Source organism: Miscanthus floridulus, chromosome 5 (assembly GCF_019320115.1).
Source record: "Miscanthus floridulus cultivar M001 chromosome 5, ASM1932011v1, whole genome shotgun sequence".
In the NCBI taxonomy this organism is placed as follows: Eukaryota; Viridiplantae; Streptophyta; class Magnoliopsida; order Poales; family Poaceae; genus Miscanthus; species Miscanthus floridulus.
In genome coordinates this window covers 140,626,605-140,736,122 of record NC_089584.1, presented here as the reverse complement: position 1 = coordinate 140,736,122, position 109,518 = coordinate 140,626,605, and the positions used below count along the sequence as shown (strand labels likewise).

The window sequence follows — 109,518 nt, the reverse complement described above, 5'->3', positions numbered from 1 at the left end:
TCGTACGGGTGGACTCCGACAGTCTGATGAGTGGAAGGACGGCGACCAGGACAGCGTCTCCGATCCCCAGCACGGGGCTGCAGCCACGGGCTCTCCGGGCGCGCGCTGGCGTGCCAAGCCTCGCCACCCACTCGACGCCTCGACGGAGTCACGGAATGCCGCGCAGCGTCGCCGCCAAACAAAACTGTTTCGCTAAGGCTTCAATCAATTTGTTCACCGCAAGCATGGAAGATGAAATTTGAGATAAACTTTGTACAGATGAACTTGTGCACACAAGCAATGTAACGAAAAAAACTTCTAGAGTACATTTTATCGCAAAAGGTCCTCCGACCAGCGCATGTTCTTCCGTGATTCTGTACTCGTTCGTAGCACTGTGAGCAGTTAAGTGACTTATAAGTTTTTTTTTCATATATATAAAGCGTCACTCGAAAAATCGAACGTTTCTGTAATAACTAGTGCAAGCAAGTAACAACCACATACATTTTCTCAACCAAGCGTCCTTAACTAACTGCTCGCTCCGAAAATAGACGTGGAGACCAGCCTGCGGTTACCCGGAGCTCTTGCATAAATCTGCGTCTCCCCTCACTCTCGATCGGAAGAGCCAAGAAGAACACAGCGGTCTGCCGAGAGTGTTAAAAAATAATAATCGTGCAATTGCCCGGAGCCAAGATCTCCATCTGAGGTGCAGGGAAAGGCCCCATGGAGCCGCTGGCGATCGTGACGGTGGCCGGCGGCGTGCTGACCCCGGTGTTCGTGCTGCTATCGCGCCTCCAGCCCGTCGTCGACTTCTTCCGCCGCCTTTGCGACTGCCTCCGGCACCCTCAGCGCCGCCCCGCTAGGCCGGTCAGGGCGGCATGGAAGAAGCTTGCAGCCACAGAGGAGTAGAGCATATCTCACATATATATGTGCCTGCATCGGATTTGTCTCCAGCCTCCAGGCGTTCAATTTGGACGTATGGAGAGGCATATAGATGCTGTATCCATGTACCTTATTTGGCTGTAGTACGTAGTCCCATGCTGGCTCCTATGGTGTGAGTGTGACATTTGGTTTGAGTTGGATCAAAACAAACTGTTTGAAATGGAATTGAAGCATATGCTGGGTTAGTGACTCATCAGGCTGCACGTTTTCTTCCTTGAGATCTCGATCTGTTGCATGTACGGGAAACCTAAGAGTGCGCTAATCACCAATTCTTGAACCCGTTCATATCACCTTCTTGGTTGGATTTGCTTTTGTGCACAGGTAAGTCTCGGATAAGTTACATAAGATTTCCTATCCATAACTGAAGTTGACAGATATGTTTCTTCTTTGTTCTATCCATAAGCAAAGTTATCTCTTTCAGGAAGTGATCTTTGCACCGACAAGTATTGAGTACTCAGAAGTATTTTGGAGGAAGACCTCTGAAGATCAAATCGTTTCTGGAAGGCCAGATGCTCCAACTCATGATGACGATGATTTATGACGCCCATGAAGAAGGATATTTGCAGCTGTTGCTTGAAAGCTTCTAGAATAATGAAAAGAGTACCATCAATTGGGGTTTGGAGGTTAATCAGGTTCCAGCAGCTCTATGCGAAGTCAGAAGAAAGAGATGCCCAACAATTTCATCAGTGGCATTGTCGGGTCCATAAACCCAGGTCCCTCGGGGACCGGCTTCCACGCCAAGGCTCGGTTCGAGCAGACAGCACGTAACTCATGAGTCGGCCCAAGAGTCTAAAACGACAGGACGGAAGGGCGGCCCAGTCACCGACCGGAAGGTCTGGCCGAAGAGAAACAGCGCCCTCTCGTCGGCTGCTTCGGCCCACCTCTCTGACCGGAGCGTTCGCTTCGACTCCGGCCGCCACCGGACGGTCTCTCCGATCGGAAGGCCTGGCCCAAAACACTACTTCCGACTCCGACCCCGCGTCTCCGACCAGGGATCGTAGGAACCCAGCTCACCTCTCTTCTCCGACCGGCGCACTCAGAGCCGACTGGAGCCATCCGACCGGGGACGCCCGCTCAGTAGAAACCAGAAGACGTGCGGAGAAAAGCAAGGCAAGACTCACAAGTCAAAACCACTGTACTAGGGACCATACCATGCACGTAACAGTACTCTGCAGCCACCCTGAACAAACAGTATTGTATGCGCCGACATCTCCCTCTACAGTATTATAGGGGCCGCTAAAACTCCCATACGGTAAGGCCCCCCACGTGCCTCTGGGCATCAATAGCGGTATGGGCGCCAGGATTTACCGTACCGGGTGAACATAACGAGACTCCTCACATGCCTCTAGGCATCAAACAGTATTTGCAGGTACTGACGTCCACCATCCCTGAAAAAGGCAGCACGACCTCCCGTATACATCTAACATTCTACAGTGACATCAACAGTGTTGTAGGCGCCTATCATTATCTTATACCCGCCGGTGTGGGCAACAAGCTCGGTAGGCGTGGGCAACAAGGCTCGGTAGCATACGTACCCTCACCCTCTCACTTGTAAAGCAATCCCCTTTATCTATAAAAGGGGACGCGCCCCCTACAACAAAGGGGAGAGCCCTTCTTGAAGATAACAAGCACCGATCAAATTCACTAGCTCACAACCACAGAACCACCGGATTCGTACCCCAAGCATACGCTTGAACACTTAGCTCATAGCGTAGCTCCTGTCGCTCTTGGCCCTTTCGATCGGAGCCGACCAGACCTCTGGTACACTCCATCTTTCTCCTTCTCGTTTGTAACCCCACTGCAAACTTCGAGCACCTGGGCTCAGGAATAAAGTCACTGACTGACCCAAACTGGACGTAGGGCGCGTTGCTTGAACCAGTATAAACCATGTGTCGTTGAGTGCTAGCCCACCTCCGATCATAACGTACGGTAAAACTACAAATATTCACTAGTTAGTCACATTCTGCACCGACAGGCATCCAAAAATAAGACACCCAAAAGAAGCCAACTGCACGCTTTTTCTTCCCGAAAGTGCTCTTATGCTTAGGGGCATGCGGAGGAAGTTTTTTGTTTTTCTATATTTGTTTAATTTATTTAATAATTCATAAAATCCAAAAATGAACAGCTCAGATTTTTTTTAATATTACCTTCTAGTACGTAAAGGATATACCATAGTATTGCCCAACATATATACTGAGATCACACAAAAACAACAAAGCCAACTAGCAAGCCAGCCATGCGGTGTAGACACTTGTTCTTTACCCCAAGAGCCATGAACACCTGACCGGAAGACCCGTTACAAAGGAACACAATAGGGTTGCTCTAGGATCGAAATGACCACCTAGAATGCCGATGAATTTCATCAAGAGAGGCGCTGACAGTGGCGGATGTGGGATGCGGGATAAGGGGGGGCTAAAACAACAGAGATGTTGATTTGCACGAAGATTTAACAGTGAAATCAAGTTTTTGCTACAGTAATTAGCATTGAAATCAAGAAATTAGGGGGGGCTGGAGCCCCCCCAGCCCCCCCTTTGGATCCGCCACTGGGCGCTGAATATTAGAGGTTACAAAGGAACACAATAAGGTTGCTCTAGGTCCGATTTTTCAAGCTCGATTGGGTTGTCTGTAGAAACCAGCCTGCGTAGGTTTTCACTAGAAGTTGCTAGCATTGTTTAATATTTTTGCTGCTAAAAGATCTCAAATGCAAAAATGTTTAACTACAGAGTTTTAGATCTAGTCAAGCACTATAAATTTGGTATATAACATTTGCCCATCCTATATCGTCTAAAAATTTCAAAAATTTAGATTTCAGAACATAAAACGAATATTCGAGACTCTAAACAATTTTAAATAAAAAATATTGTCAATTAAAATGTTGTAGATAATGTTGACCACTACATTCTCTGTCCATAAAAAAATATAATTCTCACTCTTCGAGAAGTCAAATAGTTTGAACTTTGACTAAAGTTGTATAAAAAGTACTAACATTCATAATACAAAATAAAAACCATTAAATTAGTTGTAGAATGTGTTTTTCATAATAAATTTGTATAGAGACATAAATGCTAATATTACTTGTTAAACTAATCAATTTAGCAAGTTAACAAAAGAAATAACAACCTTAATTTTTGTTCTTCTTCAACCGTCCCTATAATAACTTTCTAAAAGTTATAGCAGGGCCCATATTTATTTATTTTTGGTTTATTGTGTTGTTCATAAAAAAATAAAAAGAAAATTGCATCAACTCTCAGCACCGCACTGACGCGAGCACTGATCCGATCCCAACGATTGGCTCGGCCAGCTGCGTACGGCCAGCACACGTGAAGATAGCAGGCCATGCACACGTGAAGGCAGCAGGCCATGCCTTCCAACCAAAGATCAATGAACACCGGCAGAGGCAAGCACTGGGCGGGCGGCGTTGACCTGCAGAGTGCCGGCGATGGAGGCAGGTACATACCAGCGGCGGCTGGAAGGGGTACGCGAGATGTGCCGTGAAAACAAGTAAGGAGAAGAGAGGGAGTTCTCTTGACTTTGAAAATCTACGAGCCTAGGAGTATATTTAATAATTTTTTATTTTTAAGGAACTCTTTTACTAAAATATTGGAGAATACTTTTTTTTTCTCTTTTTAATAAAATACTAGAAAATTTGTCCATGCGTTGCGACCGGAATGTAAAATAAAATTTTTCATATTGTAAAGGGGGAGGATTGTGTTAGGCGTGACGAGCCAATGTAAAAATTTAGTCACTTTAATAGAGATTAAACCCAAAAGAATTTCATTGGGGCGTAACCCTCCTAGCGACGCGCCATGTCAAAACCCGGGTATGGTGTTAAATGAGCAAGGGTCGGGTCATCACCCTCGTGACACGCCGTGTCGTGATCTGGACAAGGTGTGAGCAAGGATCAGGTCGTCGCATCCTTAGTAGCGCGCCGCATCGACGCCTGGGCGTGGTGCAAAATGAGCAAGGGTCTTCACACCTACCTCGGCGGGTGCGAAGGGTAAGGAAGCTAGTCAAGCCAACTAGGATCCGTTTAGGTAGCTGGAATGCAGGTCCCTTACAGGTAAGTTAAGAGAGTTAGTGGACACAGCGGTTAGGAGACGTGTAAATATCTTATGCGTCCAAGAGACTAAATGGAAGGGGCAAAAGGCGAAGGAGGTGGACAATACCGGCTTTAAGCTCTGGTACATAGGGACAACTTCAAATAAAAATGGAGTAAGAGTTTTAATTGATAAGAGCTTCCAGGATGATGTGGTGGAGGTGAGAAGGCAAGGGGATAAGATCATCTTAGTTAAACTTATCATTAGTGATATGGTCTTAAAAATAATTAGTGCGTATGCCCCAAGTAGGCCATGATGAGAGTGCTAAGTGGCTTTTCTGAGAATACTTAGATCGCTTGGTTAGAGCTGTCTCTAGTAGCGAGAAGCTCTTTATAGGAGGCGATCTTAATGGTCAAGTAGGTACATCAGGTGCAGGTTTCGAGGCGGTTCATGGGAGTTTCGGATATAGTAGTAGGAACCAGGAGGGAGAGAAAGTCTTAGACTTCACCATAGCTTTTGATGTGATGATAGCTAACACTTTCTTCCATAAGAGACAGTCCCATTTAGTGACCTTTAGTAGCGGTCAGTACTCTAGTCAAATCGACTTTGTCCTTACAAGAAGGAGGGATAAATGAACATGCATGGACTATAAGGTGATACCAGAAGAATGTGTGGTCGCTCAACACAAGCTGGTGGTGGCTGACTTCTGCTTTCTGGTGCAAACTCGTGGGAACAAACAAGCTAAGGTTGCTAGAACGAAGTGGAAATTAGAAGGGAAGGCATCAAAGGTCTTTAAGAAAAAGGTCGCTGAAGAGGGACCTTGGAATGATGAAGGCGATGCAAACAGCATGTGGAAGAAGATGGCAACATACGTTCGGAAGGTTGCTTCAGAGGTGCTTGGAGTGACCAAAGGGAGCGGATGTGACTCGAAAGACACTTGGTGGTGGAATGAAGATATGCAAAAGGCTGTTAAGGAAAAGAAGGAGTGCTATAAGCGTTTGTATCATGACAGGTGTGCAAACAACACAGATAAGTACAAGGTGCCAAAGAAGACTACAAAACGAGCGGTGAGTGAGGCAAAGGGGTGGCCCTATGAGGACCTTTACCGACGTTTGAGTACGAAAAAAGGAGAGAAGGACATTTATAAGATGGCTAAGGCTCACGATAGAAAGATAAGGGACTTCAACCAAGTCAAGTGCATAAAAGATGAGAGGGAGCAGCTCTTGGTGAAGGAGGATGAGATCAGACATAGATGGCAATAGTATTTTGATAAATTATTCAATGGTGAGAACGAGAACACCATCGTTTAGCTGGATGACTCGTTTGATGACACTAACAGACGCTTTATGAGGAGGATTCAAGAATCAGAGGTCAGAGAAGCCCTGAAAAGGATGAAAGAGGGAAAAGCGATGGGCCCTGATGGTATTCCAATCAAGGTGCGGAGATGTCTCGGGGATATAGATATAGTATGGCTAATCAAGATGTTCAACAATATCTTTTGATTGAACAAGATGCCTGAGGAGTGGAGAAGAAGCATATTGGTACCAATCTACAAGAACAAGGGAGATATCCAAAGTTATACTAATTATCGGGGAATTAAGTTGATGAGACACACTATAAAGTTATGGGAGAGAGTCATCGAGCAGCGCATGTGAGGAACGATGCAGATATCAACAAACCAATTTAGTTTCATACTCAGAAGGTCAACCACAAAAGCAATCTTCTTAATAAGACAGGTTATGGAGCGGTTTAGAGAGCAGAAGGACCCCCACTTGGTTTTCATTGACTTGGAGAAGGCTTATGACAAGATACCAAGAAATGTTATGTGATGGTCTTTGGACAAACATAAAGTCCCATCAAAGTACGTGACCCTCATCAAGGACATGTACAATAATGTTGTGACTAATGTTCGAACAAACGATGGTAACATAGATTACTTTCCGATTAAAATTGGACTTCATCAAGGGTTAGCCTTAAATTCGTATCTCTTTGCCTTGTTAATGGATGGGGTTACTAGGAACATACAAGGAGATATTCCTTGGTGTATGTTGTTCGCTGATGATGTAGTGTTAGTGGACGAAAGTCAGGCGGGAGTAAATAGAAAACTAGAGTTATGGCGGCAGACCCTTGAGTCTAAAGGTTTTAGATTGAGCAGAACTAAAACTGAATACATGAGATGTGACTTTGGCGGAGTTGTACAGAAGGAGGGAGATGTGAGTTTGGAAGGTCAAGTAGTGCCTAAAAAGGATACCTTTCGGTATCTAGGATCGATGCTACAGAGGAATGGAGATATTGATGCGGACGTTAGCCATAGAATCAAAGCAGGGTGGATCAAGTGGCGACAAGCTTCTAACATTCTCTGTGACAAGAGGGTACCACAAAAGCTAAAAGGCAAGTTTTATAGAGCGACGATTAGACGGGCTATGTTGTATGGAGCAGAATGTTGGCCTACAAAGATTCGACATGTTCAACAACTGAGTGTTGCAGAAATACATATGTTGCGATGGACTTACGGTCACACAAGAATGGACCGAGTTTGAAACGATGATATACATGATCGCCTAGAGGTAGCACCAATTGAAGAAAAGCTTATTCAACATCGGTTGAGGTGGTTTGGCCATGTCCAAAGAAGACCTCTAGAGGCACCAGTGCATTGTGGAGTCCTAAGCCAAGCTAATAATATGAAAAAAGGTAGAGGAAGACCGAAATTGACATGGGGGTAGACAATAAAAAGAGATTTGAAAGCTTGGGATATACTAGAGATCTATGTTTGAATAGGAGTACTTGGAAAGCAGCTATTGAAGTGCCTGAACCGTGACTTAGGGCTCTTGGTGGGTTTCAACTCTAGCCTACCCCAACTTGCTTGGGACTAAAAGGCTATGTTGTTATTGTTGTTGTTGATATTGTAAATATCAACATATATGTAGTATTGACCTAATTTTCTTAAGAAAAGTATTTGTCCTTTAGCTTCAATGAGGTTTGGTTATGTTCTGCCCAACGAAAATAAGTCACCTTAAATTAATTAATTAATTATCACATGAACGTTGCATGAATGTTGTTGTTACCAAGTTTTTTTAATGAGAAATAGCTCAACTTTTATTGAAAACTAATATCAATTTAATACACCATATTGGGACACCAAATTACAGGAAGTGCAAAGAGACCAGAGAAAACCATCCAGATAAAAGATACTACTTCAGACTAAAACAACCATTACCATCAAATCACTTCTATGTCCGTTGGCGACACTATCTTGGGTTGAAGTCACGCAACAACCTCAGGGCGCGTACTCTAGAAAAAAGCTTTAGTTTGTCTTTCTCTTACTTTCAGTAGAGGCCGCCATTTCTGTAGAATATTAATTAATACCCGTATATACAACATCAGTTGGTTTATTTGGGAACCGATGCTTAGTTGCCATTTTATTTGGCACCCTGAATTTATTACCAATCCAATTACCCCACAGGTTTGCTATAGACATTAAGAAGCCCTGCCAGTGCTGCACATCTCTAAGACACGACCAACCCACTCTAGCAATAGAACAACCAAAGAAGATATGATCAGTATATTCAGCAATGGTGCAAAGAGTGTAACTTAGCCATCTTTTTTATGAAGACTAGAAAGTTGACTGAAGCTAAATACCTGATCCAAACTATACTTTACAATTGTAATCCTGAAAGTCATGTGAAGTCTCTTTCCTGGGCTATTGAAATGTTTAGTGAACTTGAGTTGCAATCATTCCCTTCTCCCATAACTCAGATGAAGTCCAAATAATCGACATATTTTGCTTGCTAATGATGTGGAGTTGCTGGAACATCCACAGCCACAAACACTATCCACTCCTATAAATGCATGTTAGCCTACCAAAGGTGTTGCAAGTTGAGGTATTTTCTGCTGCTAAATGAACCATAGGCGCTCAGCGCCATCCTTATGTCCCACCTGATCTCAGAATTCAACTATTGGACCATGTGATCGATAACAACACACTTGTTTGCTGCATTTGAATCAAACTATGAACTGACCCAGCTAATAAGCTGATTCAAAATTGCTTGTAGAAAAATTGTAGTATTATTTCTTTGTTAGATCGAGTGAACCTGCAACCGTGTTCTTTAGAAATTGAACTGCATTTACCTCCCAATACCTCCATAAGTCCATAGAAGAAAATTTCTGGATCTCGTCGTATGTGCACACCTCCATGCCCACCACATTCCAGTTCCTCGCCTCCTCCATTATGTTCAAGGCTAGATCTTTTTGAGGAAAGAACTTCAGATATCAAACCTTGTACAGAAAATAAGGATTAATCAACATGAGACCTCAGACATATACTTGTCATTTATCATAACAATCATGTTCAACTGAATTTCCCAAAGCAGCTTCAGAATACAAAAAAAATATAGCATTATACCTCATAGACATATCATTGAACACGGCATGTACGTGCTCCATGTTGATGTGGATTGCAACATTGAGGTGAATGGGGACACACTGCCACAACGGTTCATGCAAGAAGCGATGCCACTGCCTGATGCATAGAATTGGTGAGCTCCGACAGTTCCTTCGTGTCCTCCTTGGTTAGGGGATCCCAGTCGTAGATCTCGACGGATTGGAGCCTGACGCTAGGGCCGTCTGTGAAGGAAATCGTCCGCTTCAAGAACTTATTGGCCTTGCTCTCATCGGCATTATCACCATGGTGGGCGAAGGAGGCTATCGGGTGTGGCCGCAGTGGAATCATGGGCTACGATATATAAGAGGAAAAAGGGGGAAAAGATAGAAACCTGAATTCGAACACATCATGGACATCCCTGACCCAAACCGACTCCGTTCCACGTTCAATTCAATCTCAAATCAATTTTTGTCACCAACACAGAGCAACATGAGTCCTGAAGCTGCTCCGAGGGAGAGGATTACCGGAGGCAAAGCCGAATCCGTTCTACCTTCCAATTTCTTCAGCAACACAGAGCGACGGAATCCTAGCACCGCTCGGAGCATGGCTCGTCAAATGGCAGCAGCGGCGGCGCGTAGGGCGCAGGAGCGGGGAAGGAAGCTCAGGGAGGGGCGAGGCGGCTGCGGTGTCCGCTCGCGGAGACTTTGGCATTTTACTCATCATCAAAAAACTGGTTTCACACTTTTACCATCCCGTAAAGTGACTTTGGCATTTCACCCGTCATCAAAATTTGGTTTCGCACTTTTACCATCCCGCAAGGCGGTTTCGCTCGTTTGCCATTATAAAACTGGTGTAACCCGCTAAAATACATTTTAGAATATTTTAATTCGTAGAAAAAAAAAGAAAACACAACCTTCCACCTCTATCCCTGCTTGCTTTCTCCTTATACGATAGTTGTATCCAGGGCCTGACGTATCTGCGCCGGGTTCGGCTTCCTACTCAGATCGTGCCATCGAGCGGCAAGCGGGTCGCCCGCTATGAGTGGGTTCACCTTTGTTGGCCTGAGGGCAGGGACGCGCTCCCACATCCAAAGCTGAAGAATGTGGGGGGGGGCGAGTAGACAGATAAGGAGGAGAGCATATCGGTGTCGCCTGCGGTGGCAGCGGCGCCCGTAGTGCCGAGGAATGCCTTGATTTCGCGGAGGTCCCGGTACATGGAGGCGAGGACGACGGGCGCGAGGGCAACGCATTCCCCGCGCGCGAGGCGGACGACGATGGGGAAGACGACCTGGCGCATGGTGGACTCCGGGTGGCCCGAGAGGACGAAGCGCGTGAGCCAGAGCGCAAGGAAGGCGGCGTGCTCGAAGACGGGGTTGGCGTTGTCATCGGCGAGGAAGTGCTTGACCCAGGCGGAGTGGTGCGCCTTCTTGCAGGCGCTACGGTTGAAGCCAAGGCGCATGCCATTGAGGGCGGCCTCGTCGGGGCGCCACTGGGGCGGGAGCGGGGCCGGGGCGCCGAGGGCGGGGAAGCCGACGACGTTCTGGAGGGTGACAGTGGCCTCCCCCCAAGGGAAGGCGAAGCTGGCGGTGGCGAGGCACCAGAAGGAGGCGAGGTGGAGGACGGCGGAGGCGTCGCGCTTGAAGCGGAGGGTGGAGGCGAGGACGGCGTCGTGGATGCCGAGGTGGCGCCAGAGGCGGGCGTGGAGCGGGTGGAGCTTGGCGACCTAGTCTTCCCAGTGGCGAGGGATGCCGAGCCTGCCGCGGAAGGAGAGGCGGTGTTCGACGGATGCGGCGGCCTACGGCGGGGGCGGCAAGCTGAAGGGGGGAGGCGCGCGGTGGAGCGGGGGGAGGAGGTGCGCCGGGCGGGGCGCTGGCCCCTCCTCCATGTCGAGGGGAACCTGGTGGACGAGGAGGACGTCCTTGTCCCCATCGTCAGATTAAACAATTATACTGATCCTTTTGGTGGGAAAAATATTTGGGACTGAGGAGGTGTTTGGTTCCACGGACTAAATTTTAGTACATGTCACATCGGACGTTCGGATGTTAATTAGGAGGACTAAACATGAATTAATTATAAAACTAATTACACAGACGGAGACTAATTTACGAGACGAATTTATTAAGCCTAATTAACCCATCATTAGCACACATTTACTGTAGCACCGCATTGTCAAATCATGGACTAATTAGGCTTAAAAAATTCGTCTCGTAAATTAGTCGCAATCTGTGTAATTAGTTATTTTTTAGTCTATATTTAATACTTCATGCATGTGTCCAAACATCCAATGGGACAGGAACTAAAATTCGGTCTAAGGAACCAGACAGGCTCTGAGCCTGAATAACATTTGACAGTAACAATTTCACCTAGAGATATCAAGCTTGCATGTGGCTTTTCTTGAAATGCATTATCCTTGTGCATTGGATGCTTGTAAAATCCATTCGTCAGGTTTGCATCGCCCCCTTTTGCCTGCAAAAAATGAAATCAAAGCGCAGGTACTAATCACCCTACTCGGCTCCATGGCAAGCTCTGTTATTGCAACAAGCACATGCTCCTTCACCAGGACATCCTTTAGCTATAGAAGGCATAGGGAAGTTGGGAAAGGGGTTTGGTACCGTGCTGCCACTGACTCCGCCGGTGCGTCAAGGCGATTTTCTTTGCATCCTTGATTTGGTTGAGAGTTTGAGAAGTTGCTTCTGTGCTCATGCCGGCTGCAACGTCTACCTTCAAAATAGATTGAGAAAATATAGATAGAAGATTTGAAATTGAGAACACAAGCAAGACATGGCCAAGGATAAGGTTTCCACCTTGTTATAGGTCTCTGGGGTCGAGGACGTATGGGCCTAGTGTTAGTTTGGTGAACGGCTTGCCTTGGAGGCATTTCGTCAAACAGCTATTGGGCGTCGTGGATGTCGGCGGTTGCTCCAGCTGCTGAAGCGCTGGCCTATTCGCTAAGCGTTGTGGCAGGTCACACAGGGGCGCGGGGAGCTACAAAGCATCGACGCTGGTTGCCTGCTTCCTCACGCGTGCCTTGGTGGCGGCGGTTCCGTGCTTCTCTGTCCGCCGCCCGACACGCATGCCTTGGTCAAAATTGTACCAAAGTGTTTGGTTGAGGAAACTGTAACATGATTTGGTTACGGACGGTAACAGATTCCTTTACTACTTGTTTGTTTCAGCCCTCCCGTGATCAAGTCCCACAGTTATCAGATACCAGCCTATACAAAGCTATTACCACTCTCTCCCCGGCGTGATCGATCAGATCGCGATCGTCTCCCGTCAACCCGCTCTGCGGCTCCGCCTTAGCTGGTGTCCCTGCGACATCTGTGCCCATGGGAAGCCATCGATGTGGTCCAGAATCTTAGACCATCAGATAATTGACAGCGTTGACAACTCCCATCAGGCCATCACAGCGTTCTCTCTAGAGATTGCTTTCAGCTTTCCCATTACTGTTACAGCAAGTGAAACAACAAACAAAGTCTGTTTTAAGATGCTTTGTTAACGTTACCACAGTGTTCTATTTACGTTCGCGTTTGCGTTACCATTCCTGATCCAATCACCATCATATATTAGTCCCTTTGCATACTATACTGACCTTAGCTCAGATTCAGAGCATTAATGCTACTGAATAATAATTCTCAGTATTAAGTATCTAATTTGTAATGGGACAAAACTTGAGATTTGGTAACTTGTGTGGGCCATAGCTCTGGTAAAGGTCGGTGGTACACGTATCTATATGCTGATTTTTGAACTGCCACTGGTTTATATTTTACACGGATGCAGCTATCTTTGCTATATGTATTAAAATCAATCAATGTAATGCTAATAAGTACAATAATCATTCTATGTGTTATCGTCACTATAATGATACGATTTGATTCCACAGAGTTGTAATTGATAAATTTATGCCACGTCATCAGGGGGGATCTGTACAACCATGAGAGCTTGGTGGTGCCAATGGAATCTGCAGATGTTGTGATCTCGGCGGTGGGTTATGCACAGCTGCCAGATCAAACCCGCATTATCTCAGCAATAAAAGATGCTGGAAACATAAAGGTAACTTACTGTACCTCAATGGAAAATGTCATTTGTGTATATCTTTTAGTTTGTTGTGGACATTTTAATGTTACGATTATGTATATTTGTCTCTTTCGTCGTCTTCCAACTCCACGCAGGAAAAATGAAAGCTAATTGATTTTTTTATTTGTTTCTCTGAGATCGTGTTGAGCATTCCTATTTATTTCTTTTGAACACCAGGCAGTCCTTGCCTTTTGGCTTCACAGGCTTCACTGATTTAAATCCAAATATATTGTGTAAATGTTGAAGGTTTGCTTTTGTATATGCTACTGTGTAATGTTGCAGTATTTTCCAGAGATTCTTTCCATCGGAGTTTGGGAATGACGTAGATCATGTGCATGCGGTTGAACCTGCAAAATCGGTGTTTGCTGCCAAAGCTAGTATAAGGCGTGCCGTAGAGGCCGAGGGGATCCCCTACACGTATATATCCTCCAACTTCTTTGCTGGTCGTTTCTTGCCAGCTGTTGGACAGATTGGGGTTACAGGCCTTCCAATAGATAAAGTCTGTTCGCTTGCTCGTATATGATCGTGGATTATAAGTTGGAACAGTATTTTTCTCTCACACCAAACCAGCCAACAGTAAATAATCCACGATCGTTTACGGCCTGCTGAACAGGCTGAAGGTTCATCTTAGGTGATGGAAATGTGAAAGGTAAGACTAATTACAATTTGTTGACTATATGTAGCTTACCTTTTTGTGGGTCGTACAATCAAAGCAATATGTACTTGTAGGGTTGTATACAAATTACAATGAAAGGAACTAAGGAAGATATGAATACACTTTAGTTAATTTATAAATTTTTTTTGCGGAAAATTTTATATATTTTTTGTGTGGACAATAGCAATATTTGGAACAGAAGAGGATGTTGGCACCTACACAATAAAAGCTGTAGATGATCCAAGAACCCTGAATAAGATCCTATATCTGAGGCCACCAAGCAACTTCTTATCTCACAATGAGCTTATCTCACTCTGGGAGAAGAAAGTTGGGAAGACATTTGAAAGGGTGTACATTCCAGAAGACGATGTCTTGAAGAAGATTCAAGGTCTAAAAATAGCAGGCTCAACTTTTGTCCTCATTTATCTGCAGCTTGTTCGCTTGCTCATATACGATCATAGATTATAAGCTGAATAAGTATTTTTTCTCTACACCAAACCAGCCAGCAGTAAATAATCCACGATCGTTTACGGCCTGCCGAACAGGCTGCTGTTTGGAGCCTTACAACAGTAAAACTTTTGTCCTCATTTTTTACTCTCTGATCTGTTTCAGAGTCTCCAATTCCATTGAACATAGCGCTGTCAATCAGACATTCTGGGTGGGTGAAGGGGGACCACACCAATTTTGAGATTGACCCTTCTTTGGAGTTGAAGGCACTGACCTTTACCCTGATGTCAAGTACACTACCGTGGATGAATACCTGAACAAGTTCCTTTGAATTCCTAGATCCTATTTTGACTGCACCATTCAAGTACTGAATTATAGGAAAGTATTTGTGGCAATTAAGACTCCATATGATTTTTAAATATTGCGAGACCCAACCGTATCAAGAAATAAAAAGTTGTTCAGTTTGCGTTTCCCTGAGCTTGAAGCACTGTATTATTGTTGGCTAAATTTGGAGCTGACTTGCATGATTGAAACTGTTAAACTAGATGTCATAATAATACTAGTAATACCTAAAGCAACACAGGTTTGTTCAGTTGTCAGACGCTCTGATTTTGCAGCAATGTTTTAACCATCGCAACTTCGATCTGGATTCTTAATATGTGTTCTTTTTAAATCAAAAAATGAAATCCTTTGATATGACTTGTGAGTAGGCATGACCGTATGAGGTATATAAGAACAAAATTTGGGTTACAAGAACTTTTCAAGTGGTAGAAATTTTGACTATGTTACAGCATGCAGCTAGCTTTACAAGCACTTAACCCCATGATAAGTATAGCTCTCTGCCTGACATCAGCTGGACATCCTAGCCATTTCCGTGAGCTGAACAAGTGACTGCTGCAGTGCTGCACGCTCTCCACTATGTGCAGTACCAATAGCGACCATCAGCTTCAGTATAAATGTTCAGACTTTTCTGATGCAAATCCGTGCTAATCACCACCAGATCAGGAGGATGTCGCCTGGGAAGCAAGAAATGCAGAATATTTTGCTCGCTCTGCCTTGTAACGTTTTAGCTCTTTGATTGCCGCCAGAAGCACATGCAAGGAAACTGGTGCGAAAAATGGCTGCAGAAAGTATGGAGTTTTCAATAGGAATTCCTTTTCAATGTAGTACTGATTAACATGCACATGGGTTTTGATGTATGCTTGTCATCTCGCCACTCTATAGTTTGACAAAATGTGTTGCAGATTGGTAAGCTATATTCTGAGATTTTAAAATAGATGATTGAAGAATCGAATGATAACTAGGTTTTTTTACTTTACTTTCAGGATTAAAGAAAATTATGAGCACCATCACTAAAAGTTTGGAAAGCTGACACAAGTCTGCAATAGTATACTGACCATGTAAATGGCGAAATAGTGCTCAATTGAAGCATAACTGATTGACATAATGGATGGATGGAAAAATGCATCCTCAGCCAATGCCCTGGCTCTTGTTGCATATACTGTACATCAGCACAATTCTCAGCAAATGTTCATAAAAGTGCAAGGACATTATAAGGAACGAATTATCGCCAACTTGCCTGCTGAAGAGTCACTTATTCCTAGAGTTGCATTTCCCTGAGCTAAATTTGCAGCTTCAAGAGAAAGCTCAACCTGGAAAAGAAAATGAAAATGGTTGGAACAAGCTTAAGCTTGCTATTAACTAATCATATGCTATAATCAAAATCGTAAACAATCTGATCAACCCATGCACAAGTGTTTCAAGTACATGGTAAGATACAATACCACAGCTTAAGCTCGCTATTAACTGATCATATGCTATAATCAAAATCGTAAACAATTAGATCAACCCATGCACAAGTGTTTTAAGTACAAGATAAGATACAACAACACATAGGATACATATATGATGCAGGTTCAGTGAAATATTTAAACAAACATATTATCTGAATGTAACTACTTCTGTTGCTTTAACTGCGCATAACCAAAACAAAGATAAAAACTACTTTACAGATCAATGGGCTCCCATCTAGCAAGAGTGGTAGAAGGTAGAACCTGTCTTCCAATTTCATCCATGACAATCATTCTAGGGAGAGAGCGGACCTGGCCACATAATAACATTAGTGACACCCGCGTGCAAGATCAGCCTTTTGTATATCATTAAGCACTGGTTTCAGATGGGCCATACCAGACTGGATAGAGACTCCAACGTGGTGAGGCATGACAGCAGATTGGAACGTGCATGGTGTCGATATAATAAATCTAACTCCCTGCGAGGGAAAAAGAGAGGCGGGAGTAAGAAACACAAAATGATCATTAGAGCTTTATGTTCATTTCTTGAGGGGCAGGGACTTAGAATTTGAAAAGTTCAAAAATCAACCCTATGGGACAATCAGACTTGTTTGTGAATGCATACCATCAAACATATGATTTGCAACTGTCAACAGTTGTGTTCACAATGAACTGCTAGAACATCTAGACATTGACATCATCTACCTTTGGTGAAGGCCCGGTTCACTCTGATCGATCTAACACTATTTCAAAGGGTGAGATGGTCCATTCTATATGTATTGGTACAAGCAATGTGATGCAACTATAGTACTGACAGTTTGAGAATATGCAGAGTGTATAATCAGAACGATAATAATTATCACCAAATGTTGTCCCATGGGGTAATGAATATGGGATAGAAATTACAGATCGTGTGATATTATGCTTCACCATAGAAAGATGATTTTTGTGCTGTGCTAAATATAATAAGCCAGTTGAGAAAATATTTACCATTCTGTGAACCCCTTTTCACTAACTACAAATTTAGTTGGCATGTCCATATCTTGTGAGAGATAAGATGGTTTCAGACCAAACAATTGCCTTAGTTGTCCAATGAAGATTTCGATGGTCTCCATAAGTTCCTGTTTCAAATACAAATAATGCAATAATGCTATTGCAAAAAGGGTATTTGAAGACTTGAAAGGGTAGCCTTTGCATATGAACATGCCAGGATATCAAAGAGGCAATAAAATGATAAAATCCATACCTGAGATGACATTTTCTTCCGGGTACCATGAGTCTTCTTGGAATCAAGTGAGCAGTCCGGTGGGTTCCAGATGAGAACACCTCCCCACATCTATGTAACAAAATAATGCTATCAAGTAAATAGCAAGATGCGTAACAGAAAGAAAGTAGTTTTTTACAGCTAGGTATAGTACCACTTACTGGGGATATAAATGCATTAGTTTTTGAAAGCCTGCCGTCAGGAAGTTGTAAATATAATGGGCATTCCCTTGCAGATGGAATGTATCTGATGATTATTGAATAAACGGTTCAGCAGAGCATCGAGAAACATTTGTACTCTAATAGTAAACTTTTATCTTGGTTTAGTTCTCTCTTGCTTGTAATGGTTTAATTAGCTTTTGGTGTTGGTCTGGCATTTTGGATTGTTTACAAAATACAAGTAATAAGCAAACTTGATAAATGAACCATCAAGGTGATGTTTTTATCTGCGCGCACTTGACACTTTAAAAATCAGAAATATAGGGAAAACATGACATTTTCTGTAACGGGTTGTGTTCTTAGGTTTTCATCAGTCCAAAGAAAAAACAAACATCATGGACACATTATATCTACCAGAAGTTTAACAAAGGAAAATGATGATGTGATGGTAAAAAAAAAGAAAGGAAAATTTGTTGAAGAGAACAAATTATATTACATCATGGTTTTGACACTTGAGTAAAGTTTAATGTACAGTTTCAAAAAAAAAGTTTAATGTACAAAAAAAAAAAAACAGAGGTTAACAATCAAGTTTGATCCAAGGAACATACACCACAAATTGAAGAACTTTTGATCGTCCTGTAGCTGAAATTGATGTATCCAAGTGCCACTCATTTGAGTTTACCTGTCAACGTCATATTTTTTCATGGAGCGATTAAATTTTTGGAACTCGCAGTTAATAACTATAGATGATTGTGGCAAGCTATGGATAGACATGTAGTACAATCAAGAGCAAATGGTTTCAACAAGACAAGTCAGACACATACAAAGAAAGGAATGTCTCCCATACTAAGGACATTGCCACCCAGTTTATCATCAGAATAAGAATAGGATGACTTAGGAGTGTGGTATAAAACCTGAAACGAAGTGATAGGATTATTACTTATTAAAATCGACAATATTAAGCAAAAAGGAATATCATGATTTTCATAAGAAATGGAAGAAGATAAGCTTAGTTTAATGCAAATTAGCACCTGACTTTCTATATTGATTTCTGCAATTGGTCGCAGTGCCTCAACCACAGGATTCAACATCCTCTCACCAATCTTTTCAAAATCCCTGCATGTAGAATGCCTAAGTGCGAAAATTCCAACAGCAGCAGCAGCAAAGGAAAATAGGTTTCATTTTTGCAGGAAGCTAAACATAGCCTACAGGACAGCTAACTGATGTAAATAAGAAATATACCATATCCCCATTGTCTAGATAAATGAATGTTTTGCACAAGTATTTTCTTGATGCAGTCTAATATGTAATATGTTGTACATTACTTGTACTTAAACAACTAACATAGAACACAAAATTTGAATCTTTATAGCAATTTGATACGGAAGGGAATATTAGCACAACAACAAAGGAACAGCAGAACTAAAGAAGTATAGCAGAGTTGCGAATTTTGTTCTTACCAATCATACACCCAATCACTTGGATCAGCATTCAACAAGCTAAAGGATAGAACAACATTTCCATCTGAACCAACTGGCATGAACTCGCCTTTCCCAATGCCTGCCTCACCCTCCTCAATACCCCCATTCATGAAATACTTGGCAAATACCTTGCCAATAACTGAGACAGCCTTAACCTCATCAGCCTTTCCAACCACCCAAGCATGCCGGTGCTTCCCAACGACAATCCTCATACCCTCTGCGTCATCAACCTCCACAACCACAACCGTGTAAACCCTAGACCCATCCCCTCCACCACTGCCTAAAGCTGAGTGCAGCAATTCATCGAACACCTCATCGCCAATCACCAGGTCTGCACTGGTCACAGTGCCACACTGCCAACCTGAGTCAACGTTACTGCTACTGCTGGAACAGCCACCAGCCGACTCAACGGTGACTGATACCGAGACATTACCGGCAGTAGAAGTGGCTGGGAGAAGCTGGAGCTGGGCCGAAATCGATTGCTCAAGGCGACGGGTGAGGGAGGCATCAGAGCGATCGGGAACCGACCGGAGGAAGACCGCGTGGAGGCCGCATGGGAAGGAGGGCGGAGTGGAGTGAAGGCGGTGGGCGAGCGCCGTAATTGCGTCCGAAGGCAGCGGCGAACGATGGATCTCGGTAGATTTCAGTAGGAAGGGCAGTCCTAAAGAGAGACATACAGAGATGTGAGCGAGTTATACAGAGATGTGCACAAAAACACTAGCCATAGCATAGGGGAGGTCGTGGGTAGTACCGACGAGAAAGGAGAGGAGGACGGAGGCGGTGAGAATGAGGCGCTTCACGCCGGGCTTCGTCGTGCGCAACGGCGGGTTGTTGCTGCCGGTAGAGGCAGGAGTAGAAGTATACGGGTCTGTGGAGACTTCGCCGGAGATAGGAGGAGGAGGCGTTGGGGCCTCGTCGCCGGCGATCTCCGCCATCGCTAGCATAGGCGGACCGACCTATAGGGCGAGGTTGGGCAGTCGCCCTACCTCCCCTCCGGCCAGGAACCCAACCCCCCGGCGACGCCCGACCAGCTGAGCTCGAGGAGTCGAGAGGTTGACGACGATACGGCGACAGGCAGGCGTCCGGCATGGAGCTGGGCTTGTGCCTTCTGGCCTTCTGAACCGTTAGCTAGCCTGTTGCCTTACTGGGCCATGGGCCTCGTTTAGGCATTAGGGAGACCAGCCCACAACCTCCACATCTCGGGCTCTCGGCTGCCCCGGTGGGCTGTGCGCTGCCCCGTTGTTGTGTGGCCGGTGGTCCTGTCGAAGCTGTAAATCTTGTGATGGTATTTGAAAAGCTTAGAAATTCAACAAGTCGTATAACTCGGCCCAATCGTGATGTTGCCGAATCAAAAGAACAAGAGGTACTAGGGGAAAAGTCTTTCATAAGCCCTTTTCTAATTGATTTATCTTTTAAATTGACAAGTTTTGTTCTATAATTCTCAATTGAAATATGCATTATTGTGGATTCATACCTTAAAAGGTACCATCTTGAGTCTCGTTTGCAGTTCTACAGCTTTTGTTCATGTTATGCACTTTTCGTTTTTAGTAAAAGAATTTGTAGTCTAAGTCGGTAAGTAAGTCCGTCCTACCTTCATTTTCGGATTGGGTCCGCCACTTATAGCTAGAGTGGCCGGACGTCCGGCCGGCGTTGTTTGGTTCCAGGTGGAGTGGGACGGTCCTGCGAAGGGAGAGCAGCGCTGTCGCCTTGTGGGCCGGGACCGTTGCTGGGCTGTCTGACAGATGCTGGCCAGGTTGAACACGGGCCGCAGATGTCATAGGCTGAGCCCGGAGGTCTGATGGACTCGGAAAGGCCTAAAGGCGATCAGGAATCGGCCCACCCAGCGTAGTAATCATTGTCACCTGCCTTAATTTATATATACCAAAAGAAAATTGCAATTCCAAGTTTCAAACAAGTCAAACTTTTCTAAATTTGATCAAGTTCATAGGAAAAAATATCAGTATTCATGTCTCTATTTAGAGTGGCCGTTGTTTTCTATAATTAATCTAATGATTCTTATTCAATATCATAAATGTTGGTACTTCTTTGTACATATTGTTTGACTCTTTGAGGAGTGAGGATTGCATTTTTTTGGATAGAGCGAATATTATTTTATTAATGGGAAAATTAGTTTTGGCTTCAGATTTTTTTCTACAAGCAAGCACTAGTCCACCATTATTATGAATTGCCAATGCTACTACCGCCAACAAGTTGTACATAAGATTAAAAAAAAACAGGCCTAACTCAGACATCACTGCTGACAGTGACAAGAAACTTATACATTGAATTTACTGAGTATTCGCCGTTCTTGTCAGGCCAATTCAGCACTATCGCTGCCCTCATTTCACCATAGATTCGGAATTCTCACAACTAGGATTACGCCATTCTACAAGTTTGCCACTCACTACTAAAACCCCTCCGAAGAGAGTTATTCAATGGAAAAGAACTAAAAAGCAAAAACATTGGCGAATGTTGTTGTTTAATGCTAACACTGTTATCAAAGAGAGCCTGGAACTGAAATTTCAACTGATGTACCATCGTTCAACTGATATTTCCTCAGGCTAAGAAATTGAATCTTTAGCACCTTTAGCCCATCCAAAAATGAGAACCTCCTCCTTTTCAGCGCGTGCACTTGTGTGCAAATGCAGCCGGAGGTGGTGGGGACGTGGGGTAGATATGCATGGTGGTGGTTGCACGTTCGGCAGGGTCTCATGCATATGTAGATGTAGCGAGCAGCAGACGCTGCAGCACCAACATGTTCTATCTGCATCTGTGGTCACACGCACTAATGCGGCTGAGGCCTTGACGGATCTAGGAAAGGTCTTGCACGTTTGCCGCGAGCACACACGAACCAAATTAATCGATGATCCAGCGGCGGCCACCAGTAGACAAATGGTTGTAGTCTCGATGTGGCGGCCACCAGTAGACAAATGAGTTGTAGTCTCGATTGGGAACTGGCTTTAGTCCTGGTTTCCTAACCGGAACTATGAATCCGGGACTAAAGGGGGTCTTTAGTCCCGGGTCACATAACCGGGACTAAAGGTCTCGGGTCACATAACCGGGACTAAAGGTCCATCCTCATGAGAAAAATAAACGAAATTGTAAGGAGACCTCTCTTACTATGTGTAAGATTCGAACCCAGTACCTCTTTCCTCGCGCATAAACTCCTTATCAATTCAGCTGTACACCACATGTGATAGGGTCCTGGACACTCTCCTTTTGAATTTACCTGTGGGTTAGTCCCAGGTGGGGGACTTTTAATCCGGGTTGGTGACACCAACCGGGACTAAAGGTCGAGACTAAAGATGGCCTGCTGCGAAAGCGTGCCAGGACAGGGGGTCTTTAGTCTCTGTTGGTAGCTCCAACCGAGACTAATTCTTCTTTCACTCCCGGACGTAAAAAATACCGAGACTAAAGTCTAAAATCAAAGCGGATGAAAGGTCATTTCTCTCGTGGTGGGCTGCGCCGCCGCGGACACCGGATAGGCGGATACGACGCGCGCCGGCGCCATCCCATTGGCTCCGTGGGAACCCCTCGCGCATGCGGGCATGCGGCTGCCGACCTGCGGGCATGCGCGCGAAGTGGCATGCATGTACCCGGCCGCCGCCCGTTCGGATAAGCCGCGCGGCGTGGCTACTGAACTGTGGCGAGACGGCGACGATTCCCCGGGCGCGCGAGAATTCCCATTTCCACCTGCTACCCGGGACCGATCCGGGTCACCGGGGTAACATGGCAAGTTGATCAGGGCGTACGTGCGTCACCGTCTGCGCTGATTCTGCTGGAGTGCCGGCACATGCGCCGCGGATCGGCACCGAGCCGGGCCGGCGGTGCGCGGAGAGCGAGTGGGGCGCTACCGGCATTCAATCTGGCCCTCCCTTTCCGGCACGAGTTCAGGGGACTGGGTCTCGGGCACCGGGTGGATCGATAATCACGTGTTAGATTTCGCGTCCCTGTCTCTGGCCCGGGACCTGCCCCCTGGCCCCTGGGCCAGCTTCATCAGAGCCTCAGGGGGCTCAGGGCGCGTAGCCCACGATATCTGGTCGCGCCTGTTTGGCGTTTTGTATGGGTGGTGATCAATCCACAGCCGTTGACATGTTACCGCCGAGTCATAGTCATCTCTGGTCTCACCACTGGCGCCGGTTGCGTGCGCGTGACCACTGTAAAATGGCACCGGAAAAAGGAGCTTGGGACTTGGGAGAGGCACGGTAGAAACAGCAGCCTTTGCCATGCGACTGACGAGTGGAAACTACGACTGAACTATTTGTGCTCGCCGTCGTGAGAGATTCAGAGCGCAGACCGCTGGCTCGACCACTTTATAAAAGTTCAGGTATGCGGTTGACAACTTGCTATAAAAAAGCAAATCTTGTGCTCAAACTTTGCAGTTCAGTGCAAGCTGGCGGTCGGTAACCGTAAACCTCGATGCTTTTCTTGGCATACGTCAATTGCGACTTGAAGGGCAGATGTACAGTAGTGCATGTGCCAAGGGAAACTGCGCTAGGGGTTATCAACCTAATTACGTAGTAATTACGGCCTTAATCCTCTGAACCAAACACTGCATAGTGCAAAAGCCTCATAAACCAAACGCAGCCTGATAGTAACGGGAGCAGGAGTATCAACACTTGAAAGCGACGACTTTTTTCTCCGTGCTATCACCTGTCCTATATCACATAATTTTTGCTTTTGCAATGCTGATCCTCAAAGTGCATACTTTTCTCCATGCAAAAAAAAAGCCTTTGGCGCAGACATGTCCTTTTCTCCCCCGATAATAGTACCAACCATTTCTTTGATTCTGCGAGGATTTTGTAAGTAGTGGTTAATGGTGGGCAGGGGCAGCTTGTTTAAAGCAGGTTTCTGTCCAGCCTTTGCAGTTCAGCGCAAGCTGGCAGTTTTCTACTACATGTTTGGTAGCCGTAAACCTGCTGCCGCTTGGTTTGTCAATTGCAACATGAAACAGCATGTGTATGCAAAGTACAACGGAACTGAAAACCGAGCAACCGCAACAGATTGCTCTTGCATTTCTGGATCCAGTACATGCCAAAGCTGATAAGAGAAAATGGGGCTATGTGGTACTGGATTCTGGGCAAAAGACAAGAATTTTCAGAGCATCCATGAATTTCCGAACTGTATTGCTGTTCTCAAGAAAAGAGTATATACAGAGTTAAGAAACAAAGAATTACTGGCTCACACTGGCACTGGGATTACATTACCGGTTCACAGTAATTTACACCATGTATTTATCATCTTATATATGTCCTTCCTATGTTTGCAAATGTCTTGATTCGATTGATCGAATTCAAGCCCTGAAACTCAGCAGGCTCTGAAGTCTGAACACTGCAGTTAGAGTGTTAGACTGAACTGAAACCTTCGCTCTGTCGCTCACGCAGGCAAACTGGAAAAGAAGACGGAAAAAAAAAAGAAAAACCTGGCAAGAAATTCCTGGGGATTTCTCTCTCTACACTTGGATGAAGGAGTGGCAGGGCACGCCCATGAGCTGCGCCAAGGTGGTTGACCTGAGCTTCCTCTCCTTGACGGCCGGGTCCTCCAGGAGCAGCACCTTGTCCTTGTCCTGGACGCCCACCATGTGCAGGTGCTCGCAGTCGTCCCTCTCCTTGCCCCTGTACAGCAGCCTCTGCTCCCTGGGCCACAGCCCGGTCACCAGCGACAGCATCACCTTCAGGTCGCCTGCATTGGAATTGTTGGAGAAAACGCAGCTTAGCAAACAGCGCCATGCTTCCCGTTTAGTAGTTTGATCGCACGGGGCAGGGAGTAAGAACAATGGAGAGCAGACAGCACGGCAATGCGGTGCCGCGGAGGAGTAGAAGACGACGTACCGAAGGTCGCGGTGGCGTCGATGGAGACGTCGTGCCACTGCCATCCCAGTGGAGACTCTCACCAGGATGTACTCCATCGGCCGCCGCGTCCTCCTCGGGCGACCGCCGCTTCTGCACCAGCATCCCGCCGGGCCGCACCTCCCACTCGATCTTCTCGTGCTCGGCGACCATGGCGCAGATGTCCGCGCTGCCGACGCTGGTGGTGGTGCTCCTGGACCGGCTCCTGAACAGCCTCCTGGGGCTAGGAATCTTCACCATCTCCGGCTCCCCGATGCTCTCTACTACTAGGCTAGTAGCTGCTCTGCTCTCTGCTCCTGTCTCTGTCTCGGTCGATCACTGGCTCTGGATAGTTGCTGCCGCTGCCGGGTGCCGAGACTGGCAGCAGGGCCTGGGATTTTAAAGAGGGGGAGAAGCGGGCGATGTGAGGACAAAACGGGAGGAGGTTAAGTCGAGACAGAGGCGAGACGTCCACCGTGCGGAAATGATTGGCGATTAACCTGTGTTTGTTTAACACCCCCAGACCAAGACCCTCCTCCTTAATTAAAACGGATTAGGCGAGGTGGCTCTGATGGAGACGACACCTGTTGCTGAGGCGGCGGGCGAGAGCGCTGAAAAAGGCCCAAAGGCCGGTGGTTTCCTGAGACTTTTTGGCGCGGGCACACGCACGGTAGCGCGGCGGTTGGAAGCGGCAGCACATGGGGAGGTGGCAAACACGGTTTTGCCTGCATGAATGGCGGGGGCCGGCGGAATCAATCGCTCGCCCCCGGCAGTTGGCTGCTTACGGCTCACTGTTCGGTTGAACACTGCTGTAGCCATTCATCTAGCAGTAGTATCTCTTTCTAGCAGCAGTTGGAGTACTGTTCAGTCCAAATTGCCATGTTAATTTACTGTTTGGTAGGCCTGAAATAATGGCATGCGCTTTTTATTTAGTTTATTAATATAAAATGGGGATAAAACTGCCCACGCAGCTCTCAGAAACTAGAGACAGGAAAAAATGAGTGCTTATGCAATTGAAAATTATATAGGGACCCCCGGTAGTAGAAAAATATAGAAGAGTTCGGATCATCGGATGCACATAAGAAGTCTTAAATCCTAAGACACGGATCGAGCAGAGAAAGCACTAGGAAGACATGAGGTCACACCAAATGCTTATTTCCTAGTACAAAATTTCTTGAACATGGCTCGTTCCTTGATAAAATTTCATTGTAGAATTCAATCCCTCCATCCCAAATGACCTCGTAGAAAAATTTCTTACACAAATAGAATGTACAAAAAGCATTTACGTTCCATCCGTTCCAAACTGGAGCTTGTCATATGGATTATGATCAATCTCTACGGCGGAGCTGAGTCAGTGATCTCGACGACCGAAATACGCCTAGGATCATGCGTTCGTAGGTACGTACAACAGCGGCATGTGGGCATGCTGTAACGAAGGGGAGACCGTTCACGTCCGCGTGTCAGGTGCCCTTGTGTGTTGTAGAACGAAATGGAATGCATCTGGCTAATAGTACGACGACTAGATACAATTTGGATTTGGGCCACGTTCACAAGTCGTCGGCGCCCGGCGACGACCATGATTGCAGCGTCGGTCGGACAGCACATGCGCTGGGCCTCCGGTGCCGTATTTTTAAGCGAGCCGCTCGGCGCTCCTGGCACAGGCGAACAGTAGTAGCGTAATGCTGAGTCATTAGCAGATTCCGGCCGCTGAGGAGCCGCCACGTTGATCGACGGCGACGAACCGGAGCTGATTTTTTTAAGCCCCGGCTAGCGATGGATCAGATCAGATTCTCACGGTTCGGTCGGCTGCAGACTGCCGGTGCAACGAGATCGATTGGCCTGGCCCTGCCTTGCCCGTGCGTGCGTGCGTGCGCTCGCTCTCTCGGTGTTTCGACGGCTCGGTGCCGACGAGGCTTCACGGAAGGCGACGCTTGCTTTTGGACTCTTCGGGTAGGTTGGGGTAGTTCGAGGCGTCACAGTTGGCGACGAGTACTTTGCAGCGTCCCTCCGATGCATCGACCTGCCTCGTCTGCGCGTAAGGTCTCGCTGTCCAAGGGCTCACGTTGAGGCGAAGGCCTGTTTGGTTGCGCCTCCTGAGCTTTAGTCGTTATTTTATCAGATGTTTAATATATGTATGAAGTATTAAATATAGACTATTTACGAAACTAAATGCACAGATTGAGACTGTTTTGTAAGACGATTTTTAAGCCAAATTAGTCTATAATTTAACAATATGATGCTACAGTAAATATGTGCTAATGACGAATTAATTAGGCTTAATAAATTCATACTGACAGATTCTGTAATTTATTTTTTTATTAGTACCCGAATATCCTATACGATACCCCTATATAACACCTCCTATGCTTTAGCCCCTCAATCAAATACCCTAAGGACAACCTGAAAAGTGCGTATTCCACTCGGCTTGCTGTTCGTTTCCTGGTCTCTGTAGGCTAATGTACCGCGCGTTCGGCTGGCTGGCCAGCGCACTTACAAAATCACTGTTCACATGAGCAGTGATTTCAGACAGAACAATATTTTTTCTCATAACAATCAGCCGGAACAGTATTTTGGTTTATTTTTCAGTCCTGCTGAACAGCCTAGTAAGCTGTATATGCCTCAGCCGGTGAAGGAACCTCAAGGAAGAACAGTCTTGGAATAAGAATGATCAAATGTTCTCCCGAGTTGATGAATACTGAATGAATAGATTAAGGTGCTAACAGTGCGTTGCATATTCGATACCGTCAACATACACGCGGGTGCTACTACCAGCTTGTCTTCACAAGGACAAAAAAGGACTATACACGCATGCACCAGCTGGGGATGCATATACGTTACACCTAATACAACTGCTAGTGAGCAATTAGAGAGAATCAAAGCACAACTGGGCGTACTGCTCAGTCACAAGTTGCATTGCAACAAAACATTGCATGCCACTGACAAACTGCACAGGCCCAAGTTACAAACACAGTTACGCTTCGCATCGCTGCCATGTGGGCCTAATCTTGTGAAACAGTTATCCATCATTAGGGCCTCAGATGTCAAGCTAAAGCCTGCATACTAGTACATCACCCATGGGCCTAACCCAATCCGGCCCAACTGAAACGAGCACACTAACCGCTCCTGGAGTGTGTGATCGGGGCCCGGTGTGATCTGGCCTTAGGGTGTTTGGCAGCTACTAAAATTTAGATATGCGTTGAGAGAATGTTGCATAGGGTGTTTGGATCCTAGGCCCTGTTTAGTTTCAAGCTAAAAACCAAAAATTTTTAAGATTCCTCGTCACATTAAATCTTGCGGCACATGCATGGAGTACTAAATGTAGACGAAAAAAAACTAATTACACAGTTAGTCGAGAAATTGTGAGACGAATCTTTTAAGCCTAAATAGTCCATAATTGGACAATTTTTGCCAAATAAAAACGAAAGTGCTACAGTAGCCAAAAGCCAAAAATTTCCGGAACTAAACGGGGCCCTAATAAAAAAAATAAATTACATAATCTGTACTTCTTTTTTAAACCTAATTAATCCGTCGTCAGCACATATTTACTGTAGTAAAGCATTGTCAAATCATAGATTAATTAGACTCAAAAAAATTTATCTCGTAAATTAGTTAAAAACTATATAATTAATTTTATAATTAGTTTATATTTACCAAATATGCGATAGGACAGCGAGCGACCAGAGGGGCAACCGAACACACACACACACAACCCCGCCCCCCCCCCCCCCCCCCCCCCCCCTACTCGCAGAGTCGCAGTCGCAGAGCTCTCGTGCTCCTTGCTCCCCCGTCCATGCTTTCGCAGTAGTCAAGGGCTAGTCTAGTCCAGTACCCTCAAGGCCTCAAGTCCTGAACCCGCATCCGGAGCTCACAGAGTCCCCCCCGCCACCGGAGCTCGGCGGAGACGATGCCGGAGACACACCAGCCGCCGCCGAGGCCGGTGATGCTCGCTGACCTTAACTTTGAACCGGTGGAGAGCGATGGCGAGGACCGCCCACCGACCCCCACACCCAACCCAGCCGCCGCCGCCGCCGTGGCCGTTGCCGCGGCTCCGGCGGTCGCCACCGACTCCTTCACGAGGTAAGTTTACCAAGAATACTCCTCGATCTGAACATGAGGGATTAGGGCCAGTTGAGTGCGGGTCCGGCACTGCGGTTGTTAGGAATTAGGGCGTTAGTACCCATGGCTCATGCTCGTGGGAGCCGGAACCCTAGGACTTGATGGAGTTATTCCTTTTTTTCACAGGGGAAAGTTCATGTAGCAACTCAAATTTTGTGAGAATTGTTACGAATTCAACAAATATGCTATCCACATGGTTCTGAAAATTCCATGCATGTATTCCATATAATAATTGCTGTTCCTTGAATATAGTTGTCTTATAAATTGTAATCATCATTTATTTGAACAGGAGGTAACATATAGTGCTCAATTTTTGATAAAAAAGGGCTACCGGAACTGTTATGACCGGCTTAGCCTATAGCCGGAGGAGGCCCATTAGTGGCTGATAGCAGCCGCAGGGGTTAGGGGCCTAGGCCCATAGTATTATTTCAGTTATTTCCATTAGCTATAAATATCAATTGTAAGACACTTGGATAATTAAGCAAGAGCAATCAATCTGCTCGGCTTCCCTTAGGGAGCCGGGAGACTTCATAACAGCCCTAGCCTCCTCCTCCTTCCTCTAGATCGTGAACACGGCGCCCCAGCGCCGTTCCCGTTCCCGTCCTCCGATCAACCATCCCTACAACCTCCGAACCATAGCCGGTAGGATCCGCAGTCCTACCAATTTGGTATCAGAGATCACAGGTGCGATGTCGGGACCCCCACCAGCCTCCACCATGCCGCCGCCGCTGCCCCCATCCACAGGGACAGGGGCACCCCCGCAGCCGCCACTTCCCGCGACGCAGCTCCTTCCCTCCACCACGCAGCTGCTGCCCTCGACGACGTCCGCGATCGTGGTCACCTCGGGGGCGGTCGCCCCATCTGCGACACCGCAGGGGCCCGTCATGACGCCCGCAGAACTGACGGCGGCCGTTCTCGAGATCGGCCAGGCCATTGCGGGCATCCGCTCGTTCCTCGCGGGGCCGTACGCGACCCAGCCGCAGCCTCAGCCCTACTACTACCAACCGTACCAGCAGGTACAGCCGGTATTGCCGGCGCCACAACCAACGTACCAGCAGGCCCTGCCGGCGCCGCCTCCGCCACCGCAGCCGGCGGCCGCTACAGCTGTCGTCTCCTACCAGTACGGCATGCCCTACGACGGGTCGGTTTCCTCGACACACCAGGCCGTGCATCCGCCCCCGTCCACTGGAGTACCGATCACGCAGATCGCGTTTCCCTGGTCGCCGTCGCAGCTGCCGAGTTGGATCACGGGCCTGTCAGAGGCGTCGGTGTCACCCGTCTACACTACAGCGCGTTCCCAGCCCTCCGTGCCACCCCTGCTCTACACGGGCTTGGGCGTCACGCATGGGGGCGTTCCGGCGTCCGGCGTCCTGTACGGGGGCGCCGACGGCACTCTATTCCATGGGGGTACCCTGCAGTCGTCGGTGACGTCGGCCACGGTGCCAGCAGCTCCTGCAGGGGGATCCTCTGATGACGGACCTCCGCCAGCGCCGCCCAAGTTCTATAAGCTGGAATTCCACACGTACGACGGTTCTGTGGATCCCCTGAATTGGCTCAACCAGTGTGAGCAATTCTTCAGGGGCCAGCGTACGCTAGCATCTAACCGTACCTGGCTCGCCTCCTATCACCTGAAGGGCGAGGCGCAGACCTGGTACCACGCCCTGGAGCAAGATGAAGGGATGCCGCCGTGGGAGCGTTTTCGGGACCTCTGTCGCATGCGCTTCGGGCCACCACTACGGGGTAGCCGCTTGGCTGAGCTAGGCCGGCTGCCCTTCACTTCGACGGTGCAGGACTTCGCCGCGCGCTTCTAGGCCTTGGCATGCCACGCCCCGGGAGTCTCTACACTACAGCGTGCCGAGCTCTTCGTGGGCGGCCTTCCGGAGCATATCCGGGCCGACGTGGAGATGCGAGAGCCCCAAGACCTCCAAACGGCCATGCACTATGCGCGGGCGTTCGAGCGACGGGCAGCAGCCATGCAGGCGCTGCCCCCTGCGCGCGGTGCACGGCCGCCCCCGCGACTAGTACCACCTGGCCGCGCCGCCGCAGGTCTTCCAACGCCGGGAGGCCAAGGGGCCGCTGCGGCCAACGCGCCGCCCGAGGGTCGCGTGTTCCGCCGCCTGACACCAGCAGAGCAGGCGGAGCGCCGACGCCGGGGGCTCTGCTTCAACTGTGACGAGACCTACGCCCCCGGTCACGTATGCCACCGCCTCCTCTACATCGCCACCGACGACTGCATCGTGGACGAGGCGGCGTCGGTCGAGGACGGTGCCGCGGTTGCTGCGGTACAGGCGGAGGAGCCGGCCGCCCAGGAGCAGCCAGATGCTAACGCCTTCGTCGTCTCCTTGCATGCCTTGGCAGGTATCACAACGGAGAACACGATGTTACTGCCGGTGGAGGTGAACGGGCAGCGCCTGGTGGCCCTTCTCGACACTGGATCTACCCATAACTTCCTCCGCGGCGATGCTATGCGCCGCTTGGGTCTCTCTCCTATGGGGGGCGACTAGTTGCGGGTTACGGTGGCCAACGGCGACCGCCTACGATGCGAAGGGATCGCCCGCGAGGTCCCCATTCGCATTGCGGGCGAGGACTTCCTCATCACCTGCGTCGGCCTCGACCTTGGCGGTTTCGACCTCATCCTCGGCTACGACTACCTGAAGACGCTCGGTCCTATCTTGTGGGACTTGGCGGCCAAGACGATGTCGTTCTCCCGCCACGACCGCCGTATCCTCTGGACGGGCATGGGCGGGACTGATGGGACTGTCCAGGCAGCGGTTGTCTCCAATGACAATCAACAGCCGCTGTTGGACCGCCTCCTACAGCAGCACAGCGCCCTCTTCGACGAGCCGTGCGGTCTTCCACCGGCCCGGCCGTACGACCACCGCATTCACCTGCTACCCGACACGGCGCCGGTGGCCGTCCGACCGTACCGCTACCCCCAGCTCCAGAAGGACGAGCTGGAACGTCAGTGCGAGGCCATGCTCGCCCAAGGCATCATCTGTCCGAGCACTTCGCCGTTTTCGGCCCCAGTGCTCCTCGTCCGCAAGGCGGACAAGTCCTGGCGCTTCTGCATCGACTACCGCGCCCTCAACGCCAAGACCTCGAAGGACAAGTTCCCCATCTCGGTGGTGGATGAGTTGCTGGACGAGCTACACGGGGCTCGCTTCTTCACCAAGCTCGATCTACGCTCGGGCTACCACCAGGTGCGAATGCACGCCGACGACATCGCCAAGACGGCGTTCCGCACCCACCACGGCCACTACGAGTTCTTGGTGATGCCGTTCGGCCTCTCCAACGCACCGGCCACGTTCCAGGCGCTGATGAACGACGTCCTTCGACCGTATCTGCGACGGTTTGTGCTGGTCTTTTTTGACGACATCCTGATCTACAGTTCGTCCTGGGCAGAACACCTTCAGCACATCGCCATCGTCCTCAGCGAGCTTCGGGCGCATCATCTCCACCTTAAGCGCTCCAAGTGCTCGTTCGGGGCAACGTCTGTGGCTTACTTGGGCCACGTGATTTCCAAGGACGGCGTCGCCATGGACGCCGACAAGGTGGCGGCCGTCGAAGCCTGGCCGGCGCCGCGCTCCGTCAGGGGCCTTCGGGGCTTTCTGGGCCTGGCGGGCTATTACCGAAAATTCATTAGGGAATTTGGCCTCATCGCCGCGCCCCTAACGCGTCTCTTGCGGCGAGACGCGTTCACCTGGGACGCCGAGGCCGACGAGGCCTTCGAGGCCCTCAAGCACGCCCTCACCACGGGGCCCGTCCTCCAGATGCCCGATTTCGACAAATTTTTCATGGTGGACTGCGACGCATCAGGCGTGGGTTTCGGCGCCGTCCTGCACCAGGCCACCGGCCCCCTCGCTTTCTTCAGCCGGCCGTTCGCCGCACGACATCTCAAGCTGGCGGCCTATGAGCGGGAGCTAATCGGTCTTGTGCAGGCGGTGCGCCACTGGCGTCCATATTTATGGGGGCGTCATTTTGTTATTCGCACTGACCATTACAGTTTGAAGTATCTTTTGGATCAGCGTCTCTCCACCGTTCCCCAGCACCAGTGGATCAGCAAGTTGTTCGGCTTCGACTTCACCGTCGAATACAGGCCGGGTCGCCTCAACACCGTCGCCGACGCTCTCTCTCGCCGCGACGCTGATCCAGACAGCGAGGCTGGCGCAGCCTTTTGTGCCTGCTCGGGACCCTCGTTTGCCTTCGTCGACGACATCCGCCGCGCCACCGTCACAGCAGCGGACGCGCAGCAGTTTCGCGCGCGACTGGAGGCCGGCGATCTGCCAGGTCCCTGGCGCATGGAGGAGGGCCTGCTGCTCCATGGCAGCCGGCTGTACGTCCCCGACCACGACGACCTGCGTCACCAGGCGCTCTCCCTGGCTCACTCGACGGGCCACGAGGGTGTCCAGAAGACCCTCCATTGTCTACGCGCCGACTTCTACATTCCAGGAGACCGCGCGCTTGTCCATGACTGGGTGCGCAATTGTACGACGTGCCAGCGCAACAAGACGGAGACATTGCAGCCGGCGGGTCTGCTGCAGCCGCTGGAGGTGCCGTCCCAGGTGTGGGCGGATATCTCCATGGATTTCATCGAGGGCCTCCCAAAGGTGGGCGGCAAGTCGGTCATTCTCACGGTGGTCGACCGCTTCTCCAAGTATGCGCATTTTATAGCGCTCGGCCACCCCTACACCGCCGCCTCCGTCGCACGGGCCTTCTTCGACAACATCGTTCGGTTGCACGGGTTTCCGGCGTCCATCGTCAGTGACCGGGACCCCGTGTTTACTGGAAACGTGTGGCGCGACTTGTTCCGGATGGCGGGCGTCAAGCTGCGCATGAGTATGGCTTTTCACCCGCAGACTGATGGCCAATCCGAGGTGGTGAACAAGGTCATCGCCATGTACCTGCGGTGCGTCACAGGGGATCGGCCTCGGGCGTGGGTCGATTGGCTCGCTTGGGCGGAATACTGTTACAACACTGCGTTCCATACCGCCCTGCGTGCCACCCCGTTCGAGGTCGTCTACTCACCCTGGGCATTCGGTCAGACCGAACCGATCGGTTCGGTTCCTCGGTCATCCGGTCAGTTCGGTCATCAGAAACCTGGGACCGATCGGTCTTTGCAAAAAACGAAGACCGAGGAAGTTCGGTCTCGGTTAGTTCGGTTCGGTCTCGGTCACGACCGAAGTAACCGGACCTGAGTAGCAGCCACAAACAATAGCAGAATCTATAGCAATTTTCAACAGCATGCTTGCTATTTGAAGGCAAAAAAATAACAACACAATATATAAAACAAACCACACATTATTATGACAAGTTCTAGCACACAACTTTCTCAGTTCTCACAAATCACAATCACAAATTACGAACGAAGTCTACAGAACTACGGTCAGTTCGGTCACTTCGGTTAACCGACACATATGACCGAACTTCTATCGGTTACTTCGGTTAGTTGGGAGCCAGGACTGAACTCATGACCGAACTTTTCGGTCTCGGTCTCGGTCTTTTCGGTTCGGTCTTCGGTCTTCGGTTAATTATGCCCAGAGTGATCGTCTACGGCCGTCTTCCGCCGCCAATCCCGCCATACAAGCCCGGGACGGCCCGAACGGTTGCGGCTGACACTCTTCTACGCAGCCGTGATGAGATTCTCGCCGAGGTTCGTCAGCGTCTACTTCAAGCCCAGCAGCTGTCCAAGAAATACTACGACGCCGGCCACCGTGACGTGGAGTTCGCGGTGGGCGACTGGGTGTGGCTGCGTCTGTTGCACAGGACTGCTCAGTCTCTTGATCCACGGGCGAAGCACAAGTTGGGACCGCGCTATGCAGGGCCGTTCCAGGTGCAAGAGCGCATCGGCCGTGTCGCCTATCGTCTACAGCTTCCAGAGGGCGCCCGCATCCACGACGTCTTTCATGTGGGGTTGCTCAAGCGTCACCGCGGCGATATTCCAACGACATCAGCATCCCTCCCTCCAGTCCTCGCTGGGCGTCTGCTCCCAGCGCCGGCGCGTGCCCTCCGGGCTGAACAGCGCCGGGGCAGCTGGCGCGTCCTCATTGAGTGGCGTGGGTTGCCCGCAGACGACGCAACTTGGGAGCCTCTCCAGGAATTCCGTGAGCAGTTTCCAGACTTCCAGCTCGAGGACGAGCTGTTTCAGCAGGCGGGGAGAGATGTTATGACCGGCTTAGCCTATAGCCGGAGGAGGCCCATTAGTGGCTGATAGCAGCCGCAGGGGTTAGGGGCCTAAAGGCCCATAGTATTATTTCAGTTATTTCCATTAGCTATAAATATCAATTGTAAGACACTTGGATAATTAAGCAAGAGCAATCAATCTGCTCGGCTTCCCTTAGGGAGCCGGGAGACTTCATAACAGCCCTAGCCTCCTCCTCCTTCCTCTAGATCGTGAACACAGCGCCCCAGCGCCGTTCCCGTTCCCGTCCTCCGATCAACCATCCCTACAACCTCCGAACCATAGCCGGTAGGATCCGCAGTCCTACCAGGAACAGTATCCAAATCCTTACAAATTACAAACTAATTGTTGAGTCATAGCCAGAGATGGCATCTTGGTCACAAGTTTTCTGTTGAGTCCTTAGAAAACGAAAATTGGTGGATAGTTTGACAAGAAAAAAGTACTTGCAGGAGTGGCAATGAGGAGGGTGGTTTGATGAAAAATGTGATCGCTACAAAGGACACCGATGCTGTTGAATGTGAAGGTAGCATGATAGTCAACGTGCAATACAGTGGTAGGAAAAATTCTGTCGTGAATTGATTACTTACAATTCTTTATGAACAGATGCTGATCAACATTGTCAAGGGGCTTCTGCTCCACGTGAGGAAAAAGTTAGCAACCTGAAAGCTGTGAGTTCTTGGTTTTGATGCCATTTGAAATAATTAATCTTGCATGCAATAGATAAGTGGCACTGTATTATAATATATTTAATGTCGTGTGAACGCTGATGTTGTTTTACCTTTGTTCTAATTTGTGGCACTGGTATGGCTAATAGAAATGGTTGAGGGCCTAACCTTCCTTCTTGCAGGCTTTGGTTCATGTGGCCCGAAAAATGCCTAAGAATGCTCATGCACATTTTATGTTGGGTTTGATGTATCAAAGGCTTGGTCAGGCACAGAAGGTAAATCTTCTCTTGAAAAATTGAAGTTGCTTAGCGTTTGCGTAAAGCTCAAGCAGCTGCAGAAACCTTTCAGGCAATAGCATCATATGAAAAGTCAACAGAAATACTGCTACAAGATGAGGAAGAAGTGCGGAGGCCTGATTTACTCTCATCAGTGAGGATACACCATGCACAGGTTCATCAGCTTGATCAACAAAAAGTTACCTTGTTTCTAGTTTTATTATCTTTCATGCGGTCATCAGCCTCCTCTTTTTGGGTGCCTATTAAATAAAGTGGCTCTACCCCCTACTCAATTTGTTCCTCATGCAGTGCATTTTGCAAGCAAGTATGGGGGATAGTTTTGATGAAGAGCTTGAAACTGGTGAGGTAGATGACATTCTTGCCAAATTGAAGAGTTCAGTTGAGTCAGATCACAGGCAAGCAGCTGTTTGGAATATCCTAGGTTTAGTTCTTCTTCGGGGTGGTCAAATACAGGTATGATATGCTGAATCTGTTACATTTCTCTCTATTGATCATGCAGCCGTGTCTGCAAAGAACTACTTGCTGATTTTTTGCACCCTATCCAGAGTGCTATCTCAGTTCTATCTTCTCTCACGGCTGTTGCTCCAGACTACTTGGACTCCCTTGCGAATCTTGGTGTCGCATACATTCAAAGGTTCGAAATACTATTTTCAGTTGTCATTGTCTTCCTTCAGACTTTAATATTTATCAACTTTCAGTGGGGATCTAGAGCTGTCTGCAAAGTGCTTTCAAGAACTTCTTCTAAAAGATCAAAACCACCCGGCTGCTCTGGTGAACTATGCAGTTCTTCTTCTCTGTAGATATGGATCTTTGTCTGCAGGTACATGAACACTTGTTTGCCATAATCTTCTAGTACTTGCCATTTTCCTGTCATATCATAAAGGGATGTTTATCCCTATGCTGTTTTGCTCTAGCCAAAACAGTGACACTAGACAATTAGATAACACATACCTTATTGTTGGACACGTTATATCAATTGATTTGTTTGTTCTTTAATCTTTATATCCACTAAAAATAAGTCCAGAAAGCGTTTTCCCTCCAAAAATGTGACCAACCTAGGAGAAACTAGGCATTTTTTTTCATTAAGAGGAAAATAGGCACCCAAATTCAAGCTGAGAAGACTTGAACCTGGGTGGTTGGGTGCATGAGCACACCTCCCACCTAACCAGTAGAGCTAGGCTCACTTCCTCCAAAAATTAAATTTAAAAATCACAGGGGTTTTATGAGTAGTAATTGCTTTTGGCTCCTGCCTCGTGCTTTGTTACAAATTCAGGGGCAGGGGGCAATGTCAGCACAGGCCCTTACCTGCATCAGAAAGAAGCCTTAGTTGTTGCAAAAGAGTGCTTACTTGCAGCAGTGAAGGCTGATCCTAGAGCTGCATCAGTTTGGGTTAATCTTGCAAATGCATATTACATGGATGGTGAGCATAGGAACTCAAAGAGGTGCTTGGAGCAGGTAACAACTTTTGTTATTTCAGTTTCCCTTTTATTGACATGTATTACTCAGATTAGCTGTCACAAACATTGGTAATGTTGATTTGCTTTGTCGTCTGCTGGAGAAATATCTCTGATGAGAACACAATAAGTTGTTTTATGCTGACTTGTAATGGGTAGATGTAGATTCGCTATTTGCTGTGTGCTGCTTTTTAATTCTGCAGGGAGAACCTCCCTTTAATTCATAGTTGTAGCATCTTGTACCCTAAGGCTGGCCTTTCGAGATTTGGTATTAACAAAAAAAAAACATTTGTTCAAAAGCTGACCAGTGACCCGTTTGTGGTCAGCTCAGCGCTCCACTAGGGACTGGTGCTTAAAAAAAAACTCGACCTGCAGGGGGTAAGACCTCCCCCCGGGCATTGCTGTGATAGAGAAGACCTTCTCACACAGGCTCGAGAAAAACCCCCGAACCCCTGCCCCACCCTGACACAGGCACCATTGCCTTGTGAGAACTGGGCCAGGCCTTTTTGACCTGTGCATTGGCCGTGGGACAGACGAGGGGATTTTTTTTAACCCTCAGCCTGAAATTCGCTCCCACGGGAGTCGAACCCAGAACCTGAGGGGTGCTACTCGAGCGCTCTAACCGTCTCAGCTTAGATCAAAGCTTTTTAGACACAAGGAACTAACTTTCCAGAACTGTTTGGATGGTTTAAAATAAATATTCCAATGACATAGTCACGAGAGTTCTGTTAGTACCTAACCTGGTAGACCTCTCTTTCGCAAGTCCACAAATTGGGTCTTTTGGAAATTAATCACATTTATGTTAACAGCTAGCTACCACACAAACTCTGTACAGCAAAAGTTATTGTTTAGTATAGTGATTAAATTTACTCAAAACCTTTTTGGCAACTTGGCCATAGGAACTGTGGCCTATCAGGGGAGCTGGTTCTTATTTGCTACCAAAGGAAGGTTTGATGGTCTAGGTTTAAAAGGGCAGGACCCTAGTGCTGGAGGCTCCCACATGAGTGGGGTCTGGGGAAGGGAAAAACCGAGGCAAGCCTCCCCCCCGCAAAATCTGCGGAGAGGCTGCTTCAAACCCGCGACCTGGTGTATTTTCTACATTTGGTACTTGTCCTGCTCGACTGTTTATTTTAAACCAGTCTGGGTGTCTTACACCACAACTATATGCTCTAAATTAAAGCGAAAATTATGGCCAGTCAACTTGAAAATTGCTTGTCTAGCACTCAATTTTATTCCAGACTCACCAGTCACTACTGTCCATTACTAACTATATAGTACCGTTCATTACTTTCCTTCTGCTCTGGTAAATATGCCAGAAAACTCTGTACTCGCTGTGGGAAAAGTAAGCATGTGACAAACTTTTCTTATATTCTTTTGTACGGTATGCTTTGCAGGCAGCAAAATTGGAACCCAATCATATGCCTGCTCGGTATGCTATTGCAGCTCACCGTATCAGAGACGCTGTAAGGTCACAATGTTCTGATGATCAACTTCTTTGGGCTGCAAATGAAATGGCAACAGTTCTAAAAGAAGGAGATCCTTCTGCAGTTGATGCCCCAATTGCATGGGCTGGGTTGGCAATGGCTCATAGGGCACAACATGAAATTGCAGCCACCTACGATACCGAAAACATCAATCTTAATGATGCAGAAGAGCGAGCTCAATATACACTAAAACAGGTGATGCTTTGCAAACTATTAGCAGAACTGAATTCATTCTCATCAATCTGATTGGCAAGTGCAAAACATGGACATGGGAAAGTAACGAAATAAACATTATTATTTTTGAAATTCTATTACAGGCAATCCAAGAGGACCCAGATGATGCTGTTCAATGGCATCAACTTGGCCTGTACAATATTTGCATGACCCGGTTCAGCAGGTCTGTAAATTTTCTTAAAGCAGCTTTAGCTCGTTCCCCAGATTGCAGTTATGCTTGGTCGAATCTTGGTAAGTTTTGGGCTCACTTGAGTCCTTTTTTCTTGATTCAAAATTTAGTAGAACTGAACAACATTAAACTTATCTGAGCCTTTTCTTGCACGAAGATTATTTACTATTAATCGCAAGTTCTAAACTATTCTATAAATATGTTTTGTTTTTGCTAGGAGACTGATGTTTTATGTTTGGCCAATGGGAAATGTTTAAAAATGATTTGTTTAATATATCTATCTTGTTCAAGCCCCAACAATTTCCTAATTTACCTATTCATCTAATTAGTCGTAGAAGTTCCCCATGCCTTTCATCTCAATAATGGAACTTCTATCCTTTATTTGGTGGAATAGTCTGTTTTTGTGCAATTTAACAAATGAAGTAATGAGTATGCACAGTATAATCACTGTCTGAGAATAATTTCCTGTTTCTGCAGGTATCGCGTTGCAACTATCAGATGATCCATCCTCTGAAACTGTATATAAGCGGGCACTGGTAAAATCATCAACTCAGCAGCTGCACGCAATCTTCTCGAATCTTGGAATTCTTTATCGGCAGCATAGGAACTATGAATTTGCAAGGAAGATGTTATTAAGGTCGTTGGATTTGTGTCCTGGATATGCACCAGCCAGCAATAACCTGGGTCTTGTATTTGTCGCTGAGGGCCGTTGGGAGGATGCTAGAAGCTGTTTTGAGAAAGCTCTGCAATCTGATCCCCTACTTGATGCGGCCAAATCGAACTTGTCAAAAGTCCTTGCATTGTCTAAGAAACAGTAGAACAAGACTACAAGAGAAGACCTAACTCCTAAGGAAATTTCCACTGGAGCCTCAGAGTTCAGACACGGAAGCGTGGTCACCAAATCTCTGTTCTGAAGTGTCTCAAGGGGCAATTCAAATTTGATGCTTGGTGCTTCTGTAATGCACTACTGCTCAAAGGTATAGGAAGTTTCAGAAGTGCAGCTTCTAAGACGGCAGTTGGTTTTGGCCGAGGGGCTGCCCCTGATTTTGAAGCTGCACAGGCTCCGAAGTAGCTGTGACGTGTTCTTAAAGAGTCAGCATCGGGGCAGGAAGGGCCCAGATTTTGAAGTTCATGTGTAGTTAAATTTCGATGTGAGCCTGTAACAACCCTGTATGTGACCGGCTTCCCTTAGCTGATGTATATAAATAAATATACTCCAACTTGAAGTATACTCCAAGTTGAGCATGTGCATGTTATAGGTTCAGTGTTCCGTAAAAAAAAACAGTGTTTCAGAGAGCAACTTATGGTTCTGTGCATGAAAAGACGTTAACTCCATCTAAACCTCAAATTTGGCAGCAATTCCACTTTGGAATTAAAAGGGCGTCCTACGAGTGTATAAAAATGGAGACGTTAACTGATTAACAATTTATAATTTATTTTAAGAGATGACTTGGAAGTATAGCAACACCCATTAGAGTTTGAGGTTAGATCAAAATACAGTGAGAATTAAATTTAAAAGTTCTAATAAAAAATATAGCTCAAATATTTAGTAGCCAATAATTGTTCATTTCTCCTATATCTTATATGCTTGATTTTTGTTGTTGTTGTTGTTCAAGTAACATGTAATTTTATTATTGTTTGGCTATAAAAAAGCATGAATGATTTCTTGTGAGTTGTCCACTAGTTACTAGTTGTTCAAGATCATTCCTTCATAACTGTTCATGATTTTCTTTACTTTGTACCACCGCCAAATTGAAAATTCAATCTATCAAATTGGAAGACCAGATTGTCATGAAAGTTTTGAGTCTTCAACATAAAAGTTATAATAAGAATTAGAGTGTGTTAAACGGCAGGTAACGAGTGAACACTTCATGCATAGGACTAGGATAGGAAGCGGGCTATTGGACTCCGCGGGCAGCAATCGACTCATAAACCATCAGCTGGGTCTGGGCGCCACCCGTTGAACGGCCGAGCTGCCGACGACGGCGAGTACCCGCCGGCGATTCCACCTCCTCCCCTCGCGAAGGCGAGGGGCAGACCGACGCCCGTTCCCACCAGATCAGCTCCTCCGCACTGCCCTCCCCTTCCAGATCCTTCTAGGCCTCACCAGATCCTCCGAGCGCGGACGCGCGGGGCGGAGATCTCGCCGGAGAAATGGACAAGTCCAGCGCTCTTGAATACATCAACCAGATGTTCCCCACAGGTACGCACGCTCCCGCTCGAATCGAATCGGTGTTTCCTCGCTCGCACGGGGACTTTGCTCGTGATGCTGTGCTGCGGCAATGCACTCATTTCAGCTGTGCTGTTGTTCGGAGCTCCTAGGGTAACAATTTGCTTCTGGTTTTCCGGTGACCTGCAGAGGCGTCGTTGTCGGGCGTGGAGCCGCTGATGCAAAAGATACAGAGTGAGATTCGCCGAGTGGACGCTAGCATCCTCGCCGCTGTCCGACAGCAGGTTTGGCCTCCTTGTCCCACGTTCTGTGTCATGCAGTGATGCTATTTGTAATGTGTGCACTCTTTGTTCTGGAACAGTTAAACTGAACTGACCAAACTGACGTGTCTCATAATTTGATCAGTGCTATGTCAATGCAATTGCTCCAAATGAAATTATGCTTTTGCTCATTGTTATGCTACACTGGATAATGGGAAGAATGTTTTACTTAACAGAGCAACTCGGGAACCAAGGCCAAGGAAGAACTTGCTGCTGCAACAAATGCTGTTCAGGTCGATTTTTTTTTCACTTGTTATGCACTATTAAGATTTCTCACTATGAAGCTATTGTATCAGTTGATTAAGCATCGTGCCTGCTGCCTGGTCAGATAACTGGATTAGTAAAACAAACTGGTTTCTGCATTTGTTGCAGCAATTAATAGTGCATTACAAGTGAAATAAAAACAAAGTTCTGATCAAATTTGGTACTAACAGGAATTAATGCACAAGATACATGAAATAAAAACAAAGGCTGAACAAAGTGAAACTATGGTTCAAGAAATCTGTCGTGACATCAAAAAGTTGGATTGCGCTAAGAGGCACATAACAACTACAATAACCGCTCTTCACCGTCTTACTATGCTTGGTTAGTTTCCCTCCCTCCCTCTCTTTCTGTGTTGTGGAATAGCAAAGGACATCAACCTCATCTAAATCGTGTTAACTTATGTACAGTTTTGGCTGTTGAGCAACTTCAGGTTATGGCATCAAAACGGCAGTATAAAGAAGCAGCTGCACAGCTGGAGGTAAGAATGATTTAATTAGCTGATAAACCTGTAAAAGCTCTAGAAATGATTTCAATGTCTGAAATATTTTAACACTTGTAGTGATTGTTTTGCATGATTCTGCACATGATTTCCAACCTATTTCTAACTCTGTTCCAGGCAGTGAACCAACTATGCAGTCATTTTGAAGCCTATAGAGATGTGCCCAAGATAACAGAGCTGAGAGAGAAATTCAAGAATATCAAGAAAATCCTCAAATCTCATGTATTTTCAGATTTTTCAAGGTATATAACAATTAGACTTTTTGGTCATTGTGGAAAAGATACCAGTCTAATACCTGTTAGTGGCACTACCAGTTTCTGGCTAATTCCTGAACAGGAAACTAAGAAAATGACAATTTGAGTCCATGTGTCAGCTCAAAACAGGTGATCCAGGAACATGTGTAATTGAAGTTCTAAATCAATAACATCTTTTCGGTCACACACGTAGTAATGACTGTACAACCTTTTCGGCTTGGCAGCAATCATCTAGTAACAGGCAGGGGACCATTTTCTTCTATATGGGCCTCATACACAGCCTGGTAGACCTGTTTTTAAAACAATGTAATATCTTGATAATGTAAAGAGGGATCCGGTCTTTTGCATCCTCTGAACAATGTAATATCTGTTCCCTAAATAGCTTGGTTTACAAAATATTGTTCCCCGCTGGTAACAAACAGTTTGGGAACCCAGCCTCCTAGAGATGTTACGTGCCTGGTCAATTGTAAGACGTTTAACAGGTAGGGGACGGGTTTCTTCTATATGGGCCTCATACACAGCCTGATATACCTGTTTTTAAAAACAATGTAATATCTTGATAACGTAAAGAGGGATCTGGTCTTTTGCTTCCTCTGAACAATGTAATATCTGTTCCCTAAATAGCTTGGTTTACAAAATACTGTTCTTCGCTGGTAAAGAATAGTTTGGGAACCCAGCCTCCCAGAGCATGTTATGCGCCTGGTCAATTGTAAGACAATCAAGCAATTCAGTTTTTTATCTTTTTCTCGAACACACAAAAGATCAATTCAATGTTTTATTCAGTTGTCTGTTGTTATGCCTATTACTTCGTACGGTGAAATAGACCCAGTAATTTATACTTTTCAGCTTAGGAACTGGGAAGGAAACAGAAGATCCCATGCTATTACAGCAGCTATCTGATGCTTGCTTGGTGGTTGATGCATTGGAGCCATCTGTAAGGGAAGAACTAGTGAAGAACTTTTGCAGCAAGGAACTCACCTCATATAGACAGATCTTTGAAGGAGCAGGTTTGACCTTGTATATGCTACATATATCAGTCTTGTTTGTGTAATTTTAGTATCAATTTACTGACTCCCCTTGTTCACTGTTATTTTGATACTTCTTACAAAAATCAGAACTTGCCAAATTAGACAAGACCGAAAGAAGATATGCGTGGATTAAACGTCGACTAAGGTCAAATGAAGATACCTGGAAAATATTTCCACCGTCCTGGCATGTCGACTATCTGCTGTGTATCCAGTTCTGTAAGATTACAAGGTTTGATTTCGCCTTATCTAGTTTTGCAATTAATGGTCTTGCCCCAAACTAAGATCACATAGAACTTAAACAGCATTTTCAGTTTATTTTGCTTCTTGTTTGATGCATTATATCAGTACTTGTTTTGAATGATTTGGTCTTCTTTAACTATCTCTTTACCCCCTTAGCTGTAAATTTATCTTATAACATAATGGTCATTTCTTATCTTCCACCTTACCAGTCAATTTACCGGTGAAAATTCTTCTTTTCAGGGCTCAGCTTGTTGATATCCTTAATAATCTCAAAGAAAAACCAGATGTGGCAACTTTGTTATTGGTAATTCCTCCTTATTCGAGATATTTTATAGCCTACTTTCTGTTTCTAGGTCTTTAGGTAATTTTTTTAGTATTCTTATTTTGCTTCAAGGCCCATTTCTCATCAGATCTTCCATTCCCTGAAAAATAACAAATGATCAAGAAAACAAACAAAATTTATGTACTTCATGATGTTGTTGCATTACAATTATTGAAGCAATAGAGATATCTCTGAAATGTTTAGTTATTTGAGTTGAGCATGTGAGCTCATCCATTTGCCATGTGGAACATCTGTAATGAACATTTTGAGATACTTGCAATGCAGGCGTTCCAGAGAACCCTTGAGTTTGAGGAAGAATTGGCAGAGAAATTCAGTGGTGGAACTACGAATGCTAGAAATAAAGAGACAGCAAGTGATGACGAAGATGAGGGCGGGGAACACAATAAAATTGTTTCAGACATACGGAAGAAATATGAGAAGAAACTGGCAGGACCCAGTGATGAAGCTGAACAAGTATCTGCCGTTTAATTTTAACCCCCATTTTTCATTTTATTTATTATATATTTTACAACTCTTCTAGCATCTCCTTACTGGCAGGACAAAGATAAGCAGAAAGATTTGTCGGTTCCCGGTGCTGGGGTTAGTGTTATATGAGCTATTGTGCTGTGCATACTTACTAGTGTTTCCAAAAGTTTCTGTGATGACCCTTTCTGTATATTCATATCTATACTTTGGCCTGTTGTTCTTGCAGTTCAACTTCCACGGGATCATATCTTCTTGTTTTGAACCGTATATGACTGTGTACATTGAACTTGAGGAAAAATCTTTAGTGGATCAATTAGAAAAACTTGTCCAGGTACACACAACATAAATATAATTGCAACCATTGTACTTGAGCTCATCCTTCTATTCTGCCAGGAAGAAAGATGGGAAACAGAGGAAGGAAGTCAAACAAACATTCTATCAAGCAGCATGCAGGTAGATAATACAATGCTTCACAAAATTCTATAAGTGGGTAGCTCCGGTTGCACCCCCCCCCCCCCCCCCCCCCCCCGTTAGGCTGATCAGTAGATCTTCAAAGTTTGCCTTGCTCAAATTTGTATGATACTCACCATTTTGTGCCCCGCAAATCTACAAAAAGACCATCTTAATTGGTTTACAATTTCACCTATGCAGGTTTTCTTGGTGATCAGAAAAAGCTTAAAGCGGTGCAGCGCATTGACAAAGAACCAAACATTGTTCAACTTATTTCAAGTAGGCAGTTTTCCCATTTATGTACATTTCCTTGTTTGCTGTGTACGGGCTACAATGTTTGCTTTCAGATTTTTCCCCAGATGCTGGTATTGGAAAGAAATAGGAACACCTTGCATCAAATATCAAATGGAATGGATATTAATCAAATATGAATATACTCACAAATATCTCAGATCATGAAAATTCCCGTAAATTGTATAATAATAACATGAACACAAATGGTTCCTTGATGTGTGTTGCTCATGCAATTGACTATTTCTAATCTACTTACTGTTTATATACTTCTTGATAGTTTGTCTCTGTCACTTTAACGAGCTTGACTGATAATCTGATGCCTCTTTGAACAGACCCATTGATAAATCCAATAATTTACTCTTCTAAGACTCTAAAAGTTTATTTTGGGCATAACAATAGGTGGCCTCATGATTGTATTTCCTAAACTGGCATCCAGTGCTACTGGTTTTGTATCCAGTATCACCTTTTCTTGTTTACTATCTTTGCTACTGAGCTTTATGCATCAGTGAGAAGCTACAGGGCAGTAAGCATTCCTACAGAAGGAAAAATGCACCATGCTCAACAGTTCAACCCTTGCACTAGCACAAGCAATATGAAATGAAATTTGCCATTCACATGAATGTGTTAGTCTGGGTTAGTAACTATGTAGACTGACAACTGCCTATCTAATATTAGATGTTATTTGTGCACATATTTATTATGATTGTTAATGTTTAGATTTATACGATTATCAAAGCCAATGAAGTTTGACCTTCAATGTGCTAATCACTAATATATTTTTTACTCTATCAGCGCCAATAAAGTTTAGCCTCTGAATGGGGCTCATAACTGTTTGCCCCTCTATTTTTGCTAGGTATTTCAAAGAATACTCAAGGCCTATGCGACTAAGTTATATGCCAGATTACCAAAAGGTGGAACTGGTATTGTTGCAGCTGCCACTGGTACCGATGGGCAGATCAGGGTACGATGATCACAACTGAACCACTCTTGTTTTTCTCATTTGTTTGACAGCAATTTATGTCCTTTTTACATTACTGCAGACCTCGGACAGGGACGAGAGAATGATATGCTACATTGTCAACACTGCTGAATATTGTCACCAGACAGTAAGGCAACTTGCCCTTAAGTATTATGGTAGCCTGATGTAGAAGGAAACATATTGTTGATTACTTCTCTCATGCTCGACAGAAGCAAAATATCAGAAAATGACGTAATAAAATTATGAGGCCATTTCTGTTCTTCACTGAATACTTGCGGACCTATGCCACTTCATTTGTATTCCATAGTCCGCTTGCAAGTGCTACTATAAGCAAGCCTCTTTGAGATATGCTACTGTTAACACTGATTAGTTCACAAAATGACACTTTGGGCTTCAAGAATAATAGAAATTAGAATAATTTAAATTCACCACCTTGTGCATCTTCATCTTTTCAGACTTCTTGCATCCTGGCCTGCCGTTCTTTATAATCAAGTACCCAGATTTATGTACTACCACATTTTTCCATGGGCACCACTTACTTAGTTCCTTAATGTAAGACCTCCCCCTGAATCTGGGTTGTGAATGGAGGCACTGGAGATGAGAAGCTCAATAGTTTGTGGCATCTAGTGCTTAAGTTTATTGGTTGTCGCATGAGGCTACTTTTCCTTGTGTGTGGCATGCATGCATTTGTGACCAAGTTCCTCTCAAACTGACTTTTAGCTTTCTCTATAAATTTTACAGTCCGGTGAACTAGCTGAGAATGTTGCTAAGATGATTAACCCTCAGTTTGCTGACAAGGTGGACATGTCTGAAGTTCAGGTGACTGATCTTTTATTGTTTTTGTCCCTAACTTATGTGAATATTTTATTTATGTTACAAAAGGGTACCACAGAAGCTAAAAGGCAAGTTTTATAGGACGACGATTAGACTTGCTATGTTGTATGGTGCAGAATGTTGGCCTACGAAAAGACGACATGTTCAACAGATAAGTGTCGCGGAAATGCGTATGTTGCGTTGGATTTGCGGTCATACAAGAAGGGATCGAGTTTGGAACGATGATATACGTGATAGATTAGGGGTAGCATCAATTGAAGAAAAGCTTGTCCAACACAGGTTGAGATGGTTTGGACATGTCCAACGGAGACCTCCAGAGGCACCGGTGCGTAGTGGAATCCTAAGCCAGGATAGTAACGTGAAGAGAGGCGGAGGAAGACCGAAGTTGACTTGGGTAAAGGCAATAAAAGGAGACTTGAAAGGATGGAATATACCCAAAGACTTAGCCTTAGATAGGAGTGCTTGGAATTGATTGCTTCTGCTGGGTTTCAACTCTAGCCTACCCCAACTTGTTTGGGACTTAAAGGCTTTGTTGTTGTTGTTGTTGTACTGTTGGAGAGAAGGCCTCAACATTTCAATACTTGCAGGATGAATTCTCGGCCATGATCACAAAAGCATTAATGACTCTTGTTCACGGACTTGAAACCAAATTTGATGCTGAAATGGTTGCAATGACTCGTGTTCCATGGGCTACCCTTGAAAGCGTTGGTGATCAATCAGAGTAAGATTTTACTGGATCCCCTATGTTATTCTGTTGCATCCTTTGCTGATATTCATTCTGTGTGCTTTGAAGCTCAAAAGGACTACTGGCCATACGCGTTAGTCCACGTCCTTGATGAGAAATGTTATAATATTGGAGTCTGTCACATGTCATATTGTAGCAATGATGTCGTGCATTTTTGTAGCTGTGGTGTTGTTAATGTCTTTCTACTGGAAAGGAGATAGGATATGATTCACTTTGGACTGCTAACTCGGAACTATCTTATAAGAGCCTGCGTATTATACACTAATTCAAATGGTGGATTGCTGGACTGAACAGGTTCAGGTGGAGTTTGGTTGGGGGTGCAGGGTTATAGTACATTGAAATGTCATTTATTAGCATGTGAGCACGCAAAAATGGCATTGCACGTTGAACAGATCTTTGAGTTTCTTTTAGTAAGAATCTTTGAATTTTTTTGGCACCATCGTCATGTTCTTTATTTTTAAAAGTTACATCCAATTTGCTTTATAGGCATTATTTGCCTTGCAAAATTTTCAGATCAGACAAAAATATTCGTCAACATTTTCAATTATATAAATATCTAATAAGATTCACTCTTGCGTGCCAGATATGTGAATGGTATCAGCTCTATTCTGTCAAGCAGTATTCCTGTGCTTGGTACCCTGCTTTCACCTACTTACTTCCAGTATTTCCTGGACAAAGTAAGTTCATTATTCATCTTTGTAATAAGATAAAATATCACATGCCTTTCATCGTTGTGAACTACATATTGGCTGTCAGCATGGTCAATTATACTTTGTTTGTTTGTTCTAATCCAGCTTGCAGCCTCTCTTGGTCCTCGGTTTTATCTCAACATATACAAGTGCAAACATATATCAGAAACTGGTGCCCAGCAGGTACATGTTAAATGCCATGTGAAGCTAATTTTGTTTTATTGACTACTTATTCGGACTTCTCTCATTGCTTTGCATTTTGCCCCCAAGATGCTTTTGGACACCCAAGCTGTCAAGACTGTTCTCCTAGACATCCCAGCTCTTGGAAAACAGGTAACCTTCTAATCTGAACAATTGTCTACATGTTTTAATATCTACAATTGTTTACGCCTTATATTGGCTACCAGTCTATGTGGACTAGTTCTTCTGTTTCATGTATTCTTGAGTCTGGAATGAAATCTAGTGCTGGAAAGTGTGCATGTTCAGCTAAAATGGTCTGATTCTTATGTACATAGGTTGCTAATGCAGCAGATTTGTAGTTTATGCTGGATTGCAGTCCTAACGAGAAGATATATTTTTAAGTTATGGTATCTCAAAATCTTAAATGTGGCTTCCTTGCATTGTGTGTTACAGAGCACAGGTGCAGCTAGCTACTCAAAGTTTGTCAGCCGGGAAATGAGTAAAGCCGAAGCACTACTTAAGGTAAATTTGGGAGAATGCTGTAATGATTGCTGAAAGGCACTTTGCTGAATGATTACCACCAGGTAGTATCAAGCTGATGACATAACTTCATGCAGGTCATTTTGTCACCAGTTGATTCTGTTGCTAACACATACCGTGCGCTCCTCCCCGAAGGCACGCCTCTTGAGTTTCAGCGGATACTTGACCTCAAGGTTTTTACATTAAAAATTGGCCTCTTTTGTATGCCAACTTCAACCTCCCAGGCTAATCTGACACTCAATTGTTTGCTTCTGTTGTTATTGACTGTCACAGGGCTTGAAGAAAGCAGACCAACAAGCTATCCTGGAGGACTTCAACAAACACGCCCCTGCCCCAGCCCCCACTATCAAACACCCTGTCGTTGCTCCCACGGTCACGCCACCTGTTGCCACAGCATCTGTCCAGATAGTACCCTCGGTGTCAACTCCAGCCGTTTCAATAACACCAAGCATGGCCTCCTTGAAGGGAGCACTGGCGAACCAAGAGGATGTTCTCGCCCGAGCTGCGGCGCTTGGGCGCGGAGCAGCAACCACGGGTTTCAAGAGGTTCCTTGCATTGACGGAGGCGGCCAAAGATCGGAAGGACGGGCCGTTCCGCAAGCTCTTCTACGCGTAAAATGTTGCTCGTTTTGTGTTCATAGTTGGCGCCCCTCATGCAGTGCACATAGATATAGGAAATTCTTTCCACACTGTGTACACCTTTACTGTTAACCGTCAGTGTATAACAACCATTTTGACAGACCAGGCTATCCCGATACCGCGGAGAACGGGTAGCTCAGTTGTACCATGGAGATTTTGAGATAGTTTAAGCTATGAGATAAGATTCCCCCCCCCCCCCCCCCCCCCCCCCCCCTGGTTTTGTGCATGAAACGTCAATATTCTATACTCATGTGATTGTATAATCCTGTTTCTTTATTTTTTTTCTTTTTGATGGGATGAAGGACGTCGTCGTTGCCTCGTTGGCCGTCCATTCAGTACGTCCTTCGGACGACACGAGCCTAGCAATTTCTGCAAGGCACCCTGGTAGATGGCACAGTATTAATTACCGTTCCTGCGACTGATATGCTTGGCATCCAAGAACGGCATATGCACCCTACTAAAAGAATATTCGCTACACAATAAATCATTGAATGTGTTTTCGTGCTTCACTCTGCCTAACATTCTGACACGAAACCTTCAGGGTGGATTCAAAATAATACTACTACATGACACATTTCAGACATCTACATATCTGCAGATCAACTTATCCATCCTATTCCCGTTTCCCCCGGCCCATCCATTCCAGCGAAATTGCGTAACATAACATGGCACTATCATCTGTACTGCATGCGTCCAGATCTTCTCCTTGGGATTTCCACCTACCATATGCCACCTGCGACTGGGATGCAATGAGAAACCTTTGCTTCAATCAGTGGAGATGTTCTGCAACACCTGCAGGCAATGGAGCATGGAAGATGATGAAAGTGGTTTGTCTTCAGTCATGGGAAGGAATAGGATCTTGCAGCTGCAGGCCATGACATGGATGCAGGCATGCAGGTGCAGCAGTGCTCAATCCTGTTCTGTGGTAGCTGCCGTTTTTGAGCGTGTGAAAATGGGGTGGTGAGTGAGTGGTGATGGTGACCGGGGAGGGTCGTGTTGTGTTTTGCGGTTCGTTTTGGGCGATGGCAAGACTGCTGCTGCTGCCACTTGCGCGGTGCCAACGCAGGCCTCACATGCGCATGTGTGACCGGGGGCAAATCGTAGCCGAGTTCCTCGGGTTCACCAACCGGGCAGGGCAGGTAGGGCGGGATACGGAGCCAGCTTGGCTCGGCTCGTTCTAGGCTAACGAGTTTGACTCGTTTAACTCGCAAGCTATAAAAAAAATTAGGACACATATGTTTATAATGTTTATGTCATAATAATTTCAGAAGATGACGTCCATCATTATACAACCATACATGATTAATACATATTAGACTCATAAAAAATATTAACCATGCAACATAATTAGTTCATCCATAATTTATACAGTTCCAGCATACTTACTAGTTGCTTGCCACCACAGACTTATAAAAGTCCACAAATTCAATGTCAGCGTCATCGTCTTCTCTCTGAAAAACAATCCATAAATCAACATTTAAGTTCCACAACAATTATAAAATCAAAATTCATATGAAACAACTAAAAATAAGGATTACATATCAATAGAATAGGTGTACACTTCTAGATCAGCATCGTCATTTTCTAGATTCATGGTCGTGGGCTGATAGGCCTCAACTCGTTGGAGCTCGTGAGCAGCTCGCGAGCTGGCTCATTAAAACAGCGCGCTAGACTTCCAGCTCAGCACGTAAAAAAGTTAAAACGAGCCGAGCTAAGCCGAACCGAACTGAACACGAATCGAGCGAATTAACGAGCCACGAGCATCTTGTCCAGCACTAAGAGCAAGCCAGACAGATGGTTTATGCATGGGTCCATGCGGTCTCTCAGTCTAGCCCAAACGCACAACGTGACAGCGATACGGATCTGACCACAGACAGGAGCTACCACGAGATCGAACAGCGCTCGCCGCTCGGTGCTGGTTTAGGTCAGCTTGTTTCGACTTGTATAGCATTATTAAAAGCATCCTGCAGATGTTAGGATCACTGCAGTGATAATTTCTAGAAATTCTAAAAGAAAAAAGATAAATATCCACCAATCCTTATGTCACTAGTCACGTTATCTATTCTTTATTACTTCCTCTGTTCAAAAATATACTCTACAAGATACAAGAAAAAAATAAATATCCACCCAATCACGTTATCTATTCTTTATTACTTTCTCTGTCCTAAAATATAAGACGTAATTTTACTTGGTGCGATCTTTAAGATTACACTGCATTTTTTTTTACCATATAGGGGTATTATTTATGGTAATAAAAGTTTGATCATTAGAGAGTATTTACAAATAAAATGTAACTATTTTGTAGTATAAACTTTTCATATGATTAGACTAATTGTTGGTAAAAAATAACAATGTTTGGTTTTTGAAATACATGCATGCCTTGTATTTTCAGACACAAAGGTAAAAAAGAATGTGTTGTGCCATTACCATTACGAAAATAATCTAAAGTGATTCTTTAAATATATACTCCATCCAATCGCAAATATTTTGTGTTTCAATTGAAATCCGGTCGAACTTCTAAAAGTTCAACCTTCAATAGTTATTTTAGATATTTAGTTAGGAAACATAAAATTTTCATAAGTATTGTCTCAAAGACTACGACATTTGTCCTAAAAACCTGTCATTCTAGTTTTTTTCGAAGTCCAACTATTTTTAAGTTTAATCAAGTTCATAGAGAAGATTATCAACATTTACGACATCAAATTGGTCATTGATGAAGATATGTTCCATGATGAAAAATCTAATGATACTTATTTAGTATTTAAATATCACTATTTTTTTGTACAAACTTGGTGAAACTTGATAGTTTGACTTAAGACAAAAACTAAAATGCTATGTTTTTTGGGCGGAGGTAGTACTTTTCGTACTATCATTCTTTTTAGATACAATGACGATATGTACGGTCCTAGTTAGAACTTGAGATCCATAGATCTTCATCTAAAAGTTATCTACCGCTATTATTAATAAATATAATCTAAAATAACCACCTACATCAGTACCTACCCTGCTATTATAAAAAAAGTATCCCAAGGTACTCTTATGTACTCCCTCCATTCTAAAACATAAGACGTTTTAGCTTTTCTAGATAATTGCTTTTAATATGTGTATCTAGATTCTAGAAAAAGTGTACATGCAAGTGTATAACAAAAGCTATATATTTAGAAATGTCAAAACATATTATAAATTGGAATGTAGAGAGTATATGTTTTTATTAACATAGAAGCATGATATGTATCACCATGCAAACTACATTTTTTTTGGGGGTGGGGGGGCACCCCCTATTGACAGTGTAGCTTCGCCCCTGTTTACATGTTAGACATCATGTTTGGATCATCTAGAGCCAATTATTAGCGGCTAGCAATTATTAGCAATTCTTTCTCGACATCTAGTTCTTTCTCGACATCATGTTTAGATCATCTAAAGCCTATCGTCTGGATTGGACGAACTAGCATGCCGAGAAAGAATTCGGATCAAGCTGCCCATCTGATCACATTTTTTTCTTTGGCTGTGTTTAGTTGTAGGAATTTGGATTTTGGGGCTACTGTAGCATGTTCGTTTTTATTTGGCAAATAGTGTTTAAACATGGACTAATTGGGCTCAAAACGTTCGTCTCGTAATTTCCCACCAAACTGTGCAATTAGTTTTTCTTTTCGTCTACATTTAATGCTCCATGCACGGGCCGCAAACATTTAATGTGATAGATACTGTAGCAACTTTTTAGAAGTTTGGGTGGAACTGGGACATGTTCTTTTCTGGGTTGCAGACTCCCCTACGATACCTTAGCCCTTGTTTAGTTGCTACCCAATTTCCAAAAAGTTGCTACAGTACCTGTCACATCGAATGTTTGCGGCCCATGCATGGAGCATTAAATGTAGACGAAAAGAAAAACTAATTGCACAGTTTGGTGGGAAATTGCGAGACGAACGTTTTAAGCCTAATTAATCAATATTTGGATACTATTTGTCAAATAAAAACGAAGGTGCTACAGTAGACCCAAAATCCAAATTTCGCGAACTAAACAAGGGCTTAAGCTGCTGGCTGCTGCCGCCAATTTTTCAATGGGCACGTCCCACGTGATGTGTGCCCGCCCTGCCCGTCCGTTTCTCCTCTGTTAATCATTTTGGTTAGTCAAATCTGTCTCTGCTGCTTGCCACTCCTATCTGAGATTAGTTTAATGACTTGCTTGGCTTTGCTGCAATCTTTGATACACTGAAAAAGGAGCTGGACTCACTCGTCCTTTCTCCCTAAAAGATCGCAGCTCATGTTTGGCTTTTGGAATTCCAGAAGTTCTTCAGAGAAGAACTCGTTTGCATCAGTTTTTTGAGCTGTCGTTTATTCAGAATTTTGTCAATACTCTATTCTGAAACTTCAGCCTTTCGATTCGTTAGCTAGAAAAACAATAATCAAAAGTTGATGAATCCTGTGCAATATCGACAAATAAAAAACTGCCTGATACACTCTATATGGGCGATGTCCTATGTTCAGCGCTGTAGATATGCTGTTACAGTATTATAGATTAGTTCTTAGTACGACAGCGGACAACCTGCATCTCATAATCATGAAGTCCAGAACAGATGAACAGTGTGCTATCACGAGGAATATCCCGAAATCTCGATGCCCAGATCCCACAGCCAATGCTGCATGTATCGGTTCTCAGAAATCACGTTGCTCGTTTAGGGCATGGTTGGAACGCTAGAATTTTGCACAAATCGTGTAGTAATCTATAATTCAATTTCACAGAAAAAATAGGAACGTAAAATTTTTCTTGCGTTCCAAACATTGCGCTAGCTAATTTATTTCCCCCAAAATTTCTGATGACTTTGGAATAAAAAAAAGCTCTTTTTAAACTAATAATCATGAGATTATGCTAATTTTATTGATAGATTGAGAAGACACTGAATGCAAAATCTTATTATCGATGAACGTTCTAACTTTGGATTAGGAAAAGAAGCACTTCCAGGATTTTGCTGTCATTCCAGGCGAGCGACGTTTCTTTCCGGGAGGATTTAGCTGGGTCCGGCAGGGATCAGCAGTAACAGGCAAATGCAGCGTCAGAACAGGCTGTAGTGACAATGAAACCAAGCTTTAACCAATTTCCCGACGGGTTTTGGCCGTTTTGGGAGGAACGGAAAGGGATGGGATTGGCTGGGCAACGCGAAATGTAGAACAGATGCGCATCCCTACACTACACTGGCATCTCCCTGTCCCAGCCCAGAGTAGATTGTTTTCTTGGCTCAAACAGCTGCTCCTGCTACGCGCACGCAGGACCTCGCATCGTCCTCCATGCAATGCTCATTATAAATCATTTCAACTTTGTGCTAAGGGTTTGTTTGGATTCCTATACTATTTGCTAATAGTTCTCTCTTTTATGTCCAAACAAGTACAGCTAATAAAATAACTAAGTGTTAGCTGGACCTTGAGATAATAACTATCTCACTAGTTGAATCAAATCAGATAATAGCAACTATTAGTTATCTTAATAGCATTTTCATTAGCCGTGCATCCAAACACGCTCTAGCTAATGCCTAATAGGTAGCTAATAGTTAGCTAGCTAATATTATATGTGAGTTATTAGCAAGCTAACTATTAGCAGATAATGAATACAAACATGCCTAAGTTTATTTGCAACATCAAACTTTTTTGTTAGATTACCACATGATATATTTTGATAGTGTATTTGACATTGTAGACGTTAATATATTGTTAGATTACCACTCGGAAGCTTCCTATGTCTTTATACATGATGTTGATTAGTTCAACTTTAAAGTAGTCCATGTCATATGTAAAGAACATAGGGAGTATTGCAAATTAAATATCAACCGGACATAAAAACTCCCTTGAAATATTGGTAATTCTTTAACTAGTAAAGCATAAAAATAAGCAATAATTAATCTTGTGGAAGATACTACAACGGGCTACTCGGTCGTTTACAAGTACAAGTCAGTTAGTTTTATCCTGAGTAAAGCTTTTTTTCTATTTTTACTATCTTATAAAAACATATTATATAATTTTAAATAAATGCACTATCAACACATATGCGGATATGCCATGGAAAAATCAATGGAAATATGATATTATGATGCTGGTGTATTTTTTTTAAATGTTTAATTTGGAAAATTCGATGGAAATTTGATATTATCGATATTTGTGTATTTTTTTTAAAAACAATTAAATTTTAAAAAGTATATTTTTGTCGGGTTCATAAATCCGGGGTCCCTCATGGACCGGTTTTTCAACAAAGGCTCGGTCCAGCAGACGACGTTGCGAACGACGCGCAACTCATGGGCCGGCCTAAATACCTAAACAACATGCCAGAAGGACGATCCAATCTCTGACCGGAAGGCCTGGCCGAGGAGGAACGGCGCCCGCTTCTGACTCCGGCCCGCCTCTCTGACCGGAAGGCCTCGCTAAAGAGAAACAGCGCTCGCTTCTGACCTCGGACCGCCTACGGACGGCCTCTCCGACTAGAAGGCCTGGCCAAACACCACTTCCGACTCCAACCCGCGTCTCCGACCGAGGATGCGCCGAACCCCTGCTTACAGCTCCTCTCCGACTGACGCAATCAGAGCCCACTGGGACCAACCGACCGGGGACGCCCGCTCGGTGAGGACCAGAAAACGAACAAAGAAAGTAAGGCAGGGCACTCAAGTCAACCGCAATACCAAGGATCGTACCCTGTACACCTACATGATAGTACCAACAGGGCATGTTAGAAGGGTACCTACAACCTTCCTGGCATGACAGAACCCAAACAGTATTGTGGACGCCAATATTTACCCTACAGTGTTATGGGCGCCATCAACTCCCGTATCAGACAAACACGGTAAGGCTCCCCACATGCCTCTAGGCATCAACAGTGTTGTGGGCACCGACATTTACCATACCAGACGAACATGGTAGAACCCCCTACATACCTCTAGGCATCAAAAGTATGACAGATACCGACGTCTGACATGCCAGAAGAAGACGACGCAACCTCCCACATGCATATGACATTAACAGTGTTATGAGCGCCTGCAATCATCTTGTACCCGACAACGTGGGCAACAAGACTTAGCATATGTACACTCTCTCTCTCTTCTAAAGCCATCCCCTTTATCTTAAAAGGGGATGTGCTCTCTCCCAACAGATAGATCCCTCAGTTCACTTACATCGATTTATCCTTTGTAGCTTTAGACACTAATGCTACACAGAGCGCACGCTTGAACACTTAGTACATAGCGGAGCTCCCATCACTCTTGGCCCTTCAGACCAGAGTCCGACCGGACCTCTTGTACCCCCCATCTTTTTTCCTTCCGTTTGTAACCCCACAGCAAACTTCGAGCATCTGGGCTCAGGAATAAAGTCACCAACCGACTCAAACTGGACGTAGGGCACGTTGCCTAAACCAGTATAAACCCTGTGTCATTGAGTGCTAGGCCACATCCGATCATAACGTACAGTAAAACTATAAATATTTACGTGTTGGTCACTTTCTACACCGACAGTTGGCGCCGTCCGTGGCGAAGACATGGTATGTTCACACTTTTTGGTCATCGGATGACCCACTTTTCCGCCATCTTCGCCATGGTGGGCTCGAGCGATACGACTCGCTTTGGCTCGCTGTGTTTTCCCACACTCCCACCTGTTGGGATGTGGGCTACACCCATCTTCGAGCCATCCCAGGCCTTCCTCTTTGGAAGCCTGGACTTCGTCGCCGACCGACTCGGCGTACTATACCTTCATGAGGAGGCACTTGTTTCGACACCCGTCGGAGGGGCGCCCTCCATCGGCTCCGAGACACACGACGACTTCAATGACGAGGCGCCTGCGTTTCAATCCGAGCAAACACTCTGCTCAAACCCTGATGTGAGTAACGTACATGCTATTATTTACTCGCTATTTACTATCTCTCGCCGATTATCTAGAGGGACCGCATTGTCCGCACCGCGACCACCGTACCATCGGTTCCCCTACGGCCTTGCATCCCTCGCAGACGTGTGCGCTTGGGGGCTCTAAAGGACGCTGGCGCCACCCCCTCTCATGTTCGAATTTGTGGGAATGGTGAGCTATGCTCCCACCTATTTCCTCGACCTCATGGATGATGATGTCGAGAGTGATAGCTCTAGCATTGATGACGTGGCACCTAGCCATCGTCCATCCCAAGAGTGCGCTATGGCGGATGCTCTAGGATAGCCACCGGTGGTAGCGGGGTCCTTACAGACTCACACCCTTCGGACCATCATGTGGGGGCCCTCGTGCTTGCACAAAAACACGGCGAGGAGCTACGACAACGGCGGTAGAACCAGCCGCCACATGCACTGATGCGCTCGGTGCACCATGCCACGCCCCGTGTGCGTAACCCAGTGAGCGGCGCCCGGGGTCACGCTCGCCAGGTCCAGTGCAACATCATGGACGGGGGGAACGATCCCCCATAGTTCGCTCGGGCCAGCCAGAACATCGCCGCCGCGGCAATGCTTCTACGTGGCCTTCCTGAGCTAAACGATCCTTAGGAATAGGCGATCCACCGAAACCTCTGGGCACTGGTGGAAACCGCTGCCGTTCAACAGGTGGAGAACTCTGCATCACGACACCGACTCGTGGCCTCTCTCCCCACCATGGGAGTGGGGACACACTAGATAAATCGCTCCACTCGCTCACCGCTATAGCCATCGAGCATGGCACAGGAGGCCATATCTACGCCCCAGCCTGACCTGGTGCCCGCTCCGCACCGACCGCCTGTACGAGAGTGGCTCGGGCCAAACCAAGACGTTGGTAGCATCATCAGCAACCAACGTCGGTCCCGGTATGATGATGACATCCATCGAGCGATAGTGATGGCAGGCGACACAGACCTTGGTCGGACCATCGCGAGGAGTGGCAAAACGCACCCCAGGCGCGGTCATCGGCCGAACAACTAGAGTCCTAGCCAAGATGGGCCAGGACCATGGGCCTTTGGCCGACGCATCTAGAGAGTGTTATTCCTAGCCTCCTAGCCGACACTTCAACAGAGGCCAGGACAAAGGCAAGGCCAAGCGCAAGGATCAGGATGAGGGCCCCTCCACGCAGAGGGGCGAAAAGAACAAGAAAGATCATCACCGATTGGCCAACTCCGCGTTGGTCGCCGTGGCTGATCACATGGGCAAGCAGCCCTAGCAGGGCCTTCTAGACCACTTCAACGAGCTTATGGAGAGCCCATGCACCAACCACACCTACCCCGTCAAACACCTCTACAAGGACTGTGAGCTCCTCAAGCGCCTTCTACGAAGGAAAAGGCAAAGAGGCAGCGCCCAAGAAAGGGGGCGTAGCGGGCAAGGATCCAGACAACTGAAGGTCCCTATACGGCGATCGAGGTGATCTGACCGGGCGCCTACCGACTGAAGGACGACAACGACAACGTTCTCACCAACACTTAGAACAGTGAATAGCTACGTCGTTTCTTCCCCTAAAATTCAGTCTTACCATTTTTTACTTAACATTTGCTCCTATAGAGCGCCCCGACCCGAACACTTTCGCCCCGGGTCGCTCGGGGGGCCCACAGGGGTGCAATGCCACCTCTCTTTTTACTATCATATGATAAATACATTTTTCCCTAACAAAAGGGTAGTCTGTTCCTCTAATTACCTTACGTAACTTTGCTTTAAATATTCCGACCGATCGCACCCCGCCTCTACCTACGGTTATGAGTAGTTGAGTCTCGCAGGCCACACTCGGGATCTTAAGATTGTAGCCTATGGTACGAATGTGTAGGTGCAAAAAAGAATAAAAAAACAAAGTTATGCTAAGATAAAAATAAGGAACGGATGGGACAAGCTCCCCCGAACGAAGTAGTTCCATCACAAAAACACTTTACACAGGGGGCTCCTCCACGACATTATCTTCTCCATCTGCTAAAGTATATCTACTCTAAAAATTCTACTGCGGCTCCCCGGCAGCATCAAATATCGGCTCGATCGGCGAGGGTAGGGGCTGCTCGTCCTCTGACTAGGCAACGTTTGGCTTGGTTGGAGGCGGGGCGATGTCCGCTTCAGACCCAGGCTCCACGCCATCCGTAGGCTAGGCGACATCCTCCTAACACGCACCTTCGACCATGTCCGCACGGCGAGCATCGATCACCCACTGCACAGAGACTTGCTTGGCCACCAACTTTGCGTGTGGTAGTAAGCTCTCCCTGAGCGAGTGGATGTCCTCCGTGCTCTAGCCATTGGCATACCCGCTGCAGATGGCGGTGAAGTCCAAGTCTGGGTGGTACGTCACCATCGAAGTCAACACCCCCAATGTCCCATAAAATAGCCTATCGGTGATGAGGGCCCAAACCTCATCTGGAACCTCCGCCAGTCGGATGGCGGGCGCACTAGTACTTGGCGCCAACCCGGAGACCTCCGAGACAATGAGCTGGGACACATTGCATATCTGGTCAAGCTCCCCCTCTAGAGCACGTCACTCTTCAAGGGACTTGGCCAGCACCTCCGCATTCTAGCCAATCGTCACCTTGGTCGTCTCCAGGTCCGGCTCCAACGACTCCACCTTTCCACCCAGCTCTGGAAGAAGGGCGACAAGCTCAAAATCAAGCTAAAGAAAGAAACCAACATGACAAAAAGCAGAAAAAGGTATGTACTGAGGTGGGTGTTCTCGAGGATGGAGAGTCCCTCCTTCTGCCGAGTCACCTACTTGCACAGCTGAGCGTTCGCCTCCTCCGTCCCTATCACCCGGCCCTGAAGCGCGAGCACTTCCTGGTCGACCTCCGACCGGGCCTTCCGCTCTGACTCCAGGGCCTTCCGCTCCATCTCTAGGGTCTCTAGGGAATATTGGAGTGCCACCTCGATGTCCGCTAGGGACTTCTACAGCGCTGCCTTGATCTCCGCTTAGCGGACCTTCGCCGTCTCAAGTCCCCGCTCGGCGGCGGTCGCCCGCTCCACCGCAAGCAACTCCACCACCCGCGCCCCGGTCACCTCTGTCGCCCAGTCTTGGGACACACGGCGGGTGGACTCCAGCTCATGCTTGAGCTTAGCGACCCGAGAGTGCTCCATCTGGAGAAAATAGGACTTCCGGCTCGACATCTCCTCCAGACCCTACAAAAACAAGAAGCAAGTATGCTGAGGTAATCGACGAAAGACCAAGGGGTCAAGGACGAACGTAGGAAACTCACCACTATGACACGGGGTAGGTCGACCTTGACCGCCCGCTAGATGGACTTAACCCGCTCCTGGGCCTCCTCAAGCTTCATGGACAGTTGGGCGAGATCAGACTCCACAGCAAATCCTCTCCCCCAAGCACGTCCTAGAGCTGACACTCCTACACATCCTAAAGGATGAACCGAACCTTCCTTGGGTCCTTGAGGCTGCGCCACACTAGGTCGGTGGTCTCTAGCCCACTAGAAAGCCCAACTGACGGTCCAACCATCGCCAGCTCCCACGACGGAGCCGGCGGCTCCACCTCATCGCCCACTTTGCCATCAGAGGGAATCTCCACCACCCCGATTTCATGGGCCACCGGCAGATGTTTCGGTTCTAGCTCGGCCGCATCTCCCCCCGACACCTCTAGCTCTGATCGGGAGGGTGAGCCGTGCGGCTCTCTACCCGGTGAGGCAGGGAGCCCGGTCTCCCTCTGCTCTTCCGCCACAAATGGTAGAGGAGGTGTCGCAAGGGTTACTCGAACATGGCCTCCACCATCACCACCGGGATCACCGCCAACACTGTCGCCGCCACTGCCGCCGTACTTGCGACCGACCCGAGGGACGCCGCCCCCAGAAGGGAAGGACCCGCCGCCACCGCCCTGCTCTCCCCGTAGCTCGCCATGGCACGTTGCAAGGTGGGCCTCCAATCCTCCCGCATGAGAGTTAAGATGATGCTCAGCCCCATCAACATCCGGCCGTTGTCGAAAAGGTACAGGTCAGTCACACTCCAAAAAACTCAACAGCGAGAAGAAACAAAGAAGGCATACCATGACAGAAGTGGTAGGACTCTGAAGCCCCGATCCACCGTCAATGGGCCCACCGAGCGATGATGGCTCCTAGGCCACGACCCATGCCTCCTCACTTCAGCCGGGGGAGGGAAATCGACCCAACAGGTTCCTGCTCAGCCCGCGAATCACCATGACCTCTGGCTCGAGGCATGCCAACTAGAGCAGCTAGCGAGGCGTCCTCTATTGTGGGTCGCGCACTGTCGCCGGCCCTAATGATGTGCGGGTATGAGCCCGCTCTTCCGACCGCCTAGCCTATATCGCCGCGCCCGGGGCAGGTGGGGACAAGGCCGACGATGCCTCAGAAGGGCACGGTGACTGCGTCCGCTTTGCCTCCCATGCATTGATGATGTCTGGGCTCACAGCATGCTTCCTCAGCATGGGAACATCACCGTGCCTCTCTGCCTCCTTCTCGCTGCCAGCGGACGCGGCCGTAGGATCGCAACGCTCTGTCGAGGTCGCAATGACCTCCCCGCTTTCCTCCTCCTCGGAGAAGATCATGTCATCCTCCACCTCTGTGGGGTCCTCTGACTTGAGCTCTGACTCGATGTCGCTCCTATTTTTCCTGGCCCACACACGCGGGCTATCTCCATCTCCTTCTTTTGCTTCTACTGAGCCTCCTCAGCTTTCTCCCCCTTCCTCTCAACCGCTGCCTCCTTCTAGGCAGCTTGCCCTACCGCACCCTCTGGCCCCTTCGGAAGGTGTGGCCAGGACTTGTAAACTCCTAGTCCCTACGAAATAGGTGACTCAAAATCAAAAATAGGAGAGCAAAAGTGAAAAGTACACGGAGTAAAGAGAGGGGAGCATACCAGTTTGGACACTGTCGCGACATTGAGGGGTCTGGGCTTTCCATCGAGGGTCTCCTTAGGCCTCAACTATAGCACCCGATCAACGTGACTCTAGACCTTGTCGTTCGGCAGCTCCTCCAACGATGCACGGTCGGGGTCCGCCGGGCCGTTGTACTTCCACATCGGCCGTGTCCTCACCGCTAGCGGAGCGACCCGGCGAAAGAGGGTGTGGAACACCCGCACCCCGTTAAGGCCATGCCGCATGAGCTTCTAGAGCTCCACCTCGATAATCTCCACCTTCTTCTTTTGTCGTCTGTCGAGGCCCCATGACCAGCTCTCCTGCCTCTCTAGCCTCCTATCGATGAAAGGCGGGAACAACGCCTCCACCGGGTTCCTGATGTAGAACCATTCCCCTTGCCACCCCCGATTGGAATCACAAGGAATGTACACGGGGTACGAGCCTGACGTGCTCGGTTTCTTCTACAGCGTGAAACCTCCCACCGGCGCGATCATGTGTGGCTTCCCCTAGGACAAAGCTCGCCCGGAGAACAACCACCGGAAGAGGTCCACGTGTGGCTCCATCCTAAGGAAGGCCTCGCACATGGTGACAAAGCCAATGATATGCAGCACCCTAGTTGGATTGAGGTGTTGTAGCCCCAGGCCCCACTCATTAAGGAGCCCACGTAGGAACCAATGCGCGGGGTATTCTAACCCACGCTCATTAAAGACAAGGAAGGAAACAACCTCGCCAGCCCGAGGTTGTGGGAAATCCTCCCCCTAGGAGCCCTCCAGTGCTCCACCTCCTTCGGCGGTAGAAACCCCTTCTCGACGAAGGCAGCCAGCACCAACTCCCTCACAACAGATGACCTCCAACTCAACATTGCGCTTGGGGTTCGCAAATGGATCTATGAGTTTTCTCCTCTGCCTCGCTCTCCCCTTTCTCTCCTAGGAACCGTCGCGACACTCGAACGCTCTGGGTGACAAGGAAGAAGGAGAAGAGGTGGCAGATAAAGAATAGGTGAAGGAATAGGATGAAAGCCCTCTCCCTTCCCCTACTTAAAAGAAAGGGGCACAACAGTTGGGCAAGGTGCAGCGATTGAGGAAAGGCAAAACGACGGGGGTGAAAAACCCTCTCCCTTCTCCCATTCAATGCAGATGGGATACAATGGGATGCGCCCTGATCGATGGGACACACCCTACCCGACGGAACAGCACCTGGTCAGATAGGACATGGCCTAGGTATGGCCCACCACTACCACACGCTGGCCACAAAAAAGAAGGTGCCACTGCGTGCAGGCGGCCCTTCGCCTTCCTAGGCGGGACTTGGAAAGGCCCAAACAACGGGATCTCCACCAGGAGAGACCAATGGGCTTTCTGAGTTGATTGGATGGCTTAGGCGAATGCTGAGAGACAGGTAAGGAGCAGAGGGACTCCCTCTATGGGCCATGCCGACTCCGTCATGAACGATGAGCGCGGATCCCGGTCGAACATATCTAATAGGAGCTCCTCAAACCCCGTCACTCGAGTCATCAAAGTAACAGTACCAAACCCTCACTATTTCTTTATATAATCATTCATTCATCTATACACGCATTCATTCATTCCATACATCCAAAAGCATCGCATATGCAGTTAAATACATCACAACGCTCCGTGTTGCGTCACGAAGTGGTAGTTGCCTCATTCAAACATGAGCAACGATCGACCGAGGTTTGAAGGCCGGCCCACGAAGGGCTTGAGGCCGCCTTAGATCAAATAGAACCAGAGGAGAAAACGCAGATGAGCCTCGAGCAGCCCTCGCCCAGTCTGACCTGAAGCAGACAGGGTCATCTCAACCTTCTCATTTGATCCTAACCTCCCACCAAACCCATAGAATCTTCATCAAGGGGAGGCCAGCGGACCACCCAGGTCGGTCTTCGAAATGACCTAGGCATCTGCTAGGTTGCAGGTTAAGGAGCAGTGAAATGTCACATGAGGGCTATGCCGACCCCATCATGAACGACGGACCTGGATTTCACTCAAACATATCCATTAGCGAGATCACCGAGCGCGTCACTCGAGCCATCGAGGCAAGCGATGTTAGCTTAGCCCCTCTAGTTGCAAGAAACCATGGACGAGGTAATGCACAAAACTTAACCTACCCCTACCAGGCCCAACAGGGTTCAGGGGCTCAAGACACCTAAACTGCCTCGACTGCGCCCGCCTCGGCTGCGCCGATTCTAGGATCCGTGACTCTGTCTCGCCTGATCCCAAAACTACCTCGGCTGTGTCAACGCCAGGATCTGTGACTCCATCTTGCCTAATCCCAAAACTACCTCGGCTACGCCGACATCAGGATCTGCAACTCCATCTCGCCTGATCCCTAAAACTACCTCAGCACGTCCGACGCCAGGATCTGCGAACTCCTTCTCGCCTAATCCCAAAATTTCCTCGGCGTGTCCAATGCCTGGATCCGCAAACTCCATCTCGCCCGATCCCAAAACTGCCTCGGCTGTGCTGACGCTAGGATCCACGACTCTGTCTTGCCTGATCCTTAAAACTATGTCAGCACGTCCAATGCTAGGATCCGCGAACTCCTTCTCATCTGATCCCAAAATTTCCTCGGCATGTCTGATGCCTGGATCCACGAACTCCATCTCGCCCGATCCCAAAACTGCCTTGGCTACGCCGACGCCAGGATCTATGACTCTATCTCACCCGATCCCTAAAACTATGTTAGCACGTCCGACGCCAGGATCCGTGAACTCCAACTCGCCTGATCCCAAAACTGCCTCGGCACGTCTGACGCCAGGATCCACGACTCCATCTCACCCGATCCCTAAAACTACCTCAGCACGTCCGACGCCAGGATCCACGAACTCTGTCTTGCTCGATCCCAAAAACTACCTCGACATGTTGTAGGGTCAAGATGGCGACTAGAGGGAGGGTGAATAGTCATTTCTAAAACTTAATCGCGTCGCCTAACCAAAATAAGTGTGGAATTAAAACTATCGGTCTAGCCAAGACTACACCCCTCTATCTATGTTCTCTAGCACCTTGCAAAAGATCATAATTAAGCAACAAAGGTGCCGGACTAACTAGAGCTCACCTAACCAATTCTAGGAGCAAGGTCACACAAACCTATGCCACTAATATTTCAAGCAATGAGGGAGCTCCTACACATGCTAGTAAGCAAAAGCACAAAGCCAACTAAGCTCATTAGCAATGCTCAATAACAAGGCAACCAATGCCAAATTAGAGAGCGTAAATACTTAGCTACACAAACTAAGTAAAGTGACTAACAAGGTTACACAAACCAAATTAGCCACGCAAGGGAGCTACTTCTATGCTACACAAGTAAGAATGTAACTAGTGAGCTACACAAGCTAACTAATTACAAGAGCAACTATACAAGCACAATGTATATAAAAGTAGTCACAAGCTTGTGTAAGGGGATTGCAAACCAACGGGAAGAACAAGGTTGACACGGTGATTTTCTCCCAAGGTTCACATGCTTGCCAACACGCTACGTCCCTGTTGTGTCGACCGCTCACTTGATGGTTTGGCGACTAATTGGCATCACCCGCTAAGCCCGCATGTTGGGCACCGTAAGAACCTACCCTGAAAGTGAGGGTACCTCAATGACACGCTCAACTAGAGTTGCTCATCGCGGCTCCTGCGGGGCGAGTACAATGCCCCTCACAAAGCTCTTCTCCGGAGCACCGCACAAGCTTCTTACGGGCTTCGACGGAGACCACCACCAAGCCATCTAGGAGGTGGCAACCTTCAAGAGTAACAAGCACCACCGGCTTGCAACTTGATCACCTAGTGCCACTCGATGCAATCTCATAATGCAATGCACTAGAATCACACTCACTCGCAATCGACTCACACTCTTGCAAGCGCAAGTGAGTTAGAGGGCATCTAAGCACTCCTACACAAGCCACATAGGCATGAGGGTGCTAAGCAACCAGCCTAAGGCCAGCCACATAATCCTTTTATAGCCCCAAGGGCTAAAATAGTCGTTATCCCTTCACTGGGCAAAGCGCGTACTAACTGGACACGCAGGTCATAACGACCGAACGCTAAAACCCAGCGTCCGGTCACTTACAGAGAGGTTCTAGCGACGTTTTTCAGCGACCGGACGCGTCCGGTCATCACTGACCAGACTCTCCCAGGGTCCGGTCGCTTCTGGATATGCTAAAAACACTGACCAGACGTTGTGACCGGACTCACAGGTGCTGACCAGACGCTGGACCCCAGCGTTCGGTCGTTTTTTGTGCCAGTGTCCGGTCACAGACCTTTCTGCGCTAAAATGGCTATAGCTCTTAGCTCCGAACTCCAATTTCGTTGGACATTTTGGAAAACTTACTCAGAGGGCTACACATCCCACATGCATACTTGATCCAAATCACAATGGATCAAATTGTATTCCAATCCAAGGACCATCTATAGTTTGGAGTACACCGAAAACCCTTTTTCTTTTCTCTAAGTTGATTCACGTCAACTCTAACTTCTTCTCCTTTACAAATGTGCCAACACCACCAAGTGTGCACCACCATGTGTATATGTGTTAGCTTTTCACAAACATTTTCCAAAGAATTAGCCACTCAACTTGTCACACCACTCGATCCTAGCGATGATGCAAAGTTAGATCACTCGAGTGGCACAAGATGACTGATATACAAACAAGTTTGCCCGTCTTGATAGTACGACCATCTATCCTAAAACTGGTCATAAACTTCTCTACACACCTATGACCGGTGAAATGAAATGCCCTAGGTTATACCTTTTCCTTGCGCATTTCATTCCATCTCCTCCAATGTCGACGCAACACATGCACCAACAGGATCAACAATGATATGATCCACTTCATATCATCACGTGATCATATTGGTTCATCGATCTTGACTTCACTTGCTTTTCACCGTTGCCTTCGTCCATCGGCGCCAAGTCTTGCTCAAGCTTCACCGTCACACGGTCCATCGCTCCAAAGCCTCCGACTTGCCCTTCACGCTTGCAACCGGTCCATCAAGCCAAGTCTTGTCTTGGTCTTCTCCACCTTGATCACATGACTCAATGTCATGTCTCATGTGCAATAAGCTCCTTCATCATCACATGTGTGAGCTTTGCAATATCTCCAAACCATTTTCACCTTCACGGCATATGTTGCTCACACACATGTACTTGTGGACTAATCCCCTATGTATCTCATATAAACACAATTAGTCCACCTAGGGTTGTCACTCAATTACCAAAACCATACAAGGACCTTTCACATGTCCGACGTTAGGATCCGCGACTCCGTCTCGCTCGATCCCTAAAACTGCCTCGGCATGTCCGACGCTAGGATCCGCAAACTCCATCTTGTTTGGTCCCAAAACTGCCTCGGCTGCGCAGACGCCACGATCCGTGACTCCATCTCACCCGATCCCAAAACTGCCTGCTGACAAAACCCCTAGGCGATTCTACCCGAATCGCCCGTGGGCTCGGGGGCTACACCTATGGGTGCGCTCGCACGCACCCGTTGACAAAACAAACTCCCCCCCGCTAGCAACACAAACCCCCTAGACGATTCTATCCGAATCACCCAGGGGCTACACCCATGGGTGCGCTCGCGCACACCCATCGTCAAGACAAAAATCCCCTAGATGATTCTACTCGAATCGCCTAGGGGCTCAGAGGCTCCTGTCGGGTTTATAAACCCAGGGTTCCTCATGGACCGGCTTCCCAACAAAGACTCACCTCAGCAGACAATATTATGAACAACGCATAACTCATGGGCCGGCCTAAAGACCTAAACGATAGGCCAGAAGGACGATCCAATCTCCGACCGGAAAGCCTAGCCGAGGAGGAACGGCGCCCGCTTCTGACTTTGGCCCGCCTCTCTGACCGGAAGGCCTCGCTAAAGAGGAACAACGCCCGCTTCTGACCCCAGCTCGCCTACGGACAACCTCTCCAATTGGAAGGCTTGACCAAATACCACTTCCGACTCCAACCCGTGTCTCTGACCAGAGATGCGCCGAACCCCTGCATATAGCTCCTCTTCGATTGGCGTAATCAGAGCCCACTGGAACCAACCGACTGGGGACGCCCTCTCGGTGAGGACCAGGAAACGAATGGAGAAAGCAAGGCAGGGCACTCAACTCAACCGTAATATCGAGGACCGTACCCTGTACACCTGTAGAATAGTACCAATAGGGCATGTCAGAAGGGTACCTACAACCTTCCTGGCATGACAGAACCCAAACAATATTGTGGGCGCCATCAACTCCCATACCAGACAAACACGGTAAGGCTCCCCCACATGCCTCTAGGTATCAACAGTGTTGTGGGCGCCGGCGTTTACCATACCAGGCGAACATGGTAAAAACCCATACATACCTTTGGGCATCGACAGTATGACAAACACCGACGTCTGCCATGCTAGAAGAAGACAATGCAACCTTCCACATGCATCTGACATTAACAGTATTATGGGGGCCCACAATCATCTTGTACCCGACGACGTGGGCAACAAGACTTATCATACGTACTATCGGGTACCATAAAAAGGGGTCCCCTAAGCAAGGACCGAAAAAATCACTTAGACCTTGTCAAAATCAAAGCTAAGAGACAACCACCGGCAAACCCCCACCTCATCCGAGGCTCGACTGGGTCGCTCGGCCCACCTCGAACAATATCTGGGCTCACCCGAAGCGGGCTCAGCCAAGAATGAAACCGCAAGCCCTCGGACGAGGTACTGACTCTCCACCTCGCTCGAGGCCCTAAACCGCAAGGCCTCGGATGAGGTATCGATTCCCCGACTCGCTCGAGGCCCTACACGTAAGGCCTCGGATGAGGTACTGATTCCCCGACTCGCTCGAGGCCCTACACGTAAGGCCTCGGACGAGGTACCGATTCTCCACCTCGCTCGAGGCCGGCTCAGCAACAACCCCATCGCCTCCGCACGTAAGGCCTTGGACGAGAAATCGATTCTCCGCCTCGCTCGAGACCTCGCACGTAAGGCCTCGGACGAGGTACCGATTCTCTGCCTCACCCGAGGCCCCACACGCAAGGCCTCAGATAAGGTACCGATTCTCCACCTCGCTCGAGGCCAGCTCAGCAACAACCCCGTCGCCTTTGCCTTGACCAACTTCTCCGACAGGACGTCACGTCCAACTAACGCGTTCAACCGCTCCCGCGATATCAGTCGAACGATGGCTCGACACAGTGGAGTGCCCGATGAGACATGAGTCACACCGACGCCATGCCGTCCGGGAATGGATGGGGTAGGGGTTACCGGCCATTGTGCTCGGCATTGTGCCCCCGACGGACACCCATGCGGCATTGTGCTGCCTAACCCCACCTACTCCAAGGACAACGCAGCGTGGAGAGTCATGTTCGGGTCCCTGTAGCCTCAAAATCGACGTACAAAGACCAACTGCTCCCTCTGAGCCTTAGCTATCCGCTTCGGGGTCTCGATAGCCTTGGGACTCACGCCCACCGAGCCCCTCACGATGCTTCGGCCTCTGCACCGACTAGGCCTTGGCTCTCTATGTTGTCAACATATAGCGACCGGCACATCGTCCATAGTATGCGCCATGCCCTGCACCAAGCCATCACAGGACCTCCCACGCCACACAGGATCGGGCATGACTGGCGCGTTGCTCTAGTGCTCCAAGGACAAGACCGCTCCATCGACCATGCCACCATAGTTACAAGCTACAAGGCTCGGCATGCCGCCTCCGCTCATGAAACACCACGTAGCAAATGCATGTAATGCCCCTGTGCCTCCCTTCGACTATAAACGGGAGTGACTGGGGCCGCTTCTAGACACGAACGGATGAACGAAGGATGAACTCACAAGAACATGAACATACGCATAGACACATCTCTAGCAACTCATGCCACTACGCAGAGACCTAGGGCTAGCTCCCTCTCTCGCCCTATTTGTATACCCCTACTACAAGCACTTCGGTGCAAGGAATACAAGATCGATCTCTCAGACTAGACGTAGGGCACCTATTGCCCGAACCAGTATAAACCTTGTGTCTCTTTGCATCATCATCCGGGATTAGGGGCACGTAGTACATTTTCACTAGTTGGTTGAGGACCCCTGGGTCCAAAACACCGACAGTTGGCATGCCAGGTAGGGGTTCTACTATGTGTCAGCTTCATCGACCGATGATGACATCACGCACCAGCAACCCAGGCGAAGATGGAGCTCGGGCCACCGCTCTCGTCGCGCTCGCTAGGCACGACGTGAGCGAGACCACCCGACACCGCGTGAGCTCAGGATGACACACACCACGCTTCGCCAGTATCCCATGCCCGGCTATTGGTATGGAGTCCCTGGTTGGGGACCTGTCCAGCTTAAGCCTGGGCAAGGGAAAGACGCCGGTGGCGCGCAGCGATGCCCCATCATCAAGCTCTGCCCCGCCACCTCCTGAGGGGTCGACTTCGGTAGAGCGGAGCCCGGCGATGGCACCATCCCCATACCCCTTTGGGTTGAGAAATGCCGCCGCCGCCTATGCTTCCGCCTATGCTTCCGCTCACGCGGAGCCCTCAGGACGCCACCAACGCTTCGCCCTCGACCTCGATGCCACTACTTCGACCCACACCCACGCTGACTCCTCGGAGGAGGATGAGGCATGGGCCGGAAGCAAACTTTTCCGAGCTTCACGACCCTAAAGCCATGCGCCGCTTCTTGGCCGCGAGCGACTACTGCTTTGGCTACTCCGACTCCAATGACGGAGGCCCTTACGAATCCTACTCGTGAGTGCTTCCACGATAAGCTCGGGATACCGAGGGCGGGCGATGAGGACGAAGAGGCAGGCAGTCGCTTCCTGCCCCACGAGGGGGCCAGCGACGCCACGCATCGAGCTCCCGGCAGCGTGGAACAAGGACCCCGCCCACGAGGAACTTCGACGCCTTGACTTGGAGCAGCTTCGTGAGCTTCAGGCCAAGGTCAAACAAGACCGATTCCTTCTGCAACAGCTCCAAGACACCCTCGAGCGAGAGCAGCAGGGTCACGGTGATGGTGGAGCAGCCTAGCGAAGGGCTTGCGATGTCAACCACCGCATCAACAACGACGTAGGGGGCGAACAACCCCCTATCTTCAATCGCGCTAGCCAGAACATCGCGGCAGCAGCAATGCTACTCCGGACAATGCCCGAGCCCTCTACCTCGGAGGGGCGATGAGTCCGCGGTGAGCTCTGAGACCTCCTCGAGACCGCCGCGGTACTGCAAGCCAAAAGTTCCATCTCTCGACAGTGCGGGGGGCGCCACAGAACTACCCGCGGCAACACCTCGGCAGGATAGAGAGGCCTCGGTTCGTCCCGAGCCTGCTCGGGCACCGATAGCCAACAAGGCCCTCTCGGTGCACGACCGCCTCAGCGATCGACGCGAGGCGCAAGTCGACCATGATGTGGTCAGCACGCGCATGCCTGAGGCGTTGCGCTACTACACTCGGCCAAGTACTAGCAAGCCCTACGATGCCATCAAGCCCGACGCATTCGAAGCCGAGACCTGAAAGTGGGCGACCTGGTGCTGAGACTGAGGCAGAGCAATAAGGGCCACCACAAGCTGACCCCACCACGGGAAGGGTCGTACATCGTCGCACAAGTGCTAAAGCCTAGGACCTACAAGCTAGCCAACAAGAAGGGCAAAATCCTCACCAACGCTTGGAACATAGAATAGCTACGTTGCTTCTACCCTTAAATTCCTAAGCATTGTATACTTTGTTTCTCGAAATACAAGAAAGAAGCATTCTTTAGTTGTTCTTATTTTTTGAGAAACCCCCTGAGCCCATCGATGGGGGATCGGCGTTACGATGATGCTATAAGGGAGACTCGACTCTGCCTCTGTAGAGGTGCCCACCACGAGGCTCGAACAAAGACTCAGCTCTGCCTCTGCAGAACTGAGCCTCCCTTGGGGGCTAGAAGGGGGGACCCCCCTAAGTCCTAGGCACCATTTTTTAGTCGTTTTTCGAAAAAATTTCTACGCCAAACTCTCTAGCGTACTCTAACAAATCGATTGTAAAAAACCTAAGGACCGAAAGTTTATCTCAGGGCCAAAAGGCCGGCCGAGCCACGAGATGGCCTATGCCTCTGGGCTACGGCAACTCCCTCACCATATTTTGCTCGAGGGGCAGCTTAGGCTCCGAGGAAGTTTTTTGCAAGTGATATCTTCAGAGACAAGGCAGAGGGCAGAGGCTCGGAAACACAATAAAAACGATTAAAAAGCGTATACACATGAGTACTTTAAAAGACCTCGACGGCCACTAGCGTTATGATACGGTAACATAAGTCCTAATCTATTTACATGGCCCCTTTGGCCCAGGTCAGAACTTAGGGTCGCCAGTGTCGGCAATCGGCGCAGGAGGAACCACCTCCTCTTTGAACAGCTTGGCCAGCGCCGCGCCAGGGGCCTCAGCCGCCTCCACCAGCTTCATGACCTCGGCCTCAGCCTCCTCGTCATCCTCAGCCAAGACGTAACCGTCGCTAATGGCCTCGAGGTCGATGCCGGCTTAGTGCGAGGAGACGACGGCCAGGGCATGCTTGACGCCCATGTGTAGCGCCCCCTGGAGCCACTTGTGGACTCGGCCGCTCAACGCGATCAAGCGGCTCCCGAGGGAGCTGCCCGACTCGACCCCTCCGACCTCTAGGGCCTCGTAGGCGGTACGGGCGGCGCTCTGTAGTGCATTGTGCTCCTGGATCTCAGCCTCGAGCACCGCCTGCACCTCAATGGAGGCCTTAGCTGCTTGAGAGACCTCCTTCTCCAACCCTACGCCAAGACAAGCGGGATGAGGTTAAGCACAAAAGGAAATAAGCCGAATAGGGGCGAAGCCCTACGGGACTCACCCTTGGCTTTCTTTTTCCAACTTTGGACCTCGACATGAGAGGCCTCGGCCGCCCTAGAAGCCTCCTTCTCTAGCTCTACATCACATCGGGGAGTCAGGGGTCGAATGCAAGAAAAACAAATAAAACAAGGGGCACGGCTCAACAGGACTCACCCTTGGCCTTTTCCTTCTAGGCTAGGGCCTCGACCCGGGAGGCCTTGACCACCTTGAGGGCCTCGGCCAGGGCACCTTTCGTCAGCAGGTGCACGCTCTACTCCGCCCCCAGCTGCCCGGCGACGGCCTTGGCAGAGGCCTCCACTTGTTCGGCCTGGGACCTAAAGGTGTCCCGCTCACCGGCCACCCGGGTCAGCTCCTCCTCTAGCTCCTTAATCCACACCGCCAAAGGGGCGGCCTGCTCTCGAGCCGTGGCCGCCTCAGCCTTCATATCAGCACAGTGAAGGCGAAGGTCCTCCACCTCCACGCTCCGCGCCGACAGAAGCTCATTGGCACTGGTGAGCAAGTCCTTCTGCTGTCGGAGCTAGTCCTAGACGTCCCTCTCTCGCTGGAGGAACAATGACTTTCCGAGGGACCGGGCCTTGAGCTCCTAGATAGGCAGAACAAACGTCAAGCACTATGAGAAAACTAGGGAAAAAACAACACAACATAAGAAAAGAAGGCGCATACCTAGGCAACACCGGGCAGGTCATCAGCCATGATGGACAGCGCTATCCGCAGCGACCACTCTGCCAGGTGGCAAAATTGCTCGAAGGAGCCCCAGCGCCCCCCTCGGCCGCATCCTTAAGGGCGAACAGAGGCTCCCCCTCAGGGTCGTCCCGGCTCCGCCACAAGACACGTGGGTGATCCCACCCGCGGGGCTCGGGTTGTACCCGCATGAGGGCCGAGCTTCCCTCGCCAGAAGTCAGAGCTGGCTGCTCCGCGGTGCTGGCCGCCTCGGCATCTGCCACCTCCTTCTCCCGGGAAGTATCATCGGAGGAGATTGAATGGACCTCCATTTCCTGGGCGCTCTCCTACGACGGTGGTGGGTCTTGGACCGGGGGCGGTAGTGAAGCTTGCCCCGCCTCTGTCTCCGCTTCTTGGGCCGCCGGCTCTGCCGTGCCCACGCTGGCCTCCACCACCTCGGCCTCGGTGGTCTCGGAAGCTCCGACCTCCACCACCTTGGCCTCGATGGTCCTGGATGCCCCGGCCTCCATTGCCTCGGCCTCAGAAGTCATAAGGGCCTTGGTCTCAGCCTCGGTGGCCTCAGCAATTGAGGGCGCCTTAGCTTCGTCTGACTCGTGGGCCTCGGCCTCGCGGGGCGTAGGCGTCTCCTCCCCCACCTCCCTAGTGGCTGCCTCGGTAGCCTCTCCTTGGGCGATCGGCTCCTTCAGGTCGGCCCTAGCCGTTGCCGCGCCGTGCTGTATGGCGGCTTGTGCCTCTGCCACCCATTGGGCGGTGGAGCTAGTGCTCACCTTGAGCGCCTTACATGGCGCCAAGACAGGCGCTTCCGCCTGACGCTTTCGGCTAAAGGCAAAGCATTCACGAGGTCAGCATATGGCCAAGGAACGAGTGGAAGATGCAGCAAACACTTACCCCGAACGGGGACATAGCAGCTTCTACACTACGCCCCTTGTCCTCTACAACGGCGGTGGTGGCGGTGGTGGCACGGCCCCCGTATCCGCCAGTGCTGGCTGGCCCTCGCCGGGCTCCGATGCCCCCTCGACCCTCTGCGGAGGCTGTTGGGTCGCCCCCGCCATAGCCCGTTCCACCTCTGCCATTGAGCCCATTGGGCTAACGGCGCGCTTCCCTAACGCCCGTGCCTTGGGCATGTTGGCCTCGACCCTAGGGCGGGTGATCGCCGGCCCCGAGGCATCCTCTCCTTCTCCTCCTAGAAACATTGGACTGCTCACCGACACCCCGAGCGCCGTCCCCCTAATGTTAGGGAGATGGTCCAGGGTACCCTACCCTGCCTCGCTCTCGTCATCATCGCTCGAGGAATCTGACAACGATGGTGATGGAGACGGCTCCACCGGGAGACCATCGTGCCTCTGCTGCCGGTGATGTTTCTCTAGCTCATCGTGCTCAAGGTTCTTCCTCTTGCGCCTTGCCTTCTCGGCATCCTTCTGCTTCTTCTGTGCCTCGGCATGCGCCCTGTTTACCACCTGCCGCTCTGCGTCCTCGAGAACGGGCGGCGGGGAGGCTTGCACATCCCTCATCCCTTGTAGGAACAACGAACGCCAATAAGGGAACAGGAAAATGCAAGGAGCAAGGAGGCCTCAGGGGCCATAGCGGTGCATGACTTACCAGAGAGAGGTACCCCCACGATGGGCACATCGCAAATGTGGTCAGACCACCGCTCCTCAGCCGCCCCTCCACCGTCTCTCTCACCCGATGTAGAATCTCCTCGTCGGAGAGAGCGACGGCGAACATCCGGACGCCCTCGATCGGCTCATCTGGTGTCATGTCGAATAGGCGCTGCCGCCGAGCCATCAGCGGCAGCACCCTCTGGCGGTGGACGGCTGGCACGACCACAGCCGTCGTAAGGCCACAGCCACACAGCCTCTCCAGCCCCTCCCGGAGCGGCCGCAGCTTGGGCTGGTCAACCACCGGAATGTCGTACCTCCACTTCTCCGGCTAGCTCTCCACGACCCGCCCAGTATAGGGGGGAAGACCGCCATCATCGTTGTGGAGGTAGAACCAGCTGTTGTACCAGCGATGGTTGGACGACGCGAGCTGGGTCAGGATGTAGAGGGGCTGCCGGTCTTGGCACACTTGGAGAGTGTAGCCGCCGGCCCTCATCACCTTCCGTGTGCCCGCTGTGCCCGTCAGCTTGGTGGTGAGCCCCGCCCGAAAGAGGTGGAGCCACAACTCCCAGTGGGGGGCGATGCCCAGGTACCCCACACAGACGGCGATGAAGATGGCCGCCTACGTGATGGAGTTGGGGTTGAAGTTGTGGAGCTCCACGCTATAGTAATGCAAAAGCGCCCACATGAACTGGTCCATCGGTAGGCTGAGACCGCGCTCACGGAAGGCCACAAAGCTCACGACATAGCCATCGCGTGGCCTCAGCTCTGGCTCGCCCCTCGGAGCAATCCACTCTGGCTTGGTGGGGTCGGTAACCGGGCGGAGGAGGCCATCATCGATGAGCGACTGCAGCGTCTCCGCGGACATGTCAGATGGACCCCAAGGATCTGCCTGGAGCACAACCGCGCCACCGGCCATGGGTACGGTGGAGAGTGTGGCTATGGCGGTAAGGCTTGCTCTCTCTCTCTCTCCCTCCCCCTTCTCCCTTCTCCCCGGCGCTCTCTATTCTTAGCAACCGCTCGAGGGCAGAAAGGTCGAACGTATGCAGGCAAGGTAAGGAGGGAAGGGGTGAGGCTTGTCGTGTATTTATGAGGGAAGGGGGCGAAACGGATGGGCGACAAAACCAGGGAAGTTTCCCTCAGATCTGGCGTAGTTAATCTGGATCCGATTAAACCACCCACGCGTCCACCTTTTCCTTATTAACCACGCACGCACGGTAACGTCCCATCCGCAGATATCGCGTCACATCCAACCGCTGCAACGGCAGGCGCCATTCCGTCTCCCCGAGGAACCGCCTCAAAAGGCGCAACCGCCATCGCTAGCCGATGGGAGGGGAATATCCCCCACCCGATTCCTTTCAGACGAAGGAACTGGGCACCGTGCCCACTACGGTCCAGGGGTTCGAAGGCTGGGCCCCTGAGGGTCTCGACAGCTGCCCCAGGACAACAGAGTCAGGGATGACTATGGGCGAGCCCATACAAGGCTGAGGCCTAAGCAAGTGATCGCTTGGGATGCCCTAAGTCATGTCCGAGACCGACAGGGAGGTCTCTGAATGGGATCCCACCGTAGGGAGGCACTGAGCCCCTAGGGCCAATCGAATGGCCCTAGGACTCACTAGAGAAGCCCTCTGGTACTTTTGGAGTGCGTCTTTGGACCGCTAGCTGACCCCTATCGAATGGGGCATGGGCCTCCACTCGGACTTACCTGATAACAGCTCACCAAAGGTGTCACTACTCGCGCCCACCGAGGGTAGCCTGGCATACTCCACCCCGCCTTCCGAACGAAAAGGATGCGTGAGGACCGCACAAAAAAGCTGGGAAAACTCCTAATTGCCCTCTCGCTCCATGCAGAGGCTTGGGGGCTCTTCCTGCAACCAAGCCGAGACCTAGCGACCCAAACTCGCACTCGAGGGCTCAGCAAACAACCCCTTCTTTCGAACGAAAAGGATGCGCGAGGGTCGCACAAAAAAGACAGGGAAACTCCTGATCGCTCTCTTGCTTCGCGCAGAGGCTCAGGGGCTCTTCCTGTAAACCAAGCCGAGACCCAGCGACCCGAACTCGCACTCAGAGGCTCGGCAAATAACCCCTCCTTCCGAATGAAAATGATGTGCAAGGTCGCACAAAAAAGACAGGGAAACTCCTGATCGTCCTCTTGCTCCATGCAGAGGCTCGGGGGCTCTTCCTACAAACCAAGCCGAGACCCAGCGACCCGAACTCGCACTCAGGGGCTCGGCAAAAAACCCCTCCTTCCGAATAAAAAGGATGTGCGAGGGCCGTACAAAAAAGATAGAGAAACTCCTGATTGCCCTCTTGCTCCGCACAGAGGCTCGAGGGCTCTTCCTGCAAACAAGCTAAGGCCCAACAACCCGAACTCGCACTCGGGGGCTCGGCAAAATATGATAAAAGGCACCGAGCCTGTTACGGTCCAGGGGTTCGAAGGCTGGGCCCCCGAGGGTTTCGACAGCTGCCCCAGGACAAACAGAGTCAGGGATGACTATGGGCGAGCCCGTACATGGCCGAGGCCCAAGCAAACGATTGCTTGGGACGCCCTAAGTCGTGTCTAAGACCGGCAGGGAGGTCTCTGAATGGGATCCCACCATAGGGAGGCATCGAGCCCCTAGGGCCAATCGAATGGCCCTGGGACCCACTAGAGAAGCCCTCTGGTACTTTTAGAGCGCGTCTCTGGACCGCTAGCCAACCCCTATCGAATGGGGCACAGGCCTCCACTTGGACTTACCCGATAACAGCTCACCAGAGGTGTCACTGCTCGCGCCCACCGAGGGTAGCCTGGCATACTCCACCCCTCTTTTCGAATGAAAATGATGCATGAGAGCCGCACAAAAAAGACAGGAGAACTCCTGACCGCCCTCTTGCTTCGAGCAGAGGCTCGGGGACTCTTCCTACAACCAAGCCAAGGCCCAGTGACCCGAACTCGCACCCGTGGACTCGGCAAACGCGATAAAACCCCTCGCTCAACATGAGAAAAGCCAATAGAGAAATAAATCCACTCCTCCAGGGCCTCAGGGGCTACACCCGGCGGGTGCGCTCGCACGCACCCACCAAAGCCTCGAGTACGAAACACCATCTCGCCAGGAGCTGTCGCAAGCCTAGCCTCATCAAAACCTCAGGAAGAGCGCTCACACTCCCTTCGAGGCTCGGGGGCTACTGTCGGGTACTATAAAAAGGGGGCCCCTAAACAAGGACCAAAAAATCGCTTAGACCTTATCAAAATCAAAGCTAAGAGACAACCACCGGCAAACCCCCACCTCATCCGAGGCTCGGCTGGGTCGCTCGGCCCACCTCGAACAATATCCGGGCTCACCCGAAGCGGCCTCGGCTCAGAACGAAACCGCAAGGCCTCGGACGAGGTACTGACTCTCCACCTCGCTCGAGGTCCCAAACCGCAAGGCCTCGGACGAGGTACTGATTCCCCGACTTGCTCGAGGCCCCGCACGTAAGGCCTCAGACGAGGTGCCGATTCCCCGACTCGCTCGAGGCCCCGCACGTAAGGCCTCGGACGAGGTACCGATTCTCCGCCTCGCTTGAGGCCGGCTCGGCAATAACCCCGTCGCCTCCGCATGTAAGGCCTCGGACGAGAAATTGATTCTCCGCCTCGCTCGAGACCTCGCACGTAAGGCCTCGGATGAGGTACCGATTCTTCGCCTCGCCCGAGGCCCCGCACGCAAGGCCTCGGACGAGGTACCAATTCTCCGCCTCGCTCGAGGTCGGCTCGACAACAACCTCATCGCCTCCGCCTTGGCCAACTTCTCCGACAGGACGTCACGTCCAACTAACGCGTTCAACCGCTCCCGCGATATCAGCCGAACGACGGCTCGACACATCGGAGTGGCCGACGAGACGTGAGTCACACCGACACCATGCCGTCCGGAACAGGACGGGGCAGGGGTTACCGGGCACTGTGCTCGGTACTGTGCCCACAACGGACACCCATGCGGCACTGTGCTGCCTAACCCCACCTACTCCAAGGACAGCGTGGCATGGAGAGTCATGTTCGGGTCCCTGTAGCCTCGGAATCGACGTACAAAGACCAACTGCTCCCTCCGAGCCTCGGTTATCTGCTTCGGGGTCTCGGTAGCCTCAGGACTCGCGCCCGTCGAGCCCCCCAAGATGGTTCGGCCTCTGCACCGACTAGGCCTCGGCTCTCTACGTTGTCAACATACAGCGACCGACACATCGTCCACAGTATGTGCCATGCCCTGCACCAAGCCATCTAAGGACCTCCCACGCCGCACAGGATCGGGCGTGACTGGCGCGTCGCTCCAGTGCTCCAAGGACAAGACCGCTCCATCGACCATGCCGCCACAGTTACAAGCTACAGGGCTCGGCATGCCGCCTCCACTCACAAAACACCACGTAGCAAATGCATGTAACGCCCATGTGCCTCCCTTCGACTATAAAAGGGAGTGACGGGGGCCGCTTCTAGACACGGATGGACGAACGAAGGACGAACTCACGAGAACACGAACAGACGCACAGACACATCTCTAACTCACGCCACTACGCAGAGACCTAGGGCTAGCTCCCTCTTTCGTCCTGCTTGTAAACCCCTACTACAAGCACTTCGGTACAAGGAATACAAGATCGATCTCTTAGATTGGACGTAGGGCACTATTGCCCGAACTAGTATAAACCTTGTGTCTCTTTGCATCATCATCCGGGATTAAGGGCACGTAGTATATTTTCACTAGTTGGTTGAGGACCCCACGGGTCCAAAACACCGACACGTACACTCTCTCTCTCTTATAAGGTCATCCCCTTCATTTATAAAAAGGGATGCGTTCTCTTCCAACAGATAGATCCCTTAGTTCACTTACATCGATTTATCCTTTATAGCTTTAGACACTCTAAAGCTACACAGAGCGCACGCTTCTAACACTTAGCACATAGCGGAGCTCTCATCACTCTCGGCCCTTCAGAATAGAGTCCGTCCGGACCTCCATCTTTCTCCCTTCCGTTCGTAACCCCACAGCAAACTTTGAGCACCTGGGCTCAGGAATAAAGTCACCGATCAACTCAAGCTGGACGTAGGGCACGTTGCCTGAACCAGTATAAACCCTGTGTCATTGAGTGTTAGACCATATCCAATCACAACGTACATCAAAACTATAAATATTTACGTGTTGGTCACTTTCCGTACCGATAATTTTATTATGATAAAATTAATAAAGTGACATATAATTAGAATAGAAAAAGTCTACTTAACCCCCCACCTTTCATACTTGGTCTACTTCACCCCCCCAACTATGAAACCGTCTGTTTTACCCCATGAACTTTCTAAAACCGTCTATTTTACCCCCTGGACGGTTTTTGACAGCGGTTTTGCTACAGTAACATCGGCTTTGCTACAGCAACGGCTTGTTTTGCTACAGTGCCAGTGTTTTGATTTTTTTATTTATTTTCGGTGAATTTTTGAAAAATCATAGTAAATCATAGAAAAATCATAAAATGAAAAATCTAATTTTATTGGACTCCACATGAGTAGATCTACACAGTGAATATATAATACGGTATGCTTTAGTACAATTTTTTTTATAGCTTTAGATTAATTGGAAAATCCAATTTTGTCTATAATACGCGTACCAAATCTAATTTTAGATTAATTAATTACAGACAAAATTGGATTTTCCAATTAATCTAAAGCTACAAAAAAAAATTTGTACTAAAGCATACCGTATTATATATTCACTGTGTAGATCTACTCATGTGGAGTCCAATAAAATTAGATTTTTCATTTTATAATTTTTCTATGATTTACTATGATTTTTCAAAAATTCACCGAAAATAAATAAAAAAAATAAAATTCAAAACATGGGTACTGTATCAAACAAAACATACTGTAGCAAACCCGCTGTTACTGTAGCAAAACCGCTGTAAAACCGTCCAGAGGGTAAAATAGACGGTTTTAGAAAGTTCAGGGGGTAAAACAGACGGTTTCATAGTTAGGGGTGAAATAGACCAAGTATGAAAGGTGGGGGGTTAAGTAGACTTTTTTCTCATTAGAATAGACGGGGCAATGTTTACAGTTTGGTACGCGTAGCAACCCCAATTCAAAAAATGTGGAGCAGGGTGGCCGGAAGCATTTTGGGAATCAGGGCCGTGGCCCTAATCACAGAGGCCACCCAGCCAGCCCAAATCAACCCCCTTCCCCCTCCCTCCTCCCTCCTCCCCCTCCCCCACATCGGGCAGACTCTCTCACCGCCAAGGTCAGGTCAGGCCAGGCCCGGCGGGAGAGAGATCCGGCGAGAGACGAGGCCTCTTGCTCCCCCACCCCTCTCCAGAAGCGCTTAGAAGCTTCGGAAGGTGCCCCGCCGCGGCTCGAAGGAGGGGAGGGGACGTCGGGGGCAATGGCGGCGATGGAAGCCGCCGCCGACGCTATGCTCGCCGCCGCGAGCCGCGCCTTCACGAGCACCTTCGCTATCGCCATTCAGATCCAGGTGAGACCCCGTCCCCTGCCCTTCGCATTGTGGACGCCGGGGCGGAATTGTCTGGGAGCTGCGGGAAGCGCGGTGTTTTTGAGGAATAGTTTTGGCCGGCGGAGATTTCTTACAATTCTGTTCTCTCACAAGTAGGAAGTTACAGAGAGTTTTGTGACGGCGCAACTGTGTTGTGGATGTTGGAAAGTTCTACAGTGGAGAAACCACTTAACTGTGTTTTTTGAATGAGATGGGATGATGGATAAATTTGATTACTACGTTTGAAAAGCCAGTAATTTTTCACACAAGACTTGTAACAGCTATTGGTGCATATGCTTGGAGTTTTGTCCGTTCCGTTCCGACAAGTCTTGTCGATCTCAGCTTGTCCCCCTCCGTTTCTTATCTGCTACTGCAGGTGCTCCAACTGTAGGATACCTGACCTTTCTGTATACATTTTGAATGTTCACAGGGATATGGCATGTGTTAATCTTGTAGTCTCAGTTTAAAGTTTGAACTTCTTGTTTTAAACTGTTTGTGTGCTGGTTATCCCCTTTATGTAGGGGTGCGGGATCTGTTTAGTTCTTGCTCTCGGGTGGGTGTCTGCTTCAATTGTCAGGTGAAGAAAGGAATTTTTGTGATTTTAGGTTTATTTGACAAGGATGGATCAGCTGATTTTCTTATACAATCTATGCTCTCTTACCAGAAAAAGGGTTATAAAGAACATGAGGCGCAACATTGTAGATGGAAATAGTTTTGCATTTCTTTGTGACAACATAGATGAGCTTGAGCACTCTGTTCAGGAGAATTTACCTAGAGTCTCTGTAATTATGCCTTTGAAGGGCTTTGGTGAACATAATTTGCAAAATTGGCGAAGTCAGGTATGATCAAACTGCACTATATATATAATGATTGCCGTTTATGTCTTGGATTGTTACGTGCCCTTATAATCCATAAAAGTACAGATTACATCACTTTATGGGGGGCCACTGGAATTCCTGTTTATCGTAGAGAGCAAAGATGATCCGGCTTATCATGCTGTTTCCCGTTTGATCGCAGAGTACAAGGTAGGTGGTTGCCTTGTAACGTTTACAGTCATGATATTCTCAAACTCTTCATCTATTGTTCTTATTAGATATAATTTTCAGGACAATCTGGAGGCAAAGGTGGTTGTGGCTGGGTTGTCAACAACTTGTAGCCAGAAAATTCACAATCAATTGGTAAGTAAATGAATTTGTTGTTATCCTCGATGTCAATTCATGGTCTGTTCATGACACTGAATGCTCATTTTAGCTTATGCTTGTATATGTTCCTAGTCCATGGAATTGAGCTGTTGAATGTGCATGCATTCGACCATTCCATTCTATTGTGTTCCTCTTTGTCCCCAATATGCTTTTCTGCCTTTTACATATCATTCATCTTCACCTTTTATAGTAACTAAAGCATGAGAATAGTCACACTGCATATGAACAAATGCCACACATTTTGACTGTTACTGCGGTTACTATATGGTCATCTCTTGGCCTTGTTTTGTTTTTAACAAAAAAACCCAATAAGTTGACTCATTACTCATGTTTATCAAACTGAAACAGATCGGTGTTGAAAAGATGCACAAGGATACCAAGTATGTCTTGTTTCTTGACGATGATGTGAGGCTGCATCCTGGGACTATCGGAGCTCTCACAAAAGAAATGGAGAAGAATCCTGAGGTCTGCTTTTTCGTGAACCCCTCCTCCCTTCTTCTATTGCCCTCGCTGCATTAACATTGTATGCTTTTGTGTCTGGCAGATCTTTATACAAACTGGATATCCCCTTGACTTACCTTCTGGCAGTTTGGGCAGCTATTGCATATATGAATACCACATGGTATGAAGTTATTTAATTAGAACCATATGTTATGGGTGTCTGCCTGTCCTTTCATTAAATACAAGAAAGTTAATCTAGAATCTACATTGTGTGCTGTTATTCCATGGATTAAGTTGTTTATTCCGATGTGCTAAGACACTGCCTCGCGCATTAATAATTTTGTTATTGCTTCTACGCATTCTTGATCTTTTTCTCATTTCTCTTTTCATCTACACCATTAAAAAGTCCCCTCATGTTACTGATCTAGTCATGTTATCTGTTAAGCGCAGTACCTATTATTCCACCAAAACAGAATTCTAAGCAACATTAATGTTGAGAAAATGTCAACCACCGAAAAATTTCATCACTGTTCTGCAATGTAATAGTATCTGTCCCTTCCGTAGTGTTTGCATCTCTTTGGTTAACGATTTGATTGTTTGTGACATAAAGGTTTGCATTACCAACATCCAAAGGGCTATTTCTTTTAGCCGCGTCATGTTTCCTCTGTTAGCATATATTACCCTGTCATTCTATCTTTTAGTTTTGCTAGTTAGTAATGTAGTTCTTTGTGTGTATGTCCATTGTTCATTTTCACTATTGATCTATCCTTGAAATTTAGTGACAATAACCATACTGCAGCCTTGCTCGATGGGATTTGCAACTGGTGGGAAGACTTTCTTCTTGTGGGGTGGCTGTATGATGGTATATATAGTCTATTTCTTGATGGGAACATTTTCTCTAGATTTGCTCTGTATAAACTTTAATCATCCATAGTGTTTCTAACAAGGCTTCACTTTAGATGCATGCTGATGATTTTAGGCAAGACCGATATGGTGTTGTCAGTGGATTAAGAGATGGTGGTTACTCAGATGATATGACACTCGCTGCAATAGCAGGTAATTCTTCTTTGCCAGAAGTTATGCCTCTTTTGTTACAAAAGGCTGAAATTTAGTATTAGGAATGAAATACAATCTGATAATTACTTCTATATGCTTAAAGGCCAAGGGCTGCTATGATTTTCAATCATTTTTCTATTTGGGACTTCTAACTTTGTTCATGTCAATCTTTTGTGTTCTTGGTCTATACCTTTTGACCACACAGCATTTACTTATAATAATTTAACTGTATCTTTCACAGGACAGCACAAAAGGCTCATATCTTCACCTCCTGTTGCTGTGTTTCCACACCCTCTTGCCAGTGATCTTAGCTTCTCCAGGTACAGCAAATTTTGCATTGGAAAGCTATGCCGCTTATTTGAGGGCAGTAAAAGAAAGAGTGAATCACATAAGTCCCATTCATTCTGTCACAATGACAAAGTTTCTATTTGCGAAGCAAGTTTGCTAGGTTCAAGGTGGGGGCCAAAAAGAGCACCCAATATATCTTTTTTTACGCTAAACTGTTGAGATGTCCCGCCCAACATATTTTCTGTGAAAAACCATGATGGATATGTAGGTGGGTCAATGAAAATAAGCAATACAGTATGCTCCATCAATTGAAAAATACGTGGCTTAAGATCTTCATCATATGTGTAGTGGTGAGTGGTACATAATACCTGGTACAGTGGTGGCACAACTCTGGTTTCTGGTGTGCAACAATGATTGCAATTGCTGGAGATAGTTGGATAGGGGCCCTTGATTTACTCTGGTTTCTTACCGTTTCTAGGGTGCTTGGCCAAATTAACCTACTGGGAGTTATGTTTTCACATACTATTATACTATTCAAGAAAAAACACTAATATACTATGGATTTCTACTAGTGCCAGTGTGCCACAATGCTTTGGGTTTCTTTTCTGTGCACATGCTTATGCTAAACCAATGTATGCATCTTAACTAATATTGTTTTCTTCATGTTGCCCAGACATAAGAAATTGGATCTCAGATTTGGTAGAATGCCCAGAGGGCAGCTTGGCCACTAGGCCGCTTGGATTGAAATGAAGTTGCAATACTTGGGATACAAGATGGTCTGCCACTGCTTATATAGAGAAAAGTGGCTTTTGCTACCTCTACCTACTCTTAGCATATTCTGCTATGTAAAGCAAATGCTTTGATTCCTACTTGGAAGCCAAGGAACCTGAAAACTACATGACAGTGAATAGTAACTGCAGAAAAGTAAGATACAAGCAACTAGGCTTAACTATCAATCTCCCCCTAAGCCTAGTGCTGAGTGATCTGCGTCAGACCAATTCTCCTCATCTCCTGGAACTTGGCCTTGCCCAGGTGACTTGGTGAGTATGTTTGTCAGCTGATCAGTAGTGGCGATGTGGTTGGCCTTGATGCTCCCTTCCTCCAAGCAATCCCTGATGAAATGGTACTTGATCCGAATGTGCTTGCTCCTGTCATGGAAGACTGGGTTCTTGGCCAGAGCTAAAGCAGACTTGCTGTCCACCTTCAACTCCACCACATCAACCTTTCTGCCAAGAAGCTTCCCGAGCAACCTGGACAGCCACAGAGCTTGTGTTGTTGCAGTGGTGGTGGCGATATACTCTGCCTCGCAGCTTGACAGCGCCACAACCTTCTGCTTGATGGACTGCCAGCTGACCAAGCAGTACACCTAGGAAGAACATGGTTCCACTGGTGCTCTTGCTTGTGTCGATGTCACCGGCAAGGTCATTGTTGCAGTAGCCGATGAAGCGCGCCGTGCCAGGAGCCCTCTTATAGTGCAGACCGTAGTCCAGGGTCTCGGCCACGTAGCGAAGAACGCGCTTCACCGCCTGTAGATGCTCCACCGTGGGCCGTTCCATGAACCGGCTCACGTACCCGACTGCTAACGCCAAGTCCGGCTGGGTATGCACTAGGTACCGGAGACTGTCGACAAGCCGCCGGTAGTGCGTGGAGTCCACCTCCTCCACAGTGCTCTCTCGACTGAGCCGCAGTTTCTCCTCCATTGGCGTGTGGGCGGGGTTGCAGCCAACCATCTCACCGAGCTCGAGGATCCGCTTGGCGTAGTGAGCCTGACGGAGGGTGATGCCGCTGGCATCCTGGCGCACCTTGACGCCGAGGTAGAAGCAGAGGAGGCCGAGGTCGCTCATGTCGATCTTGTTCTTCATCCGCGCCTTGAACTTCTTCACTTCTTCTTCCTCGGCGCCGGTGATGATGAGGTCGTCGACGTAGACGCTGACGAGTTGGACAGTGCGCCCGCTTCCCCGCCAGTACGCCGCCACCTCGTGCGCGCTCTGGTGGAAGCCCATCTCCTTGAGTATGGCGTCCAACTTCGTGTTCCAGGCGTGCGGTGCCTGCCGCTGGCCATAAAGGGCTTTGCGCAGGCGGTACACCTTGTCCTCCTTCCCGGCGACGGCGCAGCCAGGCGGCTGACGCACGTACACCTCTTCCTTGAGGTCGCCGTTGAGGAACGCAGACTTCACGTCCATGTGGTGCACCCGCCATCCTTCTTGAGCCGCTAGCGCGAGGAAGACGCGGACCGACTCCATGTGTGCCACGGGGGCGAACGCATCGTCGTAATCGACGTCCTCTTGCTGGACGAAACCTTATGCCACCAGCCGCGCTTGTGCTTGGTCACCGCCCCCTTCTCGTCCTTCTTCAGCTTGAAGACCCATTTGAGGGTGATCGGGCGGTGATCGGCAGGCAGATCAACGAGCTCCCAGGTCTTGTTCTTCTCCACAGCCTGGAGCTCCTGCTTCATGGCGGCCTCCCAAGCTGGATCGCCTTGCGCTTCAACGTAATTGGTTGGCTCGCCAGCATGAGTCAAGTGAAGCTGGGCGAATAGACGCGGCACTAGCTCTGGTGGAGACTCATCGCCGATGATGTTCGTCACCGTGCGGTAGGGGAGGGGTTCGTCGTCGTAGAACGCGTCCATACGATCCTCGTCATCCTCCAGCGGCGTGGCGAGCTCGATGTGGGGCTGATTAGCGAGCGGCGGTGTGGCAGTAGGGGAAGAAGATGATGTCACGGCTGATTACGCCATTGGTGAGGCCGGTGGAGGAGTGTCAGCTGCCTGCCGCCGTGTTCCTGGGCTCCCCCGGAGCCGGTGATGGTGAGCGCGGCGAAGCAGACGCCGAAGCAGAGGCCGAAACAGGGGATGTCGACGAAGACGCACCTCGCGCTCCCCCTGCCCCTTCGCTCCTCAGGTACTCGACGGTTAACTCTTCCACCGCTGACGCCGAGCTTTCTCCCACCTTGGTCCAATCCCAGCCGTGGCTCTCGTCGAAGACGACGTCGTGGGTCACCCGCACGCGCTGGGTCTCCGGGTCGAGGACGCGGTACGCCTTGGCGCCGTCGGCGTATCCGATGAAGACGCCAGGCCGGCTGCGATCATCCTAGCTTCTTCACTTGGTTTAGCTCCTTGGCGAAGGCGAGGCAGCCGAATGTGCGCAGGTGACCAACCGTCGGCGCTCTTTCATGCCAGGCTTCATAGGGAGTCTTGCCCAGCAAGCTCTTCATGGGCGACCGGTTCAGCAAGTGGACCGCGGTCACCACGGCCTCTCCCTAGAACCTTGCTGGCATACCTCGCTGCTTTAGCAGTGCACGAGCCATGGCCACCACCGTTTGGTTCCTTCTTTCCACGACCCATTCTGCTACGGCGAGTAGGGGGCGCTGTAGTGGCGCTGGATGCCTTCATCCGCGCAATGGACAACAAACTTCGCGGCGGTGAACTCTCGGCTGTTATCGGTGCGCAGCACCTGGAGCTTGCGCCCGCTTCCCTTCTTGGCCACAGCTTGGAGGTGCATGATGGTGTCCGCAGCCGCATCCTTGGTCGTCAGGAGGGCCACCCGCATGTACCGTGTGGCATCGCCCACCAGCAGCAAGAAGTAGTGTCTGCCGCCTGGAGTTGCCTGGCATCACGGGGCCGCAAAAATCGCCATGGACGAGCTCGAGCAACTCCTGCCACGGTACTGGGCTTCAGCAGGGAACGGAGCCCTCTGCTTGGTGATGACGCAGGTGTCGCAGAATTGCCTGACATGCTTGATCGCCGGCAGCCCGCGCACCATGTCGTCCTTGGTGAGCTTGTGGAGCGCGTCGAAGTGGAGGTGGCCGTAGCGTTCATGCCAGTGCCATGCTTCGTCATCCTTGCGCGCGGCGAGGCAGAGCAACTTAGCCGTCTCGAGGTGGAGGATGTAGAGGCGATTGGCGCCGCGCCGGATCTTGACGAGAAGCCGGCCACGCTGGTCCCAAATCCTCAGCACACCTCGATCAATCTCCACCTTTGAGCCGCCTTCCAATTGGCCGAGGCTCATGATGGAGTTGTGGAGCGCCGGGATGTAGTAGACGTCGTGGCGTCGGTCTTCGCCTCGAGGATGATGGAGCTGACGCCATGGATCTTCACCTTTGACTCGTTCACCGAACTTCACCGTGCCTCTGGCAGAGTAGTCGAGGTCGGTGAACAGCTCGCGACGACCGGTCATGTGGTGGGTCACACCGCTGTCGACGTACCAGCCGTCGAGTTTGTCGCCGCCGGAACCGGTGTTGAGGAAGACACGGGCTCGTGGCTCCTCGAAGTCGAGGTCGACGGCGGACTCGGTGCAGAAGGTCGAAGCTTGAGCCTTGCCGCTGCTCCCTTCCGCATCCAGCTCCAGGAACCCATGCGCGAGAAACAGAGCAGCGTCTTCCTCTGCTTCTGCGACGTTCGCCGCGCCGCCACGCTCGCGCCGGGATGAAGGCAGTCCCTGGCCTAGTGTCCAGCGCGGTTGCAGTTGAGGCAGGTGTCGTCGCGGTTTGCCTTGCGTTCGCCGCCGGCGGCGCCTGCCTTGTCCGCCGTCGCCGTCGTGATCACCCTTGGGCTTGTTCTTCTTTCCGCCATGGGGACACCGACGACGATCCTTGGACGATCCAACGCCCTCCTTCTCGAAGGCACGCCACTGCTCGGCCGTGTACAATAGCTTGCCTCTGACGGTGGCCGGCTCGGGATCCGGCGCCTGCTCATGGTCTTGCACCGCTTTGAGCCGCCCGGTGAAGTCCTCGATGGTGAGCTGCTCGAAATTGAGGAGCGTCTCGATCGAATTAACGATCTGCACGTACCTCTTAGGCATGCAGCGGAGGAACTTCTCCACCGCGCGCTCCTCCGTCAAGTCGGTGTCGCTGTTGCGCGCCATCTGCTCCATCAGATTGGTCAGCCGCACAGTGAAGTCCTTGACTTGTTCCCCGGGCTGAAAGGCGAGGGCTTCCCACTCTCCTCGGAGCCACTGCAGCGTCGCCCGGTGTACACGATCTCCAACACGCGCCGCGGCGATTGCGTCCCACGCCAGCTTCGCCGTGGCCTTGTTGGCGATGGAGGCGCCGAGCTCGGTGGGGACGGCGGCGCACAGAGCCTCCATGGCCCGGCAATCGTCGTCGTAGTGGACGCCACCAACGTGAACCGCCTCCCAAAGCCACCGAGCCTGCAGCTTGACCTTCATCAGCAAGCTCCACTCATGGTAGTTACTCATGGTGAGCATCGGCCATGGCGTTCCCGCCCCGGAGTCGCGGTAGATGGTCTACAGCACCGGCGAACGCCCGCGACGGCCACGCCGCCGCTCTGGTGACGGTGGCTGGCGGCAGCGTGGGCTGCGTGATCCTCCTCCCGCTGGCTCCGCGTCCTCCTGCTCCATCTCTGCGCGAAGTGCTGCAGCTGCAGCCACTGCGGCCTGAGCCGCAGCCGCTGCCTGAGCCGCAGCCGCTGCCTTGCGGCAGCAAGGCGCGTCGCGCGGTCGCCGGCTCCAGCGCCTGCTGCGCCGTCCCGAGGGTTGATCACTGCTCCTCCTCCGACGGCGGCGCGCGCTCTGACGATTTGGCTCTCGGTGGACATGGCTCTCACTCACTAGAACCCTAGGCTCTTGATACCAATTGTTGCTCGGACATAAGAAATTGGATTTCAGATTTGGTAGAAAGCCCAGAGGGCAGCTTGGCCACTAGGCCGCTTGGATTGAAATGAAGTTGCAATACTTGGGATACAAGATGGTCTGCCACTGCTTATATAGAGCAAAGTGGCTTTTGCTACCTCTACCTACTCTTAGCATATTCTGCTATGCAAAGCAGATGCTTTGATTCCTACTTGGAAGCCAAGGAACCTGAAAATTACATGACAGTGAATAGTAACTGCAGAAAAGTAAGATACAAGCAACTAGGCTTAACTATCACTTCATATACATGTTTATTTTTCATGCAGATACTGGAATTACCTCAGGAAACAAACTTTTGTTCTTGAGTCATATGTATCGAATGTCAACTGGATGATGAACCGTGCATTATTTACAAGTCATTGCTATCTGTCATGGGGGTTTGTCTTGCCATATATTATGGCTTTGGTCCATGTTTTAGCTACTCTTCGAGCACCGTACAGCAAAGTTGTAAAGGAAGCGTCCGATTCATCTTGGGGTCAGTTCCTTGCCTTCCAACCTCAAACCTTTTTGTTGTCAAAATGTCTCACCACACTTTTGTTATCTTGTGGCATTCTATTTCAGGTTTGTTCCTAGTGGGCCTCTTGTTCATATGCACTCTCATCGAGCTTGTTTCAATGTGGAATTTGACAAAGGTGGAAATTCAACTATGCAATATGCTATCTCCTGAAGGACCGAAAGTATCTCTTGATTCGTACAATTGGGGGCTTGTGAGTATCCCTTTTCACCACACCAAATAATTTTAGGACCCTGAGATTTTCTCCCCTGTGATAACCTATTTAGTAATCTTATTATGGCTGGGCTTCAATTTCAGGTGTTCATTGCTTTGTTGGTAGACAATTTCCTCTATCCAATATCTGCATTCAGATCACATTTCTCCCAATCAATCAATTGGTCTGGTATCCGATACTACTTGAGAGATGGGAAAATAAGCAAGGTACATGCAACATATTCTTGGGCATTTTTCCTCTTCGAGAACAAGTCATTTTGCTTGAAAATATTTAAAGAAAATTCACCATACAAAATGCCTCTTAATGTTTAGGTTTTCCTAAACATCTCATTTTTATTGGTTTTGCAGATCGAAAGAGAGAACAGATCAAAGTATACTGATCTCGGAGGGAAGCATCTCTATGGCAAGAGGACACACCCTCCTAATAAATCATTGCTTGCTTACCTGTCAAGAACTCTAGTGCAATGGCATCAGCCAAAGAAATATGATGTATAGGAAGGCCAAACAGGGATTCAGCCCTCGATTTGGCGGGGCTTCTTGTTGTACACCCCCTTTTGTTTTCATCTTTCCTGCCTCCCTCTCTCCCTTCTCTGATTGTTTATTGGTTATTAGGTTCATTCATATTAAATTTTGTGGTGTCCAATCGGCAGCCACTTCAAAGGGTTGCACCTCATAGTTCTTGTAACACTATAGATATGTAACTGCCTGGCTGAAGAAGTGAAATGTTCCATATTGGTGAGATGGTCTCGTTGCCTTTGGTTCATTTGTTGATTCATCGACTTGGTTCAGTGTTCTGCCTTATTAGTGAGCGGACAGAGGTGTGTGTGACAGACTGACAGTCTATCTGTTGTTAGTCTGGGTAGACGTGGTTCTATCATTAGTTCATTATTACAATGCGTATCATTGCACTTGACATTTCTTTTGCAAGGTCAAACGCGTGAAGCCTGACATCCCCTTTCAAGCATTATTGTTCAATATTCAATTTGTTTGGATTTCTTATGACATTGAGAGTAAGCTTCAAACTTTTCTTGCAACACAGCACGTTTAATTCGATTCCTCTCTCGGAAGCCTAGGAGTATTTAATCTGATACTAGTCATTGAACAACTGTTTCAGTTGACATCTACTACTCACTATTGTATCATAGAATTCCATGCCTTGATGTAGCAAGATTCTACTTTTGCTGCTTGTATTAAAAAATGATGAGTGACAAAGGCTATGGAACAACGATTGTATCATGCTGTCCAGGTCGCTCCTCATTAGAAACAGCTGCTGCCCCATCACCGATGTCCCAAGGCATTTCTCAACTCCAAGTCTCTGTCAAACTGACCTGTCAAAGCCGTCTCTGGTGAGACCGACCACAGACCAGTTGCTGGCATCCGTTTTTTTCAAGGCTGCGTGCAGGTGCGCACCGATGTGAATGTGACCCCATGGAAGACCAAAAGTATATTCCACAATAGCCAGCCAGCAGCCAGCCAGTCACCTACGGCGGCTGCCACGTAAAACACCGCTGCTTCCTCGCCTTTCCGGCGCACGCATCGCACACCTTGCGATTTGAATACGAACCACGGCTCTGGAAAGTGGAAGCTGCCATGGCTTTCGTCTCCGTTCAAAATTCAAAAAGGAAAGCCGCGACGGCGACCGGTGAACGCATTCCATTATGTGTCAGGCCACGTGAAAAAGTCCATGGCCCGAGCACCGGATGCCGTGTCGCACTTGCGAGACGACGGTCATGGTCCAGCGGTCCGGTCCCGTCCGGCACAAGCAACAGCGATGCCGCCACCACTTTGAGTCTTTGACGCACGCCGCCAAAGACCTGCCTGCGGCGGAGTGCGGCCTGCCTCTGGAAGGTTTGGGCGAGTCGACGTCATGCTGCGAGCTGCGACCGTGATCGGCACCGCTGAACCTGTACGTGCACGGGAGGAAGGCGCCGTGCCGCCCGCGCAGGCGCAGCCGTCGCCCGACAAGGACAAGGAGCCGGGCTCGCGAGGGAATGAGCGCGTGAGCGCGGTGAAACGGGAGCGGAAAAGCTCGAGGCTGTTGTGACTTGTGAGCACAGGAGGGAGCAGAGGGACGGAAGGCAAAAAGGGTTTGGGTGGAGCGGACTCAGCGGAGGGAACCGTGGGCGCGCGTCCATCATGTGTGCGGATCACGGGAGCCGACCTGCAAAACCGGGGCGCAGCAGCAGCCGCAGCCGCATCCGCAGGCCGAAAACGGGACGGGGGAGGCGACCAGGTTTAGGTGGTGGTGGGCCGGAAACCGCGCTTTCGACCGACGGTTTTGGTGCGCCGCTGCGTACGCCCGAAGCCGAAACCGTGACGACGCGCGCCGCCCTCCCCCCTCCGTCCGCTCCGTGCGGCCGGCGACAAAACCGCCCCATCCGCAGGCGGTGCGGTACGCCGTACACGGGTGGACCGGCGGGGTCTGCGGCGCGGCAAGGTGTCACGCGCGGGGGACCCCAGCAGGCGGCGTTGGTATATTGCGACGCTGCGTCACGCCTGGGGGCTGGGGCGGCTTGGGCTACGGACTACTCGCGAACCGGGGGGTTGGTGGCACGGTTGGACGAAAGTGCGCCCGGCCCGGACCGTCAGACCGGTCGGGTTTGCCCTCGCTCGAGGGGAGTGCTTTCGGGGTTCGTGCGGCATCCGGGAAGAAGTGGGAATTATTCCTTTTTGTTGAGCGTCCAATGGCAAATGGGAAAAAAAGAAATAGTTTTTTATTTATTTATTGCAACATGCTCGTTGATTCCTACTACTTAATCTTAATTTATTGTATCTTTCCGGAGTTACCTCTCTGGGAATTCGGTTGGGCCTATGATAATCGAATCTACATATGTACACAACTAAAACACATATTTAACAAAAATAATTACTTGGACAATAAGATTACCACATATTGAACTGCATCCCGGAATATACAGAGGTATGAAAACCACCACAAAATATGTACGTAGAGTATTTACATCTGGTACCGATAAGATAGGCATCATATTCATATCAATCATCCCTTAGTTATTCTAATTCTAAGCTAGAAAGAGTTTTTATGAACAACAAAAAGACTCGATGGCACCGATGCAATTTACACTATGTACAACAGTCAGAAATATGGTAAAATAGATATGCCTCGTAGAGAAAGAGAACCGGCCCGGCCCAACAAGGAAACCCAAAGGGCGTCGACGAAAATACAGATGAAAACCGGGGGCAGCACCGAACCGCGCGCGCCGCGCCGCACAAGGTCTGGTGGCGCACACAGATCAGATGCTTTTTTTTTTGTCTGGTTTCTTTCCCCTTCGCCAAGCCCGAACCCGGAACCACCGTCTTTAAATACACCCTCGGCCCGTCCTCCGCATCCCCCGTCTCCGTCTGCCTAACCATTCCTCCCAACAACACCCCCTCCTCCTGCAATCCTCGTAGCCTCCGTCGACCATCGATCATGTCGGCCTACTGCGGAAAGTACAAGGGTGCGTTCCATCGTCGTCTCCTCCTTCCCCGGTCCTGTTTGTATCCTCGTTCGTTGCTGATCTGCTTGTGATGTCGTTCGGTCTTGTGTATCGTAGATCTGTTACTTGTTCGTTCTTGGTGCCCTCAGATCTAGCTGTGTTGACGAGTATGCTAACGATTCGTATAGCTCTGAGAGACCCGTTTGGGTGTAGGATTTGTGGAATTTTTGTAGATCCGTACAGGCTTTGTGCGGTCGTGCCTACTTGTGTTTGGCTTTTAGTGACTGCTTGTGTTTGGCTTTTAGGGGTTTGGTGGTTGCCAAAAGGGTTTAGGTGATAGAGCAGGTGATGCCTCTATGATCGGTTAATTTGATATGGGATTCGCATATTTTTGTTTTGATTTTATCTATACATAGAGTGGTATGCATCTATCTGTTCATGCTGTTTCCAATTGAGGCACACGGTGGGTTAGATTATGTCGGTTTGGTATGTTGGTTCATGATGAAATATAAATTCTCCTGCTGGCATGCACAGGTGGATCATCTTGTAGTTTTTGTGTGCTTGTTTAAATTCTCCCGCTGGCATGCACAGGTGGATCATGTTGTAGTTTATGTGTGCTTGTTTAAATTCTCCCGCTGGCATGCACTGGTGGCTCATGTTTTAGTTTTTGTGTGCTTGCTTCAAATGATATTACCTGCTTGTTCAATCTAAATACTTTCCTGTCATGTCATGGCTGCTAGAATAGATGCTATATGCATGCATATAGGATAGTCGATGCTATATGCTTGCATCTATGATAGTCAGATCTATAAATGGTTTTAAGCTTACTGTGCTAGTCTAATCTTGATCTGTGCTTCCTTTTAGTCATGATGATGTTTATGATAATACAGTTTATATATAAAGCATACTTATGGTAATATAGTTATATATAAAGCAGTTTTTGGTTAACCAGTAGTAACTTCCTGAATTAATAATTATAGTGATTTTGTATTATTCAGGATGGCCTAACCATGCTTATGCTTATTGATTGTCAAGTCCCACTATTCTTGCACTAATTAAATTTCTGTGTTTGTTATTTTGCAGATGAGCTCATCAAGAATGCTGCCTACATTGGCACCCCTGGCAAGGGTATCCTTGCTGCTGATGAGTCCACTGGCACCATTGGCAAGCGCCTTTCTAGCATCAATGTTGAGAACGTGGAGGAGAACCGCCGTGCCCTCCGTGAGCTCCTTTTCTGCTGCCCTGGTGCTCTCCAGTGCATTAGCGGTGTGATCCTCTTTGAGGAGACCCTCTACCAGAAGACCAAGGATGGCAAGCCCTTTGTCGATGTCCTCAAGGAGGGAGGCGCCCTCCCTGGCATCAAGGTCGACAAGGGCACCATTGAGGTTGCTGGCACCGACAAGGAGACCACCACTCAGGGCCACGACGACCTTGGCAAGCGCTGCGCCAAGTACTACGAGGCCGGTGCCCGCTTTGCCAAGTGGCGTGCTGTTCTCAAGATCGGCCCCAATGAGCCATCGCAGCTTGCCATTGACCTGAACGCTCAGGGTCTGGCTCGCTATGCCATCATCTGCCAGGAGAACGGTCTGGTGCCGATTGTTGAGCCTGAGATCCTTATTGATGGCCCTCACGACATTGATCGCTGCGCTTACGTCACTGAGACCGTCCTTGCTGCCTGCTACAAGGCTCTCAACGAGCACCATGTCCTCCTGGAGGGTACCCTCCTGAAGCCCAACATGGTGACTCCAGGCTCCGACTCTAAGAAGGTGGCCCCTGAGGTGATTGCTGAGTACACCGTCCGTACCCTCCAGAGGACCGTCCCTGCTGCTGTGCCTGCTGTTGTCTTCCTGTCCGGTGGACAGAGCGAGGAGGAGGCCACCCGCAACCTCAATGCCATGAACAAGCTCTGCACCAAGAAGCCGTGGTCCCTGTCCTTCTCCTTCGGCCGTGCCCTCCAGGCGAGCACCCTCAAGGCCTGGGCTGGCAAGGTGGAGAACATCGAGAAGGCTAGGGCGGCCTTCCTCGCCAGGTGCAAGGCCAACTCTGAGGCTACCCTTGGCACCTACAAGGGTGATGCTGCCGCTGACACCGAGAGCCTCCACGTCAAGGACTACAAGTACTGAGTTGCTTCTCTTTGCATGCCCGTTTTGGAACTCCTGCCTACCAGTAGGTTGCTGAGTGTGGTTTGCTCGTTTGAGCTTATGTTCGGACATAAAAAAAACATGCTTCTATGTGGATGATGGTTATCTTTATATTCGTATATTAACTAGTCTCTTTGGTGTTAAATTTCGTGTAATTTGGTCCTGCCGATGGAGAATCGAGCAGTCCCTTTTTTGTTCACTACTAGGCTGTAATACTGGTTATGTATCGGCAAAAACCAGTTCTATATGCTGAGTTGGAGACAGCAACTTGTTTGGATCATATTTTGCTGAGAGGAGACAAACTCGCGAGAGATTTACCACACCGCTGGTTAGCTGAAGTTTGAAACAAAACATGGCATGTACATTGCATGCACAAATTAATAACACAACACGATTCTTTCACAACCATAGTTCAGCATGCAAGTCAAGATCTTGCCAGCTTTTAACAAACCAAAGTTGTGTATCCATGGTTTTGTTTTAGCTGTTAGCGTGTATGAATAAATCAGTTTTAGCTGTTAGCGTGTATGAATAATTCAGTAGTAAGATATGCAGGATTTTGTTTTACCTGTTAGCGTGTAATCTCTCCCTCCCAAAATTAATGTCATTCTCTTTTCAAATCGTAATAATTATAGCTAGATGAATCATATAATATTTTTTTTATAATAAACATATTTAAAGACATGTTGATAATTTTTTTATATAAACCTAGTCGAACTTAGAGGTTTATTACTTAGTTCAAACGCACAGTGATTCTTTTTAGGGCGTACACAGTTCAGAAAGCTCTCGCTCTGTATGGGTTCTAGGGAAAGGATGTCAGTGGCAAGCCTTACCCTCGCTTGTGCAATACGAGAAGACTACGACTCGAACCCAGTACCTTCCGGTCACAGACGGTAAACTCTACCGCTTGCACCAGGCCCACCCTTCACAGGGCTTCTTTTTAGGATGGAGTAAAAAACAACTCAACAGTTGGAAAATTACTAGGCAAAGAAAAGTGTGGCAGCCTGTACATTGACATTTATAGGCGAGGAAATAATTACTTAATATGCAGTATTCGATTTGGTACAAGCTAGTCCAGTAAAGCTCAGGGCAAATATAAAGCAAAGCAAAACTCAGGACAACCTATTCCAGGATGTCCTCATCAATCTCGATTGAAATGATCTCCCCGTCATCGAACTGGTCTTTCCTTGGAGGCGCTGGAGGAGCAAAGAGCCGCGGAGGCCCAGTTCCCTTCTTCTTGTTGCGTGGCCTCGCCTAACATGGTCAGACAGCTAGATAAGACAGACTCATAAAAACCAAAATGCGATGAAAATTGTGCTGGAGGACTCACATTGCCATATGAATGGTTGAACCTTTTGCCCCTTTTCGTCTTCTTGTCCCCTCTCCCACAATAGACTGAGCAAGAGCAAATAAAGTCATCAGTATTGGTATAAACAGAAGCCAAAAATGGATTGCAACCCAGTTGGGTTCTAGTAATCAGAGAGTAAAATTCTGGAGTTGGCTTTGGACATTATAATTTCAGAATTTGAATTGAAATCATGATTAATTACAACTGTCCTCTTTGAAGTACACGCGTGAGAAGCATGCGTCTTTGACTCTTTGTATATTACTAATAAAGCAGAAATAAGTGTTTACAACAGCTGTGGCCAGTGGCATCAGAGACGACCAAAACTATAGGTAGTAGTGGTAAACAAGAGATTAAGCTAACTGCCTTGTTTGGCACTCACTCCTGACACCAAACGTTTTGGCTTTCAAGATACATTGCTTTTACTATGTATATTGTGTGTATTTAAATGCATAGCAAAGACTATGTATCTAGAAAAAACAAAACGTCTTATAATTTGGATCATAGGGAGTACTATGGTAGTAGTTTTCAGTTCATATATATGAATACCTTAAATTTCTTCCTGTGGAACAACTTTATCAGTCTAATTGACCCAGATCGACTAACAGCATCAGAACTTCTACCTCTTCTGGGGAGTCCATTTCAGTGACAAATTCCTTACTTGACTATTTTATACAAAGAAGGAAAATCTTCATTCCCATAAATATCATCGGGGTCAGCTACACTGCATTGTACACTGAGCCTTGAATCATATAGTGAATATAGTGATTTACTAAAGGATTTTACAGATTTTATAGGGTGACCCAAATTGAACTCGAACGAATTTCCCAAGTGTCGTTGTAATACTAGTAGCCACTGCCTTTTCTTCCTTATTCGAGGAAAACAGTAGCCATTGCTCTTGACATGTGCCAGAAAGAAACTACCTCGGACAAAAAGGAAGTGACGAGGTGGCTGCTTAATTTACCGTCAAGAACTGGAGTGACGGCGGTCGACGTGACGGCGCCAACGGCGAACGCAGCTCGGACGCGGGGGAAGGCGGCAGAGGCTCCGAGAGCGTAGGAGGAGGTGGAGACAGAGGAGGAGACAGCACCGTGGTTGTGGGATGGGAGGGCCGCGGCGGCGGTGGACATGGCCATGCCCTGGATGGCGAGCAGCGCCATGTGGCGAGGAGGAGCAAGCGCAGGGAAGACTCGCGTGCTCGGAATGGTGAGGGATCAGGTTGGATAAGGGATAAAAGGGCTCGCAGCGGGAGCCACAGAGCACATCTAAGATGGGCTTGTGTGGGCTGGGCCACAAGTAACCTTATGGGCCGTTACTGTGAAGTATGGTGAACACACTCAGCCAGGCCGTCGAGTCTGATCAGGGCCTACATTTCGGTCTCAACCTTGGATAAATAAGAAAAAAAGTCAACGGTTACCTCCCTCAACTTTTACGAAAATATGCTTTTCCTCTCAGAAGTCTAAAACTGGGTAAACCACCTCCTTAAACTTTTAAAACCGTTCGTCTTACCTTTCTGACCGGCTATAAGCGGTTTTCAAAGTCGGTTTTGTCTTTTTCTTTTTTATTTATTTCGGATGTATCTTTAAAAAATTATAGTAAATCACAGAAAAATTATAAAATGAAAAAAAACTAATTTTGTTGGACTCCATATGAGAATATCTACAGAGTGAATATATAATATGGTATGCTTTAGTACAATGTAGCTTTAGATCTATGCTTTTCTGTAAATAATTTATAGCTGCAGTTTCTATGATCCAATTTTGGTGAAATTTTTATGGTGGGATATTTTTGTATGCTTAAACAGTAGTAAAAAAAAATTTACTCATTGGATCATGTATAACTTAGTTATGGGCTAATTATTTTATGCTTGAATTGTAGTAAAAATTTCATACTCATAAATCTATAACTAAGTTATACATGATCCAATGAGTATGAAATTTTTACTTACTACAGTTCAAGCATACAATAATTAGCCCACCATAAAAATTTCACGACCATAGAAACTGCAGCTATAAATTAATTACAGAAAAAACATAGATCGAAAGCTACAACAAAAAAATTGTACTAAAGCATACCATATTATATGTTCACTGTGTAGATCTACTCATGTGGAGTCCAATAAAATTGGATTTTCTATTTTATGATTTTTTTTGTGATTTATTATAATTTTCCAAAGATTTAGCCAAAATAAATAAAAAACAAAAAGATAAAACCGCCTTTGAAAACTGCATATAACCGGTCAGGGAGATAAAACGAACGGTTTTAAAAGTTCAGGGAGGTGGTTTACCCGGTTTTAGAGTTTAGGGAGGAAAAACATATTTTCGCAAAAGTTGAGAAAGGTAATGTAGACTTTTTCCTAAATAAGGTGATCAAGAATTTGAGTCATGCTAACAGATAACAAAACCCTAAATGCTCCAGCGTTGTTCTCCGACCCGTTCTTCTCCGGCTGAGTTAGGGTTCTGGTCCTTCTCGAGATACTTCAATTGATCGTGGCCTCACACGCTCCCAGCATCACCAGTGCAAGGTGCCAGCTTTCCAGGCGGGTCTGTTCGGCTGGTATTAAAGCCGACTGATAAGCCGGCTGAAGCTGTTTTGTTGCGAGAGAAAAATACTGTAGATTAGCTGATAAGCCAAGCGAACAAGCCAAAATCAATTTCGGACTGGACGAGCTCATGGTTTGTGCATCAACGTCCCTGTGTACGTTTCATTTCACCAGAGGCTAGCGTCAAGGAACGGTCCCGAGCTGTCCCACCTTGTGCAGGTAATTTTCCGTCCTGGAAGTATTTGGGAGCGTGTGGCCGGAGGGATTCCATTTCATTTCAGCAACTGGATGGGAGGCTTGCAAAGGTCACTGTCAGGTACCACGCCCTGGCTGCTCACCTGTACTAGCGTACAATACAGAATGAGTGGTCGCTGTCAGGTACATTTCAACCGACCAGAGTTTCAGTTTCAGTGTCCTATCATAAATAAACCGATGGCCAAATCGATTCCGACCGAATCCCAGCTCCGGTAAGGTAGTTGATAGTTGAAACGCCCTCCATCTATCTTCCTTTCGTTTGCTCTCTCATCAGCATCCAACAGTGATGGAAAATGTACATTCCTCCTTCCGTTTGTTCAGATCGAACATTACAGTTCTTTGGTCGATTCTATTTCCGTAGAGCTATCTAGCGTTGTCCATCACAACATTCGTAGTTTTGCAGTATGAGTAGCAGAAAAGGCACTGGCCGAGGAAATGGAAAGCACCAAGGCCCCTGTTTTCTTCATTCTGAGTAGTCCGGCAATTTGCCAGACGAGAAATGCCAAGCTAGTAAAACCCGAGACATTTTTCATTTTTACAATTATTACAGCGAGCGACGCCATCATGCAAAGCCAGTGCAATGGCATGGCAGACCACAAGAGTTTTGTTTGTCAGCAACGGCTTCGCTTTGCCAACTCGATCCGCAGAGGATGGTCGGCTGCCGGAACCCTTGCTTGCTTCATCGCTTGTACACCACCGCTTCTTCTTCCCAGATCCCTTCTCCTCTTCCAGAGCTTCTTCTGAGGGGGAGCTTTGTTAGACTAGGTAGTCGTAGTAGACCAGCAACATGTTGTCGGGGACGATCAGAGGCAGGCTGTCGATGAAGCTGAGGAAGTGCTTCACGTTCTCCTTCTCCAGGGTCACCGTGTCGATCACGTCGTCGTCGCCGGTAAGTACCCAGAGGTCTCTGGACCGGACCCTTTTCAGGCTTCCGCGGCAGAACGGGCATGACTTGGATCTTGTATACCTGCAGTCACGATACATTCAGTTCAGCTTTATGTTGCTTGAAACAGAATGGGGTTAAAGCGCAGAGGAAGAGGCATCTGTCTGTCTAGTTGAGATGGAGCTCAGTACTAAAATCTACTGGAATGACGGTATGCTTAATCCTACCCCGATCCCTCTGATTGCTAGGATTTTCAGTTACTGACAATAATAGATGGGCCAGTGGTTACCAAAAGAATCTACTGCTATAATCAATCCCATTGAGTGTATCCATAATCTAACTGAAGCAACGTTATTGGGGAAGCTATTGACTTTGCCAAATTTCTAGTGATGCAGCCGATCAATGAGTATCATTAAAAGCAACAACCTGTCATATACTAAAACGCAATGACTTGCAGATGACATCCTTGGTACACAAGCATGATCTGCCAGCTAAGAGTATCATTTAGGATTTAGAATGCCACGTCAATGTGCTCCTCCCTTTTTATCCCTTTAATTTTTGTTTGTAACTTAGCAGTTGGCTGGCACTAATGAATAATGATTTAATGCTTTATTAAGGCTACAACTCTCCTGGTTGTCTGCTTTCAATTCCATTGATGTACCATTGCTAATTCTTGACGAAACGTGGGGGCTTCTAACAATGGTGCAAAGTACCCTAATAATTTTGTAAGCTCTGGCCAATGCGGCATTAAACTGGAGGAATGAAGAGAATGAATCTCCTAACATGGCACATGATCATTAGACCACATCAAAATCCCTCCTAGTTGACAAACAAAAGGCTGAAAAATTTAGAATAAGAAACACGTGGATTCCCATGCCAACTCGGTCGTACAAAACAAATAAAAACCAACTCAGCACATGAGGGGTGAAAATATTCAGGAGAATGTAGCATCTGAATTTGACTAAATGGAAGCTGTAAATAATGAAATTGCAACAAAAAAAAGTGCATTAGGACTATGCTGGGTTGTTGAACCACCCCCTCCCCACTCCCCACCAAGGCACCAACAATGAGTGAGTAGAAGTAGCCCACAGAGGACAAGTTTAAGAAAATTATTGAACCACCCTGGCGCTATCAAGAGTTAAGACTGCGTCAATGCTTACGCGTTTCCTCGAACCTTATCTTTAAAATCGATATCACATTCAGTCTATTCAAACCGCTAGCGATTTTGTTATGGTAGCGTATGATATTGGGCCCTAATTGATAAATGATAATGATCCAGGCTCAGATATGTTGGTACTTAAATAATATGAGCATAATACACCCCAAACGGATAAGCAAGAGCAACAAGGAGCAATACCAGTCTCGGTAACAGTTGATGCACATGGCATGGTTGCAATTTGGAAGGACCATCTTGGTGCAGGCCTCCAAGCAAATACCACACTCATCCTCCCTGTCATCATTGGCAAGAAGCTTCCGACCGCCGCCAGCAGCAGACTCCTTACACCACCCTTTGTCCTTGCAGTCCTTATCCATCAAGTTGCCCTCTAGTTGTTGCAATAAAGGGTATATGATAGCTGCATTCCATGGATAAGGGTCCCAAAATTATATTAAACCACTGCAACGAAAAAATCTTGAACTGAAAAGCTTCTTAATTACTACTTTCTATGGTGGATAATAAGCATACCGTAGAATTCCTTCAGGCTCGCTCTCCTTTCTATGGTGGATATAGAGGCATCTTCATCAACATAAACCTGTATGTTCAACCAAGACCATGTCAACATTCAGAACCTCTGGAGAGAGACCAATTCGTGAGTTCAGCAACTCTCTCGGCAAGTGCAATTCATCAGTACCTTGTAGACAAGAACCTCCAGCAGTCCAAGGTAACTAGGGAGCGTGTATGACAAGGAGCAGCTGCAATCCATCCATTGGATAAGGTTGAGAATGATTGGAGCCATGGAGCTGTAGGAGAGCCTCATCTGCACGCAGGCACCCCCGTACGCCCTGTGTATAGCGTGCGCCCTGAAGAAAAGAGAAGGATTTTTACCTATATTCATCAGTAAACGCATAGAACACGAACCGAATACAATCAGGAGAAGAGGGAAAACAAAAAGGCAAACTTTTTCTCTGTTCTACATCTTTTCCTGGAAAATCAAGCAGCAGAGGAGGACAACAAGAATCAAGCGAGTATCAAATACAAAACAAATTAAAAGGGAAGAGAGGATTACATACAGGGTGTTGGCATGGTGTATATCAGCTTCAAGGGCCTTGAGAGACCCCCGGAGGGACAAAGGCCTGCCGCCATGAAACATGACTCCTTCCGAAGACAAATCCAACCTCCTCTTCCGTTTCCTCCACCCCCCTATTCCAAGCTCTCGAGCCTATAAAACACACAGAGACTTGGGCAAGGCGCAGAGGGGCTCGACCTCAAGAAGCAACGAGCAAGCAAAAGCAAGGCAAGAAGATGGCCGCCAACAAGAAAAGAAATGGAAGACGCAGGCTGTTTTGGTTTGGGTTTGTGGGAAAGTAGCTTTGGGGAGGGAAACTGTGAAGGGGGCCTTTTGTCCGTCCTGCGCCCGCCCATGGTCCCTTGGGTTTTATATAAACAAGAGAGCAGATGTCTTGGCAACTTGCAAGTTGTTTTTGCTTTGTTTCCTTGGTTTGCTTGACAAGAAGTGCAAAAGCTTTGGAATAAAGTTTGGGGAGGGAAGGAGACAAACGGCGTGTTCGCTGGTTGGTTTCTGGGCTGGTTTGGGCTAGCTGGTGCTGGTTTGTTGTGAGAGGAAAATACTGTTGGCTGGTTGAATAAGCCTGGCTGAAACCAACAAGCGAATAGGGTGAAAGGCTGAGGAAAAAGCCTACTACACAATAGGGCATTCATGGTGCTTAGATTAGGAGCAGTTATGGTGCTATTCTGCTGTCTACAAATTTCCACTCTTGTCTAGTAATTCTTGAATTATTTTAAGACAAAATCATTAACAAAAATATTTTATAAGAAAAAAGTCTAGATGAATAATTATCCAGTAGTTTATAAGCAAAATTTCAGATAGAGTGAAAAATTATGAAAAAAATATAGTTGGGAAATAATTGAACTTATTAGTCGTCCGATTCAGCGAAATAATAATATTTTTCTCTCACAATAAATTAATATCAACATTAGCGTAAACATAAACTATTTTTTCAGCCAGCGGAACAGGGCTAATATGCGGATAGATTGACGACGGACGGGATGGTGATAACGAGCCGATGGACGGCAGAAGGCAGGGCTCAGACGACACACAGAAAAGAGGGGTCTCGTGGGGAGGTGAATGGCTGGCCCTATCCACTACCAGCACGGTGGGACCCGGCGCCGGTTTTTGTGGGACCCACTATCATTTTCCTTGTGATTCATTGTGGCCATCGATAGAGATGTCCAATACGTGACGTGGAAATTGTAGTCTCGTGATGGTTACAGTAGAATTTCGCTGGATTGTAAGGGTAAACTACTAGAGCACAAGTTTACAGACGACGCTTTTTGGAGCGTGTCATTTCTCATAGGTCGTTTAGCCTCCTTTATGATTAGACCTTAAACTTGGGTTACTATTTACTAATTTTTTAAGCCAGGTTATTATTTACTTTAAAACTTTAGTTACTATCGCCGTTAGTGATATTTTACAGTCCATTCACCTAGGAGTGCTAACACAACTCTTTTACTCTATTTACTAACGAATGTTAAGATAATTTTTCGACACTAATGGACGTAGATACGTTTTGACACTGTTTAGATCTAGTTGGTTCAAAGTTTTTTTTTAAGTATTGGACAAATGCTATAGTTTTGCAAAATGTTATTTTTAAAAAGGTTGCTTGATGTTTATATGCAATAAACTTTGTGCTACCTCCATCTAGAAAAAAAATTGCTATTCCTGGTAAAAGCATCTAAAGTTTCGCTAGATTTATAAAAAAAAAGAATATCAATATTATCAAATACATTTCATATGAATGCAATGGTGCTTATTTTCATCATAAATTTGATCAAAGTTAAAATAGTTTGATTTGGTACTATTCTAGATTTGCACTCTTTTTTAGACAAAATAGTTTCTAAAACTTGGTTTATCTGAAATCGTGGTTCTTGGGGTTCTAGAAACTTTATTTATGACCTATTTTTTCTTAACTATGTTTTTACACGCCTTTGGCTTATACAACCCATAGTTTTTAATACCATGGTTTTCTAAATCTAAAAATCATCCAAACATGCCTGCAATCATCATATGGTTTCACGTACAAGTGCGATGCAAACAGTGTAAGCAATCCTGTTTGGTCCGTGGTCCTGTTTCGCTATCTGGCCATGGCAGCACCATTGGGCATTGGGGCCGGGCCCTCCGGATTCCCACTACAAGAAAAGCGAGAATCCACTGTATCTCTGATCTGTCCAGCGACTAGCATCAAATATCTAGTGGGCACTGGCGCACTGCTAATGCTAGGCAGGCTGCAGCAAAACAGGGGCTGCTCAGCTCAGCATGAGGTTTCCGGCCCTTGTCCTTCCCAGATTGCTACTCCTACATGCTACAAAATATCCTAAGCAATATATGGCTTCCACTCCATTACTTCTTTTTTATATCAAAGAAGCATATTGGCGAACACTGTCGTTTTGGCAACATAAATGGTTTTGCCGCTGTTTCAGTCATCTCCGACCAACGGCTGTGACTTTGGAATCAACAAAGAAAAGAAGAAGGAAAAAAAAATACTAGTACTAGTATTTGGGGTGAGCAAGCTATGATGGCATATGATCTCATCACCTCTCTTCAGGAAAGACTCCATGGCCGTTGGAATAAGTCAGGAAAGGCTAGTGCTTGGGGTTTGAGTTTGACCGTGTGATCACGCTATCACAGGGAGATCAAAGAACAAGACCGTGCTAGTGGGGTTTGACTGTTTGAGTTTGACCGTGTGATCACGCTATCACAGGGAGATCAAAGAACAAGACCATATTGCCACCCTGTGGTTTGTTGGTTTCAGCCAGGCTTATTCAACCAATCAACAGTATTTTTCTCTCACAACAAACCAGCCCAGAAACCCACCAACGAACACGCCGTGCATCAGCCACAGCCCACAGCCAGTCAGCCAGACCCGCCGGCAACATGTTTAGTAGAAAATTGAAATTCAGAGGGCATTTTGAATGTTTTGTGAACGCGTAGAGACCGCTGGAATCCATCTCAACGGCTCCTGCATTTTCGTCCAAAAAATAACGCTCCTGCTGATCCTCTCGCTGACACGATTACGCGACGGATTTCCCGATGCCATGATGGGATTTCCCGATGCCCATGATGGGATTTCCCGATGGCCCTGCCCAGGCCTTGTTTAGATCACTCCAAAATTCCAAGTTTTTTCACTCTCTCTCCATCACATCAATTTTTGGACGCATGCATGGAGCATTAAATGTAGGTAAAAAAAAAACTAATTGTACAGTTTAGTTGGAAATCACGAGATGAATCTTTTGAGCTTAGTTGGTCCACGATTAGACAATATTTACCAAATAAGACGAAAGTGCTACTGTTTATCGGGTTGAAAAAATCTTCAATCTAAACAAGTAAACAAGGCCCCAGTTGGGTCTCCTCCTCTCGACTTCTCTTCTCGTATAGGCGAACGAGAGAGGGCCCTGCCTTCTTGGGCGACAAGTTGATGAGGACACGCATGACAGCTCGCGGGCCGCCGCCGCGCTGCGCCTGCATTTGCTTCTCTGACACGAACAGGATTGAGCCGCGGTCAGAGCTGGAGTACGGTCGCATGATTCCAGCAGCCGTGCGCCCGTGCCCCGCTAATCGGTCAACACGCCTCTCGATTAACCACACACACTCACGGGTCTCCCTAGTGCTTGCTTCTAGATTAGCACGCCGAGTGCCGATCGGGTACTGAACAAGCTTTCTTGCTCAGATTCTTGTGTTTATCTTCTGTGACGACGATTACTCGGCGGAGGACGGTGCCGAGCATACCTTCCGTCCCCGTCCGTCGTCCGCATGGTGATAGTCGCTGTCGCAGGGTTTTCAGTTGGACGCCGATGGCCACGATGAGTGGAGTGGCTAAGCTAGGCGACGCCGGCGAAGCCGATGTCTGGCATCGAAACGTGACACGTCCTCGGCCTCTTTCCTCTTGGAGTGGAAGCGCCCATGCTTTGACATGGAAGCATCGTCAGGAAAGGAAGGAAGCGCCTGTACTTTCACCTGTTCTCTGAATTTTCCCCCCCGACGTGTTTGCTCAACTCCCGCCCAACGAGGTTAGGGCATGTTTGGATGCTGCCTCTCAGGCAGCTCCGGCGCAAGACAGAGCCCCTAGGCGTTCAATTTTCATCGTCTAGGGTTGAAATTGGTTGCCTGGCAGGCACGTCCAGGCGAGAGCGGCATCCAAACATGCCCTAACTGCACCATGGTGAGCCCCCCGTGGCGATTCCATGTCCATTCGTTAGATCGATCCAGGCGCACAGGTATAATTGCTGCAAAAGAAAAGAACCCAAATGATGCGTCAAAGGCTGACGATGGGCGCATGGCTTCTTGGATAGGAAGCCACATCCAGGATTCAGGAACCCCGCATCATCGCTTGCGCTTCGCAGCAGTCGTAGTTGAGCGGCGACGGCCGCCTACGTTTTCTTCTTAATAATCCGTCGCCAATCAATCGATGCACGGTTCAGTTATCCACAAGCAGCAGCTCCTAACCTAAGCCTGGCACT

General features: G+C 48.2%; 8 protein-coding genes and 2 pseudogenes across 9 annotated transcripts; 5 read left to right on the top strand and 5 right to left on the bottom strand.

Moving 5' to 3' along the window:
* The first annotated feature begins 13,238 nt into the window (after positions 1-13,238).
* Positions 13,239-14,842, top strand: LOC136455501 (phenylcoumaran benzylic ether reductase Pyrc5-like; annotated as a pseudogene).
* Positions 14,843-15,218: 376 nt separating this feature from the next.
* On the bottom strand, positions 15,219-20,286 carry LOC136453875 (uncharacterized). 2 transcript variants are annotated; one of them, XM_066454428.1, is made up of 13 exons: positions 19,956-20,286; positions 19,184-19,865; positions 18,755-18,839; positions 18,548-18,637; positions 18,332-18,405; positions 17,727-17,811; positions 17,548-17,637; positions 17,292-17,422; positions 16,699-16,780; positions 16,566-16,613; positions 16,091-16,163; positions 15,909-16,012; positions 15,219-15,632 (listed from the first exon to the last, which is right to left on the bottom strand). In XM_066454428.1, the coding sequence occupies exons 1-13, from the start codon at positions 20,146-20,148 to the stop codon at positions 15,513-15,515; spliced, it is 1,857 nt and encodes a 618-aa protein (XP_066310525.1). In that variant the 5' UTR covers positions 20,149-20,286; the 3' UTR covers positions 15,219-15,512. The 2 variants fall into 2 exon arrangements, with proteins under 2 accessions (XP_066310525.1, XP_066310526.1); XM_066454429.1 differs by lacking the exon at positions 15,219-15,632 and having other exon boundaries at positions 16,522-16,613.
* A 4,090-nt stretch (positions 20,287-24,376) lies between these two features.
* Positions 24,377-25,394, bottom strand: LOC136450989 (BAG family molecular chaperone regulator 2-like; annotated as a pseudogene).
* A 3,395-nt stretch (positions 25,395-28,789) lies between these two features.
* On the top strand, positions 28,790-40,963 carry LOC136450988 (probable UDP-N-acetylglucosamine--peptide N-acetylglucosaminyltransferase SPINDLY). Its single transcript, XM_066451701.1, has 12 exons — positions 28,790-29,109; positions 35,776-35,849; positions 35,930-35,994; positions 36,174-36,266; positions 36,340-36,441; positions 36,576-36,740; positions 36,833-36,921; positions 36,986-37,107; positions 37,561-37,742; positions 39,136-39,420; positions 39,543-39,690; positions 40,106-40,963. Exons 1-12 carry the CDS (start codon positions 28,937-28,939, stop codon positions 40,444-40,446), a joined length of 1,839 nt encoding a protein of 612 aa, XP_066307798.1. The 5' UTR covers positions 28,790-28,936; the 3' UTR covers positions 40,447-40,963.
* A 535-nt stretch (positions 40,964-41,498) lies between these two features.
* Positions 41,499-50,752, top strand: LOC136450987 (vacuolar protein sorting-associated protein 53 A-like). Its single transcript, XM_066451698.1, has 24 exons — positions 41,499-41,831; positions 41,988-42,082; positions 42,295-42,351; positions 42,553-42,703; positions 42,790-42,860; positions 42,999-43,123; positions 43,982-44,142; positions 44,251-44,392; positions 44,644-44,707; positions 45,011-45,199; positions 45,284-45,325; positions 45,438-45,542; positions 45,605-45,664; positions 45,863-45,940; positions 46,809-46,916; positions 46,996-47,061; positions 47,676-47,753; positions 48,356-48,489; positions 49,097-49,190; positions 49,308-49,385; positions 49,473-49,535; positions 49,836-49,904; positions 50,000-50,095; positions 50,196-50,752. Exons 1-24 carry the CDS (start codon positions 41,783-41,785, stop codon positions 50,535-50,537), a joined length of 2,517 nt encoding a protein of 838 aa, XP_066307795.1. The 5' UTR covers positions 41,499-41,782; the 3' UTR covers positions 50,538-50,752.
* Positions 50,753-75,117: 24,365 nt separating this feature from the next.
* On the bottom strand, positions 75,118-76,549 carry LOC136455500 (fruit protein pKIWI501-like). The gene is made up of 3 exons (XM_066455501.1): positions 76,438-76,549; positions 76,052-76,304; positions 75,118-75,610 (listed from the first exon to the last, which is right to left on the bottom strand). The coding sequence occupies exons 1-3, from the start codon at positions 76,547-76,549 to the stop codon at positions 75,118-75,120; spliced, it is 858 nt and encodes a 285-aa protein (XP_066311598.1).
* A 6,025-nt stretch (positions 76,550-82,574) lies between these two features.
* LOC136450986 (uncharacterized) lies at positions 82,575-93,130 on the top strand. Its single transcript, XM_066451697.1, has 14 exons — positions 82,575-82,844; positions 83,384-83,439; positions 83,527-83,701; positions 83,786-83,887; positions 83,969-84,040; positions 84,413-84,529; positions 84,609-84,686; positions 85,305-85,367; positions 85,465-85,561; positions 85,803-85,881; positions 91,764-91,972; positions 92,059-92,204; positions 92,309-92,431; positions 92,573-93,130. The coding sequence occupies exons 1-14, from the start codon at positions 82,755-82,757 to the stop codon at positions 92,717-92,719; spliced, it is 1,554 nt and encodes a 517-aa protein (XP_066307794.1). The 5' UTR covers positions 82,575-82,754; the 3' UTR covers positions 92,720-93,130.
* Positions 93,131-95,523: 2,393 nt separating this feature from the next.
* LOC136450985 (fructose-bisphosphate aldolase, cytoplasmic isozyme) lies at positions 95,524-98,082 on the top strand. Its single transcript, XM_066451696.1, has 2 exons — positions 95,524-95,682; positions 96,745-98,082. Exons 1-2 carry the CDS (start codon positions 95,655-95,657, stop codon positions 97,782-97,784), a joined length of 1,068 nt encoding a protein of 355 aa, XP_066307793.1. The 5' UTR covers positions 95,524-95,654; the 3' UTR covers positions 97,785-98,082.
* A 710-nt stretch (positions 98,083-98,792) lies between these two features.
* Positions 98,793-100,525, bottom strand: LOC136450984 (small ribosomal subunit protein bTHXc-like). Its single transcript, XM_066451695.1, has 3 exons — positions 100,109-100,525; positions 99,130-99,194; positions 98,793-99,053 (listed from the first exon to the last, which is right to left on the bottom strand). Exons 1-3 carry the CDS (start codon positions 100,302-100,304, stop codon positions 98,922-98,924), a joined length of 393 nt encoding a protein of 130 aa, XP_066307792.1. The 5' UTR covers positions 100,305-100,525; the 3' UTR covers positions 98,793-98,921.
* Positions 100,526-102,350: 1,825 nt separating this feature from the next.
* LOC136450983 (E3 ubiquitin-protein ligase AIRP2-like) lies at positions 102,351-105,402 on the bottom strand. The gene is made up of 5 exons (XM_066451694.1): positions 105,054-105,402; positions 104,675-104,843; positions 104,509-104,575; positions 104,182-104,398; positions 102,351-102,908 (listed from the first exon to the last, which is right to left on the bottom strand). Exons 1-5 carry the CDS (start codon positions 105,131-105,133, stop codon positions 102,698-102,700), a joined length of 744 nt encoding a protein of 247 aa, XP_066307791.1. The 5' UTR covers positions 105,134-105,402; the 3' UTR covers positions 102,351-102,697.
* Positions 105,403-109,518: the final 4,116 nt, after the last annotated feature.

Coding starts and splice junctions, on each gene's coding strand:
- LOC136453875 (XM_066454428.1), bottom strand. CDS start 20,148: ATGCTAGCGATGGCGGAGATCGCCGGCGACGAGGCCCCAACGCCTCCT. Junction 19,866..19,955: donor CCTCCTCTCCTTTCTCGTCG/GTACTACCCACG, acceptor GTCTCTCTTTAG/GACTGCCCTTCCTACTGAAA. Junction 18,406..18,547: donor TGGGAGACATTCCTTTCTTT/GTATGTGTCTGA, acceptor TGACGTTGACAG/GTAAACTCAAATGAGTGGCA.
- LOC136450988 (XM_066451701.1), top strand. CDS start 28,937: ATGCCGGAGACACACCAGCCGCCGCCGAGGCCGGTGATGCTCGCTGAC. Junction 36,741..36,832: donor TTCGGGGTGGTCAAATACAG/GTATGATATGCT, acceptor CACCCTATCCAG/AGTGCTATCTCAGTTCTATC. Junction 39,691..40,105: donor TTATGCTTGGTCGAATCTTG/GTAAGTTTTGGG, acceptor CTGTTTCTGCAG/GTATCGCGTTGCAACTATCA.
- LOC136450987 (XM_066451698.1), top strand. CDS start 41,783: ATGGACAAGTCCAGCGCTCTTGAATACATCAACCAGATGTTCCCCACA. Junction 42,083..42,294: donor TCGCCGCTGTCCGACAGCAG/GTTTGGCCTCCT, acceptor TTTACTTAACAG/AGCAACTCGGGAACCAAGGC. Junction 49,536..49,835: donor TCCCAGCTCTTGGAAAACAG/GTAACCTTCTAA, acceptor TGTGTGTTACAG/AGCACAGGTGCAGCTAGCTA.
- LOC136455500 (XM_066455501.1), bottom strand. CDS start 76,549: ATGACACCAGATGAGCCGATCGAGGGCGTCCGGATGTTCGCCGTCGCT. Junction 76,305..76,437: donor GGGGCGGCTGAGGAGCGGTG/GTCTGACCACAT, acceptor TGTTCCTACAAG/GGATGAGGGATGTGCAAGCC. Junction 75,611..76,051: donor GATGACGAGAGCGAGGCAGG/GTAGGGTACCCT, acceptor CTTTGCCTTTAG/CCGAAAGCGTCAGGCGGAAG.
- LOC136450986 (XM_066451697.1), top strand. CDS start 82,755: ATGGCGGCGATGGAAGCCGCCGCCGACGCTATGCTCGCCGCCGCGAGC. Junction 85,882..91,763: donor AGTGATCTTAGCTTCTCCAG/GTACAGCAAATT, acceptor TTTTTCATGCAG/ATACTGGAATTACCTCAGGA. Junction 92,205..92,308: donor ATTCGTACAATTGGGGGCTT/GTGAGTATCCCT, acceptor CTTCAATTTCAG/GTGTTCATTGCTTTGTTGGT.
- LOC136450985 (XM_066451696.1), top strand. CDS start 95,655: ATGTCGGCCTACTGCGGAAAGTACAAGG. Junction 95,683..96,744: donor CTACTGCGGAAAGTACAAGG/GTGCGTTCCATC, acceptor GTTATTTTGCAG/ATGAGCTCATCAAGAATGCT.
- LOC136450984 (XM_066451695.1), bottom strand. CDS start 100,304: ATGGCGCTGCTCGCCATCCAGGGCATGGCCATGTCCACCGCCGCCGCG. Junction 99,195..100,108: donor CGTCACTCCAGTTCTTGACG/GTAAATTAAGCA, acceptor GCTCTTGCTCAG/TCTATTGTGGGAGAGGGGAC. Junction 99,054..99,129: donor TCAACCATTCATATGGCAAT/GTGAGTCCTCCA, acceptor TGACCATGTTAG/GCGAGGCCACGCAACAAGAA.
- LOC136450983 (XM_066451694.1), bottom strand. CDS start 105,133: ATGTTTCATGGCGGCAGGCCTTTGTCCCTCCGGGGGTCTCTCAAGGCC. Junction 104,576..104,674: donor TGGAGGTTCTTGTCTACAAG/GTACTGATGAAT, acceptor TTGAACATACAG/GTTTATGTTGATGAAGATGC. Junction 104,399..104,508: donor GAGCCTGAAGGAATTCTACG/GTATGCTTATTA, acceptor CATGGAATGCAG/CTATCATATACCCTTTATTG.